The sequence below is a fragment of the Pseudonaja textilis genome, chromosome 2, assembly GCF_049901715.1.
Source record: "Pseudonaja textilis isolate UNSWEBS1 chromosome 2, rPseTex1.2, whole genome shotgun sequence".
Classification (NCBI taxonomy): Eukaryota; Metazoa; Chordata; class Lepidosauria; order Squamata; family Elapidae; genus Pseudonaja; species Pseudonaja textilis.
Genome location: NC_141991.1, coordinates 108157306 through 108294095, shown reverse-complemented (window position 1 = coordinate 108294095; position 136790 = coordinate 108157306). Strand labels below are relative to the sequence as shown.

The 136790-nt window shown below is 38.4% G+C and overlaps 2 protein-coding genes and 1 long non-coding RNA gene across 8 annotated transcripts; all 3 read left to right on the top strand.

Moving 5' to 3' along the window:
* The first annotated feature begins 15262 nt into the window (after positions 1 to 15262).
* TSEN54 (tRNA splicing endonuclease subunit 54) lies at positions 15263 to 28895 on the top strand. The gene is made up of 11 exons (XM_026701983.2): positions 15263 to 15353; positions 17424 to 17588; positions 18693 to 18756; positions 19504 to 19587; positions 21386 to 21484; positions 22907 to 22959; positions 23243 to 23338; positions 24116 to 24738; positions 25603 to 25663; positions 27332 to 27448; positions 27839 to 28895. Exons 1-11 carry the CDS (start codon positions 15313 to 15315, stop codon positions 27987 to 27989), a joined length of 1554 nt encoding a protein of 517 aa, XP_026557768.2. The 5' UTR covers positions 15263 to 15312; the 3' UTR covers positions 27990 to 28895.
* A 5745-nt stretch (positions 28896 to 34640) lies between these two features.
* LLGL2 (LLGL scribble cell polarity complex component 2) lies at positions 34641 to 99363 on the top strand. Of its 6 annotated transcripts, none has more exons than XM_087924876.1 (26): positions 34641 to 34706; positions 47284 to 47387; positions 58852 to 58949; positions 60411 to 60492; positions 64977 to 65095; positions 65758 to 65916; positions 66706 to 66868; positions 68444 to 68576; positions 69408 to 69462; positions 70756 to 70910; positions 75332 to 75549; positions 77166 to 77233; positions 78956 to 79109; positions 79241 to 79345; positions 82058 to 82350; positions 83500 to 83638; positions 84145 to 84289; positions 85631 to 85747; positions 89254 to 89420; positions 90321 to 90582; positions 91219 to 91372; positions 92937 to 92980; positions 94089 to 94136; positions 94630 to 94672; positions 95379 to 95440; positions 98684 to 99363. In XM_087924876.1, the coding sequence occupies exons 2-26, from the start codon at positions 47313 to 47315 to the stop codon at positions 98686 to 98688; spliced, it is 3063 nt and encodes a 1020-aa protein (XP_087781002.1). In that variant the 5' UTR covers positions 34641 to 34706; positions 47284 to 47312; the 3' UTR covers positions 98689 to 99363. The 6 variants fall into 6 exon arrangements, with proteins under 6 accessions (XP_087781002.1, XP_026557771.2, XP_087780998.1 ...); XM_026701986.2 differs by having other exon boundaries at positions 92934 to 92980; XM_087924872.1 differs by having other exon boundaries at positions 92934 to 92980; positions 94089 to 94148.
* A 56-nt stretch (positions 99364 to 99419) lies between these two features.
* On the top strand, positions 99420 to 99973 carry LOC148127001 (uncharacterized). Its single transcript, XR_015741805.1, has 2 exons — positions 99420 to 99529; positions 99799 to 99973. It is a non-coding gene; the product is annotated as an uncharacterized LOC148127001 (long non-coding RNA).
* Positions 99974 to 136790: the final 36817 nt, after the last annotated feature.

Sequence of the window (136790 nt, the reverse complement as noted above, 5' to 3'; positions counted from 1 at the left end):
ACATGAACTAGCAATAAGGTGGTTTGATGTGGAAATAATTGGATGGAACATTATATGTAGACAAGGTGATTGGTCTCGGAAAGATGAAGAGCGAAACTAAAGGGGCTCTTGTCCAGAAACTCGGGGCTGAAAAGAGGAAGATGAAAGCTGAGAGGAGATCAAAGCATCCAGTCCCTCCCAAACAGTGAAGTAGGAGCTCCGCTAGCAGTTAAACAGAGGGCACTGTTTTCTTTGGAATGTTCTTTATACTGTAATGAAGCCCACATGTAAATTTGAGAGATTAGAATGGGTTTCCAGGTGTCCCGATCCTGACAAAAGAAACTTGCATGTGTGTGATTAAAGGAAACTCATCCATCATTGAAGCCTCCACAGGATGTTTGTATGGTGAGACCATATCTAAGAGCAGAGGCATTATTCTGATTTAAGAGTAGGCCTTTAGGTTCATTTTGAAACACATTCCTTTTGTTGGCTTTAGCCTATCTTGACTCTGCCGCAGGGTTTTGTTATTCCCTGATAAAGGGAATAGCAGTAGAATATGGACTCATCCATTGGTGAACAACCCCATAGGACACTCCTCTAGGAACCCGAGACTTTAAATTATCCTGCCCGACTTCTTTTATAAATAGAAACTCTTAAAGAAATACGTATCTTTGATATTCTTGATCCCAAGACAGCTCCTGGATCAGTGTTTCTAAAATTCAGCAAATTTAAGATGTGTGGACTTCAACTCCCAGAGTTCCCCACCCCATGCCAGTGAGTTGAAGTCCCACACATTTTAAAGTTACTGGGGTTGAGAAATACTATCCTATATCACAAACAATCTTTGTCAATTGAAGCAGAATTACATTTAGGACCATATAAATCAGAGGTGGTATTCAGCAGTTTCTGACCAGTTCTGGAGAACCAGCAGCAGAAATTTTGAGTAGTTCGGAGAACCGGCAAATACCACCTCTGACTGGAGATTCTACAGTATCCTTCCCCTACCACGCCTACCAAGCCACACCCACAGAACTGGTAGTAAAAAATTTGAATCCCACCACTGATATAATTACAATTTAATTGAAGTTATTGAAAAAGAGGATTAGCTAAACAGAGAAGTGATGACCATGTAATTACAGTTTAATTGAAAGTAGAGGAGAAAATGATTGTCTAATCAGAAGAGTTCTAATTAGAGCAGCTGATTGGCCCCCAATAAACAAACTCGCATTGTGCTCCAAATCTCCGAAGCAAATGTTCTGTACAGGATCAATGGGGAAATAATAATTTGTTACTAATCACTGTGAAATCACTCAGATTGATAGCTCCTCTTGTTATGTGAGTTAAGAATGAGGCAAAGATTTGTTTCAGAAACGTGAAAGAATTGAATTTACAACACTCCACTGAACTGGCAGCCAAAGAGCTTAGTGTTCAGGATGTCTCTCTGCCATCCACAGCAACATGGAAGCAATTTCTCTGTATGGCTGCAGTATCCAACAAAAGACATTTAAAATGGCCCCCAAAAGGGTACTGTTCAAGTTCAGGGCACAAAAAAATCAGTACATTTAAGGGATCTATAACAGGGGTCCCCAATCCCTGGTCAGTGGACCGGCATTGGTCTGCAGCATACCCGCAACTGGGCTGAATAAACAAGCGAAGCCCAATTTGCAGAATGCAGGCAGCACTTGAAACCACGCCCCCTCCGGACCTTTCTCCATGGAGCTGATCCCTGGTGCTCAAAAGGTTGGGGGCCGCTGATCTACAAGATTTGCAGAAGAAGGAAAAGGGAATAATTAAGGGAGAGAAGGAAAAACCCTAAGTGGTGATAAAGTCCCAAACATGTGCTCATGGAAATTCACTGATCTTCAAGAGGAAAAAAGGATCTAGGTTGGAAATGGCAAAATACAGTACTGTACCTCTATTTTAAAAAAGGACACAATCATTCAGTTACAAGAGTCTCTTTTGCAGACCAGTTGGATGGATCTTTTCTACCAGTTAGCTGTCAAAACAGTAGACCATGTGATAATGATAGAATACTGTAAAGTATGGCCTGTCTGAAATAGGAACATATTTTAAAAATTGACATCTGAGTGATCTGTTCACCATTTCTCTGCTCCTGGCGTTGTTACATTTCCCTGAACACTACTTCTCAGGCGGTATTATTTTATCCTACGAGGATTTGCAGCTCCTACTCTAGCAACTGATGAGTGAACCAGTGAGAGGGCTTGGATGCTTTTGCTCCCTCTTTGGTGCTTTAGAGTGCTTATAAGAAATATATTTTTTGTTGAAGAGTAATGCTGACATTTTCAGGAGCTCTTGAAGTTGAGCAATTTTTATTCTGGTTGTAAAATAGTGTGGCTCCAGAAAAGAACCTAACACGATCTTCCTTTTTAAAAATTATTTTGAATTTCTTCAACCCTCATTCTGGAAACTTTGTTCCTTTTCCCAGAACCATTTTTGAACTCCCATGTTTTGTGTGTGTGTGTGTGTGTGTGTGTGTGTGTGTTTGTGCGTGCATGTGTGTGTGTTGCTTTGTAGAGAGCTGTGTTCGAACATTAAAGAGAAATGTTGAGGTAAAATATCCTCCAGTCAAGTACATGTATGATGCTCTTCTCTTCTTATCTCTTCTCTTTTTCTTTCTTTTTCTTTTTCTTTTTCTTTTCCTTTTCTTTCCTTTTCTTGCAGGATCATTGGCACATGACTTGAGTTGAATTCTGGCAAAACTAGTTCTCATAACCTAAGTATGATTTTGAGTAATATTTAAGGAAGAAGGACATTATCTCCAAGAAGGCCAGTTTCACAAGAAAATCCTATATTCAAAATAAGTTCCATTGAGTTCAGAGAGTCCTGCTCTCGTTTTGTGCCATTTTAAAGGCTGAATCTTAAAAAAAAAACAAATAGAGCAAAATCTTCTTATTAAAATGTATAGGGCAAATGTGCACGAATAGGAACAAGGGGTGGGCATATGTTTTCATTATGGTATAGTTTTTGAATCCTTGAGGGCATTTGCATGTGCATTCTCTGATAAGGTTTGCAAGCCATAATAGTAACAGCACTTAGACTTATATACCACTCCACATTGCTTTATAGCACTCTCTGTGCTATAAATGTCAGTGTATTGTGCTCCCTAACAAACTGGGTCCTCATTTTACCCACCTTGGAAGGATGGAAGGATGAGTCATCCGTGAGCCCATAAGATCTGAACTCCTGGCTATAGGCAGAGTTTGCCTGTAATACTACATTTTAACCACTGCGCCACCATGGCTCCTGCAGTTTGGTTGTTTGCCAATTAGTACATTCCAAGATTTCAATTTTTTTAAATAATCCCTGATTGGACAAGACTGACTGCATACAGGTAATCGTCAACTTACAACTATTTGTTTAGTGACCGATCAAAGTTATAATGGTATTGAAAAAAGTGGCTTATGACCATTTTTCACACTTATGACCCTTGTAGCATGTCAAAATTCAGGAGCTTGACAATTAGCATGTATTTATGAGAGTTGCAGGATCCCAGGCCAATGATCACCACTTGCAACCTCACCAGCTGCCTTCCAACAAACAGGAGTCAATGAAGAAAGCCAGATTTCTACTTAAGGACTGCATCATTTTCTTAACAACTGCAATGATTCTCTTAACAACTTTGGCAAAAATAAGATCACAAAAACTCACTTAACAATTGCCTTGTTTAGCAACAGAAATTTTGGGCTCAATAGTGGTTCTGAATCAAAGACTACCTGTACATGTTAGGTGAACATAGACAATAAGTTCCACCAATTTCAACGTGCAATAAACTCTCATAGGAAAAGATCTGGAACCATGATCTTCCTTTCTGTGGCTATTGTGAGAGCCACCCAGTGGTGCAGTAATACATTGCATCTGTATTCCATTTATAAGATGTCCAAAATGACCAGTTTTGATTCTCTTTAAAGAAGAAATAGGCAGAAAACCCAAGCAAAAGGTAATTCTGTCCATTCGGTGAAAAAAAATGGGAACGATCCAATTCACATGTTATGCCTAAACCCTGGTTCATCTGACTATGATCCATGGAATAAACCACTAATGCCTGGGGCTGCACAATACATTAAGCCACTGCTTAGCAAACTGTCTTTGTTTTAGAAAAATGTATGAACTAAGCCAACACATTCCCCCTCCCCTTTTAGATTCACTCATTCGCAAGCATTTTTCCCCCTGTGCTCTTTGCTCTGATGAGAAGCATTTTACTAGTTTACAATGCCACTTTCTCTCCCCACTCCCCTTCCTTAGTCATGTGAAATGTACTTTCCACACCTTTTAAAACAAAAAAAAAAGCTTCACACAAATACAGAATGTGCTTCACAAAAAAGCATGGAAGCATTGGCATTCATCTTTCCTGTCATTCCCCTATCCTAATTTCCTGTAGATGAAAAGCAAGATTGTTAGCTGGTCTCTTTAAGGGAGAAACATTGTTATCTGTATTGGCTTTATTGATACTGAAGGTTATTGCTAGGCAGGTATTGAAACATTTGATTAAGGGGGAAAAAAAACCATTCATTTCTCAAGCAAAGAGACTTGTCAATGAATTAGAAAGTTGTAAGACAAGACTCTACAAAGATCTGGGATGTGGACTTTTCAAGCACCACTACGCAGAACTATCCTGTATCATTGAAATGGTTTAAATTAAGAAGCTGACTCATCTAAGCTGTAATACATATAACATGAGCAATAAAAAGCTAATTCTACAAAAGAGCTGACAGGATAGGGATAATTATCAGTTGTTTTTGTTTTTAAGTAAAGTTCCCTGGGGAAAACATGAGTCTATTAATACCTCTTCTGTCTAATACATTTTATTAAAAGGCATGAGCTTTCATGAACTGTGGCTGATTTTATCAGATTGAGATGCAGTTCATGAAAGTGTTGGAAGTTAAAACCAAACCTTTCATAGGAAAATGAAATATTTTAGGATATACTAAAAAGGCAGAATATTTCCCCAAAAAAGAGAAGTAGAAACTCAGAAGCTGAAACTCACATCAGAGAGGCAGAAGCTCACCCCCACCTTTGTTGATGGACAGGCCACTAAGGCCTGGGCCAGACTATTCTACATAACAAAGCCCCTCTACCATCTCACCACATGGCCTGGGAAGATTGCATCAGCCAGCATTCAGGTGAAGCCATGTGGTCCAGGCAAAGTCTACAAAGGTAGCTAAGACCCCCGCCCCTGGGAGCCTGACAGCCAATGGGATACATTTCTTACACAGGAACAGGAAACACTAAGATGGGGACAAACAGAGGGTATAAAACTAAGGGTTCCTCAGCATCTTGCCCCCTTTCTCCCTCCACCCAACACCTTGAAGCATGTGATCGTCCTTTTCACTTTGGAGCTCCAAGCCATGTGGTCTTGTCCAATATTAAACCATCTTTCCAAACAGCCTCCATTTTTCCAGTGTCTTTTTTCCCAATTGAAACTGAACCCAGAAGGATAATTCTTCCAACAAAAGCTTAGGCCTTTAATAACATTTATTTGACAGAAAAGATGCAACCAGATTCCTGTTTTTGTTTGTCTGTTTGGCTACCATAGACCAACATGGCTCTTTTCCTACCATGGGGAAAATAGGAATGTAGAAAGCCAACTGGGTCAAAAATACTGTACAATGTTCATTGCTGTGTAGTGATGGCAGGAAGGATTTCAAGGCAGAGGTGAGGGCATATTTTTTACCAAACACCCTTCCATATGGATAGCTGTGTTGAAAGAAATATCCTTCTGGGTTCAGTTCCAAGTGGGGAAAAAGACACCGGAAATATGGAGGCTGCATAGAAAGTTTAATGGTGGACAGGACCACATGGCTTGAAGCTCCAGAGAAGGGCGATCACATGCTTCAAGGTGAGAAGAGATCAAGAAAAAAGAACTGAGGTGCTGAGAGTGTCTGGATTTTACACCCTCTGTTGGGATTTGAATTGGAGCTTGTATTCTTATCGGTTGTCAGACTCCCAGGGGCAACTCTGTAGGCTGTCCTGAATTCCAGGCTTGGTCTAGCCTTGCTGGGTGATTGTGCTCTTAAAAGGGCTTTTGGCAATTGCCATAGCTTTACTTGGAGTTCCTTGTTATGTAAAGTATTCTGGCCCAGGCCTTAATGGCCCACCCATTAACAAAGGTGGGGGTGAGATTCTGCTTCTGAGGTGAGTTTCTGCTTCTTGAGCTTCTACTCTTTTTAGGGAAAATATTCTGCCTTTTTAATTTTTCCTAGGCTATTTCAATTTTCTAGAAGAGGGGTGGGTGCTAACTTCCTACAGCTGCTTGGGAGCAATGGTTTGCTTTCATTTTTATTTTTTGCAAAATCAAAATATATAATTCTTTGTGTGTGTGATGTGTATATATGCACAAACATGCTATGTGCATAGTCATGTACACCAACATAAATACATACTACTTTCAGGTTTTCAGCAGAAATATTTTCTTTCTTTTTTATATATCAGTAAATTATTTTACTTTTCCTGTATCTTGCAATAGGAAACCTGGCATCTAACAACAGAAATTGAGTCAATTTTTTATGCTGCATTGATCAATAGGCATTTGGGGAAATGGATAGCAACAGCAGGATGCATTTGATTGGTGATGTTCTCACTTCCTTCAGCATCTTTCACCCAAAGGAATGATGAAATATGGTAATATATAGAAGATTAGTTACAACTGCACCAATACAATTTAGCATAATTAAAATTACTTTGATGCAATTTTAGCAGAGTACAACACTACAATACCAGAGGTGGTATTCAGCAGGTTCTGACCAGTTCTGGAGAACTGGTACTGGAAATTTTGAGTAGTTCAGAGAACCAGTAGCAGAAATTTTGAGTAGTTTGGAAAACTAGCAAATACCACCTCTGACTGGCCCCACCCCCATCTATTGTCTGCTTCCCTAGTCCCTGCTGATCAGCTGGGTCTTCTTTTGTTACCTTGCACAGGAGAATGGAGCTGGAAACCAGGTTAGTGTGGAGTGGGGAAAGAATGGGGATTTTGCAGTATCCTTCCCCTGCCATGCCCACCAAGCCATGCCCACAGAACCTGTAAAAAATTTTAGTAAATTTTTTTGAATCCCATCACAATTCCAACTGATTACATTTATGCCCAATTCTGATTCTTTGCTTTAAAAAAAGATTCAAAAGGAATTGTGTTCCACAAAGAATTGCAATGAGGTTAATCAAGTTCAAATCCCAGATCATCCTCCCAAATCTTTTAACACTGTCAAGAGAACCTATTGTATTTAATAAAACATAACATTAAGAAAAATCCCTTGTATTAACTGAAGTAAACAATAACATTGTTCAAATGTTCTTAGTAGTTCTAAGTGAAAGGGCAAGAGTTTTCTAAAACACAATTACTTTTCACGGAGTAAAATTCAGTCATTCTATACTGTATTTGCTGAATTTTAAATACTCATTGAGCATAAGCAGAGAAATAAATTTACCCACTTATTGGAAAGGGACAGTGGCAAGTTATAGTCAAATAATTGATATTCCAAAGAACCTTCATATAGCAGACAGAAATATAAAAAATATATAATTTTAGTCATTTATAGAGTTATGGGGAACTGGAAGTCACAATACCTAAATGAAACCAAACTTATCCGAACTACATAGAATATACTTTGTTGAACTAGGGCTGACAGGAGTCTGATGGGACCAGCTACTTTGCCATCCCAGAATGGGTGTTGAGTCTGGAAACATCCTTCAAGAAGTTTACATTATAATTTTGATTGCAAATTGTGCGTAATTATGGTTTCGCATAACCTGCAACTGTAGTTGTAGGTTCCAGTGGCTATTATGTTTGCTCTTTTCTTAATCTCCTTCCCCCCTACATTTTTATTTAAAATTTACATAGGACCAAGTCATGGTTTTTTGTGCTTACAGATTTGAGGTTTATTTTTGAAGATTTGCAAGATTTGGTTAACGTAGCCTAACAATAAAGAGATAGTACACCTGGTTGTGCTTCCTGTTTGGGCTCCTCGCAGGGCTAACAATATGCTAACGATTCCTTTCCTTTTCCTCTTCTTACTCCAACAATAACCTGTCTTTCTTTGAGACAGGTTGAGTGAGCTCCCACTGGATCACAACATACTCTTTCCCTACCAAACAAAATGGAGGCAATTGCAACTTGCAAAAAGCTCTGGTCTGTAGTTGCTGGAAAAGACTTTGATAAAGAGCAAACAGGGAGCTGTGGGTACACACACCAGTGTCCTGTGACTGAGCCAATCTTCTCTGGGACCCTCTCAGAGCAGGAGAATGAAATAAGTGAGGAAGAAACAATCCAGCTGAGTAGAACTTACTCTACAAAATTATTTGAATGTTAAGACTAATAAGTACAGAACTGATTCTACTACAGGTAGCCCTCAACTTTATGACCACAATTGAGCCCAAAATTTATGTTGCTAAGTGAGAAATTTATTAAGCGAGTTTTGCCCCATTTTACGGCTTTTCTTACCACATTTGTTAAGCGAATCTCTGCTGTTCTTAACTTAGTAGCATGGTTGTTAAGTGAATCTGGTTTCCTCATTGCCTTTGTTTGTCAGGTCACAAAAGGAGATCACGTGACCCTGGGACACTGCAAACTGTCATAAATGGGAGTTACTTGTCAAGCATCCATATGTAAATCATGTGACTCTGGGGATGTTGCAACGGTCATAAGTCACTTTTTTTCAGTGCTACTGTAAGTGCAAATGGTCATTAAATGAACTGTTGTAAGTCGATGACTACCTGTACTGTATTTCTGGAAAAAAATAAAATAAGGCAAGTGTCTGCCTTTGTGCTTAAAAATATACCAGTTACTCAACGTGGAGGCAAGCCTTCAATCACTGGAAACAGGATTTTACAGTATAGGTAGCAAAGGGGGAAAGTTGGCAATAGAGAAGATCATGCTAGGGCAGCCATTACGTTGAGTGTTGTAAATGCAAACAGGTCCTAATTGGTTTCCATGGCACCCAGTGTATGGAGGGGGGGGAGGAGAGTGCGCGATTGCTCCTGGCAGGCGACCCACCAACCGACCGGCGGGGTTGCCAAGATGAAGTGAACCTACTTCAGGACTCCCAGGAAGAAGTTGCCCACTTATGCCATGAGCCCCGTCCGTGCCCTGTCAGGATGTTCGGGGGAGCGGAATGGCACCCTGTGCTCACGCGAATCCTGACTGTACAACATTTTGTGCCCTCGAGCAGAAGTGAACGAATCGATCGCAGACACACTTTGTTCTCCACGGCCGCGCGTTTTTCGTAGGACTGGTTTTTCTTTTGTTTTAGCACTCCAAGTCCCGGCCCCTCACTTTTGAAACAGATGGCTCCTAGTAATCGTAAAACGATGACTTTTATTTGACTCTGATCCACTAGAGACGAGGCGGACAAAATTGTGTCCAGCGCGAGAAGACCGCCTAGGTATCTGGGGTGGGTAGCTGAAAAAGGCAAGAAGGTGTGATGCAACAGCGCAGATGAAGCCTGGCTCCATTTTATGGACATTGTGATACACATAAAAAAAATCAGTGAAGCTTCAGTCAGATGGCCTGACTTTCTTTTTATCTTTTTCAGTTGACACACACACACACACACACTCCTTGTGTGTCCAATCACACTTGGCCAATAAGAATTCTATTCTATATATAAATGGATGGGCATAAAAAGCCTATGCTAATTTATGTAAAAACAAATTTAGTAACATTAACAAAGTCTGAAATAGATGCCTTGTTTTCAAGAGTTTTGGGTAGATTTCTCATTGCCAAGGTGATCCATCTGCCAGCAGGGTGCTCTTTTCCAGATTAAAGGGCTAGTCTCCTGTGTGCCTTTCTGATGCCTTATAAGCTTTAAATTAGGGCAGAAAGATCTTGAAACTAAATATAATATAGAACAAAAGCCACCTTTAGATAACTTGGTGTGGATTCTTAACCATAAAGATTCAAAAGTCTAAAACATGCATTGAGCCATCATTAAAAGCTCTGCCCTTTTATACTTGTGTCACGGTTGCCAAAGATGAAACTGGCAGTGTGTGTGTGTGTGTGCATAGTGAAGTTTCATTACAACATGCTTTTGTTACTTCTGGGTCCTCATACTGCAGATACCTAAGCTTGGATACGTGTAGGAATGCTAAATGCTAAAAACTGGAAACATAGACGCAAGGCTCTCCCATCTATTCATTATCTTCAGATATTAATTATGAATCCCATCATATATTAAAATAAAGGCATTTCACTGTATATATCAAAATTCATGCCTTCCAATTCCATATTTAGTTGATATGTGCTATCCACCCTTTGTACAAATACATATGTGTATAGGGTCCTGCAGGACATGCAACAAATCTTATTGGACTGACCTTTTCCCCTCCTCACATGAAGGAACATACAATTCCTTTGCCTGGCCATCCCATACATAACAAATCAAGGTATGATCCATGTTCTTATTTAGTAGATGGGATAGAACTCTACAGAAGGGAATTGGCCTTCTAAGGTAATCCAGACAGGAAGCATGCCCAGAAAAACTAATTCTACTTTATTGTAAGGTTACATTAAAAAAAAACACCCTTGCAACTCTGAAAGTACATTTCTCCCCCATTCCCTTTACATCCCAAGAAACTCAGAGTTTCTAGAGTACATTTCTCAGAAACCTTCTGAGATGTTTGCCATGCCTACATACTTTCTGTAAGCTAAGTTGCCTCTTATCCAACTGGTCACCTGGCTGTTGCTTTTGTCTCTTGTGTCATTCCCCACCCTACATACCATTATATAGAATGAAAAAAGAGTGTACTTGATTGGGTTAATCATGCTACTCTAGATATCTTCTATGAAGGAAAATGAAAATTGAAGTGCACAAAAGGCAACACAAACTACCATAGGCCTTTAATTGACAGAGGTGAATAAAAGTGTGTGTAATATGATGAGAGGGGTATAATGTGATCCACTGAGGATTAGAAAATTATCTATAGCACAAAGAAAATAAGATGACGTTTTTCTCATACGCGTAAATATCAAAGCACCGAGAATTAGGTAATAAACTTAAAAATGTGGATTGAGGATCAATTAGGGCTCTCGTAATTTACCAAGTTCCCCAGCCCCAAATTTCTTTGAGTTACAATATTTGCATCATGAAGTATCTATATGAACAGAAAATGCAATGGAACTAGAATGTTTCATTTCAATACCTTCAAATACGAAAATGGGTAGAAAATATCACAATCCACCTACAGCAATATTATACAAAATAGGATTAAGACTTGTAGGGGTGTTAAGCAAACCATCAGGAAATGCTGCTTCAGCCTATTTTTTTTATTTCTCAGACTTAAAGCTAAGCATCATTGTACAATGTCATCCTTGACTTATGACCACAATAGAGCTCAACATTTCTGTTGCTTAGTGAGATAAGTTGAGATAAGTGAGAAATTAGTTTTGCCCCATTTTTACAACTTTTCTTGCACAGTTGTTTAGTGAATCATTGCTGTTCTTAAGTTAGTAACATGGCTGTTAAGTGAACTTAGCTTCCACATTGACTTCGCTTCATAAATAGGAACCAATTGCCAAGCCTCTCAATTTTGATCACGCAACCATGGGGTTGCCGCAACAGTCATAAGTGTGAAAAACAAGTATAACAAAAACAGTTATAAGTCATTTGTTTCAGTGTGGTTGTAACTTTGAATGGTCATTAAACAAACTATTGTAAGTTGAGGACTACCTAGATTGGGTATCATCTTTTTAGAATCCTTGATGTGTCCAGATACTAGGAATGCATTTTTTTCCTATACCTGTCAAGGAGTTAAAAGAAACCAGTGTGGTGAAGTGATTAAAGGCATCAGGTATAAAAACTGGGAGGCCCTGAATTTTAGTCCACCTTTGGCACAAAGCCAACTGGTGACTGTGAGCTACAGGAAGGAGGCAATGCAAAATTTTCACCAAGAAAAGGGGGCTTGTTCAGAAATTAAAAACTGACTTGAAGTCACACACACAAAAAAGCAATGTTTTTCCATTTCCATCTGTGTCCTAATTAGGGCACCCTCAATGTCAGGCTTTTTTTACACTTCTTCAGTGAGTTAAGTTTATTTGCCAAATTATACTATATCCCAAAAGAACGTTATCAGCTTTTCAAGTCTGGGTTTAATAGAAATAGTAACAAAAGGAGGTCAAAGGAGAACAAATTCACTGCTGTTCCAGTTAATCAATTCTGAGATTATGCTTTGAAAACCAGCCAAAAGCACCTGAAAGGAAGAATGAAAACATTCATATAGGTCAACTCTGCTTTCTGGATTCCCCCTACTGAAAACTGTCAAGAACCTTTTCCTTCAAATGAAAAGCAGCTTCTCACTCATGGCTATTGTTGATCATCTTATGTTTACAGCCCTCAAAATGTACAAATAAAGTGAATGATTTACTCCCAAATGGGTTGTCCCTGCCTACACAGTGAAGATCCACATTTCTTTCGCTTTTTTTTTTTCATGAGCCACAAGCAGAGAGAGAATTCAGTGGTCACACCTGAACTAAGCCTTTCTTTTCCTTTTAAGTTGGGTGGAAACCTCTATCTCCCCCGCACCTCTGCCGCATTTGAGGCACAAGTAAATGAAAAGAAGTATCCACTACCTTCCCATCTAGCTTCGCTTTCAGTTCTAAGATCTCAGAGGCAAATTCAATTACTTTGATATCACTTTGAAACAAGAATGTTTTTTTAGGCAATCTACAGTTATTCTCAAACTGTCTTAAATTCACAAAAAATTGACTAGGAATTACCAAATGTGTATAAAAGGGAAGTCTTCTTGAGTACAAGAAGCAGCATAGAAGGTTAATTATGTAGGACAGTGTCCACTCTACAGACATTCAAGCCAAAGTCTGAATGATGGAAACAAAGTCTGTGGATGAGGAAACACGTGGTCAGAGCTTATATTCAAACCATTGAAATTAATTCCTGAAGATAGCTTGCCTAAATTAGAAGTACGTATGAAATAAAGCTGAGAATTATTACAGGATTTAATTCCTTAATAAATCTGAGAGAATTATTATTTATGTGATTCATCCATAACTGATATCCACTAACTCTTCTTTTTCACCCTGGTCTTTGCATTCCTTGAAGTTTAATTTACAGGGAATATCTTCTCAGATATTCTTATTCTTCTATTCTTATTCTATGAATTGATAGAAACAACTATCTGCCTCGGATAAATTAAACAGTGATTATTTATTTCTGTTGAATTAAAGTAAAGTAAATCTTCATTTTATGTCAAGATTCTTTTACAGGTACCAGATAGTTATAGCTACTGTTACAAATGTAACACGTAGAACAAAAGGTGAAAAGCCTTAGGATGACTAACATGTCAAATCAACTTGCATGAACTTGGATAACTGACAAGAATACAGCTATCATTAACAGGTATAAAAATAATTTGCATAGTAACTTACTATTTGCTTTACATATATATTATATTCAGCTTATGAGTAGGGTTAAGAGATTACTTTAAAACACAATTTTTTAAGGGAATCTCCAGTTATTCTGTTTTTAAATTTACAAAAAATTGACTAGGAATTCTTCTAACACACATGGACAGAGTTTTCATTTAGTCTAGGTTGAGATCCTCATGCAGTTAAAAAAAAGTTGATGGCCACAACTGTGTGATCAAAGGTCTGCTCTGTTTTTACATGTGATGCATTTTTTAAAAGGGCATATTTGCTACTGTGCTATCTTGACTTTCTGACCTCTACCTGCAGACAGCACATGGTTTGAACATTTATAACTCTACTGGGTTTGGTTTCACTTCTTCAAATTTCAAATAAATTATTCCAGAGTCATTCTACAGTGTATTTGGGCCAGAACTAGAGCAAAAATACATTGAATTAAACCACATTCCATGCCATGGCTAAAAGTGAGAACTATATTTAGAAATGGATACTACATTTAGAAATGGGCAGGCTTTCAAGATTGTTATTATATCTACAACAATTTCCTAATAGAGTTTATTAATTTAAGCTTAGCAAAAAATGCTCTTTGGCCTGTTCTTTTCCAATCCAGAAAATTCTCTCTAAATCCCCAAGGATTCATAAGGCACCCGGGTCAGACTCTTCTCTGGGTGACTGGGTCTTTCCTCTCTGTGATGAAAGTGATAAGTTAATAAGAGATAAGAGTAATGTTGCTTTTGTTGGGAGTGGGGAGTTGAGCCCATGAACATATCCAGAATCTGGAGAGCATACTGTACTGAAGTTCAAGTAACAAAGTGACTTCTTTGGAAACAATATGTTCATAACATATTCCATGCTAGGTGTGACCAGTTCCAAAGTATCCTTAATACTTTATAAAAGTCTGCAAACATCTAGATGACTTCTGGATTAAAAAAAAAAACCCATACACACACAGAGGAAAAACATAGTCTTAATTACCATCTAGTGGTCATCTGGATTTTTGCATATCTGTGAACCCTGAAGAACAGCAACTTACCTGAAAGCAACCAGATGACACCTCACCTTCTCTTCTGCTTTCTCCTGAGTTCTTTTTACCATCAGTTCTCCATTGTGTATGGAGACAAAAAATATACCAGACACATCCATTGATCACTTTTAGTTTTCTAAATATATTTGAGGGGAGCCATTAATTGTTGTCAGGAAATTCCTCCTTAGTTCTAGATTGGATCTCTCCTTGATTAGTTTCCATCCATTGCTTCTTGTCAATCTCAAATATTGGAACACTGCTATCATGTCACACCCCTAGTCCTTCTTTTCTATATTCTGTATTCTCATACCCAGCTCAAATGAAAGCTCCAAATTATTCTCCAAAGCACCAGAGGGCAGGACAAGAAATAATGGTTAGAGTCTAATGAAAGAAAGAAGCAATCTGGAATTAAGGAGAAACTTTCTAACAGTGAGGACAATTAAGCAGTGGAACACCTTGCCTTCAGATATCGTAGGCGCTTCATCACTGAAGGTTTTTAAGAAGAGGCTAGACAATCACTTGTCTGAAATGGTATAGGTTCCCCTGCTTGAGGAGGGGTTGGACTAGAAGACCTCCAAGGTCCCTGCCAGCTCTATTCTATTCTAAATTCTCCTCCGTATCTGTGTGATGGATGGCACTTCTTCCTTTGTGTGCCTCTACTATTCTGTGCTTAACATTTGACTGGATGAATGGAGGAACGGGAATTCCACCTGAAACAGAATTTGGATTAGAAACTTAGTTATCCCGCTGGTAGCGCCCGGTCGGCATTCTTCTCCGAGACGACGAATTGTTTACAACCGCGTCGAGCGTTCGGCCCTTCTGAGCCGCGGGGCTCGGAAGCTTCATCCATACGGCACTAGGACCCAGCGGGTAAGGCGGGCAAGAGCGGAAGTTCGAAGAAGTGGCTGCGAACTGGCACCTCACCATGGAGGCCGAAGAACCTCCGGGCGGACGTCGCTTACTCAGGTATCTGCAAGGGAGGGGCGGCGCGGGGATGAGGGAGATTAAAGGAGCTGCCACCCTTCCCGGGGGTGGGGAATGGGGAGCGGGAGAGAAGGCCGGAAGTATCGGAAGGACGGGCGTTTATATTTCTCCCTCCTGCGCCTTTGCTACGTGCGGCTTGTCCCCGGGCCGTTCTGACATCCGCCAGCCAGGAGTTTTGCCCAAGGGAGCCGCGATTGCACACGCGATCGATGCAGGAGCAGTGGTTTCAACCAAGCAGGGAGGAAGTAAGAGTCTGCGTCCTCACGCTACGCCACCTGCTTTTCAGTGGGTCGTGCGCACCCATTTGGGTTGCTCAGCTAGTCCCGCCCTCCCTAGAAATGACTTCAATTGTGTAGGGGTCGTTTCTCTTCTCTCAGCAGAGATCACCTATTTGGAGTAATTGCAATAGTCTGGCGTTCGCGAAGAGAAGAGAATAAGACATTGCAGGAAGAGAGATAGGCAAAGTAGCAGGTAATCTCAGGAGCTAAAAGAGCAACGCCAGAGCATATGTGCATTTTAAGAGTATATATGATAAAAATGGAAAGAAACCAGAAAGCATCACAATGCCGTCTTCGGTCTGATCTAAGTATGGTATATAAAATCATAGATTGCAATGACTTACCTGTCAATGAATATTTCAGCTTCAACCATTACAACACAAGAGCAAACAATAGATACAAACTCAAGGTTAACCGCACCAAACTTGATTGCAGGAAATACGACTTCAGCAACAGAGTGGTCAGTGTCTGGAATACTCTACCTGACTGTGGTTTCTTCCCCAAACCCCCAAAACTTTAACCTTAGACTGTCTACTATTGACCTCACCCCTTTCCTAAGAGGTCTGTAGGGGGCGTGCATAAGCGCACCAACGTGCCTACCGTCCCTGTCCTATTGTTTCTTTTTATTTTTCTTATATGTATCCATTTCATGTATTCATAACTAAGTTTATACTTATACCTATTATCTTGTAAGTAATTGACAAATCAAAATAAATAAATAAAAAATAAATAAAAATAAAACAAAGAATAGAAGAGAAATAGAATTTTTTTCATGACCACTTCTTTCTTTGTGGCTTGTTGTGAAATGAATTAAACTAAAATTATTTTAAAAAGTAAATCACTATTAAGGAAGGTAAATATAGGTTTACAACAGTTTGTAATTAGTGACCATTCAAAGTTACATCACTGAAAAAAGTGACATGACTATTTTTCACACTTAAAACCATTGTAGCATCCCCATGGTCATGTGATTTACATTCGGTTGCTTAACAAATAACTCACATTTATGACGGTTGTAGGGTCCAGGAGTTATGTTTTGAGTCGTGCCTTGTGATCCTCTGACAAGCAAAGTATGGGGAAACCAGATTCAGTTAACGACAGCGTTACTAATTTTAACAACTTCAGGGATTCACTTAACAATGTGGCACATAAAGTGTAAAATGGGGCAAAACTTATGTAACAAATTTCTCACTTAACAACATAAATTTTGGGCTCAATTGTTCATAAGTTGAGGACTATCTGCAAAAAGAGAGTTTGAGGATTTCCAAAGGTATTTCACTAAAATAAGCAAAAGAGCTGTGTTTTTTGTGGGGGGGGGTACATTTTGGCTAAAAGGGTATACATGCAAACTGGAGGTGATGTAGGCTCTAACAGGTTCTTGAAAGGATATAAGTTTTAAGCTTTTCTTTTAGAGAAAAGATTAGAAGTATGTATGCCAGCATTTGTCCACCTGGACAATTTTAAGCATGGTAGCTGGGGAATTCTGGGAGTTGAAGTCCTCATGTTTTAAATTTGCCAAGATGAAGAAACACTAGGTGTACACTTACAATGTACAAATAAATTATCTTCATACTAAAATCTGGTGTTATTTGTGGAAGTTGAATAATAGGATATTTAGTTGCTGGAATTGGCTGTTGATAGGGAATAGTGAATAAATAGATTCATGGTCTGATCTGCCACCATTTAGCATATTTGAAAAATCTATTATAGAGAAATTGAATATTTAAGTGATCATCCTTACCTTCTCTCCACCCCAATTCCTCCCCTCATGAAGTCCCTCAGAACTGCTGGCAGCTCGAACACGTGATCACAAGATCCCCCAGCGCTCACTTGGTCAGAAAGATTTCATTCCTGATGGATCAGAAGAACAAGAAACCAAGCTACATCAATGTCGGAAAGAACATTGGGAACTTCTGGAGGAAGAACGTGTTGTGCGGCTGTATGTATGAATTATGCCTAGAACTAAAAATTAAAATGTTTTGTCTAGTATGTTTTTAGATTTTCCAGTTTTACACTAGGGAGTCTCTTAGCAGGAAAGGAAAAAACTTTTCTCGATCCAGCAAATTGGAGAGTTTCAGGCAGTTCCCAAATACACAGTTCTTGGCTAAATAATGGAGAAGGCAGTTGCTTCACAATTTGAGGTACATATAGAGTCTGGACATTTGAATCAGGTTTTTAAATTGCAATAGAGCACTGACTGCTTTTGTTATCTTGTTGGATGATCTGCATAAAAAGAGGGAAGAGGAATGCTGGTTACATTAGATACTTTTGACATTATTAGCCGTAATATCCTTTGTGATTGACATTATTGGCCACAGTAACGGTTGCCTTTTTCCAAAAGTTCTTGTACTGGTTGGGATGAGGTGCTTTTTCAGTGTGGTTACTCCTTTTCTAGTAGCTGACAAGCTCTGGGCAAAGCTCTAAGCAGGACTGCCAGCAGGATAGACAGTAGCTTGTGGTCCTCTTACCAGCTCAAAATAGCAGCCAATATCATGCCTCCACTTCCCCTCTATATGCCATTTGCCATCACTTTTCCTCCTGCACCCCTCTCCACTCTGCCTTAGCATTTGTTCTTGTAAGCCAAGGGCCTGAGGTGGAGAGATGCTGCCTCTGGACGTCAGCACATCCTTGAAAACACCAGGGAGTGGCTCAATTATCACAGGCAGCTGCAACACTGGCTTAGATGCTTGTGAGTAAAGTGAATGTATGACGGCATGAGGAATGTGGGGGTGGGAAGCTTTTCAGCCTGGCTACAGAGGCTCTTCCAAAGCACAGAAAGCAACCCCAACTTTACTCTCTCACAATAGGTTAACTTATTTAAAATCCTAGGGACAAGAGTAAGTGCTCTATGATCCAGACACCACAAATTATTTCTTCCTAGATCTGTGTCTTTTCTGTTAGCTGTTCTGTGCTGGTAGAAAATGGCTTTGGGTGTCAATAATCTTCTTTGTTGTATATGCATAGTAATTCTGGAGCTACTATTTTAAGAAGATGTAAATCTTCTGCTTTCTGCTAAAATTAATTTTTTAAATTTCCTTTATAGGGGAAATTTGGTGAAGGCAGAGTGGAAGCCCCAGGAAGGTATTGTGGAACTGAAATCACCTGCAGTAAGTTTTACTACCGTATCTTATATGATGTTATTCCTACGCTCTTAAATAACTTACTATTATCAGCTTCTATCTCAGAGCAGCACATACCAGTAACCAGAGGCTTCTTTCAGATCAGAGCCAGATGTAGTAGAGTTGATTTCAGTTTTTCATATTATGACATTGCCACTGAATAATGTGTGTCCTCTCTCTTTCATCAAATTGCTGAAAATAAAAACTGTATTTGCAATGTTTGAGTTGCAGCTGTGGCATTGTTTATACTGGAACCAGCTATGATTCTTGGAAGATGATGTGGGTAAAGAAGCTATGGGTTGAGCAAATGAAATCTGTGCACTCTTGATTTCTTTCCTGTCCCCCATAGTTGTCTAAAAGACAGCTGTTTTGAAAATTAAGACAACAAAGATATTGAATACTTATTGTCTCACCTCCAGTAATTCAATCCCTGAACTTGGGAGAACTGGACATCAGGCTAACTTCTCTCTCTCTCTCACACACACAATAGGGTGCATTGGGAGACCAAGAATTCTGGGGTTTTATGTTCCCCAATTGTAATTCAAGCCTTTGGCACAAGGATGAAATTCCCTTCTTCAGTACAGTTTTAATTCACATAACGATGGTCCAACTGAATCATGAAGGGAAAGACTCCTAGAATTCTCCAACAAGCCTGGGCTTATTTTGTTCTTTTTGAAATGTTAATAGAAATTGGGATTGATCCCCTGAATTAACAATGTTTGTTGTTGCCATCAGGGGAAATTCTGGCACACCATGGGTTTTACACAACATGGAAAGCAGTGCCTGCTTCCAGAAGAAGCCTTGTATCTCCTAGAATGTGTAAGTAAATCACATCCACAAGCTGATGAAGCAGTTTTGGGTAGCTAAGCATCTCCCCTGTTTGTTTGTTTTTGTCTTTACACACGGTTCCAAATTTTACCTCAGAATAATCATGTAAATTAAGAAAGAAAGTTGCCTAACTATTTGGAAAACAGGATTAGGAGGTAGGGATGCTAGAGTGACTACAGCCATATAATACTTTTTCAAGAGTTAAGGAAGAAATCTGCTTAGGGGAGTTGGCTCTCTTTCTTAACCTCCTACTAATGGGAACATCTGAAATGAGAGTATAGCCACACTGCTAAGAATGGTTGCAATCTCCATAGGATTGAGAATCCTGCACAATCAGGATTACACATAAAATCTTCTGAATAAATGCCACATCTTCATGTCAGTCCCTTCTTATGGACATGCAAGGTGGGATGAGCAGACTCACAGGAAATGTTCCCATCTCCCATTCCTTGATATTGCAACACTAGTTTCTTCTGCAGAAAGCACATCTGTTTGAAACATATAGATGTACATGACTTTATAAATACCAGTGTACAGTTCTTGGAATTGGGTATCATCAAAACGGCTGCAGTATTCTCATTGCAATTGTTCTATTTACAGAATTTGCCCCAAGCGGCTCATTCTGTGGGTCTGTGTGATCATACTGTAAAACCAAGTCTTGTATCTTGAGATTACAGGTTAGCAACCACTCATTCAGCAATTGCAATCAAAGCACTGAACAAGTGGTACTTAATAACCAATCCCCAGAGTTGTGGCTGTCATAGCATCCATGTGATCACTTGATTGCAATTAAGGCCCATGATAACTGACTCACATGTGCGATGGTTGCAACATCCCATGGTCATATGATCACTATTTGCAACCTTGCCTACTGGCTTTCCAAAAGTAAAGTCAATTTGGAAGTGTGGGTAAGGTTGCAAGTTGTTCTTGCTCACATTGCTTTTTCTCCCGAGAAGCCATGCTTCCCCACCCAGCTATGCTTACACTGCAGGCCATCTACCCTCTTAGCCTCACTTCAGTGGTGCGATTCAACCGGTGTAACAACCAGTTTGGTGGGTGGTGCTTTGTGCACGCACGCGCCAAACGTGCTTAGCGCACATGCCCAACATTTTAAAAAGACAATTTTCAGCTATAATACTTACCTTCTACTGCAGCCCCAGTGAGCGAAACAGCTGAGGTGCAGCAAAACTGCTCTGCCGCATGAATCAGCTGTGCTCTAAAACAAGGAAATAAAGCACAGGAAAAGGCCAGTGGCAGGTGGGCGGTGCCAAATGATCACCGGAACTACTGGTTCATCTAAATTGGTCCGAACTAGTAGAATTCCCACCCCTGCCTCACTTGCACCAGGCTACAGCATCCACATCCTGCCCATTTGAATGGCAGTGCTCTCATCTGCCTGCTGCATGGTTTGCCAGCCACCTAAGAAAAGGCTTGTCATGATCAGGAATTGCAACTTCCAGCTGTCTTGCTCATTGAGTTTGATGGAAGCTGACCAAAAGTCCTAAGTTGCAATCATTAACCCGCAATCCTCATTTAACAACAGGAATGGGGATTTCTAGGATTGCCATCGCTAAACGATGCTGTCATGATACATCACACTTCCTAATTGTATCACCTAGGGACAGAAATTCTGGCCCCAATGACCATTGTTATACAAGGAGTATCTCCACAGACATCCAAGTGATACGTGTAGCTCTTGGTGTAGTTCTTTGGATCCCAGAGAATATCTGAGGCAATCGCCACAGTGGTAGGTTTGCATAGTTGCTGAACGTTTATTTTTTTCTTACAGGGTTCCCTTCAGTTATTCTACAAAGACCTACCTTTGTCAGTCCAGGAAGCGTATGAGGAGCTGCTGTCTCCAAAGTCGGTCAGCCTACTAAAATACCAGGTGGATTTCAAAATTTGGAGTTCAACATCTGTGGAAGTAAATTTGGCAATTTAAAAGAAGCATTAAATTTCAAAGCAGGCAGTTCTGCTGTAATTATATTATCACAAATAGTTGTGCAGTTCAATTGACGTGAAAGGGCATGTGAGGATATTCCATTGAAGTTTGAGGTTAACTGTTTATAATGAATACTACTGTCCTGCTTTGTTTTCACAAGGACAATACTACTCTGCAGTATGATATCTTGATGGTATACCCTAAAAAGTAGAGTAGACTGAAAAGGGGAATCACTCATTAAAAACCTGTTTCTAGTCCTGACTTTGAAGCATTAATAACGGCCACTTACTTAAATACTTCAAGTTGCAGTCCAACCTAAATTATTGCTAAACCGTCTGAGCAAATATGGTATTAGGCCCAGAATTCAGAATTCAGGCAACTTTACCAGTTTGCCTAGGGACTTGATGGTTGAATGAAAAACATACCGTTCTTTAACTTGTTAATAATTTAAGGCATAACTTGCTAATAATTTTTCATACCTCCATCTATGCAAAGGCTAAGTTGTGCCTTTTGATTATTATATAGCATAACTTGCTAATAATTTTTCATACCTCCATCAATGCAAGTGCTAAGTTGTGCCTTTTGATTATTATATGGTCTCTTCCTCATTTTTAAGGGGTGGTTTGTTTTAAAAAGAGAGCAGATATCATTTGAAACATTTCGATGGTGTTCTTAAATTTTATTCAGCGGAGACTTCAATGTTGATTAGAATCCCAGGGGTACAAAAATCTCATTAGTTAAAATTGTGATATTTTCTGGGTGGATGGAAAAAAAACCAATGTTTATTGTGGTCAAATGTTACATTTTAATGGTTTTTATGGTTTTAAAATGTTGCATTTTAAAAATGATGCAGCATGTTAACTATCTCCGTATCATTTGTTGCTATGGAGCCCCATCACTTTTGTATTACAATTTTATATGTTTACTTGGAAGTTACTTTTTAAAGTAAAATTTCCCTCGAATGGGGCTCAATTCCTAGTAACTACCTGGATATGTCTATGTTTTTTTGGTAGCCTTATGGAAATAGTTTGCCACGGCTGCCTTCTGGTATGGATCTTGTGGCCTTAATTTTCTGTGCTTTGTGAAGGCTGCAAGTTGAACCAGTTAAATTGATTTTGTGTAGTTGACTTTAATGTATTCAAAGTTTTGTTTACATGACAAATGGCTATTTAAATGCTAACTGGGAGCATCTACAAATCCTCCTGTATGTATAATATGGGAGACGTTGTATGTATGAACCACCTACCAATAGGAAGGTGGCTTTCATGCACACACAGTTCAGGTTTAAAAAAAGTTTGATAATTGAATCTCTAAAGAATGAAGAGTCCTTTCTCATGTGAACTGCTTACATTTCATCCCTATTGTAAGGTATATAGCCACTTGAAGCGACTGGGTTACATCGTTTTGAGATTCCGTTCCAGGTAATTGTTTGACAATCATTTCCCCTCTCTCCTGGCAGTGTGTCCATTATGCATCTCTTTAACTTTGCACAGTTGCTCCCTCTTCTCCCTTCTTAATATCCCTACTTCCCAAGGTAATTGTATTTCTCTTTTGGTCTTTTGCTTCTCTGTTTGACTTTAACTGAGCAGGTGGTTAATCAGTGAAGAAAAAGGAAGAAAGGTTTGCTTTTCTAGTGTGACCTGTCACTGTTTCTGAACCGATTGTTTTGATCTTTTGGGGGTGGGGGGGATTTCTCTTTTACAGCACTGTTCCAACACCTTATGAGAGGCAGCTGAATCTGGATAGCCATTATCAAAGCAGGGAAAGAAGCAGCCACAAGAGGAGATGCTCCAGCCTTGGGTAAAATCATTTGGGTAGTGGGAGTGATGGCCTTGACAAGCTTCCCCCAGGGGGGCATGGATTTAAGCACTGAGAAATGCCTCTATTTTGTTCTTGTCTTCATATTTGTCTCTTGCTCTAACGAGTTTAAAGTTTTATTTTAAACTAGATGGAGAACAAGTAGCTCTCCAGTTATTGCTGAACATAATTTGTAGCAACCTCAGCCAACATGGCCGATAGTATGCTATACAGGTACTCCCACTACAGGCAGTCCTTAACTTACAACCAGGGGTGGGATTCAACCAGGGGTGGGATTCAACCAGGGATGGGATTTAACGGGTTTGGTAATTACATTTTGTGCGCGCATTCACGCTTCACGCGCCTCTGTAATCTACCATAAGCTGTGCTGCCTGGACAGCTGATATTGCGCAGGTGCGCAACATTTGAAAAAGCACTTTTTTACCGTTTTACTGTTTTTTACTGTTAAGAAATTAAACTATTAATAATACTTCATTAAAGTTGCATGCTGCCTCTCATTGGTTCACAACACTCAAACAAAAGCTGTCACTTAAAAAGCCCTAGTTTAATCAGGCAACTAAGGAATTGTTTGAGTATTTTATGTGTCTAGAGGTTTTTGAATGGGTTGAATTGTTGTTTGAAAAATGATTAAAAGTGGATGCGGTATAATTACTTGCATCCTTTTGAACAAATGACAGTTTATGAATAATGTGTTTGAACAATTCTCTGATAGCAAAAGATAACCTGTGCCCATCTTTTTATCCTCTTCTCTTTTATAAGATCACAAGAGAAGAAACTCAAGCTATCTGAGAAATCCCAAGAACGGTCACCTAAAAAGGCTAAGATCCATCATACTAATTCCAGTTCTACCGCATCAGATGGTTCACCTAAAGCAACAATAAAGACACCGGATCCAAAAATTGCAAATATTGAACTGGTCCCATCTTCAAGTGCCACAAGAGACTGCAGTGGAGCGCCCACTTGTGCTCAAGATTACAAAGAGACACGTAGGAAGACCTTTGGGGAAAGCCATAAGGATATCTGTGTATCCAGATGGAATTTCACCTCCATTGGTTTTCCTAACATGGGTGCTGATAGCCCTCAAGTCTTCCTGCCAGAGCCTGATAAGAGGCTCCTCCCAGAGAACGTAATAGCACGGGCAATTGATGCCAGCCATTGGCGCAGGTGGCTCAACCAGAAACAGGAGAGGTTGACCCGCAAGGAACAGAAGCAGCTGAAGTGGGAGAGCAAATACAAAATCAGTGTCAACGAGGATGCCCAAGTCCGGCGTTGCACCACCTGGCAAGAGTACAAGGCACTTCTGAGAGAGAGGAGTGGTCTGGAAGATCGCTGCATACAGACAGTTGCCCCACTTGTGAAACCAAACCAAGGACTTTCCACAGGTATTGTGGCTTCTGAAAAAGAGAGGAATGTAGAATAGAGTAGAGTAGAGTAGAGTAGAGTAGAATAGAATAGAATAGAATAGAATAGAATAGAATAGAATAGAATACCTTTATTGTCATTGCATTCCACGAATGCAATGAAATTTGAAAGCTATTCTAGCACAGTGCCCCAAACACCCCATCACAATCATACTACAGAGTCTAATAATAATAATAATAATAATAATAATAATAATAGGACCAAATCACAAATGCACTGTTTGATTCAAGACAATTACTGCCTTGGAAAAGAAACTGTTTCTCAATCCATTAGTCCTCATTTTAAGACACCTATAACACCTCCCTGATGGTAACAGTTAGAAATATGAATGTCCAGGATGAGAACTGGAGATTTTTAGTGCTCTAGAGAGGAGTCTGGTCTTCGCAATCTCTTCCAAAGAGAGTAATCAATGATTTTTTGTGCAGTGTTTATAACTCTCTGGAGCATCTTCTTATCCAGCATACCACACTGTTAAAACAGTATGCCAAAATTCTCTCGATGGTAGACCGGTAAAAAGTAACCAGCAACTTCTTACCCAAACCACTCTTTTTCAGCAACCTCAGAAAGTGCAAGCGCTGTTGGGTCTTCTTTGCAGTGGCCATAGTGTGGACCAACCAAGTAAAATTGTCAGAAATATGAGTTCCTAGAAATTTAAAACTATGAACTCTTTCCAAAGGAATGTCTGACCTTTGTTCTCTGAAGAAGGATACATGCGGCTTTGTTTAAGGTGTTTAATTTCTGAATGCCAGAATAGCTGGCTTATTGGCAGAGGCATGTTTTGTGAAGGCCCTAATCCAAGTTTCTTCTCTTTCCTTCCCTTCCAGCTGACATCCTTCAACAGATCAGTGTTTTCCAACCCTCACGCTTACTGGAGGAAGCATTTCAGTAAGTATCAAACACAGAAAATGAGCTAAATGCTTTAAATTTCTCCCAGCAATTGTAGGTATGAGCAACAGTCATATTGAGCAGGAAGCAGAACCTGCAGCCCTCTGAAACACCCTACTAGCTGGAGTGCTAACTTTTCAGGTTTAACAACTTCTGGGGGGTCATGGGTTCTTCTATAGCATATACGTGCGGATGTTTACTTCAAAAGCATTACGAATCATTAGTTTACGCTTGGAAAATGTTCTGGAGCTAATGGTTCTGCCCCTAAATTGTGTGACATCTCTCTGCTATTCATTAAAGCATCATTTTTCAGGGTTGCACAGGATCACGAAAAATCCAGCTGCTTTAATGAGTAGCAGCCCCTAAGCCCTTCTGTGCAGTGCAAATAATTCTATCCAATTTTGAAGGTGCTTTATGCAGTGCATCACAATACATCTCTTGTGTTGTAAAGTGTTAATTGTTAAATTGCAATTCTTTTAACTAAATGCAATAAAAGTAAATAAGTGTCAGATTCAAATAAGCATACTCTGCTGGTCTTAACTATAGCAGTCCAAACTTTGTATTCTCCGGATATGTTGGACTAGAATTGCCATTGTCCCCAAGCTAATAAGGAAGAAGATGAAACTGAGGAAGTCTGCTTAAATTTTTTTCAACATGTAATAGTTTCTAGGAAATCCTCCTGCCCTTAGGCTATAAGTGATGGAGATATCTGGAATCTTAAAATTTATCTCACTGAGTTTTGGTTTTTCTCTTAATGCAGATGCTTTCCAGTTTAAGGAGGCAGTTTGGTCTTTACTGTAATTACGGTAATTACATGCCTGGGAAATGAAGTTGAGCATCATGTTGCATTAGTCATTCAGTGTACCACTGGCTATCTGCCTTTTTTTTTTAGACCCTAGAACAAGCCCATGGGATCCTCTGCATTGAAAACATTTTGAGTGTTTGAGGAAAAGGGATGTAATTTTTTCCACAAATTGCTTCCACTGCTTGCTACATAATTCCACTCTGTTTTAAAATTTAATCCTGAGTCAGATATGCCATCCTGCTACTTTCCTTTCTGGCATGTTCACGTCCAGTATGGATTATCCAGCTGACTTCAAGGATCATGTTTTAATGGATGAGGACTTAAAGTAACATTTTGAGAAAGCTGACAGCTGTGGCAATTGGTTTATTATCATCAATTTTTTATGCTGCCTCAGTAAGTGACTTTAGACAGTTTGCATTTAGGGTAAAACATCTGTAAATCACTACTCAAAACAAACAAAACTGAAAGAATACATGGCATAGGGAGGCACAGGAATTAATGAATTCACCATCAAACTATCCTCAAGGAGCAAGCACCTTCATCCAATCCAATCTTAACAAAAGAATTTTTACAGGGTTGAACCAGTAATGGAAAGAGAAATATGGGGAAGTTCTGGTGAGGATTTCTTGGTATAAAAGGATAGCTTACAACCTATGCTATAGTTTTCATGTCCTTTCTGGCTTAAATAGTGAGACCTTGTGCCACTAACTTTCAGCATTAACTGTTTGGGGTTGCAAAAAGGTAGGGAGAAGGCTAATTATAATTTCTAGTAAGATTTGCTGTGCGTGAAGATTTTTTTTTCATCCCTTGTTTTGGCCATCAGAGAATTGCTAAATTTTTATACTAATGATTAACCTCTACAGATTACAGAATGATTCATCAGAGCTAAAAATAGATTTTGATGTGTATCCTGCTGATGGTGCTTCAACTTTTAAAAAGAATGATCCTGGAAAGCCTTATGTCCGGATGCACGTTCAAAGGTAATAGGTGCTTGTAATCTAATTTCAATCTGTTATATATTTTGCGCATGTGTTTACATGGCTTGTCCGGTTTGGTTTGATGGAAAAGAAAAAGAGGTAACAATTGTCCTGTTTGTGGTGAATCTGTTGTGATAGATGGCTGTTCAAACAGATTTAGGACTTCAGATCCCAGTCCATCCTGACATTAGATCCTCTGGTTATAACAATACTGGCTGTTATTGGAGTTCTTGATTTCACCAAAAAATAAATAAATAAACAGTACTCTGTTTCATTAGAACAGATATCTCCTGTCTCTTGCCCCCAAATACAGTAATACTTTTTATGATGTGACTGTTTAAAATTATTTTCAATTAGAAAAAAAAAAGTTGGATTGGTGTTTTTTTTTTCCAGTTTTGATGAGCAGGTCCCATCCCTGAAGATTGTCAAGCAACTGTCTTATCAAAGTGGAGATGTTCCAGTGGTGTTCGCTGTAGTTGACAACGGAAACCTCACTTTCTTCTCTTTTAAGGAGTTCAAATTGCCAATTGATATTTATCCCTGATATTGAGAGTACCATTTGGAAAAGCTGTTTTATAAATGGGTGTTCCGAAATAAAAGATTACTCAGGGTTTGACATTGTTCAGTAGGATATTGCCCGGAGTTCTGACTAACAGTACGGTGCTGCCAGAGGACACATATTCTATAAAGGGAGCGCCTAAAGAGAAAGAACTGTTCCAACAAAATCTGTCCTGATTAGAAATACAGTTATTTTATTCTTTTAATCCATAAGTTTTCTGTTTTTAGTTTGCTATTGCCTAAGCTAGCATTTCTGCCAATCTGGAACAGTTCACGAATTTGAGCCTAGGCAGAGTCCCAAAATATATTTCGGCATCAGCTGAATGTAAAAGTTGGAAGCTACTTTCATGAATCATCAAATAGCAAAGACAAAAATATTTTTTTTCTTAAGTAATCTTCAGTTCCAGACCCAAACATGGAACATATGAGAATAGCTGGATATTTAGATCATTTGTTACTTTTTCTACAAGAAAAGTTGGAGGCCAGAATCAATGTAATTATATCAACACTTATTGTATTTTCCATTTGCAGATCTAAGAGATTTATCTAATTTGCTTAGGATTTGGTTAGTGGAAAGTCACGATCTGTATTTGCTTTCTAACATCTCTTCTTGATGCAATTTAAGCGAGTTTATATCACCAAGTTTATTTTACATTCTTGGCTGCTGTGGGTTTTATTTTTATTTTTTTGCAGATCTTGACATTTTCTCCCTACTATGAAATTCCAAGACAGTCGAACCTTGCACTGTTATTAAGAAAAAAGGCACAATATTTTTTTTGTTTAAGTGTATCTGTCATGAGGATTTTACATAGAAATTGCAGAAAAATTGTTTTGCGTTTTCAATTGTTTCATTTTGGAAGCTAAAGCAATAAAATTATTTGTGATAACAGAATTCTAAAAGGTTTCGTGTAATATCTTTTCTTGGCAAAATGATGTATGCAATATATGCATAGAAATATATATTTGTAAATATTTATGGTGGTTATAATCTCTCCCAGTCCCAGAGGAGCAACGAATATGAACATTTAAAAAATATGCATCACCCAAAGAGCAAAACTATTCAGCTCAGCTGGAACTAAAGGCTCATTGAAACACATCTTTGAGCTGTTTCTGAAAAATGGGAGTTGCACATACTTCTGGCAGGAGAGTATTTTTCAGAGATTGAGGGTTATCAGAGAAGAATCATGTCTTGGGTACTTTGTTTAAGCAGACCCTCTGGACCAAACACTGAATTGCTCTGGCAAGGTGTTATGTAATCTATTTAAGTTCTGCACTGTAGACCTTTAAATAAACAACCAGCATTTTGAATTTAACTGGCAATCTTGGTGACCAATGCAATGAATTTATAAGTATAATTCTATATTGCTGGAATTGTCCCACTAAGAGTCCACCTGCTGCATATTGTGCCAGCCAGAGTTGCTGTGTCTCCTTCAAAGGAAATTCCATGCAGAATTGAAAGTACAGTCATCCAGTTGGGTGGTGATCAGCATGGGTTACTGATACAGGGCATTATGTACCCTGAGACTTTCTTCTCTGGCGGTGGTTTATAATTGTTACCATCAACAATTGTAACAAATTGTCTATAGTTATGATAAGCACTGCATCTTTATCAAAGACAAAATGCCCCCATATCACTCAAGTGTTAGGAGCCTCCCGAATGCATTTGCATGACTTTGGAGGACTAGTAGAAAGCCTTCACACATACAGCTCTTGGTGGATTGTCTGCTACATTAAAAGGATCTGCACCAACACCATCTTGTGTCTTGTGGAAGCCAAAATATACAAATCTGTTTAAAGGCTTGTCTTCTACAAACATTTGCTCTCTGACATTCTGCAAGAAAATCTCATCATTTGGATGGTATGGACTGGAAATGGGGTTTAGGTTGCCTTCAGTGTGGAGTTGCTCCAGATTTGAGAATACCTATTTAGAGCTAGCAGATAAGATAGTATATATTCGGGTACTCCTAGTTTGTAGAGATAGTGGTTAAGTTTTGAAGTGCAGCAGCTCATTGTGATTGTGTGTGTGCGCGCTCATTCACTAGTAGTAGAGAGCACAAATAATTTCACCTCAGCTTTTCACTTTTACGTAGGAGTAGGGCCCTATGAGGGGTGGAAGCACTAGGCCTGCCTCAGAAACCTTTTTGTTCAGCTCCAATTAACTTACACATGAAGAGGAACAGAAGAGAGTCCTTTTTTTTCTACACAGTTAATTGTTTTCCAGCCTAATTTGCTGTTGTATTCAGTCTTCAATTAGACTTTGTGTATATCTGCCTTAGTGAAAGGACATAAGACAAAAGCAGAGAATGACAGTGGGTTTCTGAACAAACTTCATAGCCTTGCATTGCAATCCATAGATTGTTGCACAGTTCTCTCTGAATAAAAAGTGGCATCAAGGATGTGGACCGAAAGGTAAAAAAAAAATTGACAGACGTTAGCCAAAAGCAAATCCTTACATGTGGCTGAAAGGCATCTTTGCTTTAGTTTATACCCGGGATGTCAAACTGGTGGTCTGTGGGCTGGATGCGTCACGTGCAGGCCACACCCATCCCAGCTACGCAAAGGGGAAAAACAGCAACACGTCACGTGACGGCAACATGACGCCGCGAGTTTGACACCCATGGCTGGCTGAAATCCTGAAAGTTGAGATCCACACCTCTTCAAGTTGCCATTGCCAAGGCTGAAAAACACTGATTTAAACTGTTCTAAGCTGTTTTGGTGTATGTAGGGACATATATAACTATAATAAGTAAGGAGCAAGAAGATTGTGTAGCTGTAGGGTGAGTTAATTAACATGTTAGACTAAAATGTGGTTGGCTAGATTATAGTTCAGGATACTGTATTGCCCAAACCGAGCCAGTATAGTTAGTTGCAATGAGTCATGTGAATCTAGGCAACGAGTTAATTCAGTACAGGAAATCCTCGACTTACATTTTCATTTAGTGAGCATTCAAAGTTACAACGGCATTGAAAAATGAGACTTATGACCATTTTTCACATTTACAACCATTGTGACATCCTCATGCTCATGTGATCAAAAGTCAGATGCTTGGCAACTGACTCATGATGGCTGCAGTGTCCTGGGATCATGCAACCTTGTGACAAACAAAATCAATGAGGAAGCCAGATTTATTTAACAATCATGTTACTAACTTAACAACCACACTGATTCACTTAACAATTACAGCAAGCAAAGTTGTAAAATGGGACAAATGTTTCACTTAACAGAAATTTTGGGCTCAACCGTGGTTGTTTAAGTCGAGGACTATCTGTATAGAATCCTGAGAATATGAACTTTAGGATTAAAAAGATGGCTAATGCAGGATTTATTCAGTCTATTGCCTTCCAGACAGGCTTGAGAGCATCAAATTGGAGATATTTATTTACTTATTACGGGTGAAATCATGATGTGCTAAAAAACCACAAAGACCAAAAGGGAGAATGGATAGGATGATTAACTTGCATCACATGTTTCTAGCTCTGGAGGTATGTGTAATTTTATACATTCAGGCAGTCCTCAATTTACGACCAGTTGCTTAGTGACTGAAGATATAAGACCTGGTCTTATCATTTCAGGGTGATCAGCCCAGCTAAGTGCCCCACCCACCTGGCATGTGCACAAGGGGCAGCAATTGCACAGGGACTGACAGTATCCAGCAGCAGTTTCAGCCCACCAGTCCCTTGGTGCACTCTGGGGCTGCACAATCTGCGCAGTGCAGGTGAGTTGATTTCCCTGTCCAAGCAGCAGACGGAGGCAGAGGTGTGCAGGGGGGGAGGCATGCGATCCAGACATGCTGCAGGAAAGGCAAGAGATGCCCGACTCTTTGGACCGTCTTGGTTTTCCCACGGCCCACACGGTGCGTCTGGAACGCATACTGTGCCCCCCCGCACTTTTGCCTCTGTTGCTTGGACAGGGAATCAACTCACCTGTTCTGCACAGGCTGTGGCTGCTGTCAGACACCGTCCGCCTGTACGCACTCACCGCCTCCTGTGCTGGCCATGCCCACTTCCCTTTACTAGGGCTTATTTTCAGGGTAGGCCCTATTTCAGGGAAACAAGTATATATAGTGCAATTTATTACAGCCAGTCCAGCAAGATTTACTTAGGTCATGATGGCTTATAAAGCTGAAATTGTTATTTTTAATTTGGTGACAGAATGACTGCTCTGAGGCAGTTTGTATTCCTTGAAGCACAAAAACTACATATTGATGAAAGCAGGAAAATAATAATTTATTTTGCAATGCTGGACTTTCCAGTTGGATACTATGTAATCATAAATTCCATACTATAGTGTCAGAAAAGGGTAAATGAGCTAAAAAATTGGGCCAGTTTCAGTCTTTCCTAATCAAGCAAAAAGATCTTCAGCTGTTTGTTGAAAAACTATCAGCAAAACAAAATGGTGAAAGAAACAGGCAACCCCAGGGATTAAATTCAACTTTCTGCCAATACAGGTAGTCCTCAACTTACAACAGTTCATTTAGTGACCTTTTGACTTACAATGGCACGGAATATGAGACTTATGACCATTTTTCAGAGTTATAGCAATAGAACTTATCTTATATACCGCTTTATAGTACTTTATAGCCCTCTCTAACAAGTTTTACAAAGTCAGCATATTGCCCCTGACGATCTGGGTTCTTATTTTACCGGAAGGAGGGAAGGCGGAGTCAACCTTGAGCCTGGTGGGATTTGAACAGCCAAATTGCAGGCAGACTATAGTCAGAAGTGGCCTGCAGTACAGCACTCTAACCACTGCACCAAGGCTCAGTGCAAAAGTTATGACTTTTGCAGCATCCCCATGATCACATGATCAAAATTCAGATGCTTGGCAATTGTTTCATGTTTATGACCAGTGATTAGCTTTTGTGACCTTCTGATGAGCAATCAATGGGAAAGCCAGATTCATTTAACAACCATGTTACTAATTTAACAACTGCAGTGATTCACTTAACAAATATGGCAAGAAAGGTTATAAAATAGGGCAAAACTCACTTAACAAATGTCTTGCTTAACATAAATTTTGGGCTCAATTGTGGTCATAAGTTGAAGACTACCTGTATTCAGCTGATATGTTTACTCATTTTTCTTTTCATGCTTTTCTAGTATCTTTATGGAGCACAATTTAAGTTCTAGTTTTTATGGCATTAGGGTATAGTGATTGGCTGATTCGTTTTGCATAATTGAGAAAAATCAGCAAATTCAGCTTGTAAACTTGAGGATTTCATGGCAGTGCGGCAGAGTGCAATTAATGTTGCTAGTTTCTGGGCAAGATCTGTTTAATTTGTACATATTTTCATCTTGTATTTTATATTTTAAAATTTATGTCATATAGTATGCCTTGTGATGCTTCTGACACAAACAAACAGCAATCCTTTGTCTTAGAAGAAATATCGTGCCAGATGGTATGCTTTGTATTGTAAATTTCCACAGAAGGAATGAGAACAATGAGCTTGATTACTTACTGTAATGCGAAAGTAAAAATAGTAGCATTAGAAAATACTGTTTAAAATATTCAAAACAGTATTCAAAATGTTACTGCATGCCTACTAATCACATTAAAAAGAAATCACAACTCCTAGGCATTGATATAAAGGAAGGTCTTCATTTTTGAAGACAACAATCTAAACAAAATAATCTAATTCTTACTTCTGACTGGATGAAGGTACAATTTTAAAAATCATAAATGTTGAAGAAGTCACAGTTGTCTGCACTTCTTCAACACATTAAACTATAACGTGCTTTGATTTGATGTAGCTGATGTATAAGCCGAGTCCAGTGTTTTCCAGGAAGAGCCCAATAAATCAGTATTTATTGCCTTTATTAGAAAGACGGGGAGAAGCAGAACATTAGCTAAAACAAAAGACGGGTGGGCTCAAGCTAAATTGGGGGATGCGAATAAAAACGTCAGTTTTCAAGGAATATAGCCCAATTTCATCCTTTGGCTGCCGCGCACGTATTTAACAAGGCAGGAGGCCATACATTATTTCCCCTCCGGAATCTACGGAGGCTTGCTTACATATCGCGGGTCGACTTTCACCCGCTCTTGAAAGCGGCAACCGAAAATTTTGGATGAAAAGAAATGCCATTTGACCAAATGGAGACCCGCTTTCAAGCAGTTCGATTCCGAACGAAAAGAGCGCAGGCACTGCCAACGCGTCTCCGCATTCTAGGACTCGCCGTCAGTGACCTCACTGATTAAGAACCTCCCGGGCTGCGTTCAATGTCCCCCCCCCCCAACACACACACACTTTGTACCCGGCTGCTAACACACCGTCTCCTCTACCGGAAAAAGGTACACCCAGGACACGCCGGATGTGGGGCGTGGCCAAGGCTCATTACATACACACACACAAAAAGCCATTCAGAAACCAGATCGAATTATAGCCTAAGGTACTCTCGGCGCGCTGATTTCCATCCCCGCCCCCACCCTCTCGCAGCCGACCTTGATCTTTCTCTTATTGGTTGCAGGCAAAGCGAGAAGAAGGCTCTCGCCGCTTCCCGATTGGCCGGGATGGTTAAAAAAAAAAAAGCGGTAAGCGAAATTAATTATTCACGAGCCCCGTTGGGGAGTCGAAAGAAAGGCGGCGGGAGAACCACGCCCCCTCCCCCCTCCCGGTCTCATTTACATACGGGTAAGGCACGCCCCTCCCGGAGGTATCCAGGAAGGAGAAGCGGCGCGAGGAGGAGTTGTGTGCTCGCTTGCAGGGTAAGGTGGGCTTAGCGCCAGTCCTCCGGCGGGGCGGGAGGACGGGTGGGTGGGGTGCGCGCGCGGGGGGGAGCTGTGGGGGGGTGGGTGGGACTAGGGTGCCCCGGTTCGAGGAACGGAGCGGCGAAGGGAGACGAAGGCGGCCGGCAGGTGAAGAGGCTCCTCGGAGGGATGGGGTGGGGGAAAAGAAAGAAAGGAAGCGAAGAGGCTCGTTTGGACGGATGTGGGGGTGGGGGGAGTGGCGCTGAAGGGTGGACTCCCGAGTGCCGAAAAGGTGAGCTGGGCTCCGCTGAGGTGGGGAGGGAAGCGGCAGTGACTTAACAACTTCCAAGTCGGTCGGTTTCTGCGTGCCGCGCTCTGCCCGGGCTTCAGAAATAGGCGCGGTAAGTGGGGGAAACCGGGGTGGAGGCTGGCAGAAGAAAAGAGAGTTTATAGGTATCGGGCAGGGTGTTTCCGATGCGGGCGGGAGCCGATAGAGGAGATTTAGAGGCTGAATCGGGAGCCTTAAGAGTGGAAGGGGTTTTGTGTGTGTGTGTGTATGGGCTTGAATCACAGATAATCAGAGTCGGAAGGGATCTTGTAGGTCATCTAGTCCAACCCCTACCCAAGCTTGGGTTTTGAATGGGGTGGGGGTGGCCCCAAATAAGCCACCCGGAGTTGCCTTTGCATTGCGAGATGGGCGGTGTATTTAATATGAGCAAATTAATGTTATTAAATAACATTTAATATGAATAAATCGATCTGCTACAAGCCCAGTGAGAGAGGTGTGAATACTCGAACTAGGATTCAACTTTGCAGGGTCCTTGGCCGTCATAATGACTCTGGTCCTGGCCGTTCTCGCCTCTTTCAAGGATGGAATAAGGTGGATGGTATTTCAGGAATGCTTTAACTTGTAGTACAGGTGGAGACAGTAGGTTAAAAAGCAAACAATGAGTTCCTGGGTATTTTGGGGAGGGGGAGGAGGGTTTTTTTTTGTTTTGCTTTTCTCCTGTTACTGCTACCTGTTTTCAGGTGATTCTTATACCTGCTACCCAGATAATTCTGGCTTTCTGTTTCCCTTTTAAGAGTTAATGTAGAGATCTGTATTTCATAGAACAAACCTACAGAAGGAAAACAAGGAAACCTAAAGGAAAAAAAAAAGCCAGATCAGTGTGGAGATTGTGGTTTTAATGCAAGCAATCTAGGTTGGAACAAAGTGTTGTGTCTTGGGGCCAATACACATGCTTTTTAAATGAGTCTTGTATGATAGAGTTTTCGTTAGTTGAATATTACATATATGCCACCTTGAGTTGTACAAATATAAAGGTGGAATATAAATCTAATAGTAGTTTAAAGTTGTCCCATTATTGCCAAGGTTCTATACCCTGCATTCAACTGCCGTGTGATCTGTTCGGTTTACAACTTAGTATATCGAGTGAGCCTAGCCAGTTTTAACTGATTTAGCAAACCATGTAATACAGGTAGTCCTTGACTTACAACAGTTCATCTAGTGACCGTTTAAAGTGACAATGGCACTGAAAAAAGTGTCTTATGACTGTTTTTCACATTTAATGACAGTTCCAGTATCCCCATAGTCACATGACTGAAATTCGAATGCTTGGCAACTGACTCGTATTTATAATGGTTGCAGTGTCCCAGGATCATGCGATCATCTTTTGTAACCTTCTTACAAGAAAATTCAATGGGGAAGCCAGATTCACTTAACTCTGTTACTAACTTAACAACTGCAGGGATTCACTTAACAACTGGCACAAAAGGTCTTAAAATGAGACAAAATTCACTTAACAAATGTTTCACTTAGCAACAAAACTATTGGCTCAATTGTGGTCATAAGTCTACATGTAGCTGTATGGACTTAGCTGCGAAATTAGATAACTTTTGTTTAAGGATCCAGAATTGGATCAAATTTAGACCTATTTGTGAAACTTTGCTTAAAGAGGCTTGATACAGTGAATGCTTCTGCCAGTAAAGTTTAAGAGAAACTGAATCTCCTTTGTAGTCTTTGTCGGTATGAACTAATAAAATTTCCCACTTAAAGAGATTGGTCTGTTGAGTATCATCTTCTAAGCAAATAAGAGAGTGAGTGCCAATTCTGCCTGGACCCCTGTTTACTTAGGGGTCTCAGTGACCTGACAATCTACATTTTTCAAAACCATAAAAGAGTAGCCAATGGCAAAATTGAAAAATTAACTGCATTGTAAGCTGAGAAAAGTTGTCCTGTCTCCCCCGCCCCCACACACACACAGACAGAAGTGGGCTGATTTAGTAGATACTAGAACCCTTTAATTTTTACAACCCAGTTTATTTTTACATCAAACACAAAGATATTTATTTATCATGGTCATTTAGCAGGTTTTTATTTTTACAGTCAAACAATGGTGCACAGACTTATATATGGGTTTAATTCCCTTACCCCCACCCTCTGCCTTTTTTTTTTGCAGACATTTTTCAGTGAATAAACTAGTGTGTTTGGTTCTTAAAGCTACCGTTGTATATTAAGTTGAGTAAGTTACCTATTCTTGCAGTTTCCTGTGATTAAACACTGGTAAACATGTATGTTTTATGTATTATATGCAGACATTTGGATAATTGTGTTTTTGTATGCAGACCAATGACACATTAATGAGATGCTTAAAAATGAATCCAGCCCACAGGGGAATAGCAATAGCACTTAGACTTATATACAGCTTCATAGTACCTTACAGCCCCCTAAGCGGTTTACAGAATCAGCACATTGCTCCCAACAGTCTGGGTCCTCATTTTATTGACCTCAGAACAGAGGTGGTATTCAGCAGGTCCTGACCAGTTCTGGAGAGCCGTTAGTGGAAATTTTGAGTAGTTCAGAGAACAGGCAAATAGACCTCTGACTGGCCCCGCCTCCCTCTATTCTCTGCCTCCCAAGTCCCAGCTGATCAGCTGGGTCTTCTTTTGTTGCCCTGCACAGGAGAACGAAGATGGAAAGCAGTTAGTGGGGTGGGGATGAAATGGAGATTTTACAGTATCCTTCCCCTGCCATGCCCACCAAGCTATACGCACCGAGCCATGCCCATCAAGCCACACCATGCCTACAGAACTGTAGTAAGTTTTTTTGAATCCCACCACTGCCTCAGAAGGCTGAGTCAACCTTGAGTTAGTAAACATAAATGATAATATTTGGTTATTCTGCAGCTGAACTCTAGCACCCACACTAGTTAATAATAATCAGTTGACAGTGTTCCTCAGAGCATGTACTTTATAATTGGTGTGTTCATGGTTTTCCTTGGCAATATTAGAAACTCTCAGATTACTGGACCCCCAAGAGCAGTTAATTTAAAAAATGGGATTAATTTATGGATAAACATATGTAGGGTGTGGGTTACAGATTGCCTCTTCAGAGAGTTAAATTAGAAATTGTACAATACACAGGATGAATATTACTGTTTTATAAGTTTTCTAGTATAGAGAAGCTACTTATCCTATTTCTTTATGGGCATTAATACAAGTAGTGTATTAATTGATGGCTTAACCAGTGGAAGCCATATGCCATTTCTGATTCAGCTGCACTGTGGAACTTTTGATCACAGAATAGACTTTTCATACAGTAAGAAGGCCACATAAAGTTTTGTATCAGGAATTAATTAAATAATGTTGATAGATAATATATCTTTAACCTTTCAGTCCTTTCTTCTTTTGTGCCTGCATATAAATATTGCAAGGTGATCTATTTGAAGACTTTTTAAATTATAAATTCTGAGTGATTATTGATTATTATGTTTTTATCCTGATTTTCAAAAAGGAAATAGTATGCTGCTTGGAGTTGGTTCTGATCTGAGTCACCACTATACCACATAAATAACAATTTTAAAAGAAAAAAAAATACTACTTGCCTCTGCTTGACACCAGCAAAAATTTTGTGTGACATTTGTTGTTTTAGTTCTTCAGATGGGATTAGCAAATAAATTAGCTATTCAATACCATATACATTATTGTGTATATAGTACAAAAGTGAATGAAAATTGTAGTTTTTAGGATAAAATGAAATTCTTTACAATGGATGATAAATGTGTGGCATAATTTACCTGTTATCAAATGATTTATTGTAAAATCATAATTTGGTTTGAATCTAAATCTTTTCAGCCCTTGTTTAGTGATAGTTTGAGAGTCTTGTGCTTATTATATTCCTAGTTATCTTGTTATAAAATGCTGTAGATGCAATTATGATAGTTACTGTTTATACCTCAAACTCTAAAAGAAAACTTAATGACTATAAAGGTATTACCTGCTTATATATTTTATTACTTTTTTCAAGCTGCCCTAGTTAATTTTTTTCAATGCTACATTGTTGTTTTAGCCATTGAGCTCTTTAATAAATACATGCATCACGCTTAGCCTTAATATGGTATGTTTGATTTTTGCTTATCATGTTGTGTGGACATTACCATTATGCTTTGTAATCCATAGTTTTTAATTAGCAAGTTAGATAAATGCAGTCACGAATTCAAATAAACTATGGTTGAAAAAAGGGTCTTCATGATGTGTGAACCCAGACTATATACCCTGACAATGATCTGTGTAATTAAAATGACAATATTTGTGTTAATTCATAGTTTCATAAACGTTGACATAATGTCTTGGGCAATCTTTTTCTTTTGTTAATTATATATTAGTAATATTCATCAGAGTTTCATCTATAAAGACACTGTGGATCTATACATTTGGCAAGAAAGCTAATTTTGCAAATATGTTTGGTTTACCATATTATTTCATAATGTTCCATGTGCATATGCACATTCCAATTTATATTTTTAAATGTCCTGAATTAGTTCTATACTTAATATTGTACTTGTAGTGTCATATTGAATCTTGGACTTCAGTTTCTTTTCATTATTACTTTGATCATTCTGATTTTTGACTGCCATTCAACCTATTCTGCTTTTGTGTATATTTTATTTGCTGTATCATTTCTGTTCAGTTATCATAAAATATTAAGGGAATTAAGTCTCTAATAGGCTATGGAAATACCATGTAAAAGATTGTTTGGGTTTGTTAGTCATGAGGAATAATAACAGGCTCTCAAATCTCAGTTTTACTATAAAGCTTCGTAAGTTAAATTAATATTCTGTCATATTTGGATGACTATCCATTTCAATGTTTTGTTATGTGAGGAACTTGAAATCAGGGTGGTTGTTTCTGAAACTTAAATGATTTTTTTAAAAGCATGATCTAGACAAACTGGTTTGTGCATATACGGCAGAACTATTTCCTGGTATGTTTTGGGAGGGTGGGCTATTTGGTTTTTCAAAATCCTAATCTTCCTTACTGAGAAGTAAATTTCACAAAATTTGCTTCTATTTATTTCCTAGTAATTTGCATTGATTCTCTATAATTGTGAAGATTCACACAGACTATGTAACATGCTAACTGGTAATTCTCAGTTACATTGGGAGCTGTAATTCCTGGTGCTGCACAGGAATATACAATATGTTTGGTTTTAAACATGATTTTTTTCAGACTGCTACACAAAATGGAAGCACATTTTTGAAAGAATAATGATATCTGCATAAAGACATACTTTTCAGAAAACTATATTAGGAGTCCTAAATTATTGCCGTGGTTTCAAGTAAGCGTAATTGTTCTGTTTTGAGTTCTATTTATAATTGGCTTAAATTTATACGGAATCTAAACAGTATATTTCTTTAGGCTTTCATAAAATCCGTATGCTATTTAAGTCTGAGCTTTTAGTTAAAAATAAATATGTTAACTGGGAGCTTGGCACAAAGCTGTGAAAAACTAAATTTTAGTCCTATAATTGCAGAGATTATTTTAAAATTCACATTATCTTTCTTTTGTTTTATTATTTATATCCTGCTTTTATAAATAACTCAAGATGGCAAACATGTCTAAAATTCCTTCCTTCTATTTTCCTCACAACACCAACCCTGTAAGGATTGGTCTGAGAGTGTCACTGGCTTAGAGTTACCCCACCAGCTTTGATGTCTAAGGCGGAACTATAATTCACAATCTCCTGGTTTCTAGGCCAGCACCTTAACCATGTAACCAAATTGGCTCTCCTGTCTGATGTGTTACTGGGAATGTTAAGTGCAGTCAGAGGTGAAGATTGAGAGTGAGCTGTCTTAATTACACAACTTGTGTTTCTTTTAAAATGGCATAAAACATTTGTCAGCTGGAAGTTACTAAATAAATTATTATAAATTAATTATGGAAAAGCTATACATGTTTCTGTGTTCCATATTTTAAAATTTAATGATTGAGCTGTGTCCTGGTTTATACATACAAAGCATCAATTTATGTAATTTACAATATTTCCATATCCTCAAGCAAAAGAGTTTGGTGGCTGTAATAAATATGAACAAAAAAGACAATTTGGTTGATTTTGCTGTATGATGGTTTGATGTACAAAATGATTACTGTGATTTGTTTAATCAGTTGTTAGTAAGACTAAGGGGTTTTATGTAGAAACATTGCCAAAATATGTTTCAAGAGGGCCATAGTTTATTCTTTTGGGTGGGGGAGGTGCAATATTTCCATATTACAGCTAATTGAACATGTATTTACAAGGTCTGCTATTTTATTGTAAAATCTTTAGGTATTTTTGTCATTGGCAGAGACCTATTTATGGTGAATATTGGACTTGATACAGTACTGTAAGGAGGAGCATGGTTCTGAAAATACATGTATTGAAACTGAAACAGTTGCATTTGACAGGAAAAAATGAAGTGAATAACTACATGTTATATATGGTATAAATGGTCAAAAACTAAAACAAGGAGATGAATTTGGGTATCTTAGTATAATGTGTCTATGGAGATTCTCAGTCACCCAGGTGGTCATGATTGTTCCAAAGGCACTTTTTCAAAAGGCAACTGGACTTTTGTTTTTCCTTGAAGACAGAAGTCAGAACTGAAGAAGCTTCTTGGGTGAGAAGCAAAACATCTTCAAGGAAAAACAAAGTCCAGTTGCCTTTTGAAAAAGCACTTTTGGGACTCTATTAAAGATGGAAACGCAATTAGAGACATTTTAAAACAACTACTAGAAAGGTTATTGATTGAACACAGTCTGTTGAAAAGAAAATGTGTCAAAATAAGTGAAAATGATTTTTACTTGCCTCTGCATACTTTATTTCAGTATATGGAAATGTGTGTGGATTACATCAGGTGTGGAATGCACTGGGAATGTGTGTGATAAAACAAGAAGAATTAGGGTTGAGAAGGAATGGGTGTTGAATGAACATCCACTGAATTAAAAAGCGAATGGCCTGTGCAAACACATTAGAATATGCTGAATTTCTGGGGTGCAGATAGAATGAACATCAAAGTGCAGAACGAAGTATGAATAGGTTGAATAGAAAGATTATTATGCTAAATAACAATTGCTATCATTAAAGTGACAACTTTAAAATAAACTCCATAAAAGTAACATGTCATAAAAATTATTATGTCCTAATTCAGAAAACAAATCTACACTAATATAATTCCAAGTTTAATTCCAGGTGAAGATTTTTACTTAATTTTCTTAAGCTTTATAACACTGCTTATTCTCCCTTTTAGCTTTTACTCCTATGTTGATATTATGGAAGGTTTTTTTTTTCCCTTCTATTTTACTCTAGCAAATTGGTTTTCATGTTATTAGTTCCCATGCTATTTTATAATTTTTCAGCTGCTTTGAACAACTCTTAAATTCATTCTGTAAAAAGGTTTGCTCTTAGTATGCTTCAGGCTGTGAATTTGGGAGTTGGCTCAATTATGCCCAGCTCTTCTTATCAGTCAGGTGTATATCTCTACTTTTTTAAAAAAAATATTTTTATTGCTGTAGGAATTGGAGCACATACAGCATTGTTAATTGTTCAGTTATGCATAAAACAATATGCAAACTGGGGTGATAAGATAAAGCCGAATTGAATTCAAAGGACATGACTCTCAGAAGTAAAGAATTACTTTAAGAATGCCTTTGAAGTGTCAGTGTTTCTCTCCCACAATAATAAAAGGAGGAGCAGTCTGCTGAGGAGAAGTAGATTGGGTGACCAGACTTTAATCTTCTTAGTGTTGAGGGTGTTGTACTGCAGAGAGAAATGTGTGCCCTGTGAATAGAGTAGTGCTCTCTGTATAAATCAAGTTAAACCAATCCTGTTCCACCTGTATAAATTTACAGGTCTTGCTTTTAAGGGAAATGTGCTCAGGACTGAACCAGGACATTTTGTTATGCACTGGGCTTAACCTTGGCAAGCCTTTTGTTACTTATTCATAATAATGAAGGGCAAAGGTTGTTTGTTCAAACAACATCTTTATGAGCGTCTCACTGTGGTTATTACTTCCACTTTTTTTTCTTTTTGTGCTTGTTACAGAGTTGGACACTGCCCTTCCCATTTGTTTTTACTTATTGTAATTAAAGGACCTTGTCATTTTATCAAGTTAACTACAATACCTTGCTATATTATTTTTACTCAAATTAGTATCTCAATTAGTTGAACTTTAGAAGCTACACAATAATACAGATTGATGCATATAAACAGAGGATAATTCCATTTTGTGCAAAGCTAGGTTAGGTTCTAAAACGTTAGCTTAATCCTAAAACATTACACAAGATGTCTAATAGTCTTTTTAGATTTAGAGAAGAAACAAGTTGTAAAATGAACTGATATTGTCGGGACTCTCATTTTGTCCTGTGTAGTGACTAAATTAAACTATTCCTTTATGAATTTTTGACATGAAAAATGGGATAACCACAGTATTAGTTGGAATGTGGAGACAATGAGCCCACTTGTTTACATAAGCATGAAGTAATGATGTACTTTATATAATGAAGTAATGAATACTGTAGCTGCTGCAGTATTCCTGCGCAGTCCAAAAATTTCAATGGAAGTAATTTGATTAGTTCTCATAGTTTTCTAATTAATGTAGTTTTGTCTGTGCTTAGTTACTAACATTAAAGTAAACCCTTCTAGGAATATTTATATTTGAGATTGTTCTGCATGGTTCATTTGTACTAGAATAGAGATCTTATCTGAACAATCTGATTTTAAAATTCTCACAAATGTGTCTTAAAATCTCAAACAAATTATATATTAGACCCTTGTAGCACTCCTTGTGGTGTTTGCTGCAAAAGACCAACATAGATACTGTATTCATATAAAAATAGATTTGCAGAATTCTGTTTTAATTGCCTTTTACAATGTTTATAGCTTTTATGATTTTATACCTACGCTACACTGCCCAAGGTTGCTCTGTGGGGAAGATGGGCGGTTTCTAAATGAGATATATAAATATATGTAAATAAAAATTAAAGTCTACAGTTCTCTTTGTGATCACAGACTATGGTCTCATTCACTTCTTGACAGAAGAACATGTGTTTTTACAAGATTGTTTTGATCTGGGAGATTTAAAAAAATGTATGGAAGAGTTATAGCTCAGTCAAATGCTTTATATAAAGACTAGTTTCATAAGTTTATCATTTAAAATCAAGTTCTTTTGAATAAAGATGCATTAGTATTAGATATTGCAACCAAAAGAACAGGTGTGTATCTTCAAAGAAATTGGAATGATTTCTATGATGAATGTACATTGGCAATAGTCAGTGTTTTGGTGCTAATTGTTTTGGTTTAGCTTGAATTTCCATAATTCCCACCAGTACACTTGTGAGACTTGATGTCCAATATGTCTGAAGCGTATCCAGCTTAGGCAAAAAAATTTTTTGCAGTCTGGTAGCAGACTGTAAAATAAGGCCAAATTTTTGTCTCATTACTTTCTCTAAATAGGGCCATTTTCTATTTTGATTGAAGAATTGAGAATCCCAGTTGAACTACAAATAGTTCAAGCACCATGGTACAAATAGTATCAGTAATTAATGGTTACAGGAACTGAGTATGTCTAGTCTAACAGAGAAGAATTGGGGTTTGAAGGTCACAGACAAGAGTGGGGTTAATCTATTCTCAAAAGTACCTGAAGGTAGGACAAGAAATAACAGGGAAGCTTATCAAGGAGAAATCCAACCTACAATAAACTAAGCAGAATAATTAACCAGTGTTAACAGTTTGCTTTCAGCAGCTGTGGGTACTCCATCATTAGAGGATTTTAAGAGGAGATTGGACAGCCATTTGTTGGAACGGCATAGGGTTTCCTTGATTGAGCAGGGGGGTTAGACTGTATTCTGCAGTGTCTTTAATCTGAATACAAAACTTTGCGAACTGGGAAGCTGATTCTCGAATGTACACAGATATATGGCTCAAGGATTTCTTTTTATTTTACTCAATCCACAATTTGGGTTTTTTTGCCTTTTGTCCTGCTATTATATTCCTGTACATCTTATGTTTGAGGCAGTAACCTTTGTGTCCTCAGCCTTCTCCTTTTAAATTGGCCTTCCTTTATGGTCATAAACTTTCCCCAACTTTTTTTTTCTTTTTGCAAATGAAGGCAAGTGAACTCTGGACTCTAAATTGCACTGACTCAGAATGTTTCTATTTAGTTCATTGTTTAATAGTTTTTCAAGAGATACTCAGCATTCTATATAAAAAGATACAAGTACTCTATACTCCCAAGTTGTTGCAATCCTTATTGTTTTTTTTTTTCATGAAAATAGTTATTAACAAGGCCATATTCTACATTTTGTTACTTTAGTTCTTAAAGAAGGTTAGACATATAATAGTTAGCTGACTAGCTGTAAGTGAAATGAAGATTCATGTATATCACCATTATTTCTTTAAATATTTGTAATTGTTTGGAATTGCATATCTCTTTATTTATTGTCTTCAACATCTCATTTAAGGAGACCTTGTTTTCTCCTTGTTTCTCTTCAACTGTGGCTGCAACTCTAAAACATAATTTTAATAGAACTTTACTCCTTCTATTGCAACATAATTTCACTTAAGGTTTCTAGGCCAAATATAGTTGAAACATATTGCAAAAAGAAACACCCATTACAACCTTGCCATCTTCAGCTCAATCAAGGATATATCTTCTTCATAGTACCCATGAAAGGGATAAAAAATAATTGAAAGGATTCACATGCAATCTGGTTTCAGGCCTACATGTAAATTTTTTAGGTTATACTGATATGACTTACATTGAGTAATAGATTAAAATGCATATATTCTGATGGGTCCTTCAGAGGCTTGAATATGCTATTAACCATGATATCCTTATTTACTCGATTCATACAACATTAGAAATTGTATTGTGGATTTTAGATCTTTCTGTGAGCGCTTGCTTACACCACCTGTAAGGTGGTGTTACAGGTTGTTGTACCATTTGTGGAATAGGTCTTGGCTATGTCAGCATTATCAATATGTGCAATTCCAAAGTCAGTTGGGGTATGTTGTACCAAGTATTACCTTGATCGCCATTCCTGAGACTAACTCTGTCCTAATCTCGACTCAGTTTTCTTAGAGGACTGCCTTTCTCCACTGGAACCTACCATTCATATTTATATCAACTTATGGGTCTGATTTGTGGCCTCACAAAGACCAATCAGTTTGATTGGTGTCCAATAGATTGCTCAATTGTTTGAAGTATGCTAGGTTGATTGACATATGCATCTTTTGAAGACCCATTTTTTGTTCTATTTTTTTTCTGAAGTAATAGTGGGTCTTTTAAGTTGGATCAGAACAAGCTAGTCTCCTGGAAAGTAGAACCAGTTGACAGAATAGTGTTTGTTATAGTCTTATGACAGAATAGTTGATATGGTACATAGCTAGGCCTTTTAAAATGAGATGGTGTGTGTATGCACCAATGCCCACAATTAATTTCAAGTGCCTATGTGTTGCTTTAACCATTCTAGCTCCAAACGGCATAGAGTAAAATATCATACTAGAAGATATTCTCTAAGGACATGGGTTTTTTTATATTCCTAGAAATATTTTGCAATACATCAATTCTAATCAAGAAATGCCAAGGCAGGATCATATATTCTCAACTCTTTAAGCTAAATTCTTGATTTAGATTACAGTGCTGGGTAATATGAACAAAGGAGAAATGTTCTCATAATAACAACACAAAAAATGTGTATTTGCACATGTAACATTATTTTAATATGTTTATTAACAACTGGAGGTACCTTTATTACACTTATGGGAAGGCTAAGCTTATTTTCCTTTCTCCCATCTTCAATGCACTTGAATTTTCTATGACAGGATATACTGGTACTAATTATCATTCTGGGATATTGAAGACCCTTTAAATAATCTGCTGGAGTCTTTTACCTAATGTCTGATGTGTAGTGTAATCTCTTTTTTGCTAGTTTAAAGAGGCAAGATATCTACTTTCAGTTCTGTAGAATTCTTAGTGCTCCCTAGGCTTGTTCTTTTTTTTTACTTGCAAACAATTCATTAGACAATTGGGTAATAGTATCAGTAATACTGAGTATCTGGTTTTGCTACCTACACTCCCTTGCACTGATGATGTTACCTATTTGGGTGATGAAAAATCTGCAAGTAAACGATCAAGCTCACAGAGCATCAAGAACTCCACAGTTCAATCCTGAGCTGCAGATATTCTTTTCTACAGAATTTTCACTTTTATTTCTATCTAAGCACATTGTATGTAGCTGATATGCAAGTGTCTTGACAGATACCTTTTCTTCTCTACAGCTTTTGGTGCCTGGCAATTAAAGAAGAAAATGAGAAGATTTCTGAGGCCAGGACATGATACCGTAAGAGAGAGGCTCAAGCGTGACCTTTTCCAGTTTAACAAGGTATATTGTAGGTCTTGAATAAGATCTAAGAGGAAAGAAATACAGAATATTTCCACATTTTACGTCCTGTTGCTGATTTGGGTGAATTGAGGGGTTGAAGAGATGGTTCTCTTTAACCCTATGACTTTTCCAAATGCTGCTTGCTCTTAATCATACTTAATTTTTGGCTTAGAACATAGCATGAAACACAAAAGTATCTGATAAACCTCCCAGAATTGTTGGGAGTTGGTGGTGTTCAAATTTAATAAATCATCGTCTTGTGCTGGACCTATGTCATCATTGAGGCATTTTTTTTTTGATATTTTCATGTCTTAAACTTGCAGATGGTTTCCTGAATCCCAGGTGGCCATTTAGAACTCATAATTTTCATTTATAATTTTTAAGACGCAAAGTCCCTTTCTCTGGCAATAAGTTCCTTCAGTGGAAACACATGGCAGGTATTGTAGTTTGAATATAGTACTGTTTTTAAATAAACAAGCAAAGGGCAGTGTACAATTCACAAGCTTGTATGCACTCCTTCAGTGCAAGTAGGAGGAACGTTAAATTTTATTTTTTTAAAAATGAAAGCAGTTGGTATGATTGTTTATTAAAAAATCTGAAAAGCCAAGATTTCTATGAGTGTTAAAGTAACTCTAAATAGATTTCTGTTAATTGAGGATAATTTTCTTCTTTGAATTCAACAACACAAACAGTGCAGTGAACAACAGGTAGTCCTCGCTTAACAACTGCCTCATTTAACAACCATTCAAAGGTACAATGGTGTTAAAAATATATTTGTGACTAATCTTCACATTGATGACCATCCCGGCATCCCGCAGTCAAGTGGACACTATTCGGATATTATTTGGCAACTGATGCTGTTTATGACCATTGCAGTGTCCCACCGTCAGATGATCACCATTGCAATGCTTTGCAACTGGCTTGTGAGAAGCAGAATTTAAAATAAAGAAGTAAAAATGCCAGTTGGGTTCATGTAATGTTTCACTCTGTGACCACAACATTTAGGGAAAGGGTTGCTTGTCCCAATTGTGGTGGCTAAGAGATGGTTAATTATATTTAGAAAGAAGTTTAAAAGTAGGGTGTTTTTATGATGTTTACACATTCTGCTAGTTCTTAATTTTTGTGTAAATCTGTAAAAATGACACTTTCTCTGACTTGACAACTGTGGGAAAAGACATTGATTTACAATAGTGAATTCTGGCCAGCCTTGGTGGAAACCTTAAGAAAAGTTAGGGTGCCTCGTGCAGATGCTGAGGAGTACTGGAATAGCTTCAGTGTTTTACCCTCCAAGATTTTTGTAACTAAGCTGTACTATTCAAAAATCAGTTATAGAGAGCCAAAGTAATCCATGATTGTAGTCCCTCCCCTGCTGGTTTCCAGAGAGACTTCAGTTCCTACCATTTCTACTCAGAGGACAGCTGTTTAATTGGGAAAACGGGTTGTAATCCACACTACCTGGAGAACATCCCAAAGCTTCCGTTCTGGCCTTGCGAATATTTTACGTTAGGAATGATAAATTATGGCATTTATGAACTGCCGTATTTCTTTATACTGAACTGGAGAATTGCAAATTCAATTGTGTGCACAGTATTCCACATTAAACATAAGCCACTAACATGATTTCATTTGAAAATATAATTTTGATATCCAGATTCTCATATTGCAGTTGGTTTACATACTTAAGTTTCATTTTCTAAATATAAACTGGAGTGCAGGAAGTATCCATCCTTGACCCTTCTCTCTTTCTTAAGTCATGATGAATGACAGTATTTTTAACTTACATTACATATCCAGTTTCTGATTGGTGTGATTTGTGGTGAATTTGCCCAGGGCAGAAAAATAATTATGCCTGTTGAACAAATTTCACAAAGTAATCAGGTTTATTGACATGGTAATTTATTTTAAAATATTAAATTGTACTCAACCCAGGAAATCTTTCTTTAATAGTGTCCATGAAGTAAAGAATCATTGGAAATACAGCGACATTCTGGAAGGTTCTTTTAAAGTTATGGTTACATTTTTGCAGTATTGAACTCAACTGCATTGTTAAATATTTATTAATCTATATCATCGCATAATGTTGGAGCCCAACATTTCTGCTGCTAAGTCAGATAGTTTTAAGTGAATTTTGCTCCATTTTACACTTTTTCTTGCCATAGTTATTAAATGAATCTCTGCAATTGTTAAGTTATTTACACAGTTGTAAAGTGAATCTGCTTCCCCACTGACTTTGCTTGTCAGAAGGTTGCAATAGGGTATCACGTGACCCCCTGGCAGTGCAACTGCCATAAATGAGTCCATTGCCAAACATCCAAATCTTGATCACCTGACCTTGCGGATGGTGCAATGGTCATAAGTGTGAAAAATAGTCATAAGTCACTTTTAACATTGAATGGTTGTAACCATTCACTCAGTGAATGATTATAAGTTAAAGACTACCTTGTGCAGGCATAATATAGTTTTTTTTCCTGCACTGGAATAGGGAGCCTAGAACCAAATCTTATACAACCTGAGTCCCATTTTTATGGTCTTCAAAAACAGCTAAGATTGCATCATTGGCATTAGATACCAAAATAATGATTTTGGGTGGCATCCTATGTGCGATTTTAGGTGAACTATAATCTCTGCAAAGTTTGCCAATCATGGAAACTCTTCTTAGCTATACATTACTTTGATTGCATTTTAAGAGCCATGAAAAACATTGCCTGCTGTATTTTATATGGTGTAATGGTGCATGGAGAACCTTAGAATATTGAAATGTGCATTAGAAATTTAGCTACTAAGTTATCTCATTGTTTATTCACTAGATAGCCACAATAAAACAATGAATTTATTGATGTGTCTGGTTATTGATTTATTTGAAATATTTATATGGCCAGCCATCTCAAAACATTTTAACTCTGGGCAATGTGAGAAACAAAGCAAAAAAAAAGGAAAACCAACAAAACAAACCTATCATTTAAAACCAAATAAAACAATAAACATAAATGGTAACATGACTGAGTCCATGATAACTCCTAAAAATGGAGAGTCTACTCATTTTGGCCCAAAGGCTTGGGGGAAGATCTGGTTCTTAATGGCCTCCCTAAAGAATTAATAGGATCAAAACAACTGTATGTTTGGAAAAAAATTATTTTAAAGGATAGGTACCACGACTGAGATTGCATGACTCCTGGATCTTACAGGTAGTCCTGAGATTGTTTTCATTTTTTCAGGGACTGTTCAAACTTATGATGTCATTGAAAAAACCAACTTACAACAAGTCCTTGCGCTTACAACAGTCAAAACATTCTTAAGATCATGTGATCAAAATTTGGGCACTTTGTGACCAGCCACACTTATTATGACTGTTGTGTTGTCCTACAGTACATTTTCCTACCCTGCCTGGACTATCTCTGCTTCAACTCCTCCCCACTTCGCTTGTCTCTCTGGATACAGAGTGAGCTTTGCAAAGCCAAGCACCAGTGTGGCCAGCATTAGCACTACTTCCGCTGCATGGAAGCAGTGGTGGGTGTAGCCTTGGAGGAGGCACCTTGTGGGGTTCTCAACTATGACTGCCCAAGATGGTGGCTCAGATGGGACACTCACCTGTGTCACCCCATTTCTGCCCTTTTGCTCACAGAAATTTGCCTGGCCCACTTCCTTATTTGATATTTACAGCTGCCCATCTCAGCAAACCACTCTGGGTAGCTTCATTTAGCATAAATTTAGTGAAGGCTTTGATAACTTCTTCATCTATTCATTCTCTTCTTGATTTGCTTTAAATATACATCTTACAAGTGGCTGAATACCAATTCTTTTTTAAAAAAGAAATCTTGCTAAAACGTCACATCAATTGTTTGCAGTTTCTACGAGTCCATTTTTCATTTCTAGAGGCCATGCAGTATCCCAATTTTTATTTCAAGCTGCTTTAGTTACGAATAAGTACTCTTAACTGCAAACATACAATGCCTACAGCTCAGTCTTTGCTTTAAAGATTACCCAAAGCAAACCAGCTCTTCCAGTCTTTCTCCTTGGTGTTGGGAGCACTATGCTTTTGGCAAATAAATAAACAAAATCCCAAAACTACCGGGAATATTTAAGTTGGGATTCCTATTTGCTTGGAAGACTGGATCTATACTATGGATACCATTTATATTTTCAGAATGTAAAATTCAGATACTGGCCTTCTTAATCTAAAGGAAAACGTTTTCCTCTCTGAAAAGCTGCATCATAAACAAAGAGTACTAGAGGAGTGAGCTTCAAGTACCTAAACAAGGTTTGCACTATGGGATGTGGTGGAGAGAGAATCCACTGACTGATGCTACTGATAGGCACACCCTATGGCAGCTCTCTTCCTGATTAGTTAGTTTCACTCAAGCTTTTAATTTAGGGATATGTAAAACATTGCAAATGGTTTGAAGAATATTGGTCTGGTTAGTCTAAAATGTTGAGCGTCCTGCCTCTCCCAAACTCAAAAAGACCCTTTTCAAATTTAACCTGGAGCTGTTTTATTACACAATGCTTCCAAGTACAAGTAGTCCTCAATTTATGACCACAATTGAATCCAAAATTTATGTTGCTAAGTGAGAAATTTGTTAAGAGAGTTTTGCCCCATTTTATAACTTTTCTCATCACATTTGTTCATTGCAGTTCTTAAATTAGTAATACGGTTGTTAAGTGAATCTGGTTTTCCCCACTGATTTTGCTCATCAGAAGGTCACAAAAGGGGACCACATGATTCCAGGACACTGCAGGTGTCATAAATGTGAGTCAGTTGCTGTGTCTGAATCTTGATCACGTGATCATGGGGATGCGGCAATGGTCATAAGTGTGAAAAATGGTGAGAAGTCACTTTTTTCAGTGCTGTTGCAACTTTGAACAGTCACTAAATGAACTGTTCTGGGTCGAGGACTAATTGTATAGTCAGAACAGTGAACTTCTAACTGAGCATTCAACCTCAAACTACCACAAATCCCGAAATTTGGAGTATCTCTAGTTTTATTTAAACATTTTCCTTCTTGAAATTATCTGTCTCCAAATGAAAGTGAAACAAGTTTAAGAAATATAGTAGCAATTGAGTTCTGTTTGAATTGTTTTAAGTCTTTCTGGAGTAATATAAAACATTTTTTAAAACAAGTGCTATCTTTTGAATTTGACTGTTGGTGTTTTGTTTTTTTTAAGATTGTTTTATAGCTTGTTTATTTTGAGGGTTTTTCCACATTTTGTTGCTCTTGAATTTCTCCTCCTTCAGCATGTCCATATTATGGTCAGGCATATCTTTAAAACAATGGGACATTGATCTGTTCACTCAGGCATTCCCCCCAGGCAAGGCCAAAAACAGATACACAACTGAAAGAGATTATCTTTTTAATACAGTATCTGTATGGTGTTTTTGCAGCATGTGGTCCGAGGGTAGGAGGGAAGCTCCATTTCTCTCCTAACCAGAGGGTTCCTTGTTCATGTATAAATACATGTATCCCAGCAACACAAGCAGCTGTCACTACCTAACGGCGCGGGAAACACTTGGGGATACTAAGACTTAACACCTGTGATTCTATCTTGCAAAAATTCTCAGACCAATGAGCAACACAGTATGAAATTTAATTCCCTCATCTTGGTATGGCTTGTAAAATTCTGCAGGGCCAGACATGTCTCACTTGTGAAGTTAGCTGATCAGCCAAGTTCAGCTGCCAGACAGGCTGGTTTCACCTGTGTTTTACCTAACTGGAAGCAATCCACTTGGTTCATACCCGAGTGGGGTTCTTTAAGCAGGTAGGCCTTTCAGCTTGCCTTGTTTTTTTTTTAAACAAATTTTATTGATTTTTTAAAGACAAACAAAACATAAGACATAAAGGCATAAAACCTCCTTTCTAAAAATTACTTATAAATTTTAACAAGACAAATAAAACATTATTTTTTAAGACATAGTTCCACATTATCACATTTCCATTTAAGCGCGTATATATCTTTTCCAAATTTCTCATTATTTCTCCCTTCACTTTTATTCAATTATATTTCTTTCTATCAAGGTTTTATTAATTCTCAATCAAATATAAACATTTATATAGCATGATTCCAGATTATTACATTTCCATTTAGACACCTATATATCGTCCAAATTTCTCATTGTTTCTCCCTTCACTTTTATTCAATTATATTTCTTTCTATCAAGGTTTTATTAATTCTCAATCAGACATAAACACACAAAATACAAAACATAAAACAAGACATAAAAACATAAAACCTCCTTAATTATCAATTATACACGTCTTTTCCAAGTTTCTCATTGTTTCTCCCTTTAGTTTTATTCCTCCAAGGTTTTATTGATTCTCAATCGAACATAGGTAACCAAAACACGAAACATAAAACATAAAACTTCTTTTGAAAAGTGGCTTAGCCCTGGGTTACATCTTTTTTTACAGACCTATGTCAAATTCATGCTCACCTTATATACCATTCTTATCTTATTTACCATTCTATATTTTCTATATAACTTCTCCCTTCTTTTCACTCTCTTAATTATATTTTGTTTATTTCATCTTATTTTAAAATCATTATACTTGTATCTTTTGTCCGTTCTTTTCCAATTATCTATATATCACTTCTCTTTGACAGAAAATTTCCCCTGTGGTCACTTTTAAAGCCTTTCTATCTTTCCCCTAAATTAACGCTTAAAATAGTAGATAATTTCCATTCTGATTCTGCTTAGTACATTCTACATGTTGCATTTTAAAATAAAGAAATAATAAATTTATCATATCGTTAAGTATATAATTTCCATTCTAATTCTACTTAGTATATTATTTTAAAATAAGAAAATGAAATAATAAATTTATAATAACATTAAAGCAATAACAAGTTAAACTAACTAAGCATTAATCATTTTACACATTCTCTTTGATATTTTATTATTGAGATCTATCATTATTAAACATTTTAATATTTTATTAAATCTTATAATATTCCGATGGACTATTTCAAATGCAAATACTACAATACTATCTTATGTACTCTTGCAGAATCTTTCCTTAATACTCTATCCGTTATCTCTGAAAAAAATATGCTTTTTAACGTCTTGTTTCAGGCCTTTGTGGCTTTTCCCCCCCTTTTCCCTCCCTTTCTTCTCCAGTCTGGTCTTTTTGCACCCCCCTCTCCTAACCTCCACCTTTTTAACTTCCCCTCTCTGTTGTATTTCTCTTTTCTGTTGCTTTCTAACATTGTACCTTTTTTTCACCTTATTTTTCTTTTTCTTGGTTGCTTTATTAACTCTTAAATTCTCATTTTTTCCTTCCTCTCTTCCTATTTTCTTAAGTGAACTTTTTTGTCCATTAAAAATGGCTTCTTCTTCCTCTTCTTCTGCTTCTCCTTCTTCCTCATGTATTTGCTGATATGTAGAAACCGCCACTTCTAAAAAGTGGAAGACAGCTCCCAAAGAATCCTTGCCTTCTTGTTCTGTTTCCTTTAATTTTTCATATTCCATTTTTAATTCATCCACAGATAGTGCCATTGTAAATTTTTAAAAAACAACCCAAATGTTTTTAGTCTTAAAGTGATTTTCAAGTGTCAAAGTTATCAAACAGTCCAAACAAACACAAAGTATTTCCTCTTCTTCTCTTTGCAGTTTTTCCTCCTGGAGCAAAATCCCAAAATATATTCTAAAGCCGTATTACAGTTAGTTGCTGGTCTTATAATCTTCAAGGCATCTCCTCCAACTAATTTGTAAAGGTTTTTTTAGTCCTCTCCTTCCCACTTATAACAAAGAGCTTATTTTTACTTTAAAGAAGCAGGTTTTTCAGTGCTCATTTGCTTTCTCCGTAGGGAAGGGGAGTAAACTTTCCTTCAGCACTTTCGCCGCTTTAACAACTTCTTTCGGAAACAAACGTATCAATCCAAAAGTCAGGTTTCCAGGGTGTTTTAAAGTATCTTAATGTCCCGGTTCAGCCAAGAAAACTTTCTCCTTCTGATTCTTCCTCCTGCACAGATCTTATCCGGTTGAAGATTCCTTTGTGACTGTTATTTCTGACAGCCGCTCCACTGCCTCAGGAAAAAGGAGTCTAGCCGGCTGGGGAAAGGGGTTGCGATATCCCCAGACCCCTGCCCAGATCTCCTCTGTCTTCCGTTACCTCTTTGGGGTAGCGACAACCCCCAAATCCAATTGGATCGGGGATACCTCAGCGGCAAGCGCAGCAGGGACCCGCAGCATCGCGGATTCCTCCCACCGCCAAAGCCTGCAACCGCCAGCTTGCCTTGTTCATTGGGGTAAACACAGGCTTGTGTGGTGGCAAAGCAGTTACCAAGATTTGATCTGTTGTATTTCTAAGGACAGATTCAAAGAGCAGCTTGTTTTTCTCATGGTTATAAAATGATTGTGTCACTTTTGACTAGTCTTGGGAGAAACAGCTCTGCCTATCCATTTGCTTGTCTGAAAGTTGGCCCCTCCCAAGAGAAAACAACCAAATATGGTGTTCCTTGTTCTGAGAATAAAATTTACTTTCCCTAAATAAAAGCCAACTTGATGGCTCATAATCAGTCAGCAAAACTGAGTTGGCTTCGTGTGCATGTGTGTCTGCTTTCCGCTACTGTTTCATTGTTCCCTTTCCTTCCACACCCACTCCAGGTGTACCTGCTTCTGTCCGATACTGATACTTCGTGTTCTAAGGTGCAACTTTCTTGGTCTTTTTTTTTTTTTTTAACCAAAGCAATATTTTTGCTTTTATGCCCAAATAAATTTATCAGTGGCCATGTTGGTTGTGCTACAAAGATTTGGAGTGCTATAAAATGTAGCTAATTATGATTGAACTGAAAGCAAAGTGCTATAAGTTATCTTCTCCTACACAGCTAAATAGACTTTCCTGAGGGTTGGATGGACTCTCAAGCAATGTGTGTTGTTCAGGCTGGTAAAATCTGTGGAAATAAAATCTCTTCAAACCTTTCTACTTGTGCAATATGCTATGTGGACTCAACACATTAACATGTTTTTTTCCCTGAAACATGAGGCTTTAAAACAGGTGTACTTGCAGTTAATAAACCCTGAGTAACGTTCATTGAATTCATAGCAGCAGAGTATAGTTGAAAAAGATGCTTTGATTCATAACCTTTTTATTTTCTTCAGTTATGTAATCAATGTTCATAAAATAAAAGTTTGTCAGTTTTCAGCCAGGGGTGATTTATTAAGCAGAATACAAAAAGATGAATTCAGAAGAATACAAGGGTGACCAAACAATGTTTTCTAAAGTTCTGTAACTCTGTTTGCAATGTATAATCAGGACTGAGATGTTGCTGCTTTCAGTGCATATATATAGCTTATTAATGTTCCGTCTTATAGTGAAAGCCATGAAAAATTACCTTTCATTTCTGCCATTCTTTGCAATTAGCCTGTCATTTGTGAGGCCAAGCTATGGGTGTTCTTTCCAGCAAGCAACCTCTCAGTGGATAAGGACATCTTGGATGTTTTCCAGATTAAACCATTTTTAGAAGAAAAAAAAATGCAAACTGAATGTTTTAATTTAAATCCAGACTGCATAAAAGTATGGTGCCAATGCTGCGTTGTTGTTTTTTTTTACAACTGCTACATTCCTTTAACAGCCGTCACAGACAATGTGATAAATTGAGTAAGCCACATGACCAACCTGTTTTATAACCATTATGATTTTTGACCATAATGGGCAGGCTCCATTATGGTAATAACTCAAGGACTACCTGTAGGCACCCTGGAGAGACACATATACACACACACACACATCTTTTGTCTGCCTCTTTTCAGACAACCAATTATTGCAAGTAATTCTTGAAGGATACTGTCATGAACTTGGCTTTCTATTGTTCTCCATGTATCCTATTTGGAAAAAGCTCCTGAAATGGTACCCAGTGGGACTTCAGCTCAGCTGGAAACCTCTTCCACCTGCAGATATTAATTCTGTATACATAGATGTAAGGGATTGGCTCCATGACATGTGACAGCAAAGAATAGTTTTATTCTGCACAAGTCCTGGTTACATCCATATTTTGGAAGAAGTAAGTTTAGAGAATGCTGATCATGCTGTAGCTTTAAGTTCTTATGAAACCAGAAATGTGGCTGATTTGAAGCTGAACTTTACAAGTTTTGTCAGTTGTGTGTGATTTTCATTGCTGCTAGGATTCTGGCATTAAGAATAAAAAAGACACAATTGTCTCCTTTAGCAAGATTATCTGCTGAGCCCATCTATTTATGCCTCACAGTAATCATTATAGTAAATAAATAGTCTGGAGTTTGTATATTTCCCAGATTGTTAATGTTGATTACACTGTCAACCAAACAGTCTTGCTCACTTTCATAGAATAGAAATATGTTCCCAAAAGTTCTCAGCATCTTGGCTGTAATGGAGTTTGATTTAAACCCTTATTCTAAAAATCCTTCACCATAGTTTGTGTATTTGCTCCTAAGCAGAGGGCTGCAAATGGACAGAAGAAAGACCAGATGACATTTTCAACATTGCAATCGGCAAAACTTCTCTCTTCTCCTAACATACACATCTATGCCTGAAGAATCACTGATTTTTGTAAATGCAAAAGAGAAAGTATGTTTATTTGTGCATATCCAGTTATTTTTTTTATTCCAACCTCTGGCTGATAAAGGAGGCTGTCCAGGCCAAAAATGGAGCGTGGAGAGATTGCATGCCACCCCCGCACCCCGTTTTGGCCAGCAGGGTGCTGCAGGAGGCATCCCATTTCCCCGCTCCCCCCTGGCGGGCCCACAGAGGAGAACTACAATGCTGATCCAGCCCTCAAAGAAATCCAGTTTGACACCCCTGGCTTAGAATGTTCTGTTAATACAATCCTTATGGCTTATTCACCAGGCTATGGGTAGGGGAAACTGGATTAGAGCAATGTTCAAACCAAGTTGTATATTTTCCTACATATTTTGCTTGCCTGCTTTGCTTCTGAAATTGCTTTGCCTGTACTTTGGAATGCTGTTGTTAAGATTAATGATACCTATATGGACTAAAGGCTGAGCTATATAAGACCATAGAATACATGTTTTTTGTGGTCTGATATATTTACAGAGTAAAGGCAATGCTGTGCAGGATGCTTGGTCTTCACTGTAGAAAATCACAAAGCACATAGAAAATAATTTGTTAAAGTTAATATTAACAAGCTAAATATGGAAGCTCTGGAAATAAAGGTTCTCAAGGGTGACTTTACTCAAGCCTGGTCTGGATGAATGGGGTAGACTTTGTTCTATCAATATTTTACAGTGAAAGGATTTTAAACTATATTTCTGAGTTATTATTCTATAATGGCTCTAAGCACGATTAAGACAGGCCTCTGGTTCTGTAAGATTTGTTTGAAGAAGTACTTCGTTTCAATATTATATTGCTTGAATTCAAATGTTATGAGTCCAGAGTTATGATGAAGTTTGCTCTTATGTAAGTTCACATTTTTCGCAGCTTTTTGTCTTCATGTATAATATGTATTGATGGTTCATCTTTTTCTTTTCCACCAGACAGTTGAACATGGTTTTCCTCACCAGCCAAGTGCCCTGGGCTACAGTGCTTTTCTCCACCTTATGGCTATTGGGACCCGGGCAGGAGCCATCAAAATGTATCCTTCCAGTTATTTATTTCTGCTTTCTAATCAGTTTTAGGGGAGAAAGTAGGTTAGTTACACACTTAGTAGATATAATGCTTTAGACCAGAATCCCCAAAGATGCTATGGAGCCCAGAAATAGTATTTATCTATAATTCTTTAAAACAACTGTGCCTTTTCCAGGGATTGTGTGGTAGCAGAATTCCTATGAAACACTTTAAAAAAAATTAATCAAAGAACTGCATAGCCCTCATTTTAAGTCTGTAGACAGAACTTTATTCAAACAAATTCTGCACATTATCTATATTAGACTATAGTAATAATATCTCAGTTTAGATATTTAGTCTTCCTAAATATAGAACAGACTTCCCAATTCTGATCACAGTTTCCCTACCAGCAGGCTAAAGTGGATAGAATCAGAATTCAAATTATACTTGTTCTTGTTCTTGTTCTTCCTCATCATATAAAATATAATTGTGAACATGAATGGTACTAAGGTTATCTCTGTATTGCAAAATGGGTTGGGAAGGTAGGATGGAAAAATGCTAGTTTGCTTTAAGTCTTTGAACTTGCTTTAAGTCTTTGCTTTTGTCTTTGAAATGGTGATAAGACTTGAACCAGGATAACTTTAGAATGGAGTCCTAGGACCTCATATTGAGTCACATTAAGCTATTTCTCTCATAGGTAATGGAAAGTGTACATTCTTGTTTAGAAATTCAAAAATACTGAACTAAAAAAAAACTGCTTTAAAGTTGCTTATCTTACATTTAGCCCCCAATATATAAAATGCAATCCTTATTCCTATGTCATGAAGCCAGTTAAATGTAGAGGTGTGGAGGAAATGGATGGCAAAGAGTCTAAATGCTTTTCCACATAATTGTCATTATAATTGGCTTCTCTTTTGGAAATCATTTATATAATTGGATCATCTGCATAACTGGATTTATGGATTGAAACAGGAGCCTCCTTGGGAACAAATAGATTCCAGTTGATTCCATCCTGCTCATTTCTTAAAAAGGTACATTTGATCAAGCCCCTCAAAATTTTAAATCAAGGGTCTTCAAACTTGGCAAGTTTAAGACTTGTGGACTTCAACTAAGCTAACATGACTGGAAGAAGAATTCTGGCATTTGAAGTCCACAAGTCTTAAAAATGTCAAGTTTGAAGACCCCTGATTTAAATCTTAAAACTTGTTAGAAAGTATAAGGAAAGACTTTGAAAAGGGTCCTTTACCGGGGGATCTCATATAAATCAAGGATTAAATTGCTTCTGCTGTCGTCTCTTCAGATTAATGGAAATAGTCCTCAAATATTTCAACATATAAAAATGTTATTAGAAGAAGTGTGGTCAGCCTAATTCTAGGTACGATACCACAAAGAATTACTGTTGTCTCAAAAATATAATTAATTGCTTCACGCTACTTGTCAGTTGTAATAAATGTTCATTTCAATGCTGTTGACCTCAATGGTGCTTCAGTTACGGTTCTCCAGGAGTGGAATTCATGGGTTTGCACGAAGAGACCAACACTGTCATGCAGATACATTTCATTCCTAAACAGGTGAGTAAATCTGATGCAACCAAATCTGGCTTCCTCAGAGATAATGCAATTACCCAATATTAAAATGAAAGTCTTTTCAATGTAACCTATAGCACTGTTGTAGCTGGTAACTCCGTATGATTCCTGAAGTGTTTGTGAATTGAAGTTCATTTTATTCCCAGATCCCCAATCCTACATATTAATTTAAAGAAAGACTTTGATTTTGGATCTTGGTTCCAGCAGAACCTATCAGAAGGAGGATTCCAGCTTTGTGGTCTTCTTCCTTAAGTGTTTTGTTGCCAGTTTCCTAAGAAACCAAATACTGCTTGATGCAATTACTGGGAAGAAGGCTTTGAGAATCATGAACTGTCCTGTCTCCTTTCCATTCCATTTAACCATCCTGAAGATAATTCAGACTCCTTATCCTATAGTTGCCCAAGCAGAAAAGGGAGATCAAATAGAATGCTTGCTACTTCCTGAAAATTGCCCTGTACAATTCAGTTAGTGTCTTATGGCACTCTTTTAAGATTAATGATTTTATGATGACCCAAATCACTGTAAACTAGCCCAGAGTTGCTTAATAGAGAGATGGGTAGCATACAAATTTAATAAATAAATAAAACCAGAGCTTGAACTTACCCAATGGCAATGACAGTATTCTCTCCTTGAATGTGATGGAGTTCTGCAGTAGATTGAACATGCTGCTGGTTAAATTTGTTCTGCTAGTGGAACATACCAATCTGAGCAATTTGTTAACATGTACATTATGATATACAGCTAAACCTTGCTTAATTTCCATTCAAAGTTACGATAAACACTAATGAAGGGACTTATGGACCAGTTTTTGAAGGTCTGGCATTGTAGTGTCTGTACAGTCACATGGACAAAATTCAGGCCCACCCACCCTTATGATACCACTGCCAGTAACTGTCCTTGCCTAGCCCTGCGTCCCAGTGTACCGCACAGCAGTACTGCACCAGTTGTGAACTTCTTTCATGCCATCTTCTTTCACACTAATGCAGCTGGGCCTTCTCTTGTGCCCCATCTGGCGCTACTGCATGCTATCCAAACCCCCCACTTCATGTTCCACCAAGGGCTTGCTTTTGCCAAAGATGTCCAGTACATGAAAGAAGACCTCAGCTTCTGGGTCCTTTTGTACCAGTGCAGTCAGCTCTTCTTTCATGTGCCTGGCTTTTTTTCTTTTTTCTTTGTGAAAGAAGGCCCTGGGGTAGAGCAGAATGGAGGCCCCGGAAGGGATGTGAAAGAAACCATGGCTGCACCAGTCTGAAAGAAGAGCTAGCCAATATAGTAATGGTGTGTAGTGTGGCATTGAAAGGGTAGGATGGTATGGGAAGAGAGGCATGAGGGTGGAATTCAAGAGGAGGCAGAGCAGGCAAGTCCTTTACCTTATCAAGGATTGGGGCTGGGAGGGACCAAGGTGGAAAGAGTTTGGATCAGGGTGGATCCTCATTTAACTATTTGTGGGAGTCAGTTAATGCCAGCAGTGGGGACTGCCACGATTGCCATTGCTAAGTAATGTTAACCAAGGCCTATCTGTATATCAGATGTATGATTTGACGAAGAAGAGCCAGTCCCCTTATTTTCCGAATGGGACCCTCCTTTGGATTAGGACTATGGGTTTGTGGAAGAAGGAAATGATGTAAACAATTTCCCCAGTAATGTGCAGCCTGAAATTTCCTGCAGGATTTTTTTTTTAAAGCAACCATTAGTGCTAATGAAGGTTATCTCTTCTTAACCTCTATGTTTGGAGAAGAGCAGAACAGGAAGACAAGAACTAAACATTTAAAAAGGCTAAATACCACGGCTATGCACTGATCTGAATTCAAAGGATGATTCAGAATGTGCATGGCCATATGCACTTAAAACAAGCATTTTTTAATTAAATTTTGTGATGTCAGCTTGATTAAATAATTGCCAACAGGTACAATGAGTATGTTCACACACACACTCCAAATTCCCCTTTCCCTTTTGAATCTGTTTTGCTGCACAATTCTCTTAAGTATCTTAAGTGCTGTGCTGCGTTGAAGTGTCATGTATTCACCTGGGAGTAAAAAGAGAAAGCAAAGAGCCATATGTTTAATGTATCATGTAATTTCCTTCAACATAGTTCTTATTTTGAAACAGAGTGGGTACCTATTGAGTGAAACTCCCTTTCAAATTTGGAAAAAGATCCTGTGTTTTGGAGTACTTCGTATTCCATTTGTTTTGGGAAATTTGGACCTGATTCCAATGCTTCAATCAGGAAATATAGGAAAATTGGTATGCTCAGCTGAGTGTCAGTTTGACGTTCAGAATATTTTAAATCTAAATAGTGGTTAGGGTTGGGCTTTAACAAATACTCTGGGAGACCACTTTTAAGAATTGACACATATGCAAAGAATGCAAAAATGAAAAAGGAGATTTTAAAAATGCTCACATCATAAAAAGGTGTATGTTTGTTTAATTCAGACATCAGGAATTCAGATTATCAACTAGGTAAAATTTATCCCTGGAAGCAGGTAGCTCAGATAACTTTGGATTAACTGACCTAAAACACAATTTGTGTAAGTTATTACTGTTGTGTAACAGTTCTTAAATACTATGAAAAGTCCAGAAATAGTTTGGAATGCTTAGACTTGACGGACAGAATCTTAAGGAAGTACAAGAAATGGAATATTATTGAAGTGGGTTTGAGAACATCATGCAGGATAAAAGTTCGTGGTTGGTGGTGGTTTGTTCTCCGAGCTTGTTCTTTTGTTTCTGAACATTTCATCACCATGCTAGGTAACATCGTCAGCGAAACTAAAAACATCTACCACCCGAGCTACAAATATTTTCCACCATATCTAACAGTTTATGGTACTACGTTAATGAATTTATTAAGGTGAAATAGATTAGGTAAGTGGCTTCCAAACATGGAAAGTAATACAAAAAATACAATCAGAGAAGGCAGTTTTTTGCTGAACAAATTTATGAACCAAAGAGGCATACTCTTTAATAAGACTAATAAATTCAGGTTCATTTGATTTATGTTATTATTGTATATTACTCATTAGAACTGAAAGTAACTTCCTCTTTGGGCCAGTTCTTTTCCAAAGTGTTAGATATCAAGAGTTTCCCGAACGTCCAGTATATATTCCCTGTGTCAAAAGCAGTTAAATATAAATTTGGGGCAACATTTAGTACTTTATAATATCTTGTCAGTTGACTGCATATGTACTGCATTATAATTTTTCCCCTTCTGGTTAATCAATTTAGAATCAATGTTCTAAACGGACACCACATATTAAATTGGGTAAAAGTTGGTAACAGTAAATTTATATTCTGAAATGTGCAAATCCGGTTTTGTTTGGTCCACTGTGATATAGAATTTTTCTTAAGGTCTTGCATGTTTTTATTTATTGTTATAAACCAGTGTGAGCAATTTATAAACTTTGTGATACATCTTTCAAAGTATTCCCTCCTTTTTTTGTGGGCGGTGGGGTGGCAGTTCTTGGTGCTCTCGGATCAAACAACTGGAATTCAACAGCAAAGAGGTTTTATTGATTTTTTTCAAACTAAGAAGTAAAATTAGAGTGTTAAATATCCTGTCAGATTTTACTAATAGCTGTATAGATAGTCTGCACTGACAACTGTAGCTGCGCGTGTTCAGGAACATCCACGTGCACACGCAAATACACCCTGTGGTTCATGCAATAGCATTTTAGGTACTTGGCAACCAGCTCACCTTTATGGCTGTCTGCATCTTGCGGTGACATGATTATGATTTTCTACTTTTTTGCCGGTTTCGATCATTTACTTCTGGTTTTCAGCAAGAAGAAAAAAATGCTAGCAAAAATCCATTTGGAGTAAATTGATATACTTAACAATTATGGCATTTGCTTTATGGCCACAGTGTTTGCTTAACGATTGTGAGGTTCACTTAATGACTGTGGCAAAAATAGGTCATAAATTTGGGTCTGATCACATGATAATCTATTTAGCAACTCCAGTGACAACCATAATTCTGGGCTTAATTACAGTTGTAAGTCTAGGTCTACCTGCATTCTGCTCATTGGATATTTCACGCATAGCACACACACACAGCCATCCCGGTCCCCATCTCATTTGCCAATTCCTATGTTGCCCTATCATCACTGCCTTGTCCCTTACAGCTTTTAGAGGCTGGACTGTGTTTTTTTAAAAAAATAGGATAGATCTTGTCTTCAAAGGGGTTCCTGTGCTTGGTACAGACAGTATATGTGCTGAAATAAGCTGTCAACTTCTATAAAATATATGTGCAAATTTGCCTATTAGCCTGGTTGGCTATTCCCTTGGAGTAGATTTCTAAAGTGGAGATTCTGTAACACATCTGTTTCTGCATAACTTTGTCCCATCCCAGATGGGAATTTTATTTCAGTTTAGTCATGGATTATAGCTTAAACAATAGCCCAGTTCTTGATGTGCTACTGCAGATAATAGTTCTCCAAAGGTTATTTTATCTCTTTCCATTTAATAATTTTCAGTGCCGCTTGGTGACCCTATTGGATGATAACAGCCTGCATTTGTGGACCCTGAAACACTCCCATCATGGTATATCAGAGCTTCAGGAAGAAAGACACTTCACACTTCGTGGCCCCCCTGGGTAACTACGATACTTCCAATCCTAGCACTTCTGGGCTGCTAAGAAAGTCAGCTTGCTTGATATACAGTAGATTCTTCACTGTTGATATTTCAAGGAAATATAAACCCAAAGTTCTCTGCACTCTTAAGTAATCTGTTTTTTGTGGTATAGAGAATTGTGGTATGCCTCATCTTTTGTAAATCCAGTTTTCTTCTTGACCTTATTTGAGCAAATTTAATTTGTTATTTCATCTGAAGCAAAAGCCAAATGTGGTTCAGAAAGAAAATCAGAGGATGGATACAGTATCCGAATGTAGCCTAAGTTATTTCAATTAAAACAATGGCAAACGTATAGTGCAGATTTTAGGATAGTGATGAAGGGGGAAGTATTAACAAGCATCAGTATAGTATTTGCTAGTATTTTGTTTACTGTTCCTTAAACCTAGCATTGTCAATGGAACTATCACTAAGTTTTTGCAAGTTTATGTATTCATAGACCACATGACATTTTCTGTTTCACAGTTTGAATTTCAGTAGCTTGTCTTCAGTAGTCCTTTCTGAATTCTTGCAAATAGATTTTGGGTCAAATATTTATTTTATATGGTGCTACATGGATGTTGATTGCAATATCAAGTTCATTCAACTGAATCTTAAAACATTTTTCTTGTTTTTGTCCATTTCTAGTTCCCCTCCAAGTGCTACTCAAATTACAGCAATCCTGACACATTCTTCTCAAGAACTTCTGTATCTTGGTACTGAAAGTGGTAATGTGTTTGTGGTAGAACTCCCGTCCTTCAGGGTGCTAGAAGACCAGATCATCAGTCCAGAAGAAGTATTGCAAAGGTGATGTCAGACACTGATTATGCTAGCTAATGACATTCCATAGATGTGGATATAGATTCAGCAAGTCCCAATCAATATACAACCTGTCTGTATGTCATACATGAAATCTGGAAGTTGAGTCATGTTAATTGGAATTCTTGTTGGTTTGAAACATTTTGCTGCTTATCTAAGTAGCTTGAGCAAGTTGGTTAGGGGGAATCCTATATGTTTTTCAGGGAAGTTTCATTTCTTACCTAATCTGAATTGGCTCCTTATGTAAGTAGGCAGAGTTGTTGGGATGTGAATATTCCAACTCTCTGTGAAGGAGTCAAAACCTCCTTCTAAGAACAGAGGGCAGCAAGGCCTAATGTCAAAAAAAAGAGTAGCATTCGGGGTTTGCCTATGAGTTTACACTTGTCCAGTCTTGAAGAACTTAGGTGATTTATATGTTTCCAAGGTTCAGCTTCCACACCATAACCACTAAAAGATTTCTGTTGTGACCACATTGTTCAGATACGTCAAGGTACCATGTTGTTTCCTTAAATACAGCCCAGGAAAAAATAGACTGAATTAGATTACCTAAGTATGTTGCACACAAACAGTGCACGAGCTTAGAAATAGAAGTGTTTCTATGGAAGATGAACTACTTTCAGTAAATGGCCTGGAGCCTGCTGTTGAAAAAACATGGTCTGTTTTGAGCTGAAAGCAGTGGCACTGGCAAGAAGCCATGTACTTGACCTTATGATGGTGCAGAAGAAGATGGAGCCCTGCACAGTAATATTACATGGCTCCGTTTGTGTTTCCTCACAGAGTGCCAGAAGATTATCGGAACAGGAGGTCACTGGAATTGGTAGAAGTGTTACGGGAACATCCTCGGAATCCCAATCAGATTTTGATTGGTTACAGCAGGGGCCTCATTATTCTCTGGGATTTGATAAATAAGAAAGCAACACACCAGTTACTTGGCAATCAGGTACTTGTGAATTCTGAAAGTTCCAAACAAAGCCTAGGAAGTCCCTGTTTCCTTAAGCTTACGTAGCAAGTTACCTTTTATGTTCATCCAAATTGATACGCCAAAATGTGATTGGCTTGAATGTGGCTTAGTGTACTGTGAGAGACCCTCTGTTGTTGTTGTTTTTTGTAAACTACTGTTTATGAGTTACTGTGGACCTGACAGGTTTTACTTTGATACTGACAGATTTTACTAGGATTAAATGAACTAGTCATTGACTGTAATAAAGAATCAAGCCATGAATGAAGCCAGTATGAGCAAGGTCATAGAACTCTGTACAGACAAAGACCAGAGACATCTGGTTGGGCATTAACAATGTCTTTTGTCTAGCAATTATTATGATGTCCTTGCAGATTTTTTAAAAAAGAGAGTAAGAAGGAGGTGAAAGAAAATGCATTTTTCCTATCCTGCAGTTTATCCTTTCAGCATCCTTCTTCCTAAGGTAGGGAATAGGAAATGGATGTTTCATTACCCTCGTTGAAACATGAAAACAATCAACCCCCACAATTATTATACCAGTTTATTAACATATAGCTAACCCTCAAGATCTCTAGTCCCTAGAATATGATTTCACGTTCTTCATTAGCATTTTTGAATAGCATATTGAAGTGCTTGGTTTGCTGGTTAGAATATAACAGTATGACTGAACAGTGAGGAGTGCAACTTGAAAAGACAAACCTTACACTGACAGGGTTAATGGAGAAACAAGAGGTCAAAGCGTCTGTGAGAAGATGGGAGAATGTGCTGTGGAGGGAGCCCACAAGTTGTCAAAGGCTGCCTTTCTCTCTTTTGAATGCTCTGTTCAACTTGGTTAGTTGGCCTGATTTGTTAGTTACAGTTCCACCATAAAAATGAAGAGGACTGACAGCACTACTTCCACATTATCACACATATACACTTGATGAGAATATTGAATTTTTTCATTGGAAATTTTTCACGTGTACTAGGTCAGTTTGAAAAAGAGAGCCCAACCTTTCCCCAAAACTCTGGTTATGGCTCCACTCCAAAAGTTTGCACTGGCTATGTATAAACAGAAGAAGATTAAATCTTTCAGCAGCAGTCATATTAACTGTTCAAATTACATTTGGTTTAGCTTTTGTCCCAGCCCCCCTTTTTGGATGTGTGACCTCTGGTGTTCCATTCAGGTAAAGCTCAGATAAAGTACACTTCTCCAATTTGAAGATGGATGAATGTGCTATGGCTTTCATGGGTCAAGAGTCCAGACTGGTATATGCTCACTACCTTTGTTTTGGGAAGAAAATGCAGAGTAGCACACTGTGACAGCATCACCACAGCCTGAATCTGACCAGTTCAGACTGATGGTATCTAAACAGCTCTGTGGCCTGGTTCAGAGCATTAGTCACAGGAGGAAAGATCCCATTAACAACTTATAATGAACTCCAGATTTCCAATATATGATAGTCCTTTAAGGATTCGAGATAAAAGCCGGAGAAATAAAAGAGACTGTGTTTTAAATACAGGCATTCTGAGCAATTTGATCCTGTCCTTCAGGATGTGTCTCTTGTTTCTCTCTAGCAACTAGAGAATCTCTTCTGGATGAGGGATGGCCATCATATCATCAGTTGCCATTATGATGGGAGCTATACACAGTGGCCAATTTCAAGTGATGACTGGCAGCCTGAGCCTTTGGAAAGCAAAGTACATTACGGTTAGTATGTGGGAAGCTGGGAAGATATGCCTTTGGCCTCAACTTTGATTCTGATTTTATTGGAAGTCGCCTCTGGTGAAAGGGGTGGCATATAAATTTGATAAATTCAAAGCTTGATTTTAGAAAACCTGGACTTATAAAACTGAACATAACAGATTAGTTTTTCCAAGAAGGCCTGTTTGATTTAAATATCATACATGCCATCCTGAAAAGCAAGAAAGAAGAAAAGTAAGAAAGAAGATTGTTTAGTATCTGACCAATAACATGACAATATATTGTGTAGACCTTCTTTAGAGCTTTGATTCATATTGCTGGAGTTCCTCAAATGATGCAATAAAACAGTGCTACTTGATTAATTGCTACAGGGTTTATGTGTAGCATGTTTTTATCTGAATAATTCTATGATCAGAGAATAAACTTGTGCCAAAAGAAGCACTTGTTTTTAAAACAGTTGAAAAAAAAAAGACTGCAAATCATAGAAAATAAATTAGAATTGCTAGGCAATTTGATGTCTAAAAGCAATAGTGATTCTACAATTTTAATAAATCTTTTGGAGATATATAGGGTTTTTTTTAGCCCTTGGAATTTGTTGTTGTTTTTTACCAGAAAATCGATAAAGGCTGTTCATATCAAAAAAGGATTAGCTTTTCCTTTTATCCTTCTTGTCATAAAGGCAATCTGAGTATACGTTGTTCTGCATAATGAGTTGGTGCAGCTGTGTAGCTATGCAATTTATATGCAGAATAGATGCTGTGTCAGCTTTACTAAAACTATTTGTGAGTTTTGCAATATAAGAACATATGTACAATTTTTGTAAATGTTCTGTTGTAGGTCCCTTCCCTTGCAAAGCCATTTCCAAAATTTACTGGCTAACAGCAAAGAATGCGTGAGTATTATGGATGAGTAACATGGCAATGTTGTATATTATTTGTATAGAGCATGGGTGTCAAAATCAAGGCCTGTGGGCCGGATCTATCCAATGGGGTGCTTTGATCTGGCCTGCAAGGTTGCCCTAGAAACAATGAAGGACTGGCCTACACTGTGTCTGTCAACGAAAAAGAAGCTCGGGAGGGCTGTGCGTGGCCCTCCCAAGCTCCGTTTTCGCTGACAGAGCACTCGGGCCGCCACAGGCACCCCTGACACAAGTGATGTCAAGCTAGTCATTCCCACCCTGGCCATGCCCCCCCCACACCCCCCACCCCAAGTTCAAACACAACCCTGATGTGGTCCTCAATGAAATCGAGTTTGATACCCTGGTATAGAGTGACTTTTTAGTAACAAGAGAGGCTATTCTAGGAAACCTGCAACTGGTTAAGTAACAATTGTGTCCTTTTCTGCATATAATAAAGATTTGTATATACTTACTTTCCTTCTCACCTAACTATAAATAGATATCCTGTAATTATAAAATTCCATAGGCATATATTCATATTTCATATCATTGAGTGAATAGAAATGACAGCTAAAGATCTGATAGAAGAATCTTAAATACCACTGAATATGATAGAATGAAAGGACTAAAATATAACAGTCAAGACTCTTATCAGAGAACCCTGAGGAAAGAAAGTCCTCAGTAAGTTGCCACCACAAGGAAGCTCCTCTTTAAAGGGGCTTTGGAAAAGCAATGTCTATTTCCGTAAAGGTATGTGGGAATCTGCCTTGAGGAATACTGCTAGTAGGGAACAATCAGGTAAGAGAAGGAGAAAACCCCAACGCTTAACTGTCTGAGAAAGAATCTTAGAACCTGCCTGAATTGATATAGTTCTCATATGATTACTCTAAAGCAATTCACAACAATACATAAGGAGCACATTAAAAACAACGTACCCCTCCAGATCAATCATCCTTGCAGCTCAACCTCCATTCTAGCCTAATGCTTGAAGGAACAGCCAAGTTTTCACAACCAACTGGAAGACTAAAAGGTTAAAGGATCCCTCAGAATCTCAGGTTCAAGGCTGTTCCATGACTGAGACATCAGCATCACAATGTTTTTCAGCCTTACAATGTTTTTCTTGTACAGTATTGCATGCTTTGCTTATCCTTTGCTAGTGACTTATTTCAAGGATTTAATTCTAAAGATGGAAAGATACAGTTTTCAGTAAGACCATTTTTTAAAAAATCCTAGCTATGAAATGCTATTCAAAGTGAAGCCTCAGAATATTATCTGTTTTTCTTTAAGGCTCCCTTACCTCATATTCCAAGGAGGGATGCCTCGAGCCAGCTATGGTGACCGGCATAGCATTACAGTTGTTCATGGCAGTCAACAGATTGCCTTTGACTTCACATCACGGGTGATAGATTTCTTTGTCATTGCCAATGCTGAACCATTCGCAGGTATGTAGAAGGCTGAAATAGTGATCTAATACAGTATCATTTCTGAACTCTTAGAGAGACTAATTCATTAATTTGATTAGTGAGTGGTTTGTCCCCTTGTCACACCATTCTTCTATATTCCTTAAAAGAAGAACTGAACTGCTTGCCTTTTTCATTTTTAGGTTCAATTACACTTAAACCCTAAGCCACTTAAGTTTTTAAAGACTGAAGCAATGATTAACTTGCCCATAACTCAAAATGTGCTTCTGATACCCTGCTCCAAATACCTTTGTTGCAGAGGCACATTCTGCCAAGTATCACTTCCTTCTGCAGATAATTTTAGGTGGGGTGCCCTGGTTTTGGAATATTCTTTTAAGTTATCCCTATCATCTGTTTTGCAAACATTTAGATGCCAAGGTGAGGCGCTGTTGTTCACTCAAGCACTTTCATTTTGTTTTCTGTTTTATATCCAGCCTTTTATCTCACACAGTACATTAGGTAGAAATTTACTATAATCTGTCAGTGGTTTGATTGTAGGTTGCTATCACCAGATTCTTTGATTTCTTATAGTATATTTCACATATATTATACACAGATCTTACTCCATTAGCAGTATGAAGTGTATTCAATATTTAAATAGTATTTAAAAGTATTAAATGTACATTAAAGTTAAAACAAAACGTTCAGATAAAAGAGTGAAATATAAAATGTTGGGGAAAATTTATTTTAAATATTGATAGTAGTTGAAAAGTCACATTTTTCCCTATTGGAATACATTGATATAACAATCTGAAACAAACCTTACGTTATTGAAATGCAGGAACCGTTTAACAATGTTCATATCTTTTTTTCTGATTTGCACCAATACATTAACGATTTGTTCTTCTTTATTGCTATCTGGAACATTTAATTGTACAAACGAATAGTTTACAGCAGGAAGGAAATTAGACCTGCTTCTTGTACTGGTGATTGCTGGGACTTAATGAGAGACAGACTTCAAGGTGAAAGGGCTGAAATGTCCTTTGGATTTAAGCCATCCTTTCTTCCCCCAAAGATTTGACTCCTAATTTACCAGAAAGCACTGGAGACTCATACTACAGGAAGGCTATCTTAAGCATCTGCAAATGAGTAAGCTTTCTTCATGTGAAGCCCTGGGCTTTTCCTTATCTTGGCCTTGCTCCATCCCTTTGGCTTTGCTTCAGTTGCTTCCAGACAGAAGGAGCTGTTAATGCTATGCTCCATTCCTGTTCCTTGGGGGCGGGAGAAGAGAGAGAGAGAAAGAGAAGAGAAACACATGCATTGAGCTCAGCTTTCTTCTGTGTTGCTGCCAAAAGAGGCAGTGCAACCTCGGTCCCTTGGAAGTTCAGGGTCCTAGTGCTTTGCTGACAAGCTGCTGGCACAAACCGCATGAATTTGCAATGTAAACCGGAACTTGCCTGCTTAATCCAGGAAATTGTTCAGTCATCTGAGGTTTCTGTGGCTTGCAGTGGCTGCTTTCTGAAGCCTTAGCCAATCTTACTTATTGTTCGCTTTGCTCAGCACTTTGAGCCCTTTTGGTCACTCATTGTCCATGGTTTTGGGAAGCTGTCGTGTTTATTTAGGGTCTGGGCTCTGATCAGTTGGGATGGCTTCTGAAAAAAAAAACAGGTTGTTGGGGAGCGCGTACAAAAATGCTGGCTATTCTGCCAGTTGGAAATAATAAGAGAGGAGAATATCTTTCTTTTCCAAGAACTGTTTCTGTGAAGAAAGAGCACTCTTTTTTTAAATTCCATGTTTTTGTACAGTGTTTTCTGCCTGAAATGTGCCACCAGATGTGGCCATTTCAGATGACTTTGTACTTTGACTTAGCAATGCCTAATGAAGAAATGTTATCAGTAGTACTTAAGCAAAGTTGACATTGCACGGATACCAGCTTACAATGCATTTTGCAGGGGTGTTTTCTTGGGCCATTTTTTGCATAGAGTGGGATATGCTTTTAACAGTGAAGATGTGGGCTATAACTAGATAGATAGATTAGGTAGGTAGGTAAAAGCCAGTTTGGCATAGAAACCAGGAGAACTCACCATCTCCTGTGAACCGACACATCTGTGGTTGAGATTTGGCTGCCTAGAAGAACAGCTCATAACCAGGCTGATTCATCTGCTGTGTGAGCCATGTCCAGCACCTTGGCCTGAAGTGACATTTCCAACTTAGTCCAGTATTGTGGGAAGTGCCGGAGTTTGCAGTGGCAAACACAACCCTGTCTGGTTTGAGGATACATTGATGAGAGGTTGGAATTCTAATTCTGATTGATGAGAAGAGAATCTGGTTGACCAAGCATCTCCCTCTTTGTCTAGATCCAAAGGATATGGGACATGGTCCTCTTGGAATGAGAAGGCATGAAAGCAGGAATTCCGGGAGCTGAAGGGGGATGGAGGTGGGGAGGGCTTCTTGTGCCCAGGGAGGGGGTGGGGTCTAATGAAAGGTAGCCTGGGGGGAAGTGTTAGAGAGAGATTGGCATGGTTTCATTCAGTTAGAGTGGCAGGTGATTTGCATGAGACCAAGGCAGCAGTTATGCATAGAACATTTTGCACGTCCCTATTAAAATATTTCATGAAAGCAAAAGTATGTGTGTATCATCAAAACTCAGAAATAAGTCATTTGGGTGTTCCAGAAGGCTCTTATTTTGCTTATCTCTCTCCTTAAATATAGAATTGTTTTTTGATCAGATTTCAGGCAGTACTATAATTACTGTATTGATTGATGACATGTAGTAAGAAAATGGTTAATGGTAATTTATACTTGCAATATTTGCAAAGTGCACTGATTATGTTATAGATGCTGGCACATGTTTTAAGGGAGATTACAATCCTATTTCAAAATCTTCCTGTTTTCAATGTAACTTACTCTTCCCAACAAATGTCTGTAAAAATATAGTTCGTTAATTATTGTTTAGTCTGTGTTGATTAATTGATATACATCTTTGTATCTATCATGTTACACATATATGTGATTTAAATAATTTTTTTTAATGGAAAGAAGGAAAAAAATCATTAAAAAATACTTTGAAAAAAAAAATCAAATTCTGCCTGGAATCAAATATGAACACCTTTAATTAACTTTTGATTAATTTAAATGTTGCTACCTGTTTAATTTTTAGATATATATCATGTGACAATTGAAAGTTGTATGTGATAAAATTGTTAAATATGAAATTTTAGATATTTTTAATGATTTGACATTTTGGAGGACCACAGACTATGAATAATTCTTTGATAACACATTTTCTGAGCTTTCAGAATCCACTGTAAATTGTAAATTGTGATGATGCATTAGCTGAAAGTACATGCTGAGACTCTTTGGAATGGAAATAGCAATACATTTAGACTTACATATACTGCTTCATAGTGCTTTACAGAAATGTGTGTATGGTGATCATAAGGAAGAATCAGTGTTACTTATTTCAGTTTTAATAGTATATGTTTTAACTGAAATGTAATGCTCATTTACCTTTATTTTCTTTTCCAAAAGCAAATTAAAGTTCTCCAGTAGAAGTAGTGTCAAAACTATTATGTAATTCTTATTCTCCAGATAACGAGTAACTAGCCAAGTTGGTACATTTTAAGTACTTGAATTAGCCTAAGTTCAAGATCCCCCTGAGGCCAGATTATGAACTAGATAAGGTGTTGCAGGTTAAAACTCAATTTAGACAAAAGGAAGAGTTTAGTGGGTTGGGAAAGAGCTCAACCTTTCAGAGGGGACTCTTTTTTTTTGCTCTAGTTATGATTTATGCACGTCTCTTCCTGGAAAGATCCGATTGAGCTACCAAGATCCATGGGTTTGTACCACCTGACTGGATTGTTGTAATACATTTGGTGAAAGGGTGGATACCCTTGAAAAATCAGCCCAAGCTGTCAACTGAATTCAAGTCTGAGCATGTAACACTCTTCTGACTAAACCATGTCAGTTCCCAGTAGCTTTATGGCTCAAATGTCATTAAAATCCCTAAATGTTTTGGAATCCTCTATTTTGGAATCCTTGAAAAAATGACTTCCTCTTTACATAGTTATCTGGGAACTACATTCCTCTGGTTAAAGCCTTTTAAACCTGCTGTCTTGGACAGAGGGTTGCCTTCAGTTATAAATGCCATGGACTTTTTTGTGGCGGCTCCAGGCCTATGAAGTTCCCTTCCATAAAAGTGCAGTCTGATGTTGCTTTGGAATGTTTTGGAAAAATGTAAACACTCACTTTTATCTCTTAGTCTTTATTGTGTTTCTATGTTCCTAGATTTTACAAAAATGACACCCAGGGGCTTACAACATAAAAATGTGAGATTCCCCTAACTCAATATTAAAGACTCAATTCTTGCTGAATCTTTAACATGGATAAACCTTGTAACTAGAATCTTGAGTTTGTGCACCCCTCTGTGAAATGATGGTTATAGATGATCCTGTCTCCTACAGAGTTTGATGACCCTTCCACCATGGTGGTATTGGCAGAAGAAGAACTAGTAGTAATAGATCTGAAGTCTCCTGGCTGGCCATCTATCCAACCCCCATATCTTGCATCTCTCCACTGCTCGGCCATCACATGTTCTCACCATGTCTCCAACATTCCTCTAAAATTGTGGGAAAGGATCATCAATGCTGGGAGCAAGCAGAATGTTCAGTTTTCTAATATGGTATGACTTGCATGCCCTACTGAAATAAGGATGCATTTGAAGTGGATGCAGATTGTGATAGTTTTTTCCTTGGTTAATACTGGATTTTTGAATGACTACAAATAAGACTTTGTAGGTAAAAAGTATTCCTGCTTCTAAGGAAATATAGGAGCAAAGGGGAAAATGGCAGTCTCAGCAGCAGTTCCATTTGATAAGTTGTACGGAACCTGCTTGATTGACATTAGAGGAAAAAAATAACAGTATAAGATGAATTCGTGATTGTGAATAATCCTGCCAGGGTGATAAAGTACTCTTTGTTAGCACTAATATGATGTAGATGCTTGAATCCAGCACTTACTTGCTACTCATTAAGACAGCTGCATTATTTTTGGCCGGGAGGAGGGGCTCACTGCTGTATTCCTAGGAATAGGGACAATTGTTTTAAATGGGTGAGAGACAGGTGCTTCATTTGGCCTTCTCCATAGTTCACTCAAATCGACTCCAAAATATAACATAGCTCATTAATGAAATTATTAGTGGATAATTTTAGCCACAAAGCTATCCAAGAGTTTGTTATAATGAGAAAAGCTAGTTTTCCCACTAACACTAATACAGGTAGTCCTCAAGTTACAATCACAATTGAGCCCCAAATGTCCATTCCTAAGCAAGACATTTGTTCAGTGAGTTTTGACTCATTTTCTTGTCACAGTTATTAAGTGAATTACTGTAGTTGCTAGGTTAGTAACATGATTGTTAAGTGAATCTGGCTTCCCCATTGACTTTGCTTGTCAGTAGCTCACAAAAAGGTGGCCCCAAGACCCTGCAACTGTCATTAATCTGAGTCTCTTGCCAAGCGGCTGAATTTTGATCACGTGACCATGGAGATGCTGCCATGGTTGTACATGTGAAAAATGGTCGCAAGTCACTTTTTTCCAATGCTGTTGTAACTTCAAATGGTCACTAAATGGTTGTAAACCGATGACTATCTGTAGCGATCCCTTTGCTTTTTTTGTATGTCACGCTTGTATGTCATGCAGTGAAGCTTAATCTTCCTTTTTACCGAAAAGTAACCGAATCCTGTAATTATATTAAATCTTACTGAATTGTATAGTTACATATTTATAGGATATTATTTCCAAGCAAATCAGGGAAGTGCATCTTTCTGAAATTTTGGAAAGATGTTGTCGATTGGCAGAGCCCAAAAAACTGAAATTGGGCCAGATTTCATTAGCACTTAAGAGTGTGAAAGTTAAGATTTGCTGCCAACCTGGAAGACGCATAATGGGCTGTGTGAACCTCCCTGCTGTTATTGATCTCTGTCATATCCATGTTCCTCATGGATATGACAGAGATCAGTAACAGCAGGGAGGGTTGGTTCACACAGCAACTTGGTTATATAGATATTTGTATAGCATAGGAGAAGGGAGAATCTGAACATGTATTGATATACATGGAATTTTTTAACTGGAAGGGGGATTTGTGTTCAGCCCCAGTCCATCCTCACATGGAAAAATTGCACAAGTGATTAATGGATTTTAATTGCTTTCCGCTACTAAGCCTTTTATTCTGTAAAGACAACACTGTCCTTCACTCTTTGTGAACTCTCCTCCCACCATTTCTCTCTTCTCTCTTCCCAGCCCTGGCCAATTAATGGGGGTATCAGCAAAGCTCCAGATCCTCCCCAGCGGGATTTACTGCTTACCGGGTAGGTATAAGCATGCGAATTCATCCTTGGCTTTACTCCTGTAGAAGCAGTAACTCATTACTGCCTTATCCCCCCTCTGCTTAGTCTTTAATAAGCAATCAATAGAAAATGAAGGCCCTAACCTTTGCAGCAGTAAATTAGGTGCCAATCATTTTGGAAATGACCGTCTAGTTATTGCAGGCTTTAAATTGGCTTTCCAAATATTCCATTTTTAAAACAACCTTTTAACATATACTGTAAGTAAACAAGTTCGCTAAGATGCTACAGGTGATCTAATCCTGCATGCTCTGCACAATAAGTAGTCTCATATAGCTGCCTTTTCTATCTGGAATTTCAAAAAGAGACAAAAATATTGTAAAAGGATTTTCAGGATTCTTGTGCAAATTCCTGGTAAGATTGTACTTAAATATCCCGATACTTTGCCAGTTGAGTTACAGAGAGTTATTTGCATGCAGGAGTTGGGATATGGTAGTCCTGAAAGCCAAAAGGTATTGATGCTCTGGAATAATTATTGCTGCTGTTTCTGGAATAGGATACTTCTTCACCAAACCTCACCTAACCAATTAGGATACAAATCCATTTCTGATGTACTGCTGTAAGGAGTAAAATGGGGAAAGATCAGTCCTTACACCCATCCACCCCCCGGACAAAATTTCTGTTTGATCTCACATGCGGGTGCATGGAATATGTATCTGTGTGTATAGATACACATGTGTAATACCAACATTTTAAAAACACATTCTTTTTAAAAAAAAATAGTTGTGGTTTATATAGATCTCCTATATCCTGCAAAAATCTGGAGGGCGACCAAGAGTTACAGTTGGTTCAGGAATTTTGTAGCTGCAATTTAAGAAATCAAAATAGAGGAGGAGTGGAATTAGAGAGAGGAAGATTGATAAGTCCAGGCACCAATTATTTAAGAGCTATGTAGTGATTAGACCGACTTGTAACTATGGTAGGGAAGGATAGCCCAAGACTAGTAAGCCCAAAGTGGACTGACAAACATTCAAATTGTTTACGGCAATTTATTTCTTTTATATATTTGATTTACTAAGTTGAGCAATGAAAGAGAAGCTACTTTAGAATACTCATTGGAAAGAAAAGTCCCTTTCCAGGCACATATTTTTTAATATAGTTCAGAACTATTGGAAAGAAATATGGATAGAACATAGCTGCCCTACTTTTTCTGTGTCCTGGTGAACTAAGAAGGAGCAACAGGCAAGCATCCTCAAAAGACTTGCTGCCAAGCATCTGCAGTCTGGTGTGACCAAGAAGTGTTCTGGGCAGCTCTCCTTCTTTCTGCACTAGGCTGATCAGCTCAGTAGAGGTTTAGGCTATATGCCTATCTATATAGTAGAGGCTCAGTATGCACTTGATGACATTCTTCCCCAGTCTGATGACCTCCAAGCAGTCTTGACCTGCCTTGACACAGATTTCTAGCCAGCATGCTGACTGGAGATTATGGAACTGAAATCTGGAGAACACTAAGTAGGGAAAGGCTGCTTTGCAATATTTTGCCAAAACTGCTTTGAGATGCATGCAGAGAGAGAGAGAGATCAGTGTGAAAAGGGAATTTTGCATAATGAAAGTTTTGTAAGCCTACATGAATAGCAAGAGGAAATTTAGGTTAGTTTTCCCCATTAGGCCAGTCATTCAGCATCTCTCTTGCTTAGAAATCAGGGAGTGATTCTGGTATAACCTGCCTTTCTGCTTTGGGCTCAGGCACGAGGATGGCACAGTGCGCTTCTGGAATGCATCTGGTGTGTGTCTAAGCCTCCTGTATAAACTGAGCACAGTGAAAGTGTTTCTCACTGATGCAGATCTCAATGACAATATGAACCAGCTGGGAGAGGATGAGTGGCCTCCACTACGCAAGGTAAGCAGCCTTAACCCGCTGAAGCCAAAGCTTGTTCTGCATTATGTACTTCTAAAGAAGGGCTTTTTGCACTATATACTGTATTTTTGTGCTCAGGTGGTATTTGTTGCTTCTTTCTGCTGCTGCTCTAGGTTGGCTCCTTTGACCCTTACAGTGATGACCCCAGACTTGGGATCCAGAAGATCTTCTTATGCAAATACAGTGGCTATTTAGCTGTAGCAGGGACAGCAGGACAGGTACTAATAGGAACAATATCTCAAAGGGATTTGTATGGGCTGCTGTAGCTTAGAGACCTGTGCTTTCACACTGATATACAATTATCCTTAATTAGACAGATCTGTTAAATCGTCTCTTGTTATCCTAACAATTTCAGGGCTGGGGGAATTGGATGCAATCCAGTTTACTCAGATATTGTGTCCTTTCTGTGCTAATTCTGGCTAAAAAGTGGGTTCTCAGACAACTGTCTCTTTGCTGCACAATGGAGAAATAATTTCCAAACTCTAGCAAGCCATATCTCTTCAGCAATCCTTCTGCATGCAGTATGCAAGTCTTGCTATTTACTTAACATGTTGTGTTCCCAAATACAGCTACAATTACAGGTAATCCTCACTTAATGATCCCATTTATGACCAGAATATTCATTACTAAACAAAGCAGTTATTAGATGAAATATTACATGAATGGATCACTTAGCAACAAGAGTTCTGGTAGCCTGGTTGCAGTTCATTTGGCTAGGACAGGGATCTGCAACCTGCAGCTCTGCAGCCACGTGTGGCTCTTTTGACCCTCAGCTGTGCTCTCTGTCAGCTGATCCCACCCCTGGCCGGCCCCTCCCCTCCCCATAACTCCTCGCCTGGCCTGAGAAAGTAAGGGTGATGGCAGGGGATGGAGACTCACTCCATATTCCAGAGCAGGAGGTGACTGGGTGGGACTGAGTGACCTCGAGTTGGCCACGCCCACCCAGTCACATCGGTTGTTAAAATTATTGGCTCCCGGGGTTTTCTTTTCTGTGGGAAATGGGTCCAAACGGCTCTTTGAGTGTTTAAGGTTGCAGGCAGCTGGGCTAGGATTATGCCATTGTTAGGTCAGGACCTCACACTTCTCCTGCCCTGCCATGCTCAACTCCTCTTCAGCTCCTCACCCCTCAACTGGTCTTCCCCAAATTTCTGTCCTGTTGACTTCTCTGCATTCCATTGCCACCACCCCTGCCACCACTTCCATACCTGTTGACCTTTGTTAAAACCAAAATAACAAAAGAAAATAAGTACCAAAATGTGAAACATGTTGGTGAATCCAACTAGCAACCCATATATCACATGCTCCACCAGAGACTCCATCCAGACCAGCCCAAAATGTGGAAGAAGAGTCAAGCCTTTAAGGTCCTCCAGAACACAACCAGGATGAGAATTTTCTGGAGAACCTCATTTCAGAGGGCAGGCACCATGAGAGTGGAGGCACACCTCCACGATGCCAATAGATGGCATTTTTTAATCAAAGAAATCCAAAGGAGATCAACTAGGGCAGATGCCATAGGAGATGGCAAGTAAAATATGAAGTAACCAATAGGTGGCCTTTTTTAAAAAGAAATCTGGAATGCATCAACTAGGCTTTATGTCACGTAGGGCTTCATAGGTTGTAACCAACACCTTGAATTGCACCAAGAAGCTTGCTGGCAATCAGTGCAGCTTCCAAAGTTTACCAGCCCAGTTCAGGCATATAGTTAAATGCACTTGGTGTTTAAATGATGTATCGCCTACCATATAGCCGAGCAGGGAAGGCCAGTTATGACAAATAAATCACATATGCCTCTATTTTGTTCTCCTGTAGATACAGATTTGCTATTAATGTCTCTGTTGGATTTTCATTGAAATATATTTCATAAACTAGAGGGTCCAAACTGTGTTTTTTGATGGTTAGCCCTTGGCCCAGTCTCCATAAACATGAAGGTAGCAGCCTGTCATGCTCCAGTAATTTTATGAATGATTTTTCTTTTACTGTTGTTTTTTTTAAAGGCTGTCATAAAGTGAAGACGAACAAGCAGCTGGAGTAGCACTATCTATACCTGTAAAAATCTTGTGTTGCACTGCTGGTATACAACCTTAGACATTTCACAAAGTGAAATGTTTACACGTGCTTACAAGTCATAATTTCCCAAAAGCGTGGCTGTTTGGGGTAATAGTTTCTTGTTCTTACTGGTCATAGCATGGTAAGGGTTCCCCTAAAAGCTGCACGTGCTTAATACAGGATTAGCTGTATTAAAAACATTTTAATGACAGATAATCCTCAACTTACAGCAATTCATTTAGTGACCATTACAAGGGCACTGAAAAAAGTGAAATTATGACCATTTGTCACATTTACTACTGTTGTAGCATTCTTATAATAGTCGCATGACCAAACTTTAGATGCTTGGCCACTGATTCATATTTATGATGGTTGCAGTGTCTCAGGGTCATGGGATCCCCTTTTGTGATCTTCTAACAAGCAGAGTCAACGAGGAAGCCAGATTCACTTAACAATTATGTCATTAACTTAACATCTTCACTGATTCACTTAACAACTATGGAAGGAAAGGTTGTAAAATGGCAAAATTCATTTAAGAGATGGCTCACTTAGCGACAGAAATTTAAGTTGAGGACTACCTGTAGTCACTTTACCACCAGATAAGGCTTACATCTTGCTTCTATTTTATTTGGACTCCTTGGATGTTAAAGCAACATCCTTTTGTTGGATTACATCCCAAAATAAATGTGATGGTTGGAATTCTCTGCCCCTACAGAGGAACATGAAAACAAAACAGGCTGAAAACAAATGAAATGGTGAATTGTTTTGGTAAAAACCCAAAGGAGGAAATGTGTATATTTTGGATTAAATGCTTGTGCAAATAATGTGGGATTTGCAGTATCGAGGTTTCACAGGGCAGCTCTGAAATCTATCTCTATCTGAAGGTCCTTGTCATGGAACTGAATGATGAAGAAGCGGAACAAGGGATTGATCACGCAGAAGCGGACTTTCTCCAGGATCAAGAAGGCTACAAGTGGAAGGGCCATGAACGCCTGAAAACCAGGGATGGGCCTGTCCAATTTGAGCCTGGCTTTCAGCCATTTGTCTTGGTCCAATGTCAGCCCCCAGCAGTCGTCACATCACTGGCCCTTCATTCAGAATGGAAACTTGTGGCCTTTGGTACAAGCCATGGATTTGGGTTGTTTGATCATCAGCAGAAGCGGCTGGTTTTTGTGAAGTAGGTCACTTTCTGGGAAAGATGATACTTAAAAGAAGGCTTATGCGACATGTTTAGTATACAGCTTCTAAAGCTTTTCTGTTTTCAATTCTGGTGTTGCTATCATATTTTTTGATAAAATAAGCTGGAGGTTTTGCAATGATATCTAACATTAGCAGGCAGGGAATGGCTTAGGTCACGGATTACCAGTTTTTTACATTCCTGGAGCTCTTGAGCTGCACCACCATGGTTTCTGCTAATTTGGAGGTGAGAAGAAAGACTTAAAAGTTTAACATAACTATGAAACCAAAAAGGCCATCCTGTAAAACCCACTGATAATCCTGCTTTTATCATAAATGGGTACTATGCAGCCTTGCCTCATTAGCATTTTCTCTATCTGCTTCGATCTCAGCTTCCCCAAACTTTAAATGTAACTACTAGCCATCAAAAGATTGCTTAATCCTGATTGAAGTAAATCATTATCCCCTCATCTGTTAAATTAGTTGTAATTTGTACTGGATACCTGAAGAATGATAGGAAAAGTATCAGGAGTATGTCTGTATAATTAGATGGAATTCTCTGGGCAAACTATTGAGAAGAATCCTGGTTCCCTAAATCCTTCAAAAAAAAAAAAAAAAGCTTAAACTCCAATTAGTTCAGATGCAATACAAAATGTACCAAATGGGTGCCGGTCCTGACTAAGGGAGAAGAAGGTTAGGGATTGTAGAACATTCTAGAACACAGCAGAATAGGTGGAAACTATGCTGCTTCTAATTGTTTCTCCGGCAAAATGGTAGCAAAGCCCTCCTGATTGCTAGGCAAGGAGTGTTGACAGAAGGATTCTTCATGAACTTAGGACTGGTGATCCATTAGAAGGATAAGGGTCACCAAGATAATTTATCATAAATATTAACCAGTTACATAATTGTAAAATACCAGGTCAAGATGGCATGGAAACTAATGTATTAGATTGATTGACAGAAATCCACAAGTAACTGTTGGAAGGCTCTTGTCAGGGCTTCTAATATTTTGCCAGCATATTGGTTGTAAAGATTGGCCAATTTTGGCAACTAGTGAAGTATATTAAGTGAGCATTAGTATTTTGAATGAAAGAAAGAAATGTCCTAATGCCCCGGTATTAAGACCACATGTCTACTGGCTTCATTCTAGATGCACCCTCCATCCTAATGATCATTTGGCCTTGGAAGGCCCGCTTTCCAGGGTGAAGTCCTTAAAGAAGTCTCTCCGCCAGTCCTTCCGCCGGATACGAAGGAGCAGAGTGTCAAATCAGAAGCGGCAAACTGCCCAGGTGAGGCAATGCGTCCTTTGGCTTCACACAGTTGTAACAACAACACACACCCCCTTTTTTTTTCAGTGATAGATCAATGGTACAGGATTTTGATATTGCCTTTCATGGCACTGATATGTTGCAAGAAGATAAGAATGAGATTCAAATAAGAGTGCTGCTTCTCAGTGAAGACAACTTGGGTTGTTGGATTAGTAGAAAGGGAAAAATATTTCTTTCCCTTCTGCTATTTTCAACAAATGCATGCACTCAGAAGCTAGTCCATTCAGAAGTCTTCAATTTATTACAACAAGGAACTTGAAACTCAGCTTATTATCCAGAAGTCTGGTTTTATTTTATGAGACCCATTTGATTCTTTTACATATGGTCTGTATATATTTGTTCTCAATGAACTGCTAAATTAGTAAAAGTGGAGTAGCATCTTCATAATCTGAACAGTTTTGTTTGTTTGAGAGCTGCAAAGGGTATTATTCAATGGTTGCCCCTTTTTTTTTCATGGGACAATATAGGAGGGAATTTCCAGGCATAATCGTGACGCATTACAAGAAATTGAATTAGCTCCAGTCCAACGAAAGATTGAAGCACGATCAGCAGAGGATTCTTTCACGGGCTTCGTCCGCACATTATATTTTGCTGACACCTTCCTAAGGGACAGTAAGTACTTCACCTTTGAGGATTTGCCATGTGTCCCTTTGCTCAGAGAACAAATAATGGTTAATAGGGAGTATTTATCACTTCTCGTCGTCATTGGCTAGATTCTAACTCTCTACCAATGCCTGCAAAACACACATCAGTGCATGGATCACTTGATCCTTTATATCTGGTCACTACAATTGGCTGAAAACAATTACAGTTTTTTGACATTAATGAAATACGTTCTCTTCTAGATAAAGGTTTTAGAAAGTGACTCGTCCAAATATTTCAATAGATTTGTTTGTTTTGAATCAGGAAATGTTTGTCAAGAGGAAAAGAACACACCACACCCCTTTAATGAATGTGCACATTCATCCATGCACACACATCCATACACTAAATATTAAATCACCTGGAACAGGTAGCAATAGCACTTAGACTTATATACCGCTTCACAGTGTTTTACAGCCCTCTCTAAGGGGTTTACAGAGTCAGCATATTGTCCCCAACAATCTGGGTCCTCATTTTACCAACAGTGGAAGGATGAAAGGCTGAGTCAACCTTGAGCCTGATGAGAATCAAACTGCTGAACTGCTGACAGCCAGCAACCTGCACTACTGCATTCTAACCACTGCGCTCACCATAGCTCAGTGTGAGAGCTATGCATGTTGAATAAATGGTGATCACTGATCAATGTATCAGTGATTGTCATTTATTCAAGATGCATAATTTCTAGAGTAATTTTTAGAAGTTGAATAACAAATCACACTAAGAAAATGAATATTGGCTTTGATGAGGAAGGCCTTTGTGACAAGTTTGGGGCTTTTTAATTTAGGGGGGGAAATGATATGCTGGTGTAAATTTACAAGCCACATGCAATGTGAAAAGAAAGATATATGATGGCTTTCCCCATAGCAACTTAGTATAGAGAAGAATATACTACCTCTTGGATTTAGAGGCTGCATGAATTAGAGTTGTTGGACAACAGATATTAAAAGAAGGAAATACATTGCTGAATTATGCACATTTTTATCTGGTTCATTAGGGCTGTTTGGATATACAGATTCTGGTCCAAGCTCATATTTTTCCTCCCATTTTTTCAGTCTCTTCACATTCACAACACAAATGTTAGGAATGTAAATATTTTTTAAGAAAGCATTTAATCCACATTATTCATTGTGTCTTTGAGCTGGACTGGACTGGAATGAGTCAGAGGAGTTCTGTACTTGTACAGAAAACATTGATGCTTATATTGGAGATCTGAGCCCAGTGTGAACAAAACAAAATAAAAACCGTTGTTTTTTCATCATCACTTGTTATGCATGAGAATTCCAGTCATGACTTCTGTTAACTCCTTTTCAGGTTCTCGGCACAGCCCTTCCTTGTGGGCAGGTACCAATGGGGGCACAGTGTATGCTTTCTGCTTGCGTATTCCTCCAGCAGAGAGAAGAATGGATGAGCCTGTGAGAGCAGAGCAGGGTGAGTGAGACACATTGATGAACTGCATTTAGGGTTGAGGATGATCTTACTCATTCTATCACAAAGAGCTGACTCATGATAGGTGATAAATGGTCTTGAGGGTGATGAGCTCATAGTGTAACATAAAATCAGAAAGCTAATTGAATGAGTATTTTACTCCCACCAACACTGACAGGGCAAGCCACTAGAATATCAGCAGAGAGCAAACCCCACTTTAAGTAACACTGATAATGTTACCTAGTTTGGATAATGAAACATCTGCAAAAAAAAAAAAGAGAGCAACAGGGAGCCTCATTATCCCCTGATACGGCCACATCAATTATCAAAATTCTTCTTTTCAATCACAGTTATGTCTGATGTGTTGTGAGCTAAGCTTTTATCAGTCTGTATTCAAAAATCCCACCATATTTTAACCTATTCACTCTCAATTGCTTTTTCAGCCCACCAATTTTTCATTACTGATACATGATCTTTTTACAGGTGTTCAATGAATCATTTTGACAACATTTTGGTGTTATGTCTTTATTTGTAATCAGTTGGTGCAATCTTAATTGCAAAAGCTGAGTATATAATCTATTTCTTTATGATGATGATTATTTTCAGAGAAAATTATTCAGTAGTTTCCTTTTGAAAAGTTGAGTATATAATCTGTGATGATTATTATTTTCAGAGAAAATTATTCAGTAGTTTCCTTTTGAACATTATATGCTATTTATCAGTGCTAAACAATTGTCTTAAGCTTTAAAGTTTTGCCCGTTTATCAGTTTTTAATTCTTGCATTTTTATTACGTTTATCTTATCTTTCTAATATGGAGCTTAGAACAACATATATTTGTCTGCTCCTCTTTCTTATTTTTGCAATTGCCTGCGAGGGAAGTATGATTGTGAGAAAGTAACTAGACAAGGAAATTAGGAATTTGAACCCAGATCTCTCCATTCATAGTCTCAAAGCCACATTGGCTCTTTTTTTTTAATAAAGTTTTATTTGGGGTTTCACACACAAAATACAAGTAAAACATCTTTTTTGAAAATAGCATGGTCCCGGGTTGAACTTCTTTATACAGACACAAAACTCAATTTCATGCTCCTTTTTGTATTCTTATACTATTTTACATTTTCTATATAGTTTTTCCCCTCTTTTAATTTTCTCAATTTTATTTTGATTATCTCATCTCAATTCAAATCATTATATTTATACTTTTGTCTGTTCTGTTTCAATTTCATATTATCTTTTCTCATTAAACAAATTTTCTCCTGTAGTTACTAATTGGAGTATGACACCTTTATATCTTTTAATTACATCCATTCAACTCTTATTTAAACTTCAATATATATCTTAAGTTTATGACCTTCAATATAATACATAATACATAACTTCCAATCGAATTCTGCTTGGTACATTCTTATAATACACACTATATTCTTTAAAAAAAAGAAAGAAAGATTGTAAATATATGTAATTATCAACCCTCATTCCATTCCAGTTCTATCATTAATAATCATTAAAATCTTAACATCTTTAACACTTCTTTTCAATTAAATATCATACTTCCTTAAAAACACATATAATCTCCACAATTAATTTTTCCCTTATTTCTCTTCACATATGTTTTATAATATCTTTTGTTACATTTATTTATTGACAAGCATTCCACTGAATTACGATAGCTATTTTATCAGACATTTTAATCATACATTGTTTCATATTTTCTAAAATTATTTCTGCTTCTAATATAACCATACTATCTTATGTACCTTTGCAGAATCCCTTTTTCCATTAAGTTTTCACCCATTATCTCTAAATAGGCCGTTTCTCTATATTTTGCTTCTGTCCTTTATAACTTCTTTTCCTTTCTTTCTTCCCTCTCATCTTCTCCCTCCCCTTTTTACCCCCTTGTCTCTCTAGTTCTAATTCTCTCTTCTGCATTTCCCTCTTCTGTTGCTTTCTGATTTTATACTTACTTTTCACTCTATTTTTTTGGGGGGGGGAGTTGTTTTTCCCAATCTTAAACTTTCCATTCTCTTTCCCCCCCTTTCCTTTTTTTCCCCATCTAAGATTACTTGTTCATTAAATATAGCTTCTTCTTTGTTGAAATCTTCTTGTTCTGCAGGCATTTCTTGTTGTTTCTCATAATGTTGTTTCTCCAAATCTCCATTTCTAAAAACTGAAATACGAAGCCAAAAGAACCTCTCCCTTCTTGTGCATCTTCTTTGTACTTTTTAAGTTCCATTTTCAGTTCTTCTAAAAGTGGAGCTATTTTAAACAATTTTAAACAACCACCCGATTGATTTTAGTCATTCAAAACAATAACCAAAAATCCAGAAATCATCAAGTAATCCAAATAGTCCCAAGTTATATCTTCTTATTTCTTTTTCCACTTTCTCTTCCTGGGGTTTTTGTTGCGATATTTCAGTTAAAATGTATCTTTTGGAAGTCTTGTTGAGATTTTGCTGTAAGTTCTTTTTAATTCCAGGCAGTCTCCTCCCTTCCAGATCCTGCCCTTTTATTCTTTTTCTCTCCTTTCCTGTTTTCAAAAGTTTTTAATTATCCAGAAATCTTTATTATCCCTTTGACTTTTTATTTTCAGCATTAAATGCCTATTGATGTCAAAGTGGATTTTTTTTCCAATTTCTTGCTTTAGTCTCTTAGCTGTCTGTATAGGAAAAGGAGAAAACCAAATCTTTTCCCTTTTCTCTCTCCTTCGCAGCTTAAAAATCTTCTTAGGGAACAATGTTATTGTTTTTTAACAGTTTCAATTCCAGGGTACCTTATTTGTTGCTTTTGCTGTTTGACCCAGTCAACCAAAACTTTCTCTTCTTACCTTCCTCCTGCACATTCTTTTCTGGTCGAGTTCTTCTTTGTGGTGGCCATTTCTGACCACCGCTGCAACCGCCTTCGGGAAAGGGAGTAATGGCAAGCTGGGGAAGAGAGATGTGGCTCTCATCAACCCGGCTGGCAGTCTCCCCCATCTTCACCACCTCCACGGGGTGGCTTAGCCCCGAAACCAGCCAGCTCGGGGCGCTCCAGCAGTGAGCACGGATCGAAGCCTCGCAGAGACGAGGTTTCGGTCTGTCGCTGAAAAAGCTCAAACTGGAAGTTCCACATTGGCTCTTCTTGAATTTCATCTGAGTCATGATGAAATCATTAAGGCACTAACAATGCATGCAAAACAAGGGAGCTCTGTTCTATCAGGAAATTAACCAAGTTAGCTAAAGAATGAATTTTTTACTTATATAACACCTGACAACTACAGTTCTAATAAGCCATGACCTAAAGCCAATTATAAAAAGCTAAAGATATATTAAAAGGAACTTAGGAAACATCACAATAGAGTGGGCAGTGGTAATAATGACAATGAAAATATCATAAAAGCAATATAATAAAGAAAAATCAAAAGAAAGACAAGCCATAAAACACATCCCAAAGCAAAGCAGCTTCTTCACCAATGTCTTGGAGCTAGATCTTGCCTTATTGCTATGTGCATTTTCTCTTCTTGTTTCTTTAGCCAAAGAGATCCAGCTAATGCATAGAGCTCCAGTTATTGGCATTATTATTCTGGATGGCCAAAGCACTCCTCTTCCTGAACCACTTGAAGTAGCACACGACCTCTCCAAAAGTCCCAACATGCAAGGTTGTCATCAGCTTCTTGTAGTGTCTGAAGAACAACTTAAGGTAACAGGGTTCTCTGCATGTAAGGTTTTGTACACTGCGTGAAAGACTTTGGAATGCAAAGAATGTCTGGAAATACTGTGTTACTTACTCCCTTGCATTTTCCTTGCTTTTAAGAGGCATTCAGTGACATGTATTATTAAACAAGGCTGCCCAGAGTTGAAGAAGCATCCTGTAAATTAGGAAGGTTGAGTTGCATGTGGCAGAAATCCCCAATGTTGTCTTGTCCACTTGTCATGCATTCTCAACCTGTGTGGCTTCTACACAGGAAGAAGAATAGCTGAGCTATTTGGGTGGTGCGTTATCTTCATTCCACCACCACCCAAATAATTTTAGAGAATGGATGAAAAACTGGGACCCTAAATTGAGCAGAGTCTCCATTAATATAGGAGGATCTGTGCTGTTGGTAAATGCCCTCTGCTTTTGGAAGTTGAAGAGAACAATTATTTGAAAAGGCAGGAGTGCAAACAGAGCCAGTAGGCTCAACTCTCCCTTCTCCCCCAGCTACAGAATACCTGAGCATTGTTTCATAATTATTAGCTCTTCATTTGACACTTTTCCCCAATTTATATTTGGTTTGGTGGCTTCCTTAAAAAGAAACCAAATCAGGCTCAAATTGAAGACAGTACTCTGGGGTCCTGGTAGCAACAAAGTATACCCCATTTTCTGATTTTGTTTGTAGAAAGATATTTGCAAGTGGTGAGAATCAGATACTGGCCATGTAAAAAATTCATTCATTGCTTTCTGTAGCTTGAGGCAGAAAATCATTGCTTAAAAAAACAGGCTCTTTTGCTAGTGAAGGAGGGAAATGTTGCATTTTTCTCATTACAGGTTGACTAGCAGAGGCTTTGATGTAATTCTTCCACTAAGGAAGAAAATGATAGAATTTGTTCATGTTGGCAGGTTTTCACATTACCCAAAGTCGTCTCCAAACTGAAGTTGAAACTTACAGCTCTGGAAGGCTCCCGGGTGCGAAAAGTGGCCGTTGCCAACTTCGTTAGCTCTAAGACCGAGCATAGTGAGAATGACTTGGCCGTCCTAACAAATCAGGGAGACATCCAGATCATCTCTCTGCCGTCACTTAAAATCCAAGCGCGTTATCCCTGTATTCGCAAGGAGGATGTGAGTGGCATTGCTTCCTGTGTGTTCACCCGATATGGACAAGGTAATATGAGGATCATCCATGAGTTACCACACTTTGGTGTGCTTGGCCTTTGAAAGCTTTGAACTGATGCCTCAAGCATAGAGCATAGAGATGTTTTGTCTTTGTACTTATATAATACTAAGAAAGCTAAGGAAAAAGACCAGGTTGGGGAAAAGGGGAAGAGTCATCTCCTTTTGCCATGAAACCCAAATTTTGTTTACACTGGTCTATTAATAAAGTGCTCTCTACTTTAATGTTTGCACAAAAGAGTGCACACAAAACCTTTATGAGGTAATAGCCCAAGGAATCAATATCCATATCCTAGTTGCAATTTTTAATTTTTAGGACTTTTTTTACATATTCATCCCAAAAAAGGTTAGATACTTCACTGGGATCTTCATTAATAAAATCAATCTAATTAGTTCGGATGTGACACTGAACATGATCATGTAGTCTGCTCTGTATGTTTGCTCTGAATTTAAGTCTGCTCAGGTGCACTTATTTCCAAATCAGGGGATATTTATAACTTCCCTGTATGTTTGTAACCTTAATCTGTTTAGAAGGGAGAATGTGCCTATGTAGGACTTTAGGAAACAAGACCCCCTTGCATAATATCTATCCCTACTCAACTGGCTGTTTTTCCGTCATTCTCTGCAGGATTCTATCTCATCTCCCCATCAGAATTTGAAAGATTTTCCCTTTCGCCAAAGTGGCTGGTGGAACCTCGAAGTCTTGTGAAAGCATTGGAAAACAGAGAAAACTGCCATGGGCACAGCACAGCTGGCACAGAAAAGACTTCAAAGAAATCAAAGTATGTCTGTCAGAGTTTCTGTCAGTCAAGTACACTATTTTGTAACAATTACAAAGTATAACTTATTTGACAGCATGGTTGATATTTTAATATTTTTGTTTTGTTGTTGAAGACCCAAATCCCTAAGGAGCCTAGCCGATATTGAACAATACCATGATAATATTGCCTATGCATTCATGTTATTATAATTTTTGGAATATATAATTCACAGAACTGTGGGAAGACCTACGACCAAAAGAGATCCATGTCTGATATGGTACAGATTTGAGTAGATGTTGTTCTTTGCAGACGCATAATGTGTCAATGCATCTGCTTGTCCCCTGATATCCAATCAACTGATTCATAAGAGTTTAGCCAGTGCAAGTAGTCCTTGAGTTATGACAGCAATTGAGACTGGAATTTCCATTGCTAAGCAATGTGGTCATAAAGTGAGGCACCATATGATCATATCACTTAGCGATATCAATCCCTGCAGTCACTATTGCAACAAGCGAGGATTGTGGGTCATTAAGTGAGCATCTCCTCACAAGGAGTGTGGGTTGCTGGCAAAACATGCTACAACTCCAGAGAGGTTTCAGGAGAGTACATGGATGGGGTGGGGGGTGGGGATTTACCCAAGCAAATTGAGTCCTTCCCTGCCAGAGAAAACTTTGCTTGTGGGAAGCTGGTAGGGAAGGTTGCAGATCATGATCACATGACTCCAGGATGCTGGAACCAGGGATGGGATTCTACCAGTTCGCACCTCTTCGCTAGAACCGGATGTTAACATTCTAAGCAGTTTGGAAAACCGGTTGTTAGAAGAAATTACTCGCCTAATCCTGTAAGGAAGGCAGGAAGGAAACATTCTGGTGTTGCTTACAGAAACTACCTCTCCGTTAACCCTTACTACATTCTTGGCAGGACTAGACTTCCTGTCTCAGGAACGTCTCTGGAGTTTTTTCCCCTCCTTTGCTGGTATTTTGCTTGTGTGGAGTGACCATTGAAAGTTATAATGGCACTGCAAAAAGTGACTTATGACCATTTTTCACACTTACTACTGTTGCAGCATCCCCACAGTCACGAGAGGCCAGGCGAGGAGATGCGTGCCTCGATGTGAGTGATATTGAGTTGTCCACGCCCAGCCAATAACATGACCACCAAGCCATGTCCACCCAGTCACATGATCACCAAACCATGCCCACCAACCAAGCCACGCCCACAGAACCGGTTGTTAAAAATTTGAATCCCACCCCTGGCCGGAACCCCCATAAGTGTGAACCAGTTGCAAAGCAACTGGTTACAAACCTAACCCTTAGGCTGCTCAGTTGTGCATTTCTGGGCAAATGAAGCCTGAGATTCCTAACTCTCGAAAAGTGAATAGAATATAGATTCATCTGTAAAACCAATCTACTCACCTCTAGCAGAATGTTGTAGGTGTTCTTTTTGTATATGTTACAAGTTGTGACTTGAATAAAACATGGCTTGCTGTAATGTTAGGACTGAAGAATACTGCTTGATATATCAAGTTCTGAGCCGGAACTATTGAACGATTGGTCTCATTGGCTCTTTTCTTCTTTTGCAGCAGCATTAAGGAATCAAGACAAACCTCTGGTGAACCAGGTGGTGATGGTAAGTAAACTATGGTGCTTAAAACTCAGTTGCTTTTGTGCCTGTCATAGAAAACGATGGGATCTTGGAACAATTTGCTGCCTTGCTTTGTAACCCATAGTCGTAAGAATAGGTAGTGTGGTAATCCGTACACAACTGGGTACTATACTTGTAGAAAAATTAGCCAAAACATTTATAAAACATTTTGGAAAACTTCATGAAAATCCCCCTCCCCCACTCCCTCTCTCTCTCTCTCACACACACACACACACACACACACACGAAAGAGCTGAAACAGCAAGGAAGAAAACAATTTATCACTATATCAAAAATGACCTCCATCTACGTGCACAAACACACTTACCATCACACACACACACACACACCCTTACACACCCATGTCTTCTTAACTAAGAGTTAATTTTTGGTTATTTAAATAAACTCTACAATCATCTGGGGAATTCTGGGAATTGAAGCGTACATATCTTAAAGTTTCCAAGAGTCTCTCCTCAGCATCCTTTTCAGGTATCATCTCTTGGCCGGGAAAAAAATGGAGCAGTAATGTTTCACTCCATTTCATGCCTATGACTAATTCATCAGTAGGTTGGTAGCAGGCAACTTTACATTTCCCACTTCACGTTTAAGCAGTTGGTTTACCTTATTTTTATTATAGCTAAATGCTCTTTTGTTTAACTCTTGTTGAACCATTAAAGCAGGGGTCCTCAAACATAGCTATGCTGGCTGGAGAATTCTGGGAGTTGAAGTCCACAAGTCTTAAACTTGCCAAGTTTGGAGATCTCTGCATTAAAGCATAACAACTACTGTAGTAATACTAATAACAGTTAATTAATAGGGGCTATGTCCATGTCTGCATGGTCTGAATCACCTTTCCTCTTCATATCTGGATCATTGTAGTCATTTACAGTGGCTTCGAATTTCAAAATTGGGTTTTGGTATGCAGAAGTAAGTCATGGCCTTCATTGTTCAGAGGATTTAAGGAGGTGTCATCCATTTTAATAACTTTTAAACATTTGTTTTCTCTTTCTGTGTTGATGATACATGCACTCTCAAAGTCCTATTTTTGTCTCTAGACTGAGAATTAGTTGCTTTAATATTAATTCTTTTTCAGAAAGAATGACTGGTAGGCTGATGGAACACGCTCTCCTCAATGATGAAAGTAAGAAAGAAGGTTGTGAAATGAACTTTTTGTGGAAATTATCCTGAATGTTTTTACTAATGTAGTTTCAACTACTTCTTTTTCCACCCAAAGGCATACAACTTGAATAGATTTCTTTTTGAGTTGTATGTTTTGTATGTTTAATAGACCAGACTTAATAATATATCTGAGAAAACTAATAGGCATTATTTAGCATAGCTGGCCATATCTGCATGCATCACATAATTTCCGACTGTCCTTCATAATTCAATTACTGATATGTTTAAAAACCAAACCACATTTACTTTGTCTCTGTTCTGGGCACAATGGTCAGTTACCACATCTGTGAAATGGATAATGTTAACCTGCCCTACAAAACAATTTCAGAGAGGTTTCAGTGTACAAAGTGTTCTGCAGCTCCAAAATGTTACATTCACTTGTTTCTAGATTTCTTCCAGGCTATGATAATATAGGCAGCTAGATTTCTCATGACTTATTTTGCCCCTCCTTTCAGGTGTTCTGAAGGAAATCCAGAGTACTCTGGAAGATGGGAGAGGGTGAGTATGATACACCGATATTTGTGATGCTCATTGAAGAATTAATTTGGTAGGTCACTAGTTCAGATATAGCAATGGAAAGGGAAGATCAATAATGTTTTTTTGTATTTTTGGAGATAAAATATTCTGAAGGAAGAGGGCTGTTACCATTTGGATTTTAATTACACAGCTTTCAGCCAATTTGGATGAGATGCATGTATTTTTCATTTTATGAAGAGCTTTTAAGTGGTAAAAAGACATTGAGATGTATAAACTAGGTCAGGGGTGTCAAACTGGCGGTGAAATTGCATATCTGCATGATATATACGTATTAGGTGTGTGTCCAATGAGAACAACATGGAAAGTTGATTGGTGTTAATTGTATGAATTTGGTTTTAAATTTTCCAATTAATTCAGTTTGTAACATTGGAGAGTTTATTTTTCTTAGAAAGACAGCTCTTCTTGTCGCAAAGGTGCCTTTCCAAAAAGCAACTTTCTTGATTTTTCTCTTTGAAAACTTTTGCTTCTTTAATCAATCATGACCTTGGGTGACTGAATGTCTCGATAGATACAGCTGCTTTTTCTCACTCAAAAGAGCCATGAAGTATTGTTGCAATGTATTACTTGCATGTATGTTTGCTTGGAAAGAAACTACCACTATATATTGTAGATGAAAATGATACTTCATAAGCTGCCTATTTTTTTGTTTTTCTTTGCTTTTTGGTAGGAGTTACTACAATAGAAGTTCAGGAAGAATCCAAGTAGGACATACATTAAGTAATGGAGGAGGTAAGTTGACTATATTTTTACTTGTAATTGGTATTGAAACATAATCAACTATGGCTTGTTACAAAAATATATTGCTTCCTACTCTTCAATTCGGGCTGCTGAACAGTCTTATAAAAATGTTCCCCTTCAATAGGAAACAACTACTTTCTCTGACCCTGAGAATGTTAGCAAACTAGAATTGCATCTAGTATGAATTTTTCCCAATAACTTTTATTATGGTTATAGTGGTTTATTTTGAACAGATAAAAATAACAAACCTAATACAAAAATATATAAAGAAAGTGTGAAAAGTAAGGGGAAAAATCCCCCCAAAAGATAGTAAGAAAAAGAAACTTTCCTCTTTTTCCAAAGCAAGCATATTGAACATTAACAATTTATGAGTGTCTGTTAAATTACAGCCAGATACATCTTCATTCTGTACTTCATCCCATTGTCTATAAACTCATCTCTAAATTGCAGGATCCAATCTCCGTCATCTCTAAATCTTTAGCTCTCCTTATAGATTAATAAAATCAGTAAAAATTAACAAAAATAACTAACAACATAAGTATAAAACCCCTCTTTCCATTTAATTTATATCCTCTTCTTAACAAATATTCAAAAAGAATAATAAAATTGAAAGCTATTAAACATTACAAGAAATAACCCATTACTTACATATCCAAAAATGATAATATAAATATTACAAATGAATCCATTGCAGCACTGAACATTTCCAAACCAGCTAACTATGAAATATCACCAAAGATAGCAAATCATTATTTATCTACAAATAAACCAATTTTGTAGTGTTTTTTTCCTCTTTTGTCTTCCAGACATCCTTAAGTCCCATAGATAAAATTCTAACTCCAGTTTTCTTATAGTCTTTTTTCTTCATCCGTTGAAGTTCTTATCTTTATCCAAGTCAATTTGTAATTTCTGTGAAGTTAATTCCAATAAATCTCTGACATTTCAATTTAAAAGACTAGTTCATATTGTTCTTAGGGTACATTGTTTGTAATGTCCTTTTTAATTTTTAAATGATCTTCCAATTCTACTCGTAAATCCAACACTTTCATCTCATTTTGGTACTTTGTAAGTTTTAATAAGTCCACCTTAAAGTCCAGTTTGTTGTCTTCAAAGAAGTTTGTTCATTTTCAGTAGCAACGTTTAGTTCCAGTTAAGAGTTAAAAAGCTCAAGGACTTCTTCATATGCCCACACATCAAGTGTTTCCTATCATGTGCTTTAGTAATAGACCTTCAAAGTCTTGTTTTGCACAAAAAATGTAAACAAAACAGACTTCCTACAGGAAAGGTTCTTTCTAATTAGTTTCAAAATCTTTCTTTAAACCAGTTTCATGAAGCATTAGCGTTTAAACTCTAAAAAGAACTCTAAAGCCACTTCTTTGCTGTATATTGCAAAAAGTTATCAAAATAAATAAATATCTTACAAAGCTGAAAAGATGCAGTTCCCTTAAAAAAAAATTCTGCCAGCAACTTGTTGGCTTGCAGTTCTGAAAGTTTTTCAATCTTAAAGAGGCAGTTCGAAAAATTAAACTCCAGAGTGAAGTTTGGTCATGGCTTAAATCCATAAAAGGCTGCATTTAGGGCTCAGAGCAGGATGGAACCTCAATTCCCAGTTAATTGCAAGTGGCAAATTCTGCCATCTGCTCACAAAAATCAGCTGTTGAGGAGTACGTATTTATTAGTAAAATTTATATGCTGCTGTTCTTCTTCCCAATAAGGAACATATGTGCATCTCCAGAGCTCTTTTTATTCTAGAGAGGATTTCAGCAGTCTGGGCCTCATATCCAGATGCCTTTTCAGCTGTAGTACCCCTGCAATTTGCACCAGAGTGGGAGGAAATGTAGGCACCAACTTGCCTTGCCTCACTGAAAGCCTGAATTGTGTCCCGATACCTTTTTGTAAAAAATGTTTATTAAATTTTCATAATATAAATACAAACAAAAATAAAGACAGTAGGAAAATGGGGAAGGGAAAAAAGGGGAAGAGGGAAGTGTATGGTAGAGAGAAAAAGAAGAAAAAATGTGTTAACCTCCAATTTTTCTCAGAGCAGTAGAACAAAAATAATAAGGTACAACCTTGCTTTTTCGACATATCTAACATACTAGGCACTTCTATAACAACAGATTTGTCTAATCAGCAAATCCTAAAGTCAAAATTTCATTTTTCCCCCTGTCTTCAGTCTAGAAGTGGTTTCCAAGTAGAAACAAAACTGGATGTATTTTTCAATTAAAGCATTTGATACAGCCATTTCTGCTAGCCTCACCAGTTTCTCCATCCATACTTTATTGTGAGGATTAATCTTTTCCCCTTTAAGCATACAGAATTGTTGCTGCAGTCAGTATATACAGCCACAAAGTCACAGGTTTTTTTTTAAGTTCCTTGTCCACTTACTGGATCCTGATATCTTGACAGAAATCTTAGATCTTGTTATATCCAGAAGAAGAAAAGGCTGTTTTTAAAACCTATTTTGCTCTTGAAAGACAGCCTTGTCATGACAATTCTTGACATTATGGTTGTCAACAAGACTGTTCAGTATTTTTTTTCCCAGACTCTTATTTTTCTTCAAATGAATGGAGAGGATTTATTCCTCATTTTCATCCTACATTCTTTTTCTCTCTTTAAGACAGGCTACTGGGAACTTAGCCAGAATTTACTACAAAACCCAACATACCAAGAGAGCCTTTTGGCCCTCTCTTTTCCTTCTGGGAAGAATAGTTTAGTTCCTTTCTCCAAAAGGCATAGCAACAGTCGAACGCTTCTAGCAGGAGCTGCTAGAGGGATGGCGTTGGCATTTCTTGGACTAGTTTCTTACTATCTCAGCCCAGTTAGAAGTTGTTGGATGAATCAAACACCATTGTGTAAATAAAAAGATAAGTTAAATGGTGTCACTGATACAGAATTTGAGCTTGAGGAAATACCAGCAAGTAGTACATAGATTATTTCTCTTACAGGTCTTTAAAATCTACAGATATTAAATACACAGCCTGGCCCAAGCTAGTTAGGTGTGCTGAGACCACAATATCCAGAGTTACTCACTCATGTGGTCAGTACCTGCATTGGCCCAGATCAATTCAGTGTTTCATTAGTCAACTGACCGTATAAACTAGCTAGAAATCATAGAATTTCTAAATCCCTCACACCTGGTTATCACACTAGGTTGGCAGATTGTTGTAAATTGAATAATGATATGTTAAATGTTCAAGTTATGTGGAGTAACTGCTTTTTTCTTTCCAACAGAATGATTGTGCCTTGGTGTGTCGTTTGTGAGGTTTGGGCATTTAAAAGGAGTGCCATAACACGACTGTCGTAGGTCCATCATCGTCGGGGCTGAGAAGCATCCCCTGGCCAGGGCTTTGGATAAAATGGAAGGGCTGCATCTTTTTCCTCATTGTGCCTCACCTGAAGCTCGTACCTATCTTGAGTTATCCGCCTTGTGAAGAGGCTGGAACCACTCTAGCATCTTCCTTTTTATGCCTCTGGATCTGTGTTTTGCAATTCTTCAAGTGTTTGCACAATTTATTTCCTTTTTAAATATATATATATATATATATATTTGTACTGGGATGGGTTTTAAATTATAAAAATTACTGTTTTGGAAACAGACTTTTAAGGATAAGTACTGTTTCCACTAAGATTATTATTTTTTGTACATTTTTAAAATCATAATGGGTGTTTAACAGAGGCATATTTTAGAAGTGTGCTTTTTAAAAAATGATTGAAATAATATATGTCACTTTAAATCCCTGTGGCTGCTCCAATGAAGTTTTTGTGGTATTGCAGTACTGTTAAATGATTTGGCAGACTGGGTAGATTATTTTTGTAGCTGTTCAGATGTGAGCAATCTAATCAAATTTAACTTGATTTGTATGTGAACACTACATTAATTTTTCTTGAAATAAAACAGTACCTTTACTTATTTTTTCTTGTGGCCAAGAAATTTTTTTTTTTATGTTTAGAATGTCTATAAATTCCGAATGTTTTGATTTTTTTTTCATGTTTTGCTATCCTTTTAACTTTAAATTTAAAATAATCTAAACCATTCCTTCACAAGTAGTTTTGCAAAATCCCTTTTCATATACCGTAGTTATCGGCGTATAACACGCACTTTTTCCCCCTGAAAATAGGGGGCAAATGATGTATGCGTGTTATACGCCGATGTCAAGGCGGAATCCTCTTTAAGGGATCCCGTTCCCAATAGTGCCTAAGCGGCGGCGCAGCGTCATGACGTGATGTCAGCGCTGCGCCCGCCGCATATTATCACAGCCGCATTTTTTTCCTGAAATTTCCCTCTTAAAATGAAGATGCGTGTTATACGCCTGTGCGTGTTATACGCCGATAAATACGGTATGCAGTTTCTCCAAATACTGTATATTTCAAAGTACATGTTTTCCATGTTGAAGAGATGCTGTAGGCCAAATATATAACAAGTTTTCATTACAATCACTAATGCATTTTTTCTGTGTAATTGTGGGCCCTGTTACAATCCATTGAAAGTAAATCTAATTCAGTAAATTCCACATAACTACCTTGACTGGATCTTTGTCAGTTAACTTTATTTCCAAATTCTATGCAAAGGATTATATAATATAGTGCTTCTCTAGGACAGTGATGGTGACAAGTCGGTCAAAGGCAACATGCCACAATGTTTTGGGTGACATTCTAGTGTTCACCAACACCCAACAACTAGTTTTGAACGCCTACCCCATTCTACTGTGATTTTTTAAGATTGAAGAGGTCTCCTGATAAAGTAATGCTCTTATTGAGCCACAACCCCCTAAAAATTGTTTGGAAAAGAGGTATGCTTTTGTATAGTTTTCTGAGGCTGCAGAGGCCGTGAAAGATCATTTTCTGAAGCCACTTCAAGAATGAAAGAATTGTGTGAGCAACCTTAGGTAGGCCACAGGGACTTGTGAACAAAGAGTAGTACATTGCCTGAAATTAAGCAGTGCACAGTAGATCCTGGGAATCACACACAATTGGATTGTATTTTTTAAAATAAATGAACACGTAAAGAATTGTTTCTCTTTTGTTTCGGGACACCATCTGGCATGCCAGCAGACTCAAGATCGGCATTTCTGAAATGTTGACATGCCAAGCCCAAAACGTTTGCCACCACTGCTCTAGAGAAAATGGTACTGGTATGTTGAACAGTGACCCAAATTATTCTTGCCAAGACTGAGAAACATAAACTATGATCTGAGGTACAGGACAACGTGATTCCCATTTCCTGTGGTCCAGTGAACTTTAGTAAACACCTCAGTGACTAACAAGTGGTCTTGCTCAAGGCTTTGTTATAAAACATGTATAACTTGTTATGTTCAATGAAATATAGTTGTAGTCTTCCTGTGATATCTTCCCAAGCTTGTCTACTTTAAAGGGCTGCTGTCAGCCTTGCAAGTCTAATTGTGCTTTTCTTCCTCTCTTGTTTATATCCCAGTGAATCAGAGGAATTTGCCTCTTTCCAATACTATCTTGTTTCCCAGAATGCCTAGGGATTATTTCAGTCCTCTTTATATGTGGTTCTTGCATAGGGAGTAGGGACTGCAACTACTAAAAAAAAATGAATAAAATTCAAGTAATACCAAAGTTGAATGATGTAAGCTGATGAAAAGCAACTTAAAGGGGAATATGAAACTGTAGACAAATATTCTTATTTCCTATATCCATTGTGAAAAATATATGCCACTGCTTTTCTCTTTAGAAAACAATGTTTACCAGATGAAACAAAGTAAAAGGCTGAAAATGTCAGGGGTACACCTCTGATTTGTACTCACTCTCCCAGATTCAATTCCTCTGTTTCAGACTACAGCCTGAAAACATGAGATAGTACAGAACTAGGTAGGTATAAGGGACATTTACACGTTCTTATTTTAGAATACAAGATTCTTTTCTTGGCCAATAAAGTGACATCAAACTTGAAAAAAGTATTTAAAAAATGCACATGTTATTGTGTCACATTTTATATACAGAAGATTACATTCTACATTTCTACAATATCCCTTACATTCTGAAATAATTCCTGTTTGTGAGCAAGTAAGAATGGACAATTCAATTTCACCGCTGTTGGAGCCACACTGTGGACAGGAGTGTTTTTCAAAGTATCTTGTTTTGGCAGGTGGAAAGGGGAGAAATTAATATCCTATTTCTAAAGCTACTAAGAATGAATGAAAACCAATTTCAATTACATCTTGTAAACATTTATTTCAAAAATACAAAAGTAACATCTTACACTAAGCACTCTAAAATATCTAATATATATTCATTTATAGTTATTATTTGGAAGATTTGTTAAAAGCTTTGGTCTTAGGCACATCTAGCATAAATGCAGCCTACTTAGCCACAGGTCTCTTAGAGACAGCCATGAGTGTATCGTTTCTTTGGTGGCAGGTGGATATTTTGAGAGTTCATGGATTCTATGTTTGCCACCATAAGATCAGGTAAGGGAGAACTCTTTGAGTTCAGTTGCTGATGTTGCTTGGCAATTTTTCTGACAGTCTCTTGAGAGGTAGAAACGTCTGTGTTCCTGACAAGCAAAAAGCCGTTGGTTCCTGATTGGATTGGACTGTTCTTCCTATCATAACTTTGTTTTAATTTAGGATTAAACCTGCGATAAAAAGATTCCACTTCAGGGAGGTCAGCAAGATTAGTCATTGACATGGTATCTACCAGGTGATTGTATGCCAACGGGACTGGATTTCTTGCATGCTCCTGCAATGGGGGTGAGGCCTCTTTCTTCCATACTTCCACATGCATCTTTCGGTGAGGTGGCAGCAATCTGGGCCTCTTCCGCACTGGAGACTCCATCAGTAAATCAGAAACGCAAATCTGTAGGAGTTCCTCTTCAACATTTTTCATGGATCCACTTGGCACCTTCTTGTCTGTAGCATCATGGTTGCTATGCCAAGATGCCACAGTATCTTGCTGTGGGCAGTGTTCACCTACATATACACCCCCAAGAGTTGGATGCATTTGCTCTGGAGGAAGAGGCATTACTTTCACAAAGTAAACGGCATTTTCATTATGTTGCAATGAGGCCCTTGTTTTTAAATCTGACAGGGCCTTGTTGTTCCTTGTTCGCTTTTCCTGGACAGAAATATCAACTACCGACTGAGATGCTAGCGTTTGAGAATACAATATGGGACATGGCTGGAGTTTCAGCTTTTCATTCCATGCTTGAAGAAACTTCTCCCTGCAAGATTTTGGCTTTTCTGTGTCATTGGGATGCACAGCCATCTTATCTTTTGTGGCTGCTGCCTCCATGAGAGTTTCTAAGATTTAAAGATTGAGATAGAAGTGAAAGTCAATGAAAAGAACTTTCTAATATGTAATTTGCTAAAGCGTGGTACTTCTAGTATTTCCCCTCACCTCCAGGTCTCTAATTGATGTAGGAATAGCTGTAGTGTTGCCAGGCAACACACATTCTAGATCTCACAGGCCTGGAGTAAGCTTCGTGGCCTAAGCCATGGAAGCTGTAGCAGTTGGGACAAAGATCCAAACTTTCCAGGGTCATAAGCATTCTGACATAAGTAATCTGGAACAAATGATCAGTTAATTTAGGTCAGGATGCCCTTTTTACATGGAATCTATTCCTAACCAAAGCTGCAGCTGGGAAACCTTGAATATCTTGTATGTGTTTACAGCAGTGTTTTTCAACCTTGACTGCTTGTAGATGTGTGGGCTTTAATTCCTAGAATTCCCCAGCCAGCATGCTCACTGGGGAATTCTTGGAACTGAAGTCCACAACATCTTCAAGCTGCCAAGGTTGAGAAACACTGATTTACAGTGCAATAATGCACCCAGAAATCAGAATTGTTTTCCTTTCTGATTATATGCTGTCATAGTTCTGTGGCTGCTCACAGAGAAGAGAGCCCTGAAGCTTGCAGAAGCCATTCCCGATCTGTTGCCCTCTTGACATACTGGACTCCATGCTGGCAGGGAACTGTAGGAAATCTAAAAGCAAGAGGGTACCAGATTGGAGGAAATGGTATATTCCTTGCCTGATCCCACAGAATGGGAGGTCATAATCTCATCCTCAGATTCTACTGACTTTTGGACTTGATATAAAGGAGCAAGGAGCCAAAGTACAGATCTGCTGGAGAGACTGCTTATCAAGCCTTTTCAAATATCTTTCTAATATAGGCAATTGCAATGTTAATTGCATTCATACTCTGGTCTTGGTTAAGCAACCAGATCTGCCCTGCAAAAATCCAGGTGGCCACTAGATGGCAGCAGAAAACCCGGCTGGCTTTTTAATTTTTTTTAAGCAAAACTTTCAACAAAATTTTGCTTTCCTTCTCTAGTAAATGTGCCTGCTCTGCAGCTAGGGTGTTTTGTTTTGTTTTTGCTTTGAACTTTGAACCTTGTGATCCTTTTCATGATTTTAGACAGTTTTATATTTGTATTATCAGTTGGGCTATTTCATTCTTCAACTTGATAGAAATCTAATAAATAAGAAGCTCTTTAAACTAAACCCATTAACACTTGTATAAATTTGGGTCTTCTAAATTTGGTACAGTGATTAAGGTAGCAGGCTAGAAAACAGTGGACCATCAGTTCTAGTCCTGCCTTAGACACAAAACCAGCTGGGTGACTTTGGACCAGTCACTATCTCCAATCCTAAGAAGGAGGCAAGGGCAAATCTTGCTAGAAAAACTGCAGGGATTAGCCTAGGCTGTTGCCAGGAGTTAACACTGACTTGAAGACACAAAACAAACAAACAACTGGATCAATAAATAGCAATAGCACTTAGACTTATATATCGCTTTATAGTGTTTACAGCCCTTTAAGCGGTTTACAGAGTCAGCATATTGCCCCCAACAATCTGAGTCCTCATTTTACCCATTTTGGAAGGATGGATGGCTGAGTCAACTTTGAGCCTGAGGAGATTTGAACTGCCAAATTGCAGTCAGCCGGCACTCAGCCAAAGTAGCCTGCAGTACTGCACTCTAACCACTGTGCCACAGTGGCGCATAATGTGTTATTCACCTGCAATATAAATATTTTGCTTGCACCTTTCTGTCCAAATATCGTTTGATGTAGTGGTTAAGAAGAGCCAGGTGTAGTGGTTAAGGCATCGGACTAGCAACTGGGAGTTCTAATCCCTTTGTGCCTTAGGCACAAAGCCAACTGGGTGACCTTGAGCCAGTCAGTTTCTCTTAGCCCTAGGAAAAAGGCAATGGCAAGTCACTTCTGAAAAACCTTGCCAAGAAAATTACAGGGACTTTTCCAAGTGATCTCTGAGAATTGGACACAATTGAAGAGAGGAAGAAAAATAAATGAGCAGCCTAACTCTCTGACCTATGACATTCCTGAGGACCAAGGAGGAGACAGCACTTCCATTACAACAGCAACTACTGTGCCCGGAGCCTCACTGAGTGACCAACAATTAGGAAACAAAGAATCTGTGAAATGTAAGGGAACAGTTTTTTCCAAACTGTGTCTCATTCAATTGCTCTTGTTCTCTGGTCCTGGGCATGAATATTTTAGCAAATCGCCTCAGGTTTCTTTTTGAGGAGGAAGAGATTGGATATGAATTTTCTTTTCATTTTCAAAGCAGTTGCACAGAAGCAAATTGGAGAAATAATTCAAAAGCTGCCAGTTCTCTGGAAGCAAAGTGGGGGCTTCGTGTGTGTGGGAGGCAGCACTGATTTACTGACAATTGGGTTTCAAAAACTATGGTTACTAAATAACAGGGATATAAAACCAAATGCCACACCTTGGTCAATAAACCTTTTGGATTTTAATTTATTACATAACTAAAATTACTTGATTGAACTTGTAAAACTATGAAACAGCTTTTTTTTTGTCAGTCAGGAAAGACCAGGTCTACATGTGAAGATCCAATTAAATTAATTTATTGCTATACATAGGAATTTTCTCGACTAATGGTTGGCACCTGCTTGGAGTTAGATAAGTATCAACTGAATTTAAGGGGAGTGAACTCAGCCCATGGCTACATAGGGATTCTAGGCTGAACCCTTTTTTAACCCCATCCCCAGATTCTGCCATTCCTTCATCTATTTCATCTACTAATTAGTACTCATTTTTTCATGAAAAGTATAAAGAGGTGCATCTCTTATTTAATCCAATGAGGATGTGAAATTAGAATATGGGGTGGGGGCAATTTCAATAAAATCTACTTTAATGTATGTAAATTATCCAAGCCAGCTCAGTAATTAATTCATGCACATTGTCTCCTGAACTGAGCAGTAACCCTGCTTTTCTTGAATCTATTCTCTTCATGCCTGTTCCCACAATTTTCTTTCAACCAAGTACCATCACAAACCTTTGAAATTCATATGCTGACCTCAACACTTTTAATTTTAAAAAATCTGGAAGGATTTGACTTCCAGGAGAAAAATGGTGAAAATGGCGATGATTGTGGCAGAATGAAGAGCTGGCAAGCTCTTCATAATTTCTCTCCCATTCAGGAGAGCTCATGAGATTGTCTACAATGTGATAGGATGGGATTTTTAAGATTGGACATTAGAGGGAACTAGAGGGAACTAAAGATTACAGTGAAAGGAGAATAACATATAATAAGAATGGAGGAAACTATTTTAACATTGAACATACTGAAGGATATTTTTGAACAATGGCCCTTTAACTTTTGATTTTGTTTAAAAGGAGTTATGGAAGAGAAATCTATTTTATCCGACAAGACTGAGACTTATCAGAAAATGGATTTAAAAATGACAGGCTAGAAGAATGATATGGAAAAAGATGCTACACTGGACATGTAAATGAAACTGATTTGTATCTTAATAATTTAAAGGGATATACAAATAACAAACCAAAAGAGTGACCTGGATAACTTTCCTATTATTGAAATTGCAAAAGGGAATTGTTAAAAAGGATTGAAGGATTTTGTGAGAAGGAACAATTGTAAATGAAAAGAAATAAAGTTCTAAGACATTATTTGAAGGGTCAGGATTCAAATTATTAAAAGTAAAAAAGAACAAATAAAATTTTGGTTTATTTGATCAAATAGATGTGCTGTTATTTCTGCTAACCCTTAACAGACTTTTGCTGATCAGGACTGAAATGATGAGTTTTAAGAATTTGTTTATAGATAAGAGATGAGTTATGGAAAGAATTAATCTTCAAAAAAAAAAAAAGGTAAAAAGTTACTAAAATAGTTTGTACTTGTGTTAAAGGGGAAGTTATTTTCTTTACTATACATTTTTATTCTTTGTAATTATCCTATTTTTCCTATTCTGCAATTTTTAATTATTTTTAGTTTGTATATATTTTTATCTTTTTAATTGTAAATTTATTAAAGTAATTTTTAAAAACTGGCAACATTTTAATGGGATATGCAGATGTGCACTTGGTCTTAAAATCCCAGGAATCCTTCTACAGAAAGACAATGCCCACCCAGTTTTTATGATTCTCCAAACCACAAAAAGGTAATGAATCATTATTAGCAATACACCCATATTTTACAGGGAACATAGTCTGAATATTCTCCACTATTTCTACATCAATCATTTTTTACAAAGCAAGGATGCTTTCTACTTTAAGAGTAAAAAAAATAAAATGTAAATTGGAACATCAAGGAAGAAGGAGAACTTAAAATGGTGCCTTCCACTTCTCATCCAAGGTGGCCATCGATCCCAACTTCTTTAAAAACACCCAGTCTCCAGGTTTAAATGGATGCATTGGATGATCTAAGTTAAGGAGAAGGGGGGGGGAGAGGAAGAGGAAAAGGAGGAAGAAGAAGGAGGAGTGGGGGCTCAGGAATCCTAGGCAGCAGGCTTTTAGGAGGAAAATCAAAATCAGATCAGATTTAGATTTAGCATATTAATCTTATATTTAGAACCACTAGGCTGTCTCAGAAACCCCTGCAGGTTTTAGAGACAAAGTCAAAAATTCAGGGAATTCAACAATCAAAATTTACTAAAATAAACATGGATAATTTAGAAGAAATTTAGACTAGAGAATTGAAGTTGCCCAGTTTGCCAACTTAATAGCTCTGATTTTCAAAAAAGTTAAATGTTTCATACAATAAAGAGAAATTAACCAAAAATTCCTTTTAGGTTTAATAATGAATATTCCCAAATGGTTTTGACCTACTGATGTTACCTACTGATTTATCTATTGATGTACATTTGAAGGTATTTGAGTAGACATGCTTTATACAGTTTGGTTGCTTTGTATTTATTAAATATTCCAACCAGGGTGTTGGAAGAAAGTTAAGTTTTAAAGGTGTTAATGTGTTGCTAAATTATGTTCTATAAACAGGGAATGTATCTATATGTAAGGAATTTTGGATTAGCCTTAGATTGTTGCTAAGTGACTTGTCTTCTGTTCTTGGAAAGACATTTGCGTATCAGATACCAAAGGTTGAACTGATGGCCTAGTCAACTATCAAGCTTTGAAATACCCTTTTTATCAGCATAAAGAAAAGACAAACAATATAATTTCACATAGTTAAGATTCAGGTTTTTATTTGATAATTTATTTCTAGTAAATTTCCACAGAGGTATCGTTATTGGTATATCTTAATTTTTGCTTTTATGTCTTTGTTACTTTTCTTTATTTATATTCACAAAACTCTGTTATTCTTTGTAGTTATATTAAAGCAATACAGTAAAATTTAATTTTAAATTTAATTTTAAATGTAAAAATATTAAATTTAAAAAAAAATTAAAGTAAAATTTTAAAGTACTAAAAAAGATTAAAATTAAATTTTACTTTTGATCTGGATTGCATGTCTCCACACATTTAATAAGTGGCTTGAGGGAGCTAGAATATTTATTCTATGTCTCCCTAGTAGTTTTTTTGGACTTCTGTAGTCCTGATTAATTAACCCTACTTACTCCAAAAATATTTTTTTTAAATGCCTCTCATATAAATGTTTATAGTTTATATTCACAATTATGATATACATTTTCATTGGAATGCTTGTAAAATTAATATTATTAAAAATAATAATTAGGAGGAAGACTCAATCATGTCTTGAACTGTTCAATGGCAAACTAAGATAGAATAATCCTCAAAATTTATTTATTCTGGTATGATTTGGAAAAGAAAAATGGAAATACTAAAACCATATTAGTTTTAATATTAAATTAGGATACCCAACTACTTTCCTGTGGCCTGGCATATAAAAAGTTAATTCAGAGCTTATAACTTTCCAGTTTGGCTAGCATTGGCTTTATTGAAATGTATTTTTAGAAATGGTCCTTTTTCTCCAAAAGAATGTAATAGCATCCATCTGCTAAACAAAACCATTTCCTGTTGAAGAGTCATCATTAGTTTATTTTGTCTCCTGCTAAAAGTGTGCATTTGTAGACTATCAATTTCATTTTATTTCGTTACCTTCCATTCTCCAAAAGTGTTTTCTTCTAAGACACTTGTATCTTTAATTACACAGCAGACCAAAAACCATCCCTGGAATCACTGCTTTCTGTTGGCACAAAGAAACCAAACATTTGCTGTATTTATTTACTTAAGAAATTTATAGACCACTTAATCAGTTACAACAGTCAAAGGCTTATAAAATGGAATGACAAAAAGACAAAAACACCCCAACTGAAAATCTGCGAAAAAAGTAACAATCGTTTAAGAAAAAAAAAAAACAGCATCATCCAAAGGATCCATCATCCACTGTACCCAAAATCCTGGGGATATAGCCGAGTTTTAAGGATTTGTTTAAATAAGGTCAGAGTAGGTGGGCTGTATGAATCTTGGGGGGTAGGGTATGTTGCTCAAGAGGCCAGGTATGACAGGCAAGGCTGGATCTCATCACTTTAGGATTCAGAACAGGTAAAATTTGCAGTCATTAAAGGGATTTTGGCCCTTTAAAAAGGAGAAAGTAAATATAAACCCTTGTTTTATATTTTACCTCAATACTGTATTTGCAAAGATCTAGCTGCACGAAACCTATGCCTTTCATTCTGTTGATGGGAAGGTGGAAACCGTCTTCAATAAGCATTTTAAAGGAAGCTAAGTCAATCTGCTTAAGTCTCAAAATATAGAAATATCTCTAAAGTGTGTTTAACATATAAAGGGCGAAGAGGAAAAGGGGATGGAGAGTTATTATTTTCTGCTCGATTGAATCCAAAGAAGAGGCCAGTCCTATGGGATTAGGTGTTCTTGGAAATTGGTAATGTCACCTGGTCTCTTCTCCAGTGAAAGTTACAATCAGTTTCTTTTCTCTTTGAAACTGGAAGGTGCGCAAGATTACTTCCATTTATGGGAGGGGTTGTCTGCAGAGGATATTCCTTCTCTGGAATTGACTTCCCCAATTGCTTTTATTTATTTATTTAATTTGGAGGGGTTATTCTTTCTGTCTTTCCAATTTGCTCTCATATTAAAATTGGCATTCCGGAATGCATTACTATAGCATATAGAGGCTTAAATCCGATTAAAGATGTTTTATAGTTTATTTTCAGATGGGCACTCATGTTTCAGCTTCTCTGAACTTCAGGGCTGACTTTTCAAGGCAAATTCCTTAAAACAACAGCCCACTTGGTCAATTGCATGTACAATCCCTGGATGGTTAGTTAGCCATCTCTGGATGATATTAGATGAACGATTAAGAATGTGATTAGATGGGATTTTTTGAAGCTAGCAAGATCATACTCGATATTGTACCTGGGTTAATGGACTTCAAAATCCATTTCATCCCCTAGTGCTGAATGCAATACTGCTTCAAAGTGGAATCTGAAAATCTGCCCTTAGGAACAGCAGTTTTTATCCCTTTCTTCCTAGAATCTGTTGTCTTGGTGGCCTGCTAAAGTAGAATTCATAGTCTATCATCCTCTCCTCTGGTTCCACTTTGAAGCAGTATTGCATTCTATATAGATAGAAGAACCGCAAGATTCTGATTTAGTCTCAGGAAATGTAGTCTTTTGTCATGTTTATCTAGAGAGCTGTATGCAAAGCAATTTCATTTTAATGTATGCCGATTGATGTACATTTAAAGTGACCATAAGGTTATTTGAAGTCCAAGAAGAAGAAGAGAGAAAAAGAGCATCCCTTTCCGCTATCGTGTCCAAATTAAAACATCTATGTCATGCATTTACGTTCAGAATTAGACTGAGCAACCGGGTTTAAGCGCCACTCTGAAGCTTTCAATCCGATTCAAATTGCACGTGAGAAGGAGTCGCAGTCACGTCCGTTCTTTCATCCAATAGCCGAGACCTTATTGCGGTGTTTTGCGCTTCAGGCCGTCGCCGGCGGGGCCCTGGCAGACGAGTTGCCAACCTTCGCAACCGAGCTGTGTAAACTCCGGCCCCGATCCTTCCCACCCACCCACCCCCTTCCCCTTTGGTTGAAAAGAGCTCGTGAATTGGGCTTACAGGTTGAACCTGTCCGGTAAACCCGAGCCAAGCGCAACACCTTCCTAGTTTGACTTCCCCTAGCCAAGGGCGAATGCCGCGCTTCTTCTTGCCACGCGATCCTGAGCCATTCCCCAACAGGGACATTTAAAAAAATAAATAAATACACAGACGCCACTCGGTGCTGCTGCCTCGAAATCTGGTTGAAACAAAATCTTGAGGGGGAGGAAGATCCGTCCAGCTGGGCCCCCTTCTCCTCGACCTTGGAAGAGAGAAAGCTGGCACGGAAGCCTCTGGATCTTTTCTTAAGATCCCAGTCATGAAAGAAAACCCATCTTCCTTACCCCCATGCTCCTGAGCCCACGTAGGGCACGCTGCACCCGTTGGAAAAATTTTTTTTTAAAAAAAAAGGCATGGAGGCTGAATTTGGGAAAGACCCGGTCCCCAAAGTGGGGGAGAGAACCATACCGATTTGACTGATTCAATTATATATGTATATATTTAAAGGGGCATTCAAAAACAAGGAGACTCCACGCATCCAAAGCGTTAAAAACGTAGACGTAGCCCAATCTTTTCCCCCCCAAAAAGGGCGCCCATACCACTTCGGAATGGCTGTCGAAGAAACCGGAGAGAAGGGAATATATTTCTCTTCCATTCGATCCAGGAAGGCACGAGTGGCGGTGGTTGGGGAAGCCCTCTCTGCCTTCCCAAACTACCCCCGCGGCCTCTACTTTGCAGGCTTCCCTTTGGCAGCGTCTGGCCTGGAAAAAGAAGCCGGCGAGACGGATCAAAGAAGGGAGGGGGGGGGAAAGGGAGCTACTTCGAATGAGAGACTTTGGACTTTTAGGGGGCAAATTGGGAATCATTTAATCATCACCATCATCATCATCATCATCATCATCTATACAGGAGGGGTGGGGGAACCATGAAAACCCAAACTAACCTGTTTCTTTCCAAACGTTCACAAGTCCCAGGGCGCGAGCTGTCGGGAAAAGCGAAGTCTATCTGGTTGAAGGAAATTCAAGTGTAAATCAGGATCGGCTTTTGGGAGATTTCTCTCCTCTCGCCACCCCCCACCCCCAACGTAAGTGGATGTTAACTAAGTAGCCTCTTACGGGCCGAGAGAGAGAGAGAGAGAGAGAGAGAGTAGTCAGGCCCCACCCAACATGCAAAGAAGGGCTAGCATCCAGGTCTTATCTTAACGACCTTGCGGGGGTGCAGGATCTAGCTGCCTTTTTATTTTTTAACAATAGATAACAGCACTTTAACGCCGCCTCAAGCTCTTCCCTCTCGACTCTTTCCATCGCCCCTAGGCAGGCAACCAGCTTGCACAAACCCCCGGATGAGTGTGTGTGCGCGCCTGCTACTGAAAACCGTGGTTCAGGTCGGTGGATCTCCCACCAGCACCTGAGTTTTCCTGATGGTGAGAGGGTAGGCATGGTGCAACAAGGGGACTTTGTTACTGTGTAAGTAAGAAGCCCCCATCCTCTAATCCATGGTCTAACCAAAAAAAATAAGGTGATTTACTCAGCAGCTGAGATGGGAAACCTTCAAAAAGAGATGGACATTTATATGTATGGCTGGAAGGGGAGGGCAGCATTTTCCTTGGAAAAGGACACATGCGCAATAGATAATATTTATATATCAGATAAAGAGAGTGTTTGGGAAAGGTTGTCAATTAAGTTTCAGGGGGGGATGCCGTTAGCAAACGCTCATATAGTACAACCATAAATGCAGTAATGGAGGAGAGAGAAAAGAACAGTTTGTCAATTCTTCATTAGTGCTAAAGGTAACACCATTGCCTTTCTATCCAAAAGACCAAAAGGTGTGTATACTTCATTGCATTTTTGCAGGGCTCTCTTTCTCTCCTTGTGGTTCCATCTCAAAGCAGAGCCCAAGAAATACTTTGAGTATTTCTGAAAGTACAGGTATATTTCCCCACTTTCCAAACAAGATACCTGAAACAAGAGGCACAACAGTTGGGATCTGTGGCTTTGATACAATTCTGAGAGTCAAATTGTACATACTCTTCTCTGCTCTCATTTAGCGCAACAATTACTGAAATATTGGGGCTGGATTTTGTTGAACCCACCCACCTGCCAGGCTTCAGCAGAAAAAGAAAAGGCCCCAGCCTAAAGTTGCTGGCCTTGAATTGACATGCAGATTTACTCCCAGGCTTAGAGTGGCGAAACAATCACAGTTTTTTACCTTGCTATTATTAGCTGGGATAGGGGCACATCAGCCTTAATTGGATCTTTTAACCATTTGATAAGGCTTTCTCCCCTCCCCCCACCATTCTCTCCTTTTTTAAGAAATCTGTTTCGCTGAGTTTCATTTTATTCTTTTCCTTCTCTCTGTGCCTCGCAGTACATTTGTACTGGCAAATAAAAGTTTGCACCATAATTGATTCGTTAGCTTTTCAAATGCTATAGGATTCCATGTCATTGTTTTCTTTTCAATATGCAAAATTGATTAAGAAAATCCTGCTTTAAATCCACATGTCACAATCAAGAATACATAAATTAAAAATGCAGTCTTAATGATTCCTGAGTTAATTCCGATGTAAAATCTACAGGTTTTTTTTAAAAGCCCCTTTTTGCGGCTGTATCTGAATCTGGCATGTCCTCTACATTCAATCAAAACTCATTGGTTCTATTTTGCCAGAGGACTGCTAGCCACCTGGTGCCATTGTTGGTTGAAAAGTTCAATTGTGCCATACAGAATCTTGAATGATTGTACTAGCTTCCCTTCATCCTTCTGTTCCTCACTGCATAGACTCCCTAGTACAACCAAAGTTTGCTATCAAAGTTGATATACTTATAAATATTGGAAAGATCTGTACCGTACTGGTTATTAGAGAAATAAGGAACATGGTTTGCTTAGTTTTGCAAAAGTGTGAGTTCTGCTAACTTCATCACAACTAATCCCTTAATTAAAATCAGAGTGGACAGGTAAGTAGGAACAAGTGAAAAACTATGCTTGCTTTTTCGATATTAAGATAAAACAGAACTTTTGGTTAGAATGAAAACATTTTTAAATCAAAATGCACTGAAAATATGGGTTTAAATCCCGAGTCAATAAAATGTTATTGTTGTGATAGCTCCATTCATTTGGGTTGCAGGATAATCTACCAAAATTTTGTTGGAGTAGATTTTATTAATGTAAATAGACAAATTGGACAGTCTGCATGTCTGAATTTTATTTCTTTTACAATGCATTAAGCTAACAGTTATGTATGTTACCACTTTTGTAAGAAATCTCAATTATTCTAGCTAAAAATAAAAAGTTGAAACCCTATCTAAATCAATATCAGACCTACCCATTTGTCAAATGTGGAATTTTCTTTCTCATAGCCAATAATATTTTTCACGTGCTCCCTATCAGCAGACTGAGACACAATTGTTGCTGTGGGCACAATATTGCTTGTTTGATTTTAGAATACAATTTATTCTTTTCAATTTCCATGGAATAGGATTGCTGTATTTTCCTAAGTAGAATTAAAAAAGAAAACATATATGCAGAGGCTTGGTGTCTGAGAAAAATTAAACAGTTTAATTACATTCTGTACTTCGTAACTATTCACCTTATTTTAACATCTTTCCTTCTAGTGAAATAATACATTAGTGCAGCTCCCAGGTTGTTTGCTTTATTGACATAAGCAGAAACTGTAATTTTGGACTTATCATAAACTGCATAGGATCCATCCTTCCTGCTAGGACTACATTTGAATTGTATTTGAAAAGTTTAATGTTCTCAACTCTTTAATTCAGGAGCAGCAAAAAATTGTCCTCAATCTCAATGGAGAGAGAAAGGAAATTGTATTTAAAGACCAGGTTTAACATATAAAGATAGAAATATTATATTTTTTGTGTAATATTTTTCGCAATATTTGGTTGTGATATCATAGGTGTGTTGGAATAATAAAACATTGATGTCCTTACTGTCTTGATATGTAAAGAAAAACTTAAATGTTGGATGGGCTGACAAGTCCCTAAAATTCTGGAGGAGAGAATTACCTCAGATAATACAGAAATTGGTCATCTTACCTGTAAGTGTGTTGCATTGCATATAAGGATTGTTATTTGCAAACAGTTGGACATAGAAATGGAATTTTTCTCTTCCTCCCCTTCACAGATGTGCTCACAAATCAAGAAAAATGGCACCTTCTCAATCTAAGGCAGAACAAAAAAACACATCCAAAAAAAAAAAGAAATCCAGCAATCCTTCCCAGAAAAAGAAAAAGCATGCTGAAGAATGTAAAAGACAGGAGAAAAGAAAGAGCGGTGAAGAAACCAATTCTGATCATAGGTTCTCTGATAAGGATGGGGATTGTGTTTCCCTACAAAGCCTTGACAAAAAATGGGGAAGATTTGACAAAGGGAGAAAGAAGGAGTGGCTTGAAAGAAGTAAAAGAAAAGAGACAAACCAGAGAAGGTCATTCCGAGAGAAGGTATGGAGAACCAATAACCTCTTTGGGAGAGAAGACTAAAAGAGACCAGAATATCAGAGTTCAGAGCAACTACACAATATCATCGTCAAAAGCTACAAACCAAGACGCACTGAAGATCATGAGAAATATGCATTGAAAGAAGAAGATAAGGGGCCAGCAAGAAAGTATAAAACTGCTCCTGATGCAGAATCTTTCAGAAAATGAGGAAGACTTCTCTTGGAAGCAAGAGTCATGCCAAAGAAGAAATTATAATAAAACTGGAAAACAATCTAAATGGGAGGCTCACCCTAACAGCAGTAACAGGCCCAACAGAAAAAAAAACAAGGAAGGCAAAGCAATAAAGGCTAAGAAATCAGCCAGAACCCTTTCCAAAGCAAGTCCTGTGAATTCAGAAGATTCATCATATTTGAATTCCCAAGATGAATGAATGCAGGTGGAACCAAACAAGTGGAAATAAAGGGACAGGCAAGACCAAGTTCAAATCAATAGAGAAGAGAAGCTTTTTGGAAGATAACCTTGGTGAGAAATGGCAACCAGCTTTTGCAGAAAGTCAGTTTGCCCTAGAAAGAAGAAGTTATCGGACATCTCAGAAAACAATTAAGCAAAGGGAAGAAAAGCCTGAGATCAAAAAGAAGAAAAAAGACTTTCAAAGTAAAGACAATTATTTTAAGAGAAATGAGAAAATCAAGAGGAAGGACAGAACTTCAGTGACAGGAATAGCTCTTCTGAGTGACAACCATGAGCAAACTGATGATGAAAGCAGCCCAGAAAACTACAGCAGAAGTCACACTAAAGATGAGAGAGATTATTGGGACCATGGAAACCCACCAGCATGTGAAAGTGGTAATGAAAGTGGTAAAGAAGAGTCTAACTCTGCGGACAATAGAGGTGGAAGTGAAGATACTGAAAATGAGATAAGTAATGCTGGGGTTAAAAGTGTCAGTAACAAGGGAACAGCACTTCTTGACATGGCAAGATCAAAGTTCCATAATGTTAGCTTGAATAAGTCCTTACAAGAGAACACCACAGTAGAAGAAAATACAAGTTTCAGTGATCAAATGGCCAGTATTCAAAGCACGTCTTCACAATTGGTAAAATATAGAAGTCAAGCTCCTAATAAATATGATACAGCCAAACAAAGCTCTCATTTAGAACAGCAATCAAACCAAGTGAGTCGAACCAGGATGGATGGAGTAGCTTCACTGGCCAAAAGATATACTCACTCAAATTCTCAGCCTCAAATTCTGCTGAAGGTTGACAGGTTAAAACTAAGCTATTAGTTATTAGCAAGCTTTTTTCTCCCAGAAAGGAAACAGAAATTGGTTCTGAATTGGAGGAAACTGAAAGTCTCCATTTAGAAAAAAATACAAGAAAAAATAAATCACTTTCAAGATTTAAAGTGAAAGAATGTTCTGCTGAGAAGAAAGAGACAGATGGGGAAAAAATAGGAAAGGTCAAAACAATTTCACACCAGACTCTAGGCAGAAAAGAGACCAAGGAGATTGCATGGGAACAAACTACTGGTGAAAAAACAATTAATGTTTAAGCAACCAGGACACAAATCGTTACAAACAGTTTCAGCATTTAGGAAAGTAACCCATTGGCTCAGCCATAAACCTCACACAAAAGCAAGCTTGAAACATCGTTGCTTAAAGATAGTGCGTGCAATTGGCATCTCAGGATGGTTCTCCAAGAGGTTTGGTAAGAGGATGAAGAACAGCCAACCATATGAATTCAGGAGAAGAATGGCCAATAAAATTGTTAACTTAGTTGGGCTGGCCAAGAAGTGCAATAAGACTTCAACAAGACAGTACACGAGAAAGGATTTGAATATCAAACAGTATTCTTGTTCTTCATCAAATTGTGATCAGACTTCAAATGAAGAGATATTAATAGAAAAGGATCAGCAAGAAGGGAGGACTTCTAATGATCTCTTCAATGAAGCTGTTTTGTCATGGATGAAGTCCAATGAACTTTCTGAGGAAGAAAATCATATTACTAACAATAAGTTTGCCATTGTATTTCCCCAGGTTCATCAATTAGTGAATTCAGAAAAGGTTACTCTTGGAATCTCTGGAAATAATGGGAAAAGAAATACACAAGGATTTCCTTGCAGTTTTCAAGCTGATGAATCCACACTAAGTAAGCCCAATCATGTGACATTTAAAGTAAATGAAAATTATTTGTGGTACATGAAGACTTTAAAGTCAAACATGTACAACTGGTTATTTTCTAAATGATTTTGCTGTGTCCTCTTCCAAGTTTAGGTTCCCGATGCATTCTCTTTTTGGGCTCAGCTACTATATAATACAATTTTCCTACTAATAGCTACATAGGTTCTTGGTTCTTAGAATCAAAATTTAGAAGTACTAAGGGGATCAGTCCCAATTCTCTGCTCTACTCTTTCTTTAGGCAGGGAATCTATTTCACATATTGATTATATTCTTCCCTTCTGCAGTACTATGAATAAATAAAATGTTGGACATTGAAACAAACCACACACAAATTAGTGGACTGTCCAATATGCGTGATCTTCACTGTTCTCCAAAATACATATGTTAGTAACAAAGTTCAAATGTGACATTGTCAGAGGTGATTATCTATCCACTTACCCCATTAGAAAATGCATTGTTTTTCTTTGCGGTATTTATAGCTATGATTTAGAATGATTCTGCAATTATTCTTTTATTTTTAGCTGAAATTAGATATCACCAGATCAAGAGCCAAACCTCTTTCTCATGAGACATCATTGTTTAAAAATTTGAAGAAAAATCTGGGAGGGAAAACAATGCACCAAACAACATGTTCCCATTTTTTAAAACATTTTGATATCTGTAGCATTTTTGTTTTCCATTCTTTGGAAGGACCAAGGGTTTGACTAGACTCCCCATATATCTTGAAATACAAACAACAGACATTGTTAAAGCTATTTATCTCTCTTTTAGTGAAAAAGAAAAAGTCCCAGGGCTCTTCTTCCAGCCACTTTGAGGAAGAAGATATGGGAGACCTCATTCAGAGCATTGAACCAGAAACCATGGAGCAAGTACACTGGACTCGACACCAACCTCTTACATGTGATCCTACAACTTGGTTGAATTCTGAAATGTTACTTCCGTGGCTTACCATTGAGAACCTAAGCAAGTGGACTTTATATAAGGAGAAGGGCTCAATCCAGTCTCATAAATCAAAAAAAAATCACTGTTGGAAAGATGGGAAGCAGAAGATATGACTGAAGATATTCTTCAGCAGGACATGGCCCAGAAACAGATTAGGAACACAGTGGCACTAGTTTGACCTTGCTTCAAAAGAGTTCTTTTTTAGCCCACCCAAAGATGAACGTAGGTCTAAAGGCTTATAGAAACTGCCTGATTCACAGCTGCAGAAAAGGCTTAGTTTAATCTGAGTCGTTTCAGGAACAGTGTGGTCTGATTTAGTTTGCTTGAAAGTCAAGGGAAACACCTGCAGGACAGAGCTTTGTTTAGCCCACAACTGGAACAATATAAGTTCAGACCCACCTGTTTCATTTAGATCAGGGCTGTCAAACTCCCAGCCTGCAGGCCGGATGTGTCACATGTTGGCCACGCCCATGACCGGTTTAGCGAAGGGGGGAAAAGTTCCGATATCAGAGGTCGTATTCAGCAGATTCTGACCACTTCTGGAGAACCGGTAGCAGAAATTTTGAGTAGTTCAGAGAACTGGCAAATACCACGTCAGACTGGCCCTGCCCCCATCTATTCTCTGCCTCCCAAGTCCCAGCTGATCGGCTGGGTCTTCTTTTGTTGCCCTGCACAGGAGAACAGAGCTGGAAAGCAGGTTAGTGGGGTGGGGAGGGAATGGAGATTTTACAGTATACTTCCCCTGCCAGGCCCATCAGGCCATGCCCATCAAGCCACACCATGCCCACCACGCCACGGCCACAGAACCAGTAGTAAAACAATTTGAATCTCACAACTGCCCAATATGACGACATGAGTTTGACACCTCTGATTTAGATCAATCCAAATCATTCCATGCTTCCTCAGAATTTAGTGTTTGGCTGAACGATATACTACCTTCTCTATGCAAATGTATCTGCAATCACAGATCCACTATCTTGTCCTATTACATATACTTGTATTTAAAATAAAGCTCTTGCATTGTGGTTAGCCATTACGGATGGTTATTGTGATTAGATCATTATGGATGATAATTGATTAAAACAATGGTAGAAAAATTTCTAAGAATTCTAAGATATTTCTAAGAATTTCTATTCTTAGAAATATCTTGGTCATATTTTTCCAGGTATATAAAGATGGATATTGTTACACAGAATTAGAAAAGACAGAAGACCTTTCCAGGCTGGAGTAAGTAAAACATGGGTAATTATTGGCAGAACATCCCTGCAGTGCCATTTTTCTGGCCTATCACTGATTTCCTCTCCAAAGTATTAGGAAAGTAGTTCTTAAAACACAGTGGAACTCTCTACATTCTGAAACTAGTCCATCCCTGGAAATGAACATTATGTACTTCAAAGACTGACCATGTTTCTACCTGACTCTAGTTTGAGGTTAGTAAATGCTAAGTATATGAATATTAAAAATAACTACAATATTTCTGCTTCTTCTTAGGGAAGTCTGTGAAAGCTCTGTGTTGTTGTGCCTTAAGAAGAGATTCCATCAAGGTGTTATCTACATATGACCATTATTTTTTTAATATCTGTGATCGTTGGCAATATCTCTGATTGTTGTATGCATTTGAAAGGTGGGGCATGAGAAGGGAAGACGTTGTCGATGAAAATCCAAAATAATCTTGAATAAACAATAGAAGAGAAGCAGCTGTTTTGTAATAGCTCTCCAGAGGACCTCTTGTAGCTTTTCCTGGTCTTCTAGAGATTAAACATGGGAGATCTTTCATGCAAAGCCTGTGCTCAACCAGGGAAATGGAACTACAGTATTTGTTTACATGCCAGCTAAGCTAATGAGCATAAATGCAATAAGGTCATATTCTGTTTCTTCTCAGACCTATGTTGGCCACATCTTGATCTGCATCAATCCATTCAAGGCTCTCAATCTTTATTCAGAAGATGTGATCATTCAATACCAGAAAGGAATGCTTTCTAGACATGGCCCATATGTCTCTATTTTTAATTCCTCTTTTATTTGGGTTTTTGTTGGGATACAGTAAGGCTGAATGTGAATGTATGGAGAAGTGTTCCCTTTGGGCTCTGGGAATTCATATTGTGGTTTTTAAACTTTTTTGTTTTTATTGCTGTTCTGGGAGACAAATAAGGTTATGGTGCATAAGATATGTATGCTATAACTTATATAGCCTTATGGTGCATAAACCTATATAAGTTAAATACATAATTTGCATCCTATAAACTAATCGTTCAATTTATATTAGTTAAAATTCTTGTTGTTCCCCATGATCCTAGAATAATTTTTTCTGACTAAAACTATCTTTGGAACTAAGCAAAACAAGGTATTTAGCATCACTTTTAGCATCACATTTTTCCTTGATGTTTAACAACCTAATGTGTGGGGGGTGGGAATATGCCTCTATAGATAAAGAGTTGGAAATCAGTAATTCTTGCTGAACTCTGCAAATTACCGGTAGTCCTCAACTTACAATCACAATTGAGCCCAACATTTCTGTTGCTAAGCAAGACAGTGAAGTGAGTTTTGCTCCATTTTACAACCTTTCTTGCCACGGTTGTTAAGTGAGTAACATGATTGTTAAGTGAATCTCACTTCCCCAAAAGGTGATAATATGATCCTGTGACACTGCAATCATCATAAATATGGGTCAGCCACCAAGCATCTGAATTTTGATCACATGACCATGGGGATGTTGTAACAGTCGTGTGAAAATTGGGTATAACTCACTTTTTTGAGTGTCGTTGTAACTTCGAATGGTCACTAAACAAACTGTTGTAAGTCGAGGACTACTTGTGCTTTCATTGACTTTCTACCCAGACCATTCTTAACTAAGGTTGCCCTTGGTTCTAGAACCCTTTAATCCATAGAATGTAATGATGGAACTCTCCAGTGGTGGGATTCAAATTTTTTTACTACCAGTTCTGTGGGCATGGCTTGGTGGGCGTGGTAGGGGAAGGATACTGTAAAATCTCCAGTCAAAGATGGTATTTGCCAGTTCTCCAAACTACTCAAAATTTCCACTACCGGTTCTTCAGAACTGGTCAGAACTTGTTGAATACCACCTCTGGAACTCCTATTCTCTATTGTATTTTTTTAAAGTTCTCTTTTTTCCCCTCCTCATGAAGCAATAGAGAAATCTGTAATTATGATTTACTATTGCAGTAAGGATGATATTATTGTGTCATCCTGGACTTTGGAATTAATAGTTTCACTGATACCCTCCCTTTCATATTAATGAACTCATGCAGGTTGTTAGATTATATTCTTCATTTATTTCCCATTGGAGTGAGTCAGAACAGTTGTTACAAAGTCTGCAGCCTGAAGTCCTGGATTTGTGCTCCAAAGGTCTACCCTGATGGTACTTGAACAATAAGTAGCATCCAAGACAGAAGGCCTTTGAATGAAAGAATCTTCAAATATTCTCACTAGACAAAGAGACATATTTTTGTGTCCACAACATTTAATACAAGGGATTAGTTTTTTTTAAAGTGTACCATTACTTCAACAACTATAGTTCTTTGTACCTGGAACATCTTATTTTGATGTGGTTTAGTTTCACTTCCAAACTGATAGGCATCAGGTGTTTTGATAGCAGGCGAAATTATATTCTGCTGAAGAAAAACTAATAATTTATAAGTTTGTCTGAGTTGTAGACATTAGAATTCTTTACTGGCCAAGTGTGATTGGACACACAAGGAATTTGTCTTGGTGCATATACTCTCAGGGTACATAAAAGAAAAGATACATTCATCAAGAGTCAATAATCATAAGGTACAACATTTAGTAATAGTCATAGGGTACAATAAGCAATCAAATCATACTAGGAAACAGTCAATATAAATTGTAAAGATACAACCATCAAGGTTGTAGTCATACAATCATAAGTGGGAAGAGATGGGTGAAAGGAAGGATGGGAGGATTAATAGTAATAGTAATGCAGACTTAGTAAATTTAGTTTGACAGTGTTGAGGGAATTATTTGTTTAGCAGAATGATGGCATTTGGGGAAAAACTATTCGTGTGTCTAATTGTTCTGGTATGCAGTGCTCTGTAGCATCTTTTTGAGGGTAGGAGTTGAAACAGTTTATGTCTGGGATGTGAGGAGTCTGTAAATATTTTCACAGCCCTCTTTTTGATTCTTTTTGATTTTGACTTGCAGTATACAGGCCCTCAATGGAAGGCAGGTTGGTAATAATTGTTTTTTCAGCAGTCTTAATTACTCTCTGAAGTCTGTGTCTGTCTTGTTGGGTTGCAGAACCAAACCGGACAGCTACAGAGGTGCAGATGACAGACTCAATAATTCCTCTGTAGAACTGTATCAGCAGCTCCTTGGGCAGTTTGAGCTTTCTGAGTTGGCGCAGAAAGAACATTCCTTGTTGTGCTTTTTTGATGACGTTTTTGATGTTAGGTGTCCATTTTTGGTCTTGTGATATGTTAGAACCTAAAAATTTGAAGGTCTCTACTATTGATACTGTGTTGTCTAGTAGGTTTTGAGTGTGTTCAGTTTCAGATTGTTCCAGTCACACCACCATTACATCTTAGGCTATGAACATATCAAAGTTAAGAACATTGAACATCTAGTCAGAAAAAGCATCCCCCAAATAATATTACTGAAAAGAATCCTTTTAGTAGATTTTTTTTAGCACCATGGCCCTATATATGCTGTCCCCAAAAGAAGCTCCATTGTGTACTGAAGATTTCATCCAGGTAGCTCTGTAAGATTACAGCCTTTGTGACTTTGGCTTGGGAATTGATTTTTAGTATGTATCCCCTTCCAATGTTCATTTCAGTATCTGCAGAGGTTTTTTTTTCCTTTTAGTGAAGGCTAAGCTAGGAAGAATACACATGTAGGTATTGTGTTTTATTTCTGAAACAAATAAAACTGAAGTGACATTGCTGAGCAGAGTTGGAAGTTCGGTGGGTATATTAAGAAAATTGCGTTTGTTTGTTGGTGGCTTTCCAGACACATCTTCGCTGTAACGGAAATGGCTTATGCCTTCTCTCAGAGCTCAGAGAAAGAACAGTGTATTGTTATCAGGTAAAAGTAAAGGTACTTTTGTCAAGATAACGTAATATTTTTCTCTTTGTGATATTTCCTTGTTGTCTTGAATAAATGCAAATTAATCAAGAAGCATTCTGGGGACTACTATTGCCTATCCCCTTTACTTCATATATCCAGGCTTCTCAGTGAAGTTATTTCTGTTTTCTTCCTCCAACTTTCTCTTTTCTTAAGGGGTTTTGTAGTTTTGGCAGATAGGCTGGGAGTGTTTGGGTAGAGGGCCAGGGTATTAAGTCACCCAACTGGCCTCATTAAGGAGTTGGTTGGGCCAAAAGGTAAGGCAGAAATAGTCTTGCTTTGTGTTGTGCATCCTATCTGACTCCCCTTACCTACCTACTGAGGGCTTTTAGAAGATCTACAAATGGTAGAAAGAAACAGCCAGGGTTGTCTTCTGTGATATCATTTTATGGGGAAACCAATTATTTCTAAAAGACTGACTTTTTATAATGATACGACTTTGAAACAATAGTGAGTTGGCATCAGTCAAGAAAAAATAAATAAAGGAAAAGCAATTCTTAAATCTCTTGGTTAGAGAAAGGTTTTGTTAGATCGTGGGAAAAAGAGACCGGAGACCAGTGTGACTTTTCAGCTCTTTATTTAATATATAGATCTGTGCTGGACCTCGGAGCTGCGGCAGCCCTTCATATAGGGATTGCTCACAGCTCACAGCCAATGACGGCTCTTTGAATCTCCCGCGATCGGCCCGGCCAATCGCGGTTGATTCCTATTGAGCCAATCACAATAGTTTACTTGAACCAATCCTGTGCAGCGTCTCTGGGACCAATCAGAAAAGGGTATTTTGAGTATGCTAATATGGAACAGGTTTAACTGCCCCCAACAAAACTACTTCGGGTGCAGGACTGAGTTCTATTTTTTTAAATGGGATTGGTCCTTGTGATCTCTGGACAAGGCTGGTGGTGGAACAAAGCTTCCCCCGGCTCTCTCTGGCTAAATGCCTTTCTCCAAGGGCTTGCTTTCCAATCCCTCAGGGTTATCACAGTGGCACGGTGCCCCTGGGAAAAGCAGTACAAGGAAAAGGTTGGAAAAAAGTTGCTGATGCGGTTTGAGATTAGCTATTTACTGGTTCTGATTTGTATATTTCAATTTTGTCAGATCTGAAACACACACTTTTGTGTGTGTTATAGTGTTCGTATGAATAAAGAGCTGTTGTTCTTCGGATTGATTTCAGGCTAGAGCCATGAGTCCTAGATCACAAACCAAAGACCCCCATAGATGCATATTAAATAGGGTAGGAGGAACACAATATCCTAATTAGATTGTCCTAACATGATAACTGAAGAATGCAGACCTAGGTACCTATACATTCATCAAGTTACAGTATTACTTCAAAAGTACATGGAATATTTCTTTGGTAATTATCATAATTTATACTATATATAAGGAATTTACAAAAAGAAGTTTCTGTACAAATTAGGCTAATTTATGGTACTGTATTTTTGTAACACATTAGAACAGTAGATGCAATCACACCACTTTGCTGGAAAGACTTATTATTTCAAATCCCAATTATTCTGAAGTAGTTTGTGGATTATTGTATCTTTATAAAGTATTTGATGTACTTTTGGCTAGCTAGAATGATTTGAGACTTTTGATTTATTACGGTATCCCTTAGGGGAATATGCATGTGAACCGAGAGATCTCAATTAGGCAATGTGCCCTAATGAATAAAAATATAAATGCATCAAATGAAACATTTTTCTATTACATCAAGATGGTCTGGTGAAAGTGCTGATCAAAACTGATTTTTTAAAAATGTTTTCTGCTGCAGTGGACAGAGTGGCTCAGGGAAGAGTGAAGCTGCCAAAGCTTGCTATCTTATACTTGTCTAGGCTATACCAAAAGCAAGAATGCCATGGAGGAAAGCAAGTATGATTATTATCATGATAGAACAATATGCAAGTAACCATAGAAGAGAATATTTGTAGCTCAGGGTTGAACTGTGGAGTCTTTGGTGCTCTCTGAGCTTGGTTGCTTTCTTGCATATGTTTCATTACAAAGCTAAGTAACATCCTTAAGGATAGAAAGGAGTAGGGCCCTTTTATACATAGCAACTTGAACTGTGAGTATTGGTGAGAGTATTCTTGATGGTTCATTGATCAAGCTGTCGTTTAATGTTAGCTCATTTGTCTGAATTGGTAATTTCTTCATTGGAGTATTGTTTACTTTTTGATTGTTAGTCTAGAATTAATCTTGGTGTTAATCTTGGAAGTCTGGCACATCAACAGACAGGCACAACATCTACATACCATTCAAAAGAGACAATCAAAAAGCTAGAAAGGAAACAAAACAATGCATCATCACCAATCAAAACCTAGATAAACAGAGATTCAATGTTTTAGCATTGATGATGTTACTGAATTCAGTAATGGAACATCTGGAAGAAAATCACCAACCTCAGTGAGTCTACAATATGCAAGTAACTCAGTCCCTGCTCATTGTTAGCTTATGTTTAACATTACTATGATCTGACCCCAGTGACATGTGCTTCGTCACCAATTTATGCAAACTTAGTTGATCAGTTAGGGAGCAGTCTGAAATTCCCGTGGAGTCTGCTAAGTATCTGTAAGTGACTGCAGATCTCTCTCTCTGCAGGTAGAAATGGAGATCTGTGAGAGAGAACAAAATGAGCTGGGAATTGAGGTTCATTGCTTTGGTGGCTCAGCTACTCCTGTTGGTTGGTCAATGCCGAGAATCAAATAGGACATTTTAGGATATGCTTTGGGTTGATCCTGTAGGGTCCTGAAACTTCTCATTCATTCTTTCTGTAAAATCTGATTGGTTTCAGTGAAAAGGATCAGTTATGGTGTGCGTGTATGCGGGGGATGGATAGGATAGACACAAAGCTGTTACAAAACCTAGCAGCACCCTTACTTATTGTGAAGCCAGCAAACCTTTAGATATGGCTGATTATCTCTGCATATCCTGTCCTTGGAGGATGCTGGCCCACCTCAATAAGTGCATTTGTTCTGTTAAATAAAATTTATACAAGGGTGCCATTAGTTTCCTTTTATTAAATTTCAGTCATATTAAATAGCAACAACAGTATTTATCTTGCTCTTATAGCCATCCAATGTGCTCCCCATCCTAGAAAGTTTTGGAAATGCAAAGACTGTCCTGAATGACAATTCCAGCCATTTGGGGAAATTCTTGCACTTCCAGTTGAGACAGTGAGTAGAGAAAGACATTCAGATGGGCATATTCCTACCTTAAGCTTTAAAGTCTCCAACTGTCCCTCTGAAACATATGCTTATTAATTGTTTTTGCCAGAAACTAAATCAATTTATATTTATTATACTCTTAATAGCTTAATCAAGCTTCCATGGTTGAGAAATCTGTCAGAAGCTGGGGCTACTATTCAAGCCCCTCTTTATTATGGGGAAGAATAAATTGCTGTTAATATCATGATCTACACTTTTGAAAAGTCAAAAGAGGCATTCACAGAGTTGAGCCATCTTTAGTTTCTTATTATTTTGTGAATAAACATAGTTGGTTTAATTCATATAGCAAGTTAATCCAAAATCAAATGTATTATGATTTAGCACAGTGTTTAAAACCAATCTGTTTATTGATACTTAAATGGTAAATATCTAACTAAACCATAGAAAGCATTTAATTTTTTCCCCACCACTGAATGACAGAACCATTAAGACTTCTTGTGAACTATCAAAATATACGATAATATATCGACAGCTCTAATCTCTGGGTGTTATCTCTTGAAAGTCTATTGATGCTGAGTTCATTGGCTGAACTCACATATAATGCTAAATCACAATGTTTAATTAGTGTTATGTCTAAACCAGAGAAGGAGGGTCTAAGCTGTTTTTGTTTTGAGTTCCCATTATTGATTTTGGATATAAATTTAAATATAGTAGCAAATAATGAGTCTCAGACTTTTGCTGGGTCTTAACTTCCTCGTCTTGATTTCAAGTACAAAGTCTACAGTCAGGATGAGAAGTAAAATGACTTCAGTATCCAATCTGAGTCGGTCACCAAGATCAAAGGTTTATTCTTCCAAGCTTCACATTATGGAGAGAGAGGAGTTCCCTGATGATGGGCTCCAGTAGAGGCCCGAAAGTTTGGAAGAATACATCTTTGGTCCTGGTAACCAATTTAGATCGGATCGGCAACATTTTACCTTTATTCACATAAAATGACTCCTTTTACAACAATATTTTTCCTTATAGTGGTTTCATTGTGGGTACATCGATTTCTCAGTACCTTTTGGAAAAATCTAGAGTTGTTTTTCAGGTAAGCCTCAATCATCTATATGTCTCAGGCCATAGATGTATTGTATAATTACGTATATGCATTGTATAATTATGTACCAAGGAATCCCAATTGTGTGATAAGTCCATGCAGTATTCAATAGAACTGAATGTTTGGTTAAAATAATAATAATATTAATAATCATGGAATATATTCACCTTCTCATCACTGAACAAAAAAACCTTGTGGAGTTCTTCTGCATTCCCCCACACCAACCTTTTTTTTCTTTGTTCTTATTTTGGTGGCAACAGAAAAGATAGAAAATATGAGAGGGTTATAAGTGGAGTTATCTAGAGTTCTTATGAAATCCTAACAACGGGACAAATTAATTTTCTACTACCGGCTCTGAAGAGACTTGGTTAATTGGGTTTTTTGATCAGTCCTTCAACTTCATAGAGATGCTTTTAAATTGCACTACTCTTGGCAATGTTCCCTAAGAGGCTCTCCCCCTAGTCTGGCACCTTCCACGTGCATTGGGCAATTCCTAACACATCTGGTGAGTAGCCTGAGGCTAGGTCGCTTTGAAGCCTCCTTATTTTCCTTTTCCTTTTTTTCTTTTTAAGGGGTGTGGTGAGAGGAGCTTTCATATATTTTATGAGCTGTTGGCTGGCCTGCCAACAGAACAGAAAGAAGAACTGTATTTGCAAGAGCTGGAGGCTTACTTTTATCTCAACCAGGCAAGTAAACAGATGACTTCAGAGATGTAATTCAGTCATAACAGGATTTGTCCTTGCATTTCATTGCGAATAGAAGAAATGAGCCCCTGCGCTCATCTTTTTAATGGCCTACAAAGGCCTTTTGATTGCACTGCTAAATTTTCTTATCACTGTGAGGAACAAAATATAATAAAAACAGTGGAAAATAGTATATGAGTGTGTGTCTTCCTGCCTATATATGTATACTTGTGTTTGTGTGAATATATACATATAATACACAAATCCACACAATCATCCACATCCCGTAAAAAATAGAAAAACTTAATTCCTGCTGCAGATGGAAAAACTATCCATTGCGGTCCTTTCCCCCATCCCATAAAAACAATACAATTGGTCCTCAGCTTATGACCACAGTTGGAACAAGAACCTCTGTTGCTAAGTGAAGTGGTTATTAAATGAGTCGTGCCTGATTTTATTACCTGTTTTGCTGTGGTTATTAAACGGATGACCATGTTTGTAAAGTGAATCATATGGTCATTAATTAAATCTGGCTTCCCCCATTGACTTTGCACGTTAGTAACTTGCTGAGAAAATCACGGAATAGTGATCAGATGATTCCAGAATGCTGCAATCATGATAAATACATGCATGCCTATTACCAAACAGTTAAATTTTGATCATGTGACCATGAAGATACTGTGATGGCTGTAAATGTAAGGACCAATCCTTTGGTCACCTTTTTCACCATTGTTGTCGTTTTGAATGGTCATATTTGAAAGGTCATTATCTGTCCTATTTTAAAGTTTATGGCATATTGAAAGCTATACAATAAACATGTAGCAGAGTCAGTCATGATAAGAGGAACATTTAAATACTGAAGAGCAGATTTTTCTAAAATAAAGATGAGTAATACAATAACCACTCTCTGTTGTGGGGAATTCTTAACACTCTTATCAGACTATAGTTTTTAAGAACAGAAAGGTTCATACCACATTTTCCCCTCTCAGGTCTGTTTTTGATGAAGTCAGAAATCTGATAAAGTCTGATGATCATCTCTTACTATTTGCCAGATTCAATGGCAATTATATGAACCTAGATTTCTAATTCTAGCTGACTTCAGTCTAAACAATTATTTTTCTTCTGACTGGGATAAAGAGGCTCAACTCTTTAGGCTGAGAACAATTTTGGTCCCATGAATAGTATGCTGGAGACTCCATTTCCAAGTGTCCATTGGCCAGAGACAAAAAAAACAGGCAGAGCCAGGAACTATCATAAAGATATTCATGATTCAAGTTAATAATTAACAAGACATTTGTGTAAACTCTTCCAGGGTAGAACATGCAAGGTTTCAGGGAAACACGATGATCAAGGTTTTCTGGTCTTGATTAAAGCTCTCCAAATAATTGGCCTTTCTGAAGATCAGCTGACTTCCGTGTGGGTAGTCCTTGCCGGAATTCTGCAATTAGGAAATATCTGCTTTACTTCTTTTGAGGTTTGTTGCATTCTTGTTAATTTCAGGCAGTCTTCATGATGCTGCTCGAGTCTAATGTCCCATCCATTCCCTGCACTGGGCCACCGTTTTTTTCCCTTCTAGAACAGTGCTCTCAAACTCCCAGCCCAAGAGCTGGATGTGTCACACACTGGCCATTCCCACGCCCGATTTAGCAATGGGGTGAAAAGTCCCGATATGTCACATGACGCCACAGTGACAACGTAAGTTTGACATCCCTCTTCTAGAAGGAGATGCATGAACTGATATTCATATTAGACTAATAAGATGTGCTATCTTTGGGCTAGGTTATTTATTTATTGACAGCTTTTGTGAACTACCTTTTCTGAACCCTGAATGGTATACAACAAAGCAAGAAATATCAAACATAAAATAATAATATAATTACATAGTGAACATTGCTAATATACCAATGATATGCAATTGCAATACATTTTGATATGCAATTGCAATACATTTTGGCATGATGTATATATAAACATACACGCTTACTTATAATGTCCTTATCTGGAGCTGAACACTCTTACAACTGAAGAGATGATAGTAGATTTTAGAAGAAGCTCTCCTATTCTACCATCTCTTACAATATTAGGCAACACAGTGTCAACAGTAGAAACATTCAAGTTTTTAGGTTCTATTATCTCCAAGGACTTGAAATGGAGACCTAACATTAGAACCTTCATTAAAAAGGCACAATAATGTTCTTCCTGTGTCAATTCAGAAAGCTCAGATTGTCCAAGGATCTGCTGATACAGTTATACAGAGGAATTCCTGAGTCTGTCATTTGTACTTCAGTAATTGTCTGGTTTGGCACAGTAACCAAACGGGATGGGTACAGACTTCAATGGATAGTTAGGGCTGCAGAAATAAACAATCACAACCAGCCTGCCTTCCATTGAGGACCTCATATCCAGACTCTCATATCCTGGACATAAACTGTTTCAACTTCGTCCCTCAGGACATGGCTATAGAGCATTGCATGCCCTAACAACTAGACATAGTTTTTTCCCCTGTGCCATCACTTCGCTGAACACTTCATTCCCACAGCAGTTTCATTTATCATCTTTTCTCATCCTCTTTCCTACTATCTTCTCCTATTGGGTTTCTTATGAATTATCAATTGCTTGTACCTTATGATTAATGTTGTAACTATGATTTAACACCTATGACCTATTACTTGATGTTTATATGTACACTGTGCAGTTACGAATTGGAGACAAAATCCTTGTGTGTTGAATCACACTTGGCCAATAAAGAATTGAATTGAATTCTATTCTATTCTATTTGATTATATTCTATTCTAGTCTACTCTCTAGTCTCTTTTTTTTCCTGTTGCATATGCACACATACATACACACATTTTTTGTTACTTAGAAAGAATCCTTTGAGCTTGTAGTCATCCCCAGTGAAACTGAAATCCAGATCGTTGCCAGATTGCTGCAAGTTTCAGCAGAGTTTCTTCAGAGAGCCATCACTCATCGGGTGACTGTGGGTATCCTTCCCCCTCTTAGCCATGTCTCATTACTTTGCATGGGCTCTCTGTAGAGCTATGTTTCTCAACTTTGACAAATTTAAGATGTGTGACCCTCATCTGGCCTTCAATTTAAAATGTGTGGCCTTCCCCTCCCAGCATTCCCTTGCTGGCTGGGGATTCTGGGAATTGACGGCCACACATCTTAAAATTCTAAATTTGAGAAACACTGCTGTAGAGGATGGAGTGAGTGAGGCTGATTGTATTCTTGCTGGAGTTAACCCATTCGGCTTATTGCCACTTGCCGCCAGCTAGAAAGGGGTGAGTTGCCAGATCTTACAAGAGGATGGTGGGCCATTGGGAGCCAGAGAACTGGGTGGTTTTTACGTGGTGGTCCTTGAAAAAGGCTGATCTTGGAGGGTGAGTTTTTAATTTGATCAACAACTTTCTCAATACAAATATTTATGAATGTATGTTTATATAGGGTAGCCCTTGACTTCTGACCATAATTGAGCCCCAAATTTCTATTGTTAAGCAAGACAGTTGGTAAATGAGTTTTGCCCCGTTTTACAACCATTGTTGCCACAGTTAAGTGAATCAGTGCAGTTAAGTTAATACCACAGTTGTTACGTGAATCTGGCTTCCCCGTTGACTTTGCTTGTCAGAAGATCGTCAAAGATTGCAAAAGATCACATGACTCTGGGATCCTGAAACCATCATAAATATGAACCAGTTGCTAAATGTCCAAATTTTGATGATGTGACCATGGGGATGTTGCAACAGTCGTAAGCATGAAAAGTGATCATAAGTCACTTTTTTCAGTACTGTTGTAACTTTGAACAGTCACTAAATGAGTAGTTAGTTAAGAATTACATGTATGTATAAATGCATGTGCACATACATGTTCATATGTATATGTAGGTATACACGTATATTATATATTATATGTATATTTATATACATGTATATGTATATTTTTCCCAAAGCAGTTCCCTTTCTTGTTTAACTGGCTGTGCTTTATAACGTTATTAAATTTCTCAGTTACAACAAAAAACGTGGAATTATTTTATTGTGCTAACAGTAATAAAATTTACAGTAATAAAATTTGCTGAAGTTAAAGGTACATAGTTCAGTTTCAGACACTAAAAAAAAAAGCATATAAAAGTCTTTGTGGCATTGTGTATAGAGAAGAATTTTAAAATTTCAGTCCAGGAATTATGAAAATTCCAGAAGGATTCAAGATCCCAGTATGTGTATTTGTCTTGTGGCACAAGAGCAGAGATGGGCAATTATGGCACCTTTGCGTCCTGGGGACATCAACTCCCAGAATTCCTGAGCCATGGGTGGCTCAGGAATTCTGAGAGTTGAAGTCCACAGGTTATAAATACACAGGCCATAGTTACCCATCCCTACTTAAAGGGAAATGGAGATATTGCATTACTTTCTAAACAAAAGTATTTTTAACTATATCAATTTCTCAGGTAGAGCTTGCATTTTATTGCATGCCTTAATTGCATTATTTCTTTCTCTACCACGAAGGACAGCTTCAGTGCTGCTTTTGATATTCTCAATATTTCAATATAATATTGGGTTGGATGTTGTAGGTTAGACTTCATTACTTAACTAAATGTATTAATTTCAGTGGGAATCCTGTTCAGTTAACTTGGTCTGGATCCAATCCTTCAATTTGCTTTTAATTTTCAATATGCTATAAAAAGGAGAATATTTGTTAATAAGTATTTGTTAAGTTTGAGCAATGAGAGGCTGGACCAGAGCATGAGTGCAACAATACTTTATTTTACAATAAAGGGCTGACCGTGCTTGCCAAGCCTGGAACTGGCTCGCAGCAATCAGCAACCAGTTGGACCCCGCAGCCTGCTTTTATAGCAGGCTGCTGGGGAGAACCAACCAATGGGAATGGGGGAATATCGCCCACACAAAGTGAGTGGACCAGAGTGAGAACTCCTTGAGTCCTCAGGACATAACACCCCTTCCCCCAGATGCGAACACGCATAGTCCTTGAGGTAGATGGGGGTTTGTGTTGGCGCCGGAGCGGCGCAACTCGGGAACATTGTCTGTCTGTTCGGTATCAGTCTGTGACGGTTGAGCTGGCATAGTGTCGCCAATACTCTCTCTGGAATGGGCATCCTCGGAAACCACCGGGTTGGTTTCTGGGGTCGAGCTCTCGTGGGATGGATCAGGTAGGTCAACTCTCTGGGCGCTGTTGTCCGAGTTTGGGCTGACCGGAACGACCGCTGGCGCCGACTGGACGTTGGGTGCGATGTGGCTGGGTGGTGGATGAGCCGGTTCCCCTTCAACGGGAGCCTCTGGATTCTTGTTTGCGAGGTTGCTGAGGCGCCTTCTGAGTTGGTCTATGTGTCTCCTCCAGACGCGACCATCCTCCAGCCTGACTCTATACGATCTCGGCCCGGTGACGGCGATGACCTCGCCCGGAATCCAAAGTGGGTCCCCCGCGAAATTCCTTGCAAATATCGGCTCCTGCAACATAAAATGTCTAACCCCCGAAGTGGAAGCGAGGGGAGAGTCAGGGCAGTATTGTGGGTGCAGTCTATCCAATACAGTCCTCAGGCGCCGGCCCATCAGAAGTTCCGCTGGGGACTTATTGGTGACTGCACAGGGGGTTGAGTGCTGGCTCATCAGGAACCGAGAGAGTTTGTGGTGCCAGTCATCTCTGCCAAACCTAGCGAGGGCCTCTTTGGTGGTCCTGATGGCCCTTTCAGCCAACCCATTACTCGCAGGGTGAAATGGGGCTGTGAAAATGTGGCGAATGCCTAGGTTGGCTGCAAAACGGCTGAATTCTACTGATGCGAACTGTGGGCCATTATCGGAGACCAAGGAGTCGGGTAGTCCATGTGTAACGAACAGGCGCGTTAACACGTTGGTGATTGCTAGTGTGGTGGTCGTGGATAGCTGTGCCACGTCTATCCATTTGGAATAGGCGTCCACGACCACTAGGAACATCTTTCCATGCACGGGCCGGCCAGATCGATATGGATTCTAGACCAGGGCGCTGGCGCTCTCCATCTGGTAGGGGTGGCGATGGGGGGCAGGACGGATTCCTGGCAAATGCTGCAGGAACTTACCCAATTAACAATGTCCTCGTCCAGACCCGGCCACCACACGTAGCTGCGTGCCAACGCCTTCATTCTCACAATGCCGGGTGTCCCTCGTGCAACGCCTCCAGGACTCGGGTACGTAGTGAGGTCGGAATGACCACTCGAGTGCCCCATAGTAGACAACCCTGCAAACTGGACAGCTCCTGCATGCGAGTCTTAAAGGAGCGAATTTGTTATCAACGTTGCCTCCCGGCCACCCCCTCCTCACCCAGTCGAGCACCTGGGCGAGCGTTTGGTCTGCTTTGGTTTTGGCGGCGATGTCAAGGCGGTGATGGGCAGGTCCAACTGGGTGATTTCAAAAATGGCATTGACAGGAGCTGGGTCTTCAGCCGGAGCGGGTAAGGGGCAGCGACTGAGCGCGCGTCCAGCGTGGGATTCCGAAGAGTTTTGCCCGGGCGATGGATAAGGTGATCGCCTCACCAATGACAGACGGTCGCAGGTAGGGGCCAAACAAGAATACACCGTCCACCCAAGCACATCACCCTGTGCCTAGCCTGTGGGGATCACATCAAAGGGCCACCTGTAAGTTTAAAGGAGCCGTTTGCAACAACTGCCATAAGAGGGGCACATTGCGAGAGTCTGCCAAGCCCCCAAAGCGCTGCACAAAGACCCCCGTCCTGCTTTCCCGGACCACAGAGGCAAGTATTAAACTGTCGCACGCACCGCCTTGCCAGGCGTACTTGCCACTCGGTTAGTAAAATTTCTCTCTCGTTTCCTAGAAGGTAAACCGTGCCACATGGAGGTTGACACAGGGTCAGCACTCTCAATAATCTCGTGGAACACCCTCAAGAGACTCCACCCCAGCCTATCTACTACCCGGCTCCAGAGATGCCAGTTCGGTCTGAAGGACTACCAGGGAAGGCCATTCCCGTGATCGGCAGAGGCAAGTTCTTTGTCAGTTTTAGAGCTTTTAAAGGCCACCTACCTCTAGTGGTAGTTAACGGCAACCTACCCACCTTATTGGGGCTCGATTGGTTTCCCCACCTCGGCCTAGGGTTAACAGGAGTCCATGCTGTCTCAACCTCAGACACTGACTCCTTATTCGCTGACTACGCAGATGTGTTCAGCGAGGAGCTGGGGTGTTATAATGGAACCCCATCTCGTTCACCGTTGACCCCCAGGCAGCCCCAATCAGATTAAAACCACGTAGAGTTCCATTTGCTATTCGACCAAAACTAGGCGCTGAATTGGATAAACTACTAAAACAAGGGGTCATTGAGCCAACAGATTTCGCCAAGTGGGAGACGCCCATTGTCACACCCTAAAAAGATGGTAGCCTGAGAATTTGCTCGGACTACAAGACAACAATCAATAAATATTTACAAGTTAGCGCCTATCCTGTGCCCGTCATTCAGCATTTATTGCATACATTCGAACCGGGCAGTATTTTTGCTAAATTGGACATGTCTCAAGCATATCAACAATTCCCTGTTGATAACCAAACAGCGGAACTTCAGACCATCGTCACTCACAGGGGTGCCTTCCGATGCAAGCGTCTCCAATTTGGCGTAAGTGTTGCCCGGGCATTTTTCAATCCCTCATGGAGCCGGATTTTACAGGGCCTCCTGGTGTAGTACCCTACTTGACGACATCTTGGTCTCGGCCAGGGACAGACCCCAACTCTTCCAGAGAGTGCGAGCAGTGTTAGAGAGGTTCAGACAGCATGGCCTCAAGTTAAAAAAAAAGAAAAATGCGCCATTGCCACTAGACAGGTGGACTTTCTGGGTTATAAAATTGACGCCTCTGGCATTCACCCCCTGGAGTCCAAGGTCAGGGCGATCCACGAAGCTCCACACCAACCTCCAAAACGGAGCTACAAGCTTTCTTGGGACTCCTAAACTTTTATGCATCCTTCTTGCCCCATAAAGCCTCAGTAGCGAACCCCTACACAGATTACTAGACAAAAAGTCACCGTGGCACTGGGGGCACAAAGAAGACCAGGCGTTTAACGCCGTCAAATCACTACTTACGTCAGAGGCAGTGCTCATCCAATTCGACCCCAACCTTCCTTTAGTACTGGCAGCAGACGCATCCCCTTTTGGAATTGGGGCGGTCCTTAGTCACCGACTTCGCCAATGGCGCCGAGGCCCCCATCGCCTTTTTCTCCAGGACGCTCTCGGCCACGGAGCGAAATTACAGCCAAATAGACAAGGAAGCCCTAGCAGCTGTTGCAGCCGTGAAAAAGTTTCACGAATTCCTTTTTGGCCACTTCTTGAACTGGTCACCGACCATAAACCCCTCCTGGGCCTACTGGCCGGCGACAAGCAGACACCTCAAGTCCTCTCCCCTCGGATGACACGGTGGACGCTTTTTCTAGCGGCCTACTCATACAAACTTATCCACCGCCCGGG

Excerpts from the sequence above, each read along its gene's own strand:
- TSEN54 (XM_026701983.2), top strand. The coding sequence starts at position 15,313 with ATGGAGGCCGAAGAACCTCCGGGCGGACGTCGCTTACTCAG. Across the intron at positions 19,588-21,385 it reads CCTTGTATCTCCTAGAATGT|GGTTCCCTTCAGTTATTCTA; the intron begins GTAAGTAAATCA and ends TTTTTCTTACAG. Across the intron at positions 21,485-22,906 it reads TCAGCCTACTAAAATACCAG|GTATATAGCCACTTGAAGCG; the intron begins GTGGATTTCAAA and ends CCCTATTGTAAG.
- LLGL2 (XM_087924872.1), top strand. The coding sequence starts at position 47,313 with ATGAGAAGATTTCTGAGGCCAGGACATGATACCGTAAGAGAGAGGCTC. Across the intron at positions 60,493-64,976 it reads TACATTTCATTCCTAAACAG|TGCCGCTTGGTGACCCTATT; the intron begins GTGAGTAAATCT and ends AATAATTTTCAG. Across the intron at positions 66,869-68,443 it reads ACCAGTTACTTGGCAATCAG|CAACTAGAGAATCTCTTCTG; the intron begins GTACTTGTGAAT and ends GTTTCTCTCTAG.